We start from the raw sequence: 144,179 nt of genomic DNA on the forward strand, positions 1-144,179 counted from the left end.
AGAAAGCAGGCTTCAACTTGTTTGTTTCAGTAGCTCCATATTGTCAGTCTCCTTGACTGACTTTCCCAAGTCACATCTGGCAGGCTCTGTGGCCAGGACTGGTGTCTGGGAGGCTTCAGGCATGTAACTGGACAAACAGAAACCTTCAGTGAATATCCCCAGTCATCCCTGGGCAGAGGACTAACTGGCCCCTGAGGGCTGGAACCTGGAGTGGGCACGGGGCATCATATACCTTATCTGCCATCATCTGCTGTTAGAAGGAAAACTCTGGCCTAGGAAGGATTTGGAAGGTGGGAGGAAAGACGTAGGGGAGAGAAGGAGAAGAACCAGCTGCCTGCAGTCTGGATGATCCTGCTTCTGTGCTTGCCAGCCTTGCTTGCAGCTTCGATTGGGCACAGAGGGAGCTGGGCTAGCAGGCAGCCACTCTTAAAGATGCCTGGCTGCATCTGTGTGCGCTGCCTCTCAGCCAAGCAGACTCCTCTCAGCTACATGCTGGCAGCAGAAACTCCAGATCTCTGGTAGTGCCAAAGGCTGTTCTACAAAAAAACCTCTGACTGGAGGACCAAGGCCTAACTGAAGGTACGGGAGGCCACTCCTGCAGTCCAGCACAAGGTCTCCTCCCTGCCCCTGCACTTCATTAGATTAGGAAATAAAGTCTAAAGTGCAGATTTCCTTGCTTTCAGACTTTCCTTATCACAGAACCATAGAGACCCAGCAGTGGGAAGCCTCAGGAGTCCTGTACCCCAAACCCCTTAGGGCCCACCCTGCTGCAAGTTCTCAGGAAAGATGACCCAGGACTTCATCCAAGTACAAGGTCACTATTTTCTAAAAAGATTTTACTCATTGTTATTGTTTTTTGAGACAGAGTCTTTCTCTGTTGCCCAGGGAGTACAATGGCACAATCTCAGCTCACTTCAGCCTCTCCTCCTAGGTTCAAGTGATTCTCGTGCCTCAGCCTCCTGAGTAGCTGGGATTACAGGTATGTGCCGCCACGCCTGACGAATTTTTGTATTTTTAGTAGAGACAGGGTTTCTCCATGTTGGCCTGGCTAGTCTCAAGCTCCTGACCTCAGGTGATCCACCCAGCTTGGCCTCCCAAAGCGCTGGGATTATAAGCATGAGCTACCATGCCCAGCCTACGAATTGTTTTTAATAGTTACTTAATATTCTACCGTAGATATGCACCATAATTTAAAACATTACACAAATATGACATGAATTTACTTTTTTTTTTTTAAGGAAGGAAGATGCCAGTTTTATTTAAACACAAAACGTGCACGTAAGCTGTCTACTCATTTTCTTCGCTGCACAGCCTGGCACTGGGGTTGGTGACTCTGATGGCCAGCTGGGCAGCTCTTTCCACGATGGCTTTGTGGTTCTTGGAGGAAACATTGTGAGCGATCTCAGCACAGTAAGGTTTGTTGCACATCAGCAGCACTTCCAGCTCCTTGACGTTGTGGACCAGGAACTTCCAGAAGCCACTGGGCAGCATGTGCTTTGTTTTCTTATTGCTCCCATAACCAATGTTAGGCATTAAGATCTGGCCCTTGAACCTTCTACAAACCCTGTCATCAACATCTCTGGGTTTCCGCCAGTTCCACTTCATTTTGACATATCAGTCTGACTGGTGCCGGATGAACTTCTTGGTTCTCTTTTTGACGATCTTGGGTTTCACAAGGGGTCTAAGGGCGGCCATGATGCCAAGGAAGAGATAGCTGCTACCTCCATAGGCAGCACCGAGGAAGAGTGGATTCACTTTTATAATTAAAATGCAAACAGTATAAGCAGGGAGAAAGTTCCACTTTCACATTCCTCAACCTCATCCTCTCTCAAAACAAAATCACTCTAATCAGTTTGGTGGCATCGTTCCATATTCTCTTGGATGTGGCATTTTAAAACATGAGATGGAGGTGTGGGTTTTGTCGTCGATGCACAATATGCAATCATTGTGCATCTTGTCCTGCAGATTTCATTTTTCAGTTAACGATAGGTATTTTGAGACCTTCCCTCTCAGTCCTTCCAAGCCTATGGCATTCTCTGATGCTGATGGTGTCCCATGGTTTTGGTATCTCATACTTCATCATTCCCGTGTTGATAGGCATTTAGGTTCTTTCCAATTTGTCTCATTATTACCCTCATACTGCTGTCGTTTCCCAGGTTCTTTGTGAATGCAACATCTGCTACTATCTCTCTAGGAGAATTCCAAAGAAATAGAATCCCTGGGTTGAAGGACATGTGTATTTAGAATTCGATAGAATGCTACCAAATAGCCCTCAAAAACAGCCTACTAATTTATCCTCCTACCCTCAGGGCGGTGCAGATGCCCTGAACTGGGCTACCCCACATCCAGTCCCATCTCCTTTTCCTTTGGTACATTCCATAGTAGTAGCAGAAAAGGGTAAGTGATCACTTTCCTAGCCCGCCCCTCCAGCAGCTAAGTGTGGCTATAAGACACATTTTTGGCCACAGTGCTATACATGGAAGCATCTAGGAGTAAAAACATAGTTCTGGGAAAACTTTACCTTTCCCTTTTCTTTTTTATTTTTGAGATAGATTTTGCTCTTGTTGCCCAGGCTGGAGTGCAATGGCACAATCTCAACTCACTGCAACCTCTGCCTCCCGGGTTCAAGTGATTCTCCTGTCTCAGTATCCAAAGTAGTTGAGATTACAGAAGCGTGCCACCATGCCTGGCTAATTTTTTTTGTGTATGTATTTTTAGTAGAAATGGGGTTTCACCCCATGTTGTCCAGGCTGCTCTTGAACTCCTGACTTCAGGTGATTCACACACCTCAGCCTCCCAAAGTGATGGGATTACAGGCGTGAGCCACTGTGCTGGGCTTCAGAGGATGGCAGAGCGCCAGACTTTGGCCAATGCCCAGGGCACCAAGGTTGCTGTGTTTAGGACTTTTTCCTCTCGAAAGTTATGAGGGTATGGGCACCAGGTGAACCTGCTTCTCTTTTCATCCATAACGATAAACCCTCCTGAGCCACGGCTCCTCCTCTTTACTAAACATCTACTGAGCTGGTGGGCTGCACCTGAGCGTGATGGTGAGGTGTTTTGGTACATATTAAGGGTAACACACTTAAAGAAGAGGGACTCACCTCAACCACCAGTGGTCCAGAGCCAGGAGGATGCTGAATGCTGCAGTTCTCAACCTCAACTGGTTGGCTTGGGCAGGAAGAAAGCCAGTGGATTCTCGATGCTGTGATGGGCTGCATGGGGAGTAGGTGGGGTAGGAGGGAGGACCCATGAAGGCGGACCCATGGTGGGACGTTTAGGTACTGAGCTAGCCCACTGGCCACCAGCCAAGGCAGCTCAGACCCTGGATAAGGCCAGTCCTAGATCCTCACACTTGGAGTCATTCCGGAGTCTCACCCAACTGTCCACAGCACCGCAAGCATTGCCCAGTCCCCGTGTTCTATTTTACCAATAAGGGGAGTGAGAAAGTGTGAGGAAAAGTTTGGGGATTACTGCATCGATGGTGTAGCAGAATAATTTGAGGAAAGGTAGTGAGGAACAATATAATATGTGTTTCTCCTTCCACCGCCACTACCTCTCAGCTCCACAATACAAAGAATTCTGCTTCCAAAGCACATCATTATCCTTAGAAATTAGTTCTGGTCCTATCAAACCATGCCCCTACCCTCTGCCATACATCTGGATCTCACAGGCAAAACAAAGAAATGACAGTTTTCTCATGGAGACTAAAAAAATTCTGTGATTTTGCAGTTTCTGTGTTCTAAGCTGGTGACATCTGATTTTCCTGAGAGGTAGGGACAAGACCTCATATTTGTGGGGTCCTCCTAAATGCTGTGGACTGTGACTAGAACCCCCAATCTGCCAGTCTGTACCACTCATTTGGAACCAATGCCAAAATCTAATCCCCAAAGAGGATAACTTTTTTTTTTAAATCAGTAGACGAGGCCTCTGTGAACCCGTATGAATCTTGGCCCTTTCCCCATAAAAATATGATTGAACTATTCCTACTGACCTTTCAGAATTCCATTGTTCTCAAATATAACCAACCCTCTATTACACAGGCTTCATTCAACCAGGATGTTATCCGGATAATAGCAAGAATTGTCATGTAAACTCAGCTTTTTTTTCTGTAGGAGACACAAATTATTTTTTTTTTTTTAGCCCCAACCTCCAGAGCTTTCCCGTAGATCTCTCACATTCTAACCTCCCTGGTTGATCTGACCCAGATTTTCCTTAAATTGGTTGGTTGCCTTCAGGAAATGTGAGGGAATGGTTATGCTCAAAGCTGGATTGCTGACTGGGCGCAGTGGCTCACACCTGTAATCCCAGCACTTTGGGAGGCCAAGGTGGGCCTATCACCTGAGATCAGGAGTTTGAGACTAGCCTGGCCAACATGGCGAAACCCCATCTCTATTAAAAATACAAGAATTAGTTGGGTGTAGTGGCAGGCACAGGTCATCCCAGCCACTTGGGAGGCTGAGTCTGGAGAATCACTTGAACCCAGGAGGCAGAGGTTGCAGTAAGCCGAGATTGTGCCATTGCACTCCAGCCTGGGTGACAAGAGCAAAAGTCTGTCTCAAAATAAAAACTGAAAAAGCCAGATTTCTGGGGATGGGATCCTGGCTGGTGACTATGGGCAAGTTACTTAATCTCTTGGCCTCAGCATCCACATCTGCAAAATGAAGATAAGAATGGCATCTGTTTCATCATGTTGTTGGACTATGAAGCGAGTTAGTACATATAAAGCATTCCATTACGTGCCTTGCACATAGTAAGAACTTCAGATGTTAGCTAGTATCTTGCCCCATACGTGGGCCATACTTGCAGATGATGTGCAAGGGAACTCTGGGCTGTTTTTCATTGCTCTGCGTTAAATAACTCCACAGGAAATATAGATATTTGCCTGATGGCAGAAGGATGATTCTCACATCTGAAAGGGGGCAGTTACCTCTGGTCATCACGGTGAACTTTTACCTTGCTTCCCAGAGATGCATATAAAATATAAAACCCCAATTTATTCACTTCTGTACCCATACATTTAATTCCCCAAGGAATGGACCATCTTGTTGTGTGGGGCGGTCAGAACTTGACCTTTCTTTTCTACTCTGCCATTGACCTTGTGTGTTACAGTATAAGTTGAAAGAAGAGGAGGCGTGTCTCCTGAATGTCGAAGGTGCTCTTGCTCTCTTCCAAGAGAGTCTTACTCATTCCAAAATTGTCACTGAGCACCCACTGTGTGCCAGGGACTGCTGTGGGTCCTGAAAATACGGCAGTAAACAAGGCAGATGAGGTATTCATTCTCTTGGAGCTTGCATTGAGATCCAACAAACTCCAGCATTCTCCAAAAACATGTTATCAATTGCCTCTTCTTCTTCAGTACCACATATTCAAATGTTGACCCTGAATGACTGTGAGAGTCTGAAGAGCCTTGTGAACCACCAAAGAAAGATAACATGACGGCCACTATAGTTTTGATGATATGCATATTTTGTTGTATTATAATACTTCTTTTTGATACTGAATCTTGCTCTGCTGTCTAGGCTGGAGTGCAGTGGTGCAATCTCAACTCACTGCAACCTCCACCTCCCAGGTTCAAGCAATTCTCCTGTCTCAGCCTCCCGAGTAGCTGGGATTATAGGTATGTGCCACCATGCCAGGCTAATTTTGTATTTTTAGTAGAGATGGCAATTCACCATGTTGACCAGGCTAGTCTCGAACTCCTAGCCTCAAATGATCTGCCCACCTCGGCCTCCCAAAGTGCTGGAATTACAGGCATGAGCCACTGCGCCCAACCTTTTTTTCTTTTTAGAAATGGGGTCTTGCTATGTTGCCCAGGCTGGCCTCAAACTCCTGGGCTAAAGTGATTTTCCTGCCTCAGCCTCCCAAGTAGTTAGGACTAAAGCATGTGCCACTGCAATCCACTCTGTAATCCTTTTTTAAAAATCGTCCGTATAACATATCTATCGCCTCCAAGAATGTTTAATTAAACTGAAAGGCCTGTTCCTAGACTATACTGAAAAATAAACACACTTAATCTACACAGTTTATTTGCACGGTGTGATTGGTTTTTGCTTGTTTGTATGCTTTCCTTGTACGTGTCCTTCAGATTCTCTCCAACTGTGCCTTTCTTAACTCTCTGCATTGTGAGTCTCATCCGGGAGGAAGCTCTCTAAGCCTGTGCACACTCTACTGATGTTGCTGGACCCACAGCCAGCCCCAGGATGGGCGAGCCAGGTTAAGTTGAAGGGAGAAAGATCTTGTCTGCTGCCTCATAATATGTCCAAGCCCTCTCCTGAGGCCTTAACGTGGGTGCCTCCTGATAGTCAAAGGAAACTGTCAGGGCAATTGAGATCCTAACACCCTTCTCCTGGCTGTGGCTCCCCCAGCCTCTGGGAAATGACCGGATGGAGTGGAGCTCTCCAGACTTCCTTCAGCACCAGTGATCTCTGCTTCTAGGATTCCCGGGCAGAATCTTTGGGAGAGCCTGGGACCTGAAGGACTCTTTCTGCTAGGAAGCCAAGAAGAGGCCAGGAGTTCACTGCGGATTCACACACAGGCACACAGAAGGGAACATCCCTGCCTGCCCTGCCCCATCCATACACTCAAAGGAGAAATGAAAGTGTGCTTGATTTCTTGTCATGGAGGAGAATCTAGGGGTGGAGCAGACACAGGGAGAAAGAAGGCTGTTTACACCACAGAGGGAGGATAGGGAAGAGGAAGAAAAACTCGCATATGGAAAGGGACACTACTGGTAGGGAAAGAAAATTTATTTTCAAGCTTTTAAGAGAATATTACAAACAACAGAGAGTTTTAAAAAACCCTAAAAACTAGTTTAAAAAAGTACTTGACAGTGTCCTTTTAATACCCACGGATGACGCAGTCATTGTGCAGTGACAACCAGAAACTCTGCAGGTGACCACCCAGTGGCTTTCCCTGGCAGGGTCCCCAGAGAGAGCGAGGTGGGGGTCCAGGGGTAGTGCTCCCTGCCAGGCACCCCGGGGCCTACCTGGTGGCACAGGAAGGACCAGGGAGCACAAAGCACTGAGCATCCGTCCATCTGCCTCTTTGGGGAGGGTTCCAAGCAGCAAGGAATACTTAGATTGGGCTCTACTCCACTCAGGGCACACTTGCCAAGCTCCTCCCAACCACTGCAGCTGCTCTCTCGAAAGCCCCTAGATCGGGGGTGCCCTACCATGAGGGGACTGGGTCAGTGTGTGTGCCAAGGCAGGAAGGGGCTGGCGTTGCACACGTCCTGGCCATGGTGGGGTTGGGTAGTTGGGAAAGTTGCTCCAGGATTGACAGCTTCCAAACTGAAGCCACAGCAGCAGAACTGTGCTTGAAATACCCACTGGAAATCTGTACTTTTCTCTAGGGGTGTGCGTGTGTGTGTGTGTGTGTGTGTGTGTGCATGTGCGTGTGCGTGTGTGTGTGTCCTGTAAACATCTTTGAGCCAAATCACTATAAAATAAATTAACAAGGGCAGAGAAAGACACCCTTTTCCAAACCTAAGCCCTCTTAGAACCCACTGAAATCGGGAGTTCCAGGTTGGAAGTTCCTTCAGAAAGAAGACACACCTCTCCCTCTGGCTGCTCACACCAGCATCTCCCTCCCTGCACCTCCCTCCCTGACCATCCACCCCATCATCCCCACAGCCATTTGTCAGCGAATCTTGCCCGAATCTTGCCGGAACAAATGAACCCAGGAGCCCCAAAGGCAGTGTGTCCCTGCCAGCTCACACCTGTGCCTCCCTCTTTCCCGGCTGCCTGCAGGACACAGCCCCAGGAGAAACAAAACAAATGAGTGAGAGCAGAGCAGACCGCAGATGCTTTTCCTCTTGGCCCCGCTGGCCTCCACCACTGCCACCAGTCACACAGGCTTCGTCTGCCCTCAGCCTCTGCTTCTCCAGGTACCTTGCCTGCGGGTGCACTGGGGCAGGTTTTTTCTGCTGGGCCAGGTTCAGCCTGTATTGCACTTTGTTGCTGAGTTTGTGTTGGTTTTCATTGCTGTTGTGGAGAGTGGCATTGACTGATTGGAAATCACAGAACTGCTCCTGCGCCAGCCTCACTCCCGCTCTAACCCTGCACCAGGACTCCCACCAGGCCCCCCACCCTCTGCCTGCTCCCTCTGCTGGCTCCAGGAGTGCCACTGCGCCTCCCCACCCTGCTCGGGCCCCCAGTGGCGGTCATGGCCTTCCTTCTGGGCCTCAGCTCTCACACTGTCGTGACTCTCATGACCAGCTCTCGGCTGCTGCCCGGTGGACTCCGCTGTTCATGAGGTCTCAAGTGACTCAGGATGTGCAGGATGGTATAAGCACAGTGGTGATGGGACAGAGGGCCTGAGGGGTGGCCGGCAGCCTGGGCAGGGCCCTGCTCAGTGGCAGGGGTGCCTGCAGCCTCCTCCTCCGAGGAGGGGATATTGGCCTGGGTGGATGAGGAGGTCCGGGGGTTGGTCCTGCCTCCTGCCTTTTGATCCTCCAGGTCTTTTGTCTTGTCATAGTTCAGCACTTTCCACTGCTGGTTGACAGCCTGCCACCGTTTAAAGATGCGGTACACCGAGGGTCCCTCGTGGATGATAAGACCTGAGGCAGCAGAGAGAGGAGAAACAGAGACCAAATGAGAGGAAGTGGGTGACTGCCAGGAGACCACAATCTCTGAACCTACGAAAGGTATGGGCATTGGCTCCAGTGCTGAGCCACAGGAGGGCCATCCCGAGATTCCTAGGTTTAGCAAGTCTCTGGGAGGCAGAAGGTGGAGGAGCCAACACGCCGAGTCCGTGAAATAATTGAGCACCTTCAGACAGTTCCTTCGCCCACTTCCACTCCACCCCACCACGTTCCTGCCTTGACAAAATTCATGTTCATCCACTGAGGCATAATATAAATATCTTTTCCTCCCTCTATTATGTATCCATGGCACCCAGTGCTTAGCAGATGTTGAGTGAATTGTGTGCTTTTAAAGCACCACAAAAGAAAGCCCATAGTTGGTCACTCCATACCTGCTAAAGGTTGCTGGAAACCCCACTGGTTAGCTCTTTGCACAGATACCCCAATGCTACCAAGATGCAAACAGCCCTGGGAGACACCCCAATGCTACCAAGATTCAAAGAGCTCTGGGAGAGATCACTTGGATGCAGTTATATCTGCCAGAGTCAGTGACAGAGGTGGAAACAAGCTACACCAGGCAGCAAGGCAAAGAAATAATCATTGTGTGCCTACTGTGTGCCAAGCACTGGGTTTACTGCAGTCAGCAGGATGCCCTCTGAGAGCTCACGTTTTCTCGGGGACACACAATGGACGTGGAAACAAACCAATGTGACAATTTCAGGTGCTGAAAAATGCCTTAAGGAAGATAACTGGGGTAAAATAGCCACTGGCTGCAGGCACTGGGATCCTATATAACAAGAGGTGGGAAAGGCCTTTTTGGAGGAGACCACATCTGAGTTGAGACTTAACTGATGAACAGGAGAGACCCATGCCAAGACCTGGTGAGAGAGCTGTTTGGTGGTAGAAACTCCAAGTGCAAAGGCCAGGAGGTGGGAATAGAATGAATGAGCTCAGAGAGTAGGGCAGTGTGACCAACACAGTGCAGCGGTGAGGAAGTGGAGGGAGGCGGGGCGAGCAGAGGCCAGTGGTTGGTAGGGCCTTGCAGGCCACGGCCAGGGATTTGCATTCTATCCTGATTACAATGGGAAACCACTGACGGTTTCAATAGCGTGGATGATGTGATCTAATTCACCTCCATAAAGCCCCCTTAGCTCCTGTGAAGAGGGCCAAGCAGGAAGCGGTGACGTCATGCGAGTCGGAAATGGCGACAACACTGACGAGGGTCGTGGCGGCGGAGCAGTGAGAAACTGCCGGAGTCAGGCTGGGAGCAGAGCTGAAGACTTGCTGACTGGCAAGGTGGGAGTGAAGAGAAAGATCTGGACAACTTGGAAGCTCTTGGCCTCAGCGTCTGCATGAATGGGGAACCATTTCCTGAGATGTGGCGGGTACCAGGCGCGGGCTATGGATTTGTGTGGTGGCTGCGGTGACCAGATTTGTTGCCTATTGTTGCTGTGGCAAAGTACCACACATCTGGTAGCTTAAAATGGCACGCATGTTTCTCTTACAGTTCTGGAGACCAGAACTAAAGTCTAAAATCAATCCCACTGGGTTGACGTGCGGTGACAGCAAGGCACCTTCCATTTCTTTCTGGAGGCTTTGAGGGGGAAGAATCCATCTCCTTGCCTTTTTTCAGCTTCTAGAAGTTGCAGTTTCTGCCTCTTCCTTGCATCGCTCCAGCCTCTCTCTTCTGTTCTCACCTCTCCTACTACTCTTCTGTCATCAGATCTCCCTCTCCTTCTTGTAAGAACACTTGTGGCTACATTTAGGGCCCACCTGAGTAATCCAGGATACTGTCCCCATTTCAAGATCCTTAAATTAATCACATTGGCAAAGTCCTTTTCCATATAACGCAACATTGACAGGTTCAGGGGTTGGGACCTGGGTGTCTTGGGGGCCATGGTTCAAGCCTATCAGAGTGATTACTAGCTACATTTTGGTCATGGTTAAAGTGTCTAATAGAAATCTAGCTGGCAGGGTCAGGTGGGCAATTGGACAAATGAGTCCAAAGCCTAAGGAGAGGCCTGGCCTGGAAATAGAAGCCATTGGTGTAGAAGTGGGACTTGAACACCTGGGAATAGCTGAGACCTCGTAGGGGAGAGAAGAAGGCCAGCGACAGAGTCCTGGGCTTCAGATGTTTAGAGGCTTGGTGGAGGCTTTGGTGGATAGGACCAGTGAATGAGCCTCAAAAGAAGCAACCAAGGCCGGGCGCAGTGGCTCATGCCTGTAATCCAAGCACTTTGGGAGGCTGAGGGGGGTGGATATCAAGGACAGGAGTTCAAGACCATCCTGGCCAATATGGTGAAACCCCATCTCTACGAAAAAATACAGAAATTATCTAGGTGTGGTGGCGGGCACCTGTAGTCCCAGCTACTCGGGAGGCTGAGGCAGGAGAATCACTTGAACCTGGGAGGTGGAGGTTGCAGTGAGCTGAGATCGCGCCGCTGCACTCCAGCCCGGCAACAGAGCGAGACTCTGTCTCAAAAAAGGAAAAAAAAAAAAAAAAAAAAAGCAACCAATGAGGTAGAAGCAAGACCAGCAAGTGTGGTGACCCGAAAGCCTAGGCAAGGGTTCAGAAAGAGTGCAGTGACTTTTTTCAATGTTATCAAGTGGTCAGCTTGAGTAAAATGGGAAATGACCACTGGCTCCATGGGCACAGATGGAGGAAGAATGAGAGAAATGTCAGCGGGAGAATCAGGTAGTTCTCTTCCAAGTACATATTTCCCCCCTCACGAAATCATCAGCTAAGATAGAAGAGATAAGGGAGGAAGTGTTAAAGATTTGTGGAGAGAGGAGAAGGTGGGAAATAATTATCTCGGAATGTAGGAGTGTGAATTTACAAGGGGGATGTGGTAGAATTAGCTCACTCTGTTAAATGTCCATTTCAGATAAATCTGAAGTGAATCTCATCACTGATTGTGTGATTTTTCTCCACCCCTTCAAACTGCTTGCTCAGGTGCACATGTGGAAGAAGACACCTGGGTTTCACCAGGGTAGACTGTTTCCCCGGGCAAGCAGACATGAGAATTATATGTGCTTGCAAGAGAATGGTTATCATGCTAGACCACGGAGCCCAGGCTGGGGATGGTGGAGAATAAAAAGGTATAAGGAGTCATGAAAGGTGGAAAGTGAGAGGGTCAAGGCCAGGCGGCCTCTACAAAGTTGGAAGATTATTGGAGTCAGTGAATGGGAGGTAATGGTCAGAGAGTGCGATGTTTAAATCCAGATCTTAGAAGTAGTGTGGTTACTGGTGATTATGATTCTAGGATGTGACCATTTGATTGGGGCTGGAGTGTGCTGGAGGAAAAGATCTTTGGAGCAAGAGCAAAGCCAGGGAATTGGAAAGATTATCTGCATCAGCCATCCTCAATGCCATCAGACCAAACATCCCCTTTTTATAACGACTATATTTTAACATCCCCGTTCCTATCCTGAAATGAAATTCATAAGCTACTATAAGAAACTATATCTTTAAATTAATATAATGTCCTAACAGATAATGTAAAATAAAAATAATAAAGGGAAATCTTTTATAACAAAACAATATAAGTTTCAGTGAAAATGCTGCAGTGCAACTACATTGAAAAACAGACAAACAAACCCCAGGCATTTCCAAAATGCCTCTGGGGGACAGCCCTGTCTCTGCCAAGCATTGATCTATGCAGGTGCTGAGGATGGGAGTGGGAGGAGTGTATGAGCAGGTGCACGAGAGCATCTGAGGACTGAGTAGGCGGCCAGCAGCCGACAGCATCCAGAAGGGAAAATGGGTGGTAAAGAAAGATGCACTTCGGCCAGGCATGGTGGCTCATGGCTGTAATCCCAGCACTTTGGGAGGCTGAGGCGGGTCAATCATCTGAGGTCAGGAGTTCAAGACCAGCCAGGCCAACATGGTGAAACCCCGTCTCTAATAAAAATACAAAAATAAGCCAGGTATGGTGACACATGGCTGTAATTCCAACTACTCAGGAGGCTGAGGCAGGAAATTGCTTGAACCTGGGAGGCAGGGGTTGCACTGAGCTGAGATCATGCTCCTACAGTCCAGCCTGGGTGACAAGAGCGAGACTCCCAAGAAAAGAAACGGAGGAAGTGAGGAAGGAAGGAAACGAAAGAGAAAGAAAAAGGAAGGAAGGAAGGAAGGAAGATGGATGCATGCATTGGGGCTTCTGAAGGATGAAGTAAGAGAAGTAGCTGTGAGTGGTAATGGAAATCAAGAAGGACATGGACCTCACCTCCAGACCACACAGGGTGCAGTGTATCGGAGAAAGAAGAGCCACCACCTGAGAACAGTGTTCTCAGGAGACAGCTATGCTTCAGGTAGGAAAGATGGAGAGAATGTGCAGAGAGGAGGTCGATAATGAAGGACCATGAGGTGCAGGGGGCATGGTGAAGGGCTGGGAAGACAGGCTCAGAGGTAGGAATGAACTGAGCAGGAAAGGGATGCTGGTGCAGAGAGTGAGGCTGCCAGGAGCCGGGCCCTGTGCTGGTGGGTGAGATGATGGCATGGCGGGTTTCATCCCACAGCCACTGAGGATCCAAGGGAGGAGCCGGCTCAGAGCAAACAGCAATGAGTCACCCCAGCCACCTGGTGCAAAACCTCAGAGCCGCTTCAGTTTCCAACAGGCTGAAATTCTCGGAGACCAGAGCCACCCGCACAGCCACTTTCTCTTCCAGTGTTCCAGCTGAGTCTGAACTCATGCATCGCCCAACAAGTCTTCACCGTTCATTGAAAGAGAGGTAGCCTCGGGAGTTTCTAGCCCTTTGTTTGGATCACACCCCTTTGAGGATCTAATGAAAGGAAAGATCATCTCTCTGGAGGGGAAAAAAAAAAACCAGACAAATTGTCCTTGTACTAAATCTCCTGAAGATCACTGGTGGACCCTCTGCTCTGGTCTGACAGATGCTGAACAAAGAGACTTCCTTTCTGTCCCACTTTCTCACCCTCCCCCAACTGTACCAACTCCTATCATCTCTGCCAACCTTTTGAATGTGCACCTGTGCAACCTTGGCACCGAAGCCATTTATCTGTGCATTTATCCCACAGACTTTCTTTGAACGTTGCTATGCTCTTTTCTCCAGACTGTAAGCCTCTTGAGGACAGAGCCCGGTCTGGTTAAGTCTCTAGCAGCTAACACAGCACCAGGAGTCTGGGGAGAGAGAAGCGGGGTCTTCTGAAGCCCCAAACTCACCCTTTCCAGTAAGGGTCATTACATTTGATTCTCAATTAGCTTCTTGATTGAATTTTATCCTGATTGAAGAGTGTGACTTAAATTCTGGTGTGAATGCTGCCTTCCAATTATCTAACTGTCTAGTGTTCAGGAAATAATTAAACCATTTTAATGGATAGGTGGCTGAAGGTGAGGAGGATGCACCTGTTTTTCTAGATAATGCCTGTTTGGCAAAAGAGGGAAAAGCACAAACTACCTCATTCAAATCCACTCCTCGCAGCCCTCCCTCTGCTCCCTGCTCTACAAATTCCTTATTGATTCCTTGGGTGGCGACATGCTGACAAAACAGGGGAAGATAACTGGGGCTCGTCTGATAGGAGCAGGTGACGTGGCCAAGGTTGAAGAAGAGGGAAAAAGGGAAGAGGGATGGGAGATGGCAGTGGATAGAGAAAGAAGCTGGATTCCATTAAGAAGAAAGGCTGCTGGTGAACAGAGGCAGAGAAGTTATAGGAAGAGAAAATGGGAAATGAGGGGGCATGGTGACATCAGAAACCCAAAAAGTTTTGATTAAGTCCTTTCTAGCTTTTTAAAATTTAATTTAATGGTTTTCTAGTGATACCCTGCAATGCACCCAACCCTGGGCTGTATTTGTGGGAAATCCAGTTCTAGAAGTATCGTCTCCTTCGTCTTTCTAATGTCTCTCCACCTTCTGGGGCTCCTTGTCCTCATAAAGCTGCAAGCTCCATGGGTCATCAGAATTCCATACTGACTCCGTGTCCTGTTAGTGGACTGGGTTAAGTGACATAAGAATTGCTAACAAGTCTAGAATAATACTTTTCACCCTTTTTTTGGAGACAGGATATCTCTCTGTTGCCCAGGCTGGAGTGTAGTGATGCATTCATGGCTCACTATAGCCTCCACCTCCTGGGCTCGAGCGATCCTCCCACCTCAGCCTCCCAAGTAGCTGGGCCTTCAGATGCACACCACCATGCCTGGCTAACTTCTGTATTTTTTTGTAGAGACAGGATTTTCTCATGTTGCTCAGGCTGGTCTCAACTCCTAAGCTCAAGTGATTCTCTTGCCTCAGCCTCCCAAAATGCTGGGATTACAAGCATAAGCCACCACACCCAGCTGCCTTTCACGCTCTACTGTGCATCAGAATCACCAAAACAGCTTGTTAAGACAGATTCCCAGGCTGTAATCCTAGAGGCCTCCTGGCTCAGTAGCTTGGGGCTGAGGCCTGAGAATCTGCATTCCTAAGAAGCCTCATTGAGGCTGATGCTGCCTATATGTGGACTGCTAGGCTAGGACATGGTTTTTATCCCTCACAGAAGGCTCTACATTTTGATCACCAAAAGAGTTAGAAGCAATTTAAAAAAGTAATCTACCTCCAGATGTGACAGACATGAAAATGGGAAGAAATGGAAGAAGTAAATACTTCCTCTCCTAGACCCAAAGACCTTTGTACCCCACAACTGAGAGTTAACTTACCAGTGAGTATGTATTGATATTAAGCTTTCAGAGTGTTTGTCACTTACTCATCTTGCAGCTTTAGGTAAGGGACTTCCTCTCTCTGAGACTCAGCTTTCTCATCAATAAACCCTTCCTCAAAGGATTGTTATGAGATTAAAGTAATGAGTCCTGCATGCCAATACCTGGTGCTGTGCCTGGGACACATGTAACAGTCAATGCCACGTGATACGGATTATCATGGGGGAGATGACAGAACACAAGAAAAGCCCACTCGTCTCTCTTCCTCCTTCATTGGCAGCCTCGTCCCCAACACAAGCGCCTGCTCTTTCAACTCCCGACTTCTCTCCTTCCCAACCCTCAGTCGAGTCACTGTTTATAGATGAATGACATGCCAGAGCTAAAAAGTACTCTAGAGTCCAACTGATTGTCACACCCGTGCTTCCTCTCCCGCTGCAGAGAGGCACTCTCCTCCCATGCAGAATTCCCTGCTGTCAGACAGCTATTGAGTGAGACCTAGCAGTGTCTTACTCCGAAGCCCTACCATTGCCAACCACCCATCTTCCAGATTCCACTCCTCCACTGCCCAGCCCTATTGAGAACCTGAGCCAAAGCAAATATCAGGCAAGGGTCAAAAGAAATGAATATATCTGGCTGGATGCGGTAGCTCACACTTGTAATCCCAGTACTTTGGGAGGCTGAGGCAGGCGGATCCTGAGGTCAGGAGTTCAAGACCAGTGTGGCCAATATGGTGACACCTCGTCTCTACTAAAAATATAAAAATTAGCCAAGCATGGTGGTGCATGCCTGTAGTCCCAGCTACTTGGGAGGCTGAGGCAGAAGAATCACTTGAACCTGGGAGGCAGAGGTTGTAGTGAGCCAAGATTGCACCACTGCACTCCAACCTGGGTGACAGAGACTCTGTCTCAAAAAGAAGAAAGAAATGAATATAACTAGCTATTTTTGGTGGGTTCAGGGGGTGCTGCTGGGAGAGGCCAGATTGACAACATCACCACCTGCCCAGTATTCTCCAGGGTGCAGCTTTGTGCTGGGCACAGGTATGGCCAGGCTGCATATCATATGAACTATTATAAAATTACAAAGCTTATTATAAAGTTACCATAAAGTTATGAAAGTAGTTTATTTAAGTAAACATGTCAACACCTCTCTGTATCTAATCAGAGTTGTCTTTTAAAATCCCAAGGATTACCCTTGGAATAGGTATTTACTCCTATTGGGCTACCCCAGTTCAGAACATTTCTGGAAATTGCTCAATGGAGTTGGCCTTCTGTGACAGAGATGGCTGACTATCCACCAAAATTCCTTACTCTTTCCTTGGTATAAGTTGCCACTGAGAAGAAATGACATTTTCTAGCTTTTTGCACCAACGTGAGACCAGGTGACTGGTACTGAATGTGATCACGAGCCAGGCCAGCATTTAAGAGATGGGTCTAGGGAGCACTCGTTCCATTTGATTTTCATAGAAAGGGGCTTGCCTAATAAAAATAAAAAATAAAAAGAAAGAAAAAAGAAATGGGTATTGAGGGAAAATGTGTGCAGGGCTGGGGCACACATTAAAGACAGACTTATTCGTGCTGTCTTTAATTTTCTTTTAGCTGAAGGCAAAAGACTGAGCAGCCCAAGGCACCTGTGGAGCCCAGAGGTGGAAGGAACATGGGACTCCAAATTGCTGTGTGGAAGAGAATCTCCTACTGCTCAGGAACTTCTATTGGGTTAACCATGGATACATAGGGGCTTATTTTTTTTATTTATCTGCAGGAAGGTACCCTAACTAACACACCTTCAGCTCTAGGTTAGGGGGCCACACGATAAAAGAAGTTTGTTGCTTGATGGCATGTTTTATGTTTTCCCCAAATGTGTTAGCGGGCTTGAGCATCCACCGTATGTATCACACTGGGGCTATTTCTAGCCACAAACCCACTGCCAACAGACAGGCCACTCCTGAATCTGTTCTGTGCCAAAGGCAGTTCCCAAGAGATATTCCTAATATATGTTGAGCTTTGTCAGCACAACTGGGATAAATGAAGTGCCTCAAGGGGTCTCCTTGGAGGGGGACAGTGCTTATTTGGCGCATCTGCTTCTAAATTGGTCGTCTTCATCTCTAAGCATCCAGCCACTTGGCTGTGGAGATAAGTGGCCATCACAGGAGGCCCTGGGTAGGTGGGAAGGAGTTAACACAGAATCTAGAAAGCCAGATGAGCCACGTGCAAGTAACAAAACATAAATGGGCATCGTCTCACCAATTTCTGTGGCTGCTGCTTCTTATATAAGTTTTGTTGCCCAGCTCAACATTGCCGGGAATGCCCCACAGCCACAAGTGTCAGCCTCTGCAAGCCCTGACATCTCAGTGTGGAAGTGACATCAAATCCTGGGATGTCAGACCTGGAAGGAACCTGGAGGTTGTCGGGTTCACCCCTCTCATTTTATAGATGAGGAACTAGCTATAGAGAGAGGGAGTAACTTGCCCAAGGGCACAGAAGTGATTAGTGGCTGATACGGTTTGGCTCTCTGTCCCCACCCAAGTCTCATCTTAAATTGTAATCCCGATGTGTCAAGAGAGGGACCTGTAATCCCCATATGTCAAGGGAGGGAGGTGAATGAATCATGGGAGTGGTTTCCTCCATGCTGTTCTTGTGACTGAGTGAATTCTCACAAGATCCGTAAGTGTTTGGAAGTTCCTCCTTCATTCTTCTCTCTCCTGCCGCCTTGTGAAGAAGGTGACTCCTTCCCCTTCCACCATGATTGTAAGTTTCCTGAGGCCTCCCAAGCCATGTGGAACTGAGCCAATTAAACCTCTTATCTTTATAAATTACCCAGTCTCAGGAGAGTTCTTTACAGCAGTGTGAAAAATGAACTAATACAGTGGCTATTTTGGTCTTCAGACCTAGCTCTGCTTCCTAGTTTCTTGTACTGCACTAGGCTGCCTCCACCAACTGTTCCAAGTTTCCTAATCAGGGAATTAAAAGGTTTTACAGGTAGACAGGTAGGGTCATTAATAGCTAGGAGGAGAGGAAGGAATGTTTGTAGCATATATATGTTTTGTAGTTAGCATGGATTAAAATTAGGTTTGAAAGAAAAATGTACAGTCCTGCTGCCCCTGCCCTCTGTTTGCTATAAAGTGAGATTTAAATCTCTTCATCTCAGAGGACAGGGACCAGGCATCTTTAAATCACTGAAAAGAACCTCAGGGGACCACACACAGAGGAAACTTTAACAACAACAACAACAAATTATATAATTTTGCTGATTATCATATTCTACTGTTTTAAAGCTACAGAAAGGATCTCAGGAACATTCCTTTCCTTCCTTCCCCTGACCCCATTTCAATCACAAGTTAAAAGTGAACATGATGAAGAAGAGAGGCTCATTTTTGCAGAGTTGACTATTTGATGTCCAATCTCTTAGGTCTGCGAAGTAAAAAAAAAAAAAAAAAAAAAGAAAAAGAAAAAAGAAAAATGTTTTCTTGGTGCCAAAGCCCTTAATTAATTTGCTCTTGTTAAATCCTAATAACTTGACCCACTGGAGCAGAGAATGCCCCATTTGTTTGCTGGGAGGCTCTGTCAGCTTCTCTGCAGCAGAGGACAGTGTCATTATAGATGACGGAACAGGAGGCAGGTGGAACAAGGACATTAGATGTAATCAGATCTTCTCATTGAGGGGACATGGGTGAGGGAAACAAGAACCTTCAAGAAAAAGCACAGCTCCAAATAAGAGCAGACTTTTAATTACGTGAGGACACAGGTTCTGGTGATTTCTATATCTACGCTGTGGCTGCTTTCAGATTACAACAGTTTTGGCAACCCTTTGTTGAGTGTTCCTTCTGAGGGGAATCTACCTACCTGGTCCCTGATCATTACCTGAGGGCACAGTCCTTTACATGTGCCACAGTGTTCAAACCTCTGGACAGCCCTCTGATGATGGTGTTATTACCCTATTTTATAGACAAGGAGAGAGAAGCAGAGAGAGGTGGCGATTCCTCAAGGTCACACAGTTAGTAAAAAGCTGAGCCCTGGGCCATTCTGTAGCACTGCTGCCACTTGGAAAACCTATCACTCTGGCCTCTGTGACTCAGTCCTTGTTCCTGTTTTCTCTTTCTCTATCTTCACCCATCCCTTACTTGGTTAGTGTCCGCTAGTCCTCTGTCCTCAGCCACCTACTCTCTGAGCACTGCATTATCCCATCAAAACCCACAGCTTCAAACACCTTTTATTGTTCACTTCCAAATATGTCTTCAAGCCTCATTATCCAACTGCCTACAGAAATCTGGGCATGCACCAGAGGACTTCTTTTCTTTCTTTCTTTTTTTTCTTTTGAGACAGAGTCTCACTCTGTTGCTCAGGCTGGAGTGCAGTGGCACAATTTCAGCTCACTGTAACCTCCCCCTCCCAGGTTCAAATGATTCTCCTGCTTCAGCCTCCCAAGTAGCTGGGACTACAGGCACGCGCCACCACGACCGGCTAATTTTTTGCATTTTTAGTAGAGGCGGGGTTTTACAGTGTTAGTCAGGATGGTCTCGGTTCCCTGACCTCGTGATTTGTCCACCTTGGCCTTGCAAAGTGCTGGGATTACAAGCGTGAGCCACTGCGTCCCTCCTCTCTTTTTTTGTCAGACAAGTCTCACTTTGTCACCTAGGCTGGAGTGCAGTGGTGCAATCATAGCTCTCTATGATGTCAGACTCCTGGGCTCAAGTGATCCTCCCATCTCAGCCTCCTGAGTAGCTGGGACTGCAGGTGTGCACCACCAGGCCTGACTAATTTTTAAAATTTTTGTAGAGATGAGGTCTCGCTATGTTGCCCAGGCTGGTCTTGAACTTCTTACTTCAAGTGATTATCCTATCTTAGCCTCCCCAAATGCTGGGATTACAGGCATTAGCTACCATGTCTGGCCTACCAGAGATTTTTAACCCTCTTTTATCACTGCCCTCAACCCCATCAGTCACCATCCCTTGTCAGAATGGGACTAATACCCTCAACATCTTCCTCTACATCACAGGAGGGGACCACCTGTGTGCTATAAAAGGCCTCTTCCTCTTTCCACCCTGAAAAAGAGGCCTCTTCTTGGTACTGCCTTCTCCTTGCATTCCATAATGTACTTCATGAGTTTTGTTTCTCTTCTACAAACTCATGGCTTAGAGAGGCTTTCGCCTTTCTGCCTGGATTTTAGGCTTAGATAGTCCTCTTGCTTTGGTACCTTTTTTTTGAGACAGAGTTTAGCTCTTGTTACCCAGGCTGGAGTGCAATGGCGTGATCTCGGCTCACCACAACCTCCGCCTCTTGGGTTCAAGCAATTCTCCTGCCTCAGCCTCCTGAGTAGCTGGGATTACAGGCATGCGCCATCATGCCCAGCTAATTTTTTGTATTTTTAGTAGAGACAAGGTTTCACCATGTTGACCAGGATGGTCTCGATCTCTTGACCTCGTGATCCACCCGCCTCAGCCTAACAAAGTTCTGGGATTACAGGCTTGAGCCACCGTGCCCGGCCGCTTTGGTACCTTTGCCGAGGACATACTCTTTGGTTGTCCTTTCTTCTATCCATTGCCCATCCCATTCTCAGGCTCCACTATGGTGCACATTCCCCTCTCAAGCCACACCCTGGGACTCTCACTCACCTGGAAGGGACCCAAACAATCCTAACAAATCTACATCCTAAGTACCTGTCAAGGTCATCCCTACACTGCTCCCCCACCGCCATGGTGTTGCCTCTCTTTGTTTCTTGCTTAGCCTATTACGAGCATTTTCCAGTGAAGTCCTTCCCTTCCCTATTCGGTCCAGCTCTGACCCCTCTCTATAGTTCCCAGAGTTCTCAGTTTAAAATGCACATCTGATCATATTTTCCCATTTGAAATTTTATCGATGCCTCCCCACCACCAGTGGGGTCAAATCTGAGTGACTTAGCACAGAACTCATGACCCTGTGGGATTTGACCTGGCCAACTTCTCCAAACCCATTGCCTGTCACCCACCTCCCAGGCTATTTGCATTGAGCCATACAGACTCCCCAATGTTTCCTAAGCATACCTGGCTCACTCATGTCTCTGCACCTCCATACAACGCTAGTTTTTCTGCCTGAAATGATCTTCTCCCTTCTTCTGGATGAACCTTGATTTGTCTTTGGAAACCAGCTCAAGGATAGGGTTCCTTCCTTCAAGAAGCCTTCGGGGACTCCCCCAAGACAGTCAGCTGCTCTCTGCTGTGCTCTACCTTCCCCTGGACCGTGCACAGCCTGTCCTGAATTGTGATTTGTTTGTAGACTATGAGCTCCTCGAGGGCAAGGAACTGTGTCTTAGTCATCTTTTTGTGAATGTTCTCTAGTTTTGGGAACCAAACGAGGCAGCCAACAAAAGCTACTGAAGAAATAGATGTGACCCCTCTGACTCAGGTTCCTCTTTCCTGGACTCATACTCATCCCTATGTTCAGACCTAGTCCCAGCTCTTATTACATAGGGTTCAGTGATTACCTTGTCGCCTCCCCAACAAGAAGAAAGATTCTTGAAAGCAGGTGATTTTCTCATTTGAGTGCATATGTCCAGGTTCCTCTGAATATACACATTTTTTGAGACATGGTCTGCTCTGTCGCCCAGGCTGGAGTACAGTGGTGCCATCATAGCTCACTGCAGCCTTGACCTCCTGGGCTCAAGTGATCCTCCTACCTAAACCTCCCAAGTAGCTGGGACTACAGGCACACACCACCAAACCTAGTTTTTTTTTTTTTTTTTTGTAGAGATGGGATCTCCCTGTGTTGATACAGCTCAGGCTGTATCAAGCAATCCTCCCACTTTGGCCTCCCAAAGTGCTGAGATTACAGGCATGAGCCACTGTGTCTGGCCTGAATAAATATTTTTAAATTAATGAATGAATGGATCTCCCAAGTTCATGTTAACTGGATTTAGCTTCTCCCACCTGATGACCCTTTCACCAGAGTGTCTTATAGAAAGATAAACCATCAAATTTCATCTCAATTCCTCAGGCCTCTCTCTCAATTGATGTCAAAATAGCACGATCAAAAAGGAGATGCAACAATGGCTGACCTCCCAAACCCTGAATATAGGACAGGAGCAGCTGGGGCTCACTGAATTTCTGAGTGTTACCAGCCCTTATCCTGTGGGTCAAACTATTACTGTGCTAATTTCCCCCTCCACCTGCCTCCCCAACCAAGCTCTGTGTTTGCAATTTTACAGAACAATCAGAGAAGAAGTAGATAATAGAAAGAGCCCTAATTAGAGCCGGGGGTTCTTGGTTCAATCTTCTGCTCTACCATTTTCTTAGCTGTGTGACTTGGAGCACAGCTGCTTTCAGCCTCTCCTCCCCTGTTAAATATGCATCCTAATACTTATCCTGCTTATCTTTCGGGGTCATACCCTTAATCGGTTTCCCTCTGTTCTCGCAGGGCTGTCGCAGTTGTTTCCAGCCAAAGCAACTTACGTTTGGCTTTCACAGTGGCATGCATTAGTCTAGAAAGTTAGGACCCAAAACCATGCTTTGTCTGTTGAGGCAGCTTGTATCAGTAAATATACAACCCTGTGATATAACCAAGTCTACGGCCATCAACCTCAACTCTGGAGCTGTGCTGCATCAAATAGGGAACTCAGACTTTTCCGGCAGTCATTTCAGGCATAATCCTTTGGTAAGCCCTGGGCCATCCTCCAATACTCACTGCTCTGGAGTCTTCTCACTGACTGCTAATTGTCCTAAGAGCCAGTCGGGTAGATACAGCTGTGGATGGGGTTGAAGTGGCTCCGTGAGCAGCAAGCAGGCAGTGTCCCACACTGCATCCTCCTGGCTTCCTAGCAGGGCGTATCTGCAGAGCTGCTGTTGGCTTTCCACAGTTTCTCCTTGGAGCCCCTCCCACTCTCATGAGCTGTCCCTCAGCACACCACTCCAATAGGAAAGGTAAATACATTGTTAACGATTCATTCAAACCAGCCATTTTATGTTTACTCATATTCTTTACTATCTGTGGCCATTTGACAGTCTTAGGGAATAAACAAATTTTCCTTGGTATCTGAAATATATAGACAGTCTGGAGACTCATAGTAGCAGATGGTTTTGTTCCTCTTCTCTTACTCAGCCTTTTGAGTCAACCAGATCCATTTTCCTTTCTCCTGAGGATAACATTTTTATCTCAGGTGCTGAACTTCTCCACCCATCCAAGGAGCTTGGGCCTATGGATACTGATGCTTTTTGTCAACATTTTTCTCAACCAGCATTTCTTGAGAAGATGCCCCTCTGCTGAAACCCTTCCACCCACTCTCTGCCAGGGAGCCTCCTCTTCTTCTCCCCATTCATATTATCTTCTCCTACTCTCTCAGGACTTCTGGAAGGAGAGCTTCCCCCTTTTTCGTGGAAGCAAACTAACTTAATCAGGTTTTGAAACCATTGAATGTCTCAAATGTTAGATGCCTCAAATGTAAGATAGATGCCTCCCGTGGCCCTTGCCTTTGTTTCCACCTTCATGCAGCAAGAAGACCACACTGCGCCTCCTTCTGGTAGTCCCAGCCAGGTCTCTGTTCCCTGTTCTAGCTTCTCCATCTCTCCTTGGTTCAGTATATCAGGTTTGGGTGGCCACAGGTCCAGGCTCATGGGCGGAGGCAGGAGGTGGTAGGAGAGGGGTGATGGGGACATTTTCTCCTTCTCTCAAAACAAACTGGACCCTGGATAGGCATTCTGGTTCTTCTCCCCTGGAAATTTGACAGAGGGGGAGTGTGGGCTGTAATCACTTGGATTGTAAAGCACCCCTGGTTGATGGGTGCTTTACTGTGAATGCCTGCTGGGAGCCTGTGGCTTTGGGTTTCCCTAGGCACAGTGGCCTGAACTGAGTTTGGCTTCTGCAGGAACCCTGGAAATGATGCCCTAATGGACCCTATACCCATGGTTGTGGGTCTTATCTTCTTGCTCCTGAGCTACTGTTTGGGAGCCAAGACAATAGCTGGGGACTAGGATGTGGAGTGCGGTGAGGACTCCCTCTAGAGGTGAGCCTGACTTGCCCTACGGGAGGCTGTGGTTCCTGTTCTACATTGCCCTGAGTGAATCTAATGCCAACTGTGCTCTCTGGTAGTCCCCATGAGTCAGAATGTCTAGTTGAGCCTAAAAATAAAGATATCTCTGGCAGGCATTGCAGACTGTACCCAATTCTCCCTCCAGAAAGCCCCTAAAAAGCAGTTACTTTTACACCTACTTGTGAGTATGATGCGTTTTCCCTCTACTGGACAGAATACTGCACAGAAGGAGCAGTTGAATTTCACCCTGAAACCACCATCATCACTACTGGTTATCATCATGTTGCCATCATCAAAATCCCCATCATTGCAACCCCAAGAATCCGTCTGTGGATTCTCGCCATTGCCTGGCACCTTCCACTCTCTTCCAAGATCACATATCACTCCTTTTTATTTCTCCTCCCGGCATTTTCCCCTGTGGACAGTCTCTCCTAGAAAAACACTGAACTGAGAGTCCTACTCTGCTGTGGGAGTCAGAATGCTTCTGTTTCAGAATTTCACAATCTGAAAAATGGGAAGACGAATCCTTGCTCCCGAGGTCATGCTTTGAAATTGAATAGATTATTATTACAACCAATACAATGATAAAGCTGTCTGAACCCCTTAAAGGTGAGATGGTCTGAATGTCAATAGATCTCACCACTTTTGGATGACACTGAAAGCAATTAGGGTCCCTCTGCATTCCCCTCCCATCCTCTGGCTCTCTCCAAGCAGTCACTGACTTCTCAGCACAGAATGGATAAATTATGGTGTGCTTCTGTATCTTAGGCTATTATTTTTTTCTAAGAAAGAAAAACAATGAAAACTCTCAATATTTAGCCCACTCGGTATCTCCCATAAATGAAGGACTGAGTGCCACATGTATATAAGAAATAGAATTAGAGAGATAGAAGTGGGCCAGGGAAAAGGCAGGCAGCTAGAAAAAAGCCAAGAAAGAGGAGGAGGAGGAGAGATGGCGCAGAGCCCTACTCAGAGAGAGACACCATGAGCAGGAGAGACCAGAGCACCAGGCAAGCCTGAGCAGGAGCACTGGGAGGCTCAGAGCCACGGGGAATAGACCTATGTATGAGAGCCCCTTTGTGAGAGGGCCCAGGTGCACTCAAAGTCACAGGTGGCACCTGCAGGTTTCCCATAAGTCATACCATGGGACTCCTGCCATTTGGTACAAGAGGGCTAATGGAATGAGAACTGGGTTGTGAGTCAGGAAACCTCGCTTTTAATCCTAGATAAGAACCTTGAGCAGATTATTTCCTCTCTCTGAGCCCCAGTTCTCTCAGCTGCAAAGCAAGTGAGCTAGACTGGTCGATGCCATGGTCTCTTCTATATTCAATGTGGTCCTCAAATCTGTAGAGCCATCCATGGTGGTGGGTATTTATGCTCCTCTCTCTTGTCCATGCTCCTTCCAGGGAAGGAACATATTTCCCTGCCCTGTTATCCTACTGATGTTGGGCTTACTGATGACTTGTGTTAGCCAATAGGCTATGGGCAGAAGGGACAGTGCACCAGTTCTGAGCAGATGTTTTGAGATGCATTGCATGTTTCCACAAAGCCCTCTCGTTCTCCTGCATTCAATGAGGAAAATAGAGCATCCAGTAGTCCCTGCTCCTTCAGCCTGGGTCCCAGCATGAAGAGACATTCAGAGCAGGCCTGAACCCAATGCACAACCAGAAGCTAAACCCAGCCAAGCCTAGCAGAAGCACAGCCATCTCACAAACCCCCAAATGGGAAATAAAAGTTTGTGGTAAGGCACTATGCTTTTCAGAATTCTTTGTTACTGCAGCCAATACTGACTAGCTGGCTAATACATCATGTGACAAGAAAGCATGTCTCATAGAAGGACACATCAGAGACTGATCTAAAGCCTGCCTGAAGGAGAATGAAGGGCAGCTAGAGGGGCCCCTCCACTGTTTCCCCCTTCCATACCAGAGATGCTGTAAACCTCCATATGGAGACACACCTGGCTTTTGGCATCAATAATCCAGGGCTCAGCAGGAGTAGGAGGAGAGTTTGGTGGGAGGGAAAAGAAAATTAGAATGTGTCAATGTCAAATTGTTCCCCATTCGCAGTCCTCCAAACTGGGCTGTCTGCTTCTCTCACTGCCTCGATGCCATAATTAAAAGACTCTTGAACTTTGAGTTGATGTATTGGTTTAGAGAACGTGGAGAGACAGCAAGATGGCTTAGACAAGTCTACAAGTTCCAGCATCCCTGGTCTCTGGCTGCTGCAACCAGTATGTAAGTCTCCAGGTTTTTCTGACCCCTAATGTTAAAGAACTCTAAAGAAACTCACACAAACATCATCCCAGCCAAATTCTAGCTAATAGATATTTTCCTGCCAAACAGAGAATTGTAGCCTATTTAATACAATATACACACTAATAATGCTCAGAGAGGGCAACTGTGGAACTCTAATGCTCCCAGGACTGTGATGTAGGGGATAACCTGTGAGTTCCAGGGCGGGATGTCTGACCAGTGCTTCCCCACCTCCTTAGCTGCTTGGACCAAGTCTTCAGAGTTAACAGCCACAATCATCTGTTGTGGGAGGGAGGAGAAAGGCCCAGCACTCCACCACCCAAACTACATAGTGGAAGAAAGGAAGAATATAAACTTGGGGGTGGGGTCAGGGAAGGAGCAGGATCTAAAGCAGTGGGTTCCCATTTTTTTTTTTTAAGACTCAGTCTCACTCTTGTCTACCAGGCTGGAGTGAAATGGTGCAATCTCGGCTCACTGCAACCTCCATCTGCCGGGTTCCAGCAATTCTCCTACCTCAGCCTCCTGAACAGCTGGGATTACAGGCACCTGCCACCATGCCCAACTAATTTTTGTATTTTTAGTAGAGACAGGATTTCACCATGTTAGCCAGGCTGGTCTCGAACTCCTGACCTCAGGTGATCTGCCTGCTTCTGCCTCCCAAAGTGATGGGATTACGGGCATGAGCCACTGCTCCTGGTCCAATTTTTTTTTCTAACACGCTGAAACCTTTAAACAAAACCTTATCTGGAACAGAAATCCATGTAAATAGAAGAACAGAAGCCATGAAGAAGCAGGAGTGAGAATCTGAAGCCTCTCTGTGAAGCATCCTTTTCCATTCCCTGGTTGGGATGCAGGAGCCTGGACCTGTGCATGGGCCCAGCACTACACACAGCTGTAAAATCACTGGACTAGAGAAACTCAGGGCATTAGAATGGGCTTAGAGAAAGCTAAAAAAGAGGCAGGGAGTCAGGGCAGATTTGACCATGGCTGTCCCTAGGCATTTTGCTGTGAAGAGAATGGAATGAAACGGGCAGGCCTCCTTGTCATACCTGGCAGTGTAGGGTGCACAATGGAGAGGAAGTCATGCACATCCTGCTTGAGGCATATAGACTAACAACCTTTCTCAAATCCTCCTAGAGGAAAGCCTTGTCTTTATCTTCAACTGTGCGAGACGAACTTCCTTGGGAAAGATGTAGGTCTTCCTTCTCTGCCCTGTCTCCTCCCGCTTCCCATCCACCCCTCGAATCCAAGTCTCTGGCGTCTCCTGAGTGCACAGGTCTCAAGCCTGGGACCATATCTGCTTCAGCCTCCCACAGTGGGGGATCCTGAGGGACCTGTCCATCCCACCAGCACATGGGTCCCCACTTCCCATGGAGACAAGCCCCCAGACCCACCTATGCACACCACATCCATGAAGCCGTACATCCCGTAGCAGATCTGGAAGAGGAGGTCTTGGCGCTGCCATCTTGCCGAGGGGCTGAAAGTGGACCAGATGAGCCAAGAGATACTGGCGATGAGGAAGAGGGAGCCCAGGATGGCGGCTGCAACCTGAACTTTCTCAATGACCGTCAGAGAGATGGCCTGCCACTGTGGGGGAAAGAGTGGCCAGTTAGCAGTCGCTCAGATGCCCTCATCCCATTCCCACCCCTCTTCTGTCTACTGCTCCAATAGCTCACCTCTGATATAGGATTTAAGCCAGGGCTTTTCAACCTGTGGTACAATGGGCATTTTGCAGGTTTCTGAACTTCACATTGAAGTTTTGATGCAGAGGAAATCTCTGTCACACCAAATGATCACAGTTCATTGTAAAGAGGGGGCTCTAGATGGGCATGGCTGGAAAGGAAGACCCTTAGACTTGATTATGATATGGACAGAGAAATGGAGGGAATGTTGAAAATACAGAGCTAGTGTGGGTGGCGTTCTAGGCTCCCAGACGATTCTTTTCAGAGCAACAGAGTCTATTTCTCACTAATCGGTGCTGAGAGTGCACAGGCCTTTTGTTTCTGATCTTTTGGATTTTTTTCTTGCTTTCTACATCACCTTGCATGCCACTTAATGTATGTGCTAGAGATGACCAATTCTGTAGACAAGGGAATGAAATGTGGGGAGAGAGTAGAAAAACAGTTTATAACTTACTGAATGTACATCAACACTGATATTTCATTTTTTAACAGAAAAAGCACTGTGTTTATAGCAGTGTTGACAGAGGGGTTAAAGGCTAGGGTGCTGATGAGTTTCGACTCTGAAATTCTGTGATTCTATGGCTGGTCCAGGCAGTACAGGTCTGAAGGAGCCAGGAGTTAGATTTTTAATGTAGGGTTTATTCATGCACTTACTTAAGGAATATATATTGAGTATTTTCCATGTGCTGGCCACTATGCTAGGCATTGGCAATAAAGCCCTAGGTGAAAACAGACAAGGTGCCTGCCCCTATGGAGCTTATAGTCTAGGGAACTTAGACAACAATGTAATTATTTGCACATGCAATTCATCAAGGGTAAGTCAGGGAGGAACGAACGTGACACAGTGAGAACCTGTGATAGGGGGATTCAACTTCTCAGAGGAAGCAATGCTTGAGCTGACTAAAAAGTGACTAGGCGAAGAAAGGAGGGAAGACTGCTTCCAGCAGAGGGAAGAGCATGTGCAAAGGCCTGTGCCAGAAGAAAGCATGGGGAGGATAAAAAGCCTGGGAGAAGGTGAGAGTGGGTGGAGTGAAGACAGTAAAAGAGCTTGTGGGGTGAGACAACTGGAAAAGGAAGAATGAGAGATCACACAGAATCTTGTAGAACAGGCAGAGACTTTGCAGTTTGTCCTAAGTGTAGATGTGATGACATGAATGGTTTTAAGCAAAGGACTGACAGGTCAAATTTGGGAAGGTTGGGAGAAGGACATCTTCTGATTGGAGAGATTTGCCTAACGTTCTGCCAAGAACACCCCCACAAAGCATTTCACTCTGAACTTGGAGGAAAGGCAGACTACTTTCACTCTGCCAACGGGGAGACCTGGATGGAAGCATTGATTCATTCTGGCTGCAGCTGGGATTGGCCTGGCCAGTGGCCCCCAAGGAATTGTAACTGTTGGGAAATGTGTCACTGGCTGGTCCAGACATAGGACATCAGCCTCTACATTTAATTATACAGATAGCCTCTCATTACAGGTAATCGGGCCTTTACATTTTCCACTGTTTCCCTCAGCCTAGGGTTACACATAATAAAAGGATTTTCCAGAAGATGACTTCATCATACAGACTTCTTTCATGCACAACAAATGCTTTTTCCAGGGCCTGCCCACTGCCTGGAAAGAGGGCTTCTGGCTGAGTTTTTGTTTCTACCATTGAGGCATCCATAATCCTCACTTTCTCCTGCTCCTCTAGACTTCAAAAATGCCAAATATAGAGGCACAGAAAGCTTCTATTCATCCCTAAGCCCCTTCTACCAGCTCTGAAGCCAGCTGTGAAGCCTAAATGGGGCTCCTGACTGTAGTGTGAAGCGTGACGAAGGAGCAGGATGGGGTGCTATGGACAAGGCACTCTCATCCTGTCTTTCCCATATGAAGCTCCACAGAGATGAGGGAGTGAGCGAGCTCTGAAAACTCACAGGAGGGCTGGGAGGGGGAGATGGGCACCCAGGGACCCAGGCTGCCACCAGATTTCTACTGTGATCTCAGTATCATGAGGCTTCTCCATCCCCTGAGCTCTTATCCTGCAGCACCAATGAACAGAGAGACAAGGGGAAGAGCACAGAGACCAGATGTTGTGTGTCTTAGAACAGGAAGGGGCACTGAGCAAGGGATCAGATGACCCAATCCTGATTGGGCTTCCTTCTCTGCCCTGTCTCCTCCCGCTTCCCATCCACCCCTCGAATCCAAGTCTCTGGCGTCTCCTGAGCGCACAGGTCTATGCACTGAGTGTAGCCTGGAAGTCAATAAATCATGAGGACCCTCAATTTCCTTTCTGTAAAATGGAAAGAATTGGTCTTTTTAAGTTCCTAGAGTGTTATGTTAAATGAAATCTTAAACCAGTGCTTTGAAGGGTATTCTTCATGATGTTCTAGCAAAAATACAGATCGCCATGTCAAGGCAGGAAGATCCCCAAACATGCTTGTGCCTGGGACTCCCATCCACAGATCTGCCCGCTTGTGGTGGGGCCTGCCGGCTCCATCCTACACTGCAGATGATGCAGCTGGGCTGGGGCATAGTAGCCCAGAAGTTGTCCAGTGTGCTGAGCAGGCAGCTGTCTCACATGATGCTGGGCCCGAGGAGTGCAGGACACACAACTGAAACAATGAGGACCACAACCACACAACATCGCTTCTAATCCAAACTACTTCCTTCTTCCTGTGCTATCCAGAAATGAGATGGCATTTGCTAAGCACACACCATTGCATTTCCAGGAGCAACAGAATCAGAGGTAGCCTCCAGTAGTGAGTGTCAAGAAACCCACAGTGGAAGACAGAGTAGAAACTCAGGAGTAGACTCACAGATCTGTATTGCTAACACTGCCACTTGCTTACCTGACTTGGGAGATTAGAATAACCTTTTCCTTTTTTACCCCCAGGAAAAACTTATCCTTAAATGCATTTTCAATTCATGAGCCAAGGGTACAGCCAAGGAAGGGTGCTTTGGGGTGGGCTCATGGGTTTGGAATCTGACCCTTCCTTGAGGCTTAAGCCAGCTGAAAAGGAAGGGGAGGGTTAATGCATTCAGATCCCTGCTGGAGCCCAGAGGATGTGGTGGAGTCCGCTGTCTCGTGACACTGCTATTTTAAGACGCTTTGAGATTTTGAAATGAATTGAAGATGGAACCAGCAGCAGGGAAAGCCACCTCTTTATGACTCCTTGGTATTCTACTAAGAGGGTTAAGATGCCTGGGGCTTTTAGTGCCACCTTCCAGAGATGCCCCCCACACAGCACACTTGTGTGTGTGCAACACACACACACATACACAGACACATTCCTGGGAGTGCACCATGGAAAACTCCATGGGGTCCAAAATAAAACACCCTGGACACCATACCTGAGGGTGTTTCTAGTTGCTCCTTCATGCAAAGACCCCACCCCCACCCCTCCCACCCCCACTTAGCCCTCCTGGGCTTTCAGGACTGCCCCCCTCACCACACCACCCCAGAGAGGAGGAGTGAGACTGTGCCAGGAGCTGAAGTCCCCATCCTCCCTCTCATGCTCGCTAATTGATTATGTGGCAGCTTAATTGGCTGATCTTGCATATGTGGAGGTATTTTCAGAAGCAAAATGCTCTCTGTATGTGTGTATGCCTCGAAGGAGAGCTGTTTGATTTGGGGCATTTGTGCGGGTGGTACAGGCCCGCCAGCTCCTCTGGGACAATGGATAAGTCAGGGCAGGAATAGAGTGCTGGGGCAGGCAAAGGAATCCTAAGTTCTGCCTCAATCTGTGTGGCAGGCCCTCATTCCACCCTGGCCCTGCCTGCCTTTCCACAGTAGCTTTTTGATATTATTCTCTCCTCTTCTTCTATTTTTTATTGCTCATATTCCCATTTTTCTCTGCCTTCCTCTCCCGTCTCTTCTGTTTTTGCCTCTGTTCCTTGCCATTGGAAGTGTGGTCTCCAAACCAGAAGCATCAACATCACCTGGTTAGAAATGCAGAATCCCAGGCCCTGCCCCAGACCTACTGAATCACAGCCTGCATTTTGACGAGACTGCAGACGAATTACATGCACATTGAAGTATGAGAAGTGCCACAGAAGCTGTTCTTATTTCTTCTTTGCCAGCCTGTACCTTGATCTCAGTCCTTCTTCTCACCCCTCCTACCTCCTGTCTTTTTGTATCCTGTTCTCTTCTGCCCTCTGGTCTTTCTTTTTTTCTTCTTCTTCCCTCCCTCCTTTATTTCTTTTTTTCCTGTCCTTTTCCTCTCCTTTCTGCATTTATTTATTCATCCATTCACTTACTTATTCTCCCTTTTTCCTCTGCTCCTCCACACTGCTTTCCTTCTGTATCTATTTCTCTTTGCCCCATCTCTTCCTCTTCTTCTTGGTGAAACTTAAGAGAAAACACAAATGTCTTTCCTCCCCTCCTGCCCCACGCCACCCACCATGCTTGCCTACCCAGCCCACCCCCTCCTTTTCCTCACACTGCCCTGTATCTAAGGTGAAGAGAGCCTCCTGCTGAAGCAGGTGGTGTGGAAGCTCCAGGCGCAGCCTCCCCACTGGGCAGCCCTGGGTCGTACCTGCAGAGGATTCTTTGTGCTTATGGCGATGACGTGGTACTTGTAGTAGCACAGCTCGCAGCTCCAGCAGCCCCGCTCGCTGATCCACTTGATGAGGCAAGGCTGGTGTGTGCACTTGACCGAGCCATCGCAGCGGCACGGGCTCAGCAGCTCCCCCTGCAGGGAGATAGCACATGGTGATGAGGCCGAGCCTCACAGTGGCTGGTGGGTGGGCCATGGGCCAATGGGTGACAGCTGCAGCCTGGTTTGGGCCACCCAAGCAGGCCACAGGCTTTGTTTGGGGGCACCAGCATCCCCACCGTGAGAGCCAAGCCATGTCGGTCAGCACAACCAATAGCTCTGAGCCCCTGCTCCTACTTGATACACCTCAGTACTATAAATTCCTAGTATTCTACGAAGATGAGTGGACTAGTGTTTGCAGAAGCCTCTGCTCCTCACAGGGGGTGTCAGGCTCCAGGAGCTGTAAAGGCTCGACCAAGGGTTGCAAACTCAAATGCTCTCAAGGCCAGGCAGGCACCACAGGTGACAAAAGCTAGCTGGTAGGGACTGAATTGGAAGGCTCAGACCCAAGTTAAAGGGACAGCCACCATCAGCTCTAGGCAGTGTAGATGTGGAGATCTAGTGAGAATCTTTATGTAAAACCTCCCAGTAGTCAGATAGTAACAATTGGGTGCAGGCTTTTAAAATACATGGTGATGATCGTTTTGGCTGAATGTAGAGCTCTGAGCTCTGGTCTGGAGCCTTTGCAGTCTCCTGCAGGCCAATGCATAGGGACCCAGCTCTCCTCAGCAAAGCCTCCTGCTCTCAGTCCCCAAGTGAGAAAAACATGGATACAGGTCTGAATCCTGGGGATCTAGGAGATTGGGCAGATGCCCTCACTGAAGGCCTGGGTTTCTCCAGCCACCGTTGGGCCTGGCTGGAGGTAGCTGGGAAGCCCAGCCTGGAGGAATTGGAATCAGAGGCAGAGGACTCAATTGAGCAAGATGGTGTCAGATTTGAAACTCCCTGTGAGTGGACTGCAGCATTGAGCAGATGGCTGTGGCTGAAACCTGCGTTTTTTTGTGTGTTTGGTGTTTTTGAGACAGGATCTCACTCTGCTGCCCAGGCTGGAGTGTGGTGGCACGATCGCAGCTAAGTGCAGCCTTGATCTCCTGGGCTCAAGTGATGCTCTGGCCTCAGCCTCCTAAGTAGCTGAAACTGCAGGCATGCATCACCATGCCTGGTCAATTTTTTATTTTTTGGTAAAGATGGGGTCTCATTATGTTGCCCAGGCTGGTCTTGAAGTTCCGGATCTCCATCTGCCTCTGTAATCATGCTCTTGGCTGGGGACTGTAGAATCAGCCATTCCTTCTAAGAGTCCTGGAATCATCTCTCCTTTTCATTTCAACTCCTGTCACTCGAGGACCTCACTGTGACCTGAATGAGGTCTGGAATGTCCTTTTGCACCTGGTCTACCTGCCGACTGTTATTCTCTGTCTTCAAGATGATTTTAATGTCGCCTCCTACAGGGAGTGGCCCTGACTTCTCCAGGTTCAGCACAGTGCTTTGAGCTCTGAGCACCTTATGCAAAGTGACTTGGGTACATACCTGTTAGCATGCTTGGCATGTCATTATGAGGATCTATGCATATCCCTGTCTACCCATCAGAGGAGCCCCAGAAGGCAGGTAAGGTGTTCATCTTTGCGTACCTTTCCTCCTGTGCCAAGCCCTATACCCAAGGGGCCAGGCCCTAAAGAAGTTTTCATGTTTGAATAAGTACGTGTAAAAATAAATCAAGTGTCTTCTCAGGTTGCCTGCACTGCCTTGAGGAACAGGAATGAGAATGCCCACTCCACGAGAATGCGAACCACATCCATATTATTCACTTTGGGGGCCATCTTGATCAGTGCCTGGCACTCTGTGTGTACTTGTGCAATGAATGAACTTGGCAGAATTGCTCAGTTGCTCATCTGTTGAGAAACATTAACTTTACCCTGCCCCCATGGACCCTTTGTGGAGGATAACGTTTAGTTTGTAATCAGTGGTAAGCAGGTAACAGCTGCCTACCTGGTATATTCCTGAGTTATGTGTCTACATAAAACACCTGTGTATTAATAAGAATCACCTGTCAAAGATCAAATAAATACATGGCTGACTTCAGTCTGGAGAGCTCTAAGTCCTGCAGGCTCTCAGGCTGTTGGTCCCCAGGATAGATCCACTCTGTTGGCTATCTGGGTGTCTGCCTCTCAATACCTTCAGCCCTCCTGGGTGGGGGTCTCCCGACTGAGCTGGTCCTTGGTACTCATCCCCATGAAGCCCTCCTTGGTTCCCCACTCTGCTCCTCCAAGGTCAATGGGCCCCCTTGGCTGTGGCTCCAGGCCCTTCCTATACCCTCTGTTATAGCACGCCCCTATTTGCCCCTCATAGGAATGATATCTCATCCATCTTTGCAGCCCTGACATCTAGTAAAGGGCCTGGTAAAGTCTGATACTCAATTCAACTTTGAGAGCTGAATGCATGCATATCTGTTTGATGAACAAGAGGTTTTGCTTCCCTAGGACATGGCCAGCCTTTGGCTCCAGGTAGGCAGCCATCTCCTGGAGAAGAGAAGAGATGGGAGATGCCAACATTGCTGGGTGCTAGGCACACCCATCAAGGCCTACAGGCCCTTGTACTGAGGTGCTGCTCTTTGGCTCTGAAAAGGAAACAGGAGGGGGTGAGTGGAGAGACGTGCTATGGGAGGGGCGAAATTCCTCATTATTCGTGGCAGCATTTCCTAGGCTCATTAATTCTAACAGGATGAGCTGGGTTTGATTAATCGAGTTGTTAAGCAGCCATGTCAAATTGCCCATCAGGTAAGAGACATTACTTCTGGTCCCTGGCAATGGTGCTGAGCGACAGTGAAGTCTCCACGCCTTGCTTCCCAAGCAGCAGCCAAGAGACAAAGCAGGAAGAGCTGCTGCCTAGGGCACAGCTGATAACAAGACCTGGGCTCCGGTTGTGGGACCATAAGGGCTCACGGGAGCCCCCCAAGCCTCAGCATGCTAATCTGGGTAGAGAAAGGAGGAGCATGACCTGGCCTGGTCCCAGTGCCTGGGTAAGGATCAAGAGGCTGCTTCCCTTCCAGCAAACCATTCGTTTTCCTGTAGGGAGAAGAAAACCCCAAAAGGTACCACAGGGACTTGCTTCTGGCATTACAAATATTAGAAAGCAAGGATGAGCCAAGTGTGGTGGCTCATGCCTGTAATCCCAGCACTTTGGGAGGCCAAGGCGGGTGGATCACTTGAGGTCAAGAGTCCAAGACCAGCCTGGCCAACATGGCAAAACCCCATCTCTACAAAAAGTACAACAATTAGCGGGACTTGGTGGCATGCTCCTATAATGCCAGCTACTAGAGAGGCTGAGGCAGGAGAGTTGCTTGAACCTGTAGCAATAAGAGGTTGCAGTGAGCAGGGATGGCACCACTGTACTCCAGCCTGGGTGACAGAGCGCGACTCCATCTCAAAAAAGAAAAGAAAGCAAAGACAACCAACTGTTAGAAAAGTTTGACTTTAATAAAGGAAGTGATCTGGGATTTTCTGGGGGTTGGGGGAAATCCAGAAACAAGTTATTTTAACTTTGGCATTCAGACAAGTTTTGTAGGTTATGATTTAGGGTATTTCTATGTCCATTTGGGGGAAAGCCCATAATCTTTTTAGTGTTTGGGGCTTCTGTAAAGCTTTAACCGGGATTCTTTGCCAACTTCTCCTGGTCAGACCTGTATGTCGCCAAGAACAACAGAAGTGGAAATGAGCCAGATGGATTCAGGCTAGACTTGGGAAGATGCTCCTTGCAGTAAACTGTATTAAAAGCCAAAATGGTGCTACGTGGACACTGAGATGAATTCCTGCCCACTCTGCCCTGGTAAAATTCTCTTAATATGAGAGATATCCCTAATTGAAGAGAAAGGTTAAATGACTCACACAAGGTCACACGGCTATCAGAGTCTCAGCTGCACCACCCACTCTGCTCACCCCGCTTCCATCCTCAGGTTCCTGCTGCCCCACCTGCACCTGTGCCTGTAAGTCTCCCCCTCTCCAAATCCCACCTCAATTCTTGGTCCAGCTCAGACCCTCAGCCAAGCCTCCCATCATCACCCACAGTCTGGCACTTCACCATCTTCAAATCCTCTGCGATTAGAGCTGCTTCTTCATACTTCATAGAACTGAGCACATCGGCGATGTACAATTAAGGTGTGCTTACTAACTGAACAGGCCCCAAGGTGTGGGAAAGGACAAGCCCCTCTGGCCCAGCTCCTGAGACTGCAGCATTTGGGCTGGGAGGATTACCATGATCTTGTCTGCAGAGCTCAGCAAACTCCACAGATCAAAGGGGCTCATTAAATGTGAAGGGCACCAGATGCTTCCTCAATGATCTGCTCAGACTGTTGGGGCCAGAGACTGCCCTGAGAATAACTGAAACAAGAAAAATGGGATCTTCCCTAATCACCGGGCCCCCAAAGGACACGCTGTGTGGTTAAGAGCATGGTTTTGGGAAACAGCCGCTTTGTTTTTGGCGTCTCTTCACCAGCTGTGCAAATTTAGGCAAGTCTCTTAACCTCTCTGAGGCTCCATTTCTTCATCTCTCCTTTATAAGTAACTCTTACCTCCTCAAGATTTTTATTTTCTTTCCTTTGAAACGCGGTCTCACTCTGTTGCCCAGGCTGGAGTGCAGAGTGGCACGATCACAGCTCACTGCAGCCTTGACCTCCCCAGACTCAGGTGATCCTCCCACCTCAGCCTCTTGAGTAGCTGAGACTATAGTCACATGCCACCATGCCCAGCAACATGTGTTGTATATTTTGTAGAGATGAGATTTTACCATGTAGCCCAGGCTGATCTCAAACTCCTGGGCTCAAATGATCCTCCTGCCTCAGCCTCACTGCCTCAGTCTCCCAAAGTGTGGGGATTACAGGTGTAAGCCATTTTGCATGACCTGTAAGGATTAAATGAGATAATGAATGCAAGTCTTTGACATGGTGCCTGGCACAGGTAAGTCCTCCTGGTAAAATATTACAATTCTAGCTCACATGTCTGTAAGAACTTTAATTTCATAGTTTTTTCTACTACAACTCTATTTCCTACTGTCACTTTAAGACAGGTGAAATAGGTAAGGAAGGTAATGAGTGCCTAAAGAAAAGATTCAATCAAGTCACCAAGAGTGGTAGAGATGAAGGAATTTTCCGCGAGAGTCTGCCCTTCTGGGACAGCTAAGGGACCCTGACTTCTAGCCCAAGATTGTTCCTTGTGTCGTGATGGGGACACTGGGAGCATCTGGAGAACTTTCTTTTCAGGGATGCCAGACAGAAGAGTGCAGACCTCTTGTATGGGTTAAGTGGGGTTGTGCTAGAGGCAGGAGGCAGGCAGTGACCCTCCAGCCTTGGTTGTGATGGAGCTGCTGGGAGGGAGAGCAGATAGATGTATTCCGCTCACTGCTATACGAGACCATAATATGCCTCCCCAAAATACGAAGGTGTGTTGAGCTAAGACAATTAAGAAGCAGCAGATTCAAAAGAACTCTCTGCTCTTTCTCTATTTGCATAAAGCAGAACATAGATTTACAAAGACAAATCTATGTCTTTGCCTCCCCCTTTCCACCAGGAGAACAAAGTAAACATTGAACATAGCTTTAGACCCTCATCAGCCTCCAGATGATACCAGAGGAATATACATATACATATATATACATGTATATATATATATATAAATGGAGAGAGAGAGAGAAAATTTTGGAGATGGAGACAGAGCCTCGCTCTGTCACCCAGGCTGGAGTGCAGTGGCGCAATCTCAGTTCACTGCAAGTCTCACTGTGATAGAGGAATTTATATTAACAAGCTTTACTAACCAAAGTTTTTCTCCCCTTTGTTTTATTTCCCCCTGAGTTGCTGTCCATAGAGACTCAAAGTCCTTTTCTTTTGTCTTGTCACTTCTCTAAAAACATACTGTTTTTGTTGAAGATGCTACATTAACCAGAGTTCTAAGCCAGTGAGTTTCCTTTTGTTGAAGTTTCTCCCGCATGATACACACTGCATACACTAATAAACTTGCTCTTTTTTCTCTTGTCAATCTGTCTTTTGTTACAAGGGTCTGTCCCAGTTAGAAACTTGTGATGGTTGAGGAGAAATTCTATTTCCCTCCCAACGCTGCCGATGACGCAGCAAGCTGCAGGCAGCAGGCTCCGGTTGTTTCTCCATTCATTGATTTCTTTCTGTTTATTTTGAGCTTGTTTTTTGCCTCTTTCAGTCTGAAGGTCTCGCTTTTGGAGTCTCTAGGTTACCTGGTTGCCATGGTAGTGACAGGTAAATCAAAGACTTCCCCTTCTACCCACACAGGTGCCAGGCATCCCTGCCACTGAGTAGAAAGAAAGAAATAACAGTCTAGTGTAGCAAAGACAGTCCTGTGCTGTGCTGTAGTTTGGAAATATGAGAGAACAGAACAAGGAGGCAGGAGCACCAGCCTTGGGATGCAGTTTAGGGACATATTCCTTCAAGAAGACTAATATGGTGGTTAAAAGCTTGGGCTCTGGGGGCCGTGGTGGCTCCGGCCAGTTGTCCTGGTGCTTGAGGAGGCGAGGCTATGAGTTCAGGACCAACCTGAGCAACATAACAAGCTCTCATTGATTAACAACAACAACAAAAAAGCTTGGGCTAATCTCAGGCAGGCTTGTGTATATTCAAGCTGTTACAATTTGTGTGACCCTGGGCAAGTTGCTTAACCTCTCTGGGCCTCGCTCAATCATTATTTATTCATTAAATATTGATCTACTATGTTCCAAGTTTTGTTTTAGGTGATAAGGATACTGCAGTGAATGGAACTGACTAAAGTTCTCTAGTCAAGACAGATAATAAGTATGATAAAAAGTAAAGTATATATACCTAAGGGGCTGCATGTGCTATAAATACCTTCACTCAATGGAGGTATTTGAGTGAAGACCTGAGGAAAGTAGGGGGCAAGCCATACAGTATATGTGGGGGCTGAGCATTCTAGACAGCGGGAATATCAAGGGCAAAGTCTCTGAGGCAGAAATATGCCTGGTATGTTCTAGGGGAACCAAAGGAGCTGGTGTCTCCGGGGTAGTTTAGAGGAAGAGGAGCAGAACATGAAGTCAGAGATATAACAGGGATCAAGAGTCAGGGGACAGATCAGACCTGACCTGTGGATCATTCTGAGGACTTGGCATTTGTGAATGAGATGGGCAATCGTGAGTGTTTTGAGCAGAGGAGAGTGACATGATCTGATCACGTTTGACAGGATTGCTGGTTGCTCTATTGTAAACAGACTGGAGGGAAATAAGGGCTGGTGTCGTGTTCATTGGGTGAGTCCTGATGGTGTGTTTTGGACCACTATGGTAGCAGAGGAAGTCCTGAGAAATGGTCAGTTTCAGGATCTGTTTTGAGGACGTAGATGTTAAGATTTGCTGATGGACTGGATGTGGTAAGGAGAGAAGCAGGAAAGTCAAGAATGGTGCTAATTTTGACCTGCACAACAAGGATAGGGAGTTATCTTTAACTGAGATGGGAAAGACCAAAGGAGATGCAGGTTTTAGAGGAAAGATCGGGAGCTCAGTGTTAGAAGTGTCAACTTTAAGGTGCCTGCTAGATATCCAAGAGATGTCAAATAAGTACTGAGAGCTATGTTAGTCTGGAGTTTAGGGAAAGGTCCAGGCTCAGGATATAAATTTGAGAGTTACTGGTGCACAGATGGTGTTGAAAGCTGAGTCTGGATGAGACAACCAAGCAGTAGGTGGGAAAAGGAAGGGGTCCCAGAGCTGATGGCTAGAGGATGCCAATGTTTAGAGGTCACGAGATGTAGAAGAACCAGCAGAAGAGGCTTAGAAGGGAAACTCAATGAGATGGCAAGAGAACATTTTTCTAAAAGCCAAGGAGAAGACGGTGTTTCAAGAAAAGGGGGAGCAATGGACCTTGTCAAATGCTGCTGATGGGAACCAAGCATTAACCATGGACTTGGCAAGTTTTCTTTCTTGTTTCTTCTATTTTCTTAGTGGAGAGTGAAGATTGGGGAGGAGGTCCTGGAGGTCTGAGGACTGGTATAAAATAGTCATCCAGGAGCGTTCTAGAGTGATTCGACTAGAGAAATAAAGTATGCTTGTGGGCAGCACTAAGTGTTCTTTCTATTATAATAAAATAGCTCATCTGTGAAACCGAGGGAGGAGGATAGTAAGAGACTCTGTTTAGCTTCAGGCCTGGCACACAGTAAGCTCTCAGTAAATGCTGGCTAATAGGTAAGAGTTTATAGCAGATGTCCTCGCCTCTAAGCCTACGTTCTCACCCACCTCAAATGTTGATCATTTTCCTGGCTTCCTTTATTTCTCCTCTCTGTAACATTTTCTCATTAATAATTCTGTTGTTATAAATATTTCACAGGTCTACATACAAACACTTTCACAGACATTATACCACCTACTGCCTCAATAGCTAAATGAGGATAATAACAATTTCCTTCATTTTATAGATGAAAATAGAGAGGTTGTTACTCGCTCAAGAAAAGGGAAAAGGAGGGATCTGGAACCAGTCTGTCCATTAAATTTACCCATATCCTCTCTGCGCACTGCAGGACACCTGCCTTCTGTCTCGACTCCCATCCACAGCAGCCTGTCCATCAGACCCTTGCCTTCTCTGTCCCCATGTAAGAGATGGCCTTGCTGGCTCCCCTGTTATGATATTAACACCAAGCCAGAAACTCTATTGTGCTTTCCCCTCAGTCCCTTTCCTCTGAACCAGTTCCTGGCAGGTAATATTTATTGAGAATTAATTGATGTGTGTTTATGTTAGGGGGTGGAACAGCATAGGGATTACTTCCCCTTCGCTCTTTCTTCACAACCCCACCCTTGGTGAGGGGGAGATATCTGTTAAGACAAAGTTAAGGGACAGAGATTTTTGGAAGCATAGCAACCCATTAAAGTTTGCTCTGAGATGGAGTTCACATTAGCAGGGAAATGTCCAGTTGCATTGTAGTTGTTCCACTGTGAAGACTCAGAGAACCTAGAGTTAAAATCAGAATTTTCCCTCCAGGGTAGAGCTGGAACCTACGTGTACTGGTGTGGGGAGGAATGGGCATAGGAGTAGATAATTCACTAGAGTTGCGGAGGAGACTAAGGAGAGATGACAGAGAAAGTGGGAATTTTCCAGTGTCCTTCTTAGATCCTCTCTCTGATGATAGGCTTGATAGAGGAAATACTGTTTTGTTTCTCTCCTTGGGCTCCCATATTTGGGGGACCAGCTAACAATAAGGCTTGCCAATAACACACACATACCCAACTTTATTGGCACAACCAAACTGTGCGTGATATTGACCAGCTATTTGTGTCTGTAACCTGGGTTGGTGGAAAGGGTTAGGGAGGGAGGAGACAAAAGGGGAGCACCAATGGAGCCAGTGCATACAAAGAAACTAGGAGAAACCAGATGATTCCAGTGTCTTCAGGACACCAGGCAGTATTTCTTCATTCTACAGACCTGTGGGTGGTCAACGTATCCTGGTATCAGGATCAAGAAAAACGACCTATCATGAAGATCTTTCCAGCAAAGATTGTGGAGGAGAGATGAATGGAGAAGGGGTTGACGCCTGCCGCCTAGAGAATGATGAGTGAGTTTCCCCCTTATCTGTGGGAGGCAGGCTGGCTGGCAAGATGACCTTCAAAGATCCCCCATGGCCCTAGAATCCTCTGCTGTTCACAGACCAGCCAGTCTGAATTCTCCGCGTGTGGTGTCGGATAGTGTGTGAGCAGCTCTTTGTTTTCTGGCTGGAGTCCTTCCCAGACAATCCTTTAGCTGCACCACCCATCCAGGGCATTTCACACGCTCCCTTCCCAGACAGCTCAAGCCGGGTTCTCACCTCCCTCCTGACGGCACCAAGGCCAAGTCTTGGCTTCAGGAGACTAACAGTGTTGACACTGGCAAGAGGAAATAAACGATTGTTGCAATCTGATTTGATTAGAAAAAGAAAGAACTCTATTACTGGGGAAAAAAAGATTTAAGGCCTTAATGAGCTGTAGTTAGCTACACTAAATTCAATTAACCACATAATTATTTCTAGTTCTACTCTCCTACAACGAGCTTATTTTCACACACACACACACACACACACACACACACACACACACACACACACTCTCTCTCTCTCTCTCTCTCTTAATTTGCTTCCATCTTCATGGAATATTTTCCAGACTGTCTGCTCATGATTTTAATGTAAAAAAAGAACGTAAAAAGAGACAAGGAAAACAAACAGATCCAAGCTAAACCCTCCAAACTGTGTTTTTCATTTTCACAATAATTATTTCGTTCCTGCAGTGCTTTTCTCCCTATAATTTTACTGGTATAAGACAAATGTACCTATTCCCTCTAACTGCCTCTAAATTTACTCAACTGGTACTAGAAAGAAGAACTTAACCTCACAATAATTGAATTTAAATAACATCCAATTCTGTGAAGTCAAACATGATCTGCATAATAAACAAACCCAGCTATATGGGGGCTGGCGGGAAAAAGGTCACATCGAATATGTATATTCATAATCATATCTGTATGTCTAACGACATAAATGTGTAATATACTGTCTGTCTTTCTGCTAACTCATCATTAGCATCACCACTGTTACCAAACAACTACAATTAAAGACTGATTTGCTGTCACTCCTCCCCCTGGCTAAACAGAAAAACATAATTTAGATAAATCTTGCATGACCAGAATTGGGCTATTTGCATATGGTGGGCTGGGCCTGTTTCCAAGGTTCCAGGCCACTACACTGAAATTTCAGGGATGCCAGGTCAGCATGTTCTCTTTCTTTCCCAGAAGTCAAGCCCAGGCAAAGGCACAGGTCCCCTAGCAAGTTAAGGGACAAATACTCTTGCCTCTTACGAGCAGCCCTCTGTGTGTGATCTCTGCACACAAGCAGATGGATTCCAGCCTCAGCTGTGCAAAACCCTCATGGTGTTCTTTGCAGGAGCTGTGGTGAAATTCTTCAAAAAATAATCTGTAGTCACTGTAATTAATATCATTCGGTATGTTCAGGGTAAACAGCAGATATTGCAAGTGCAAATGAGCTGTGATGGCAAGTTACACTTCACTAATGTTCCGGATCACAGCCTTAGGCACTTAGAACCACTTCTGTGCATCACTGACTCTAACAAAGCTGGGGACCGGGGTGGGAAAGCAAGATCTTTCCTAGGAGCCAATCTCAGCTCTGCTACCCTCTCTGGCTGGTGGCCTCGGGCTTAAGCAATCTAAGCCCTGATTTCTTGGTTCTCAGAGTTTAGCCTGCATAAGAATCACCTGGGAGGCTTCTTAAGCATTCAGAAGCTCAGGCTTCACTCCAGAGATTCTGATTCTATGAAGATGCACCCTTCTCTTGAAGCGAGGTTGGCTGAGACTCATTTTGTGAAACGCTGGACCACATACTCCTCAGCAAACCTTCTGTCTCCTACATTACTTTAAGACTCTTATGTATACAAAGATAAAAATAAATACCAGTAGCTGTAACTTACTGAACACTTACCAGGTGCCAAACCCTGTATGCAAGCATTGACTGCTGGGTTCAAATCCCAGTTCTTCCACTTGCTAGGTGAGGGATGTTACCCACTCCAACCCCCATCCACGCCACCTGTAGCTCTACCGCTCTGCTAGCATGTCTGCTATTGTTGCAGCCTCTCTTGGTAGCTCACACCTTTGAACGTGTACTAGAGGCCAGGTATTGTCTTGAGCACCCGACATGCATGGGGTGATACAGCATGGTTAGTGGGGCCTGTAGACCCAGGCTGGCTGGGTTGAATCCTTGCTGACCTGGAGTGAGTTTTCTCAGGGGTAAAGGGGGACCAAAGATACTTCTTGCCTTCCCAGGTGCTCATGAGGATTCAACGGGTAACACAATTGAGGGTTTTGTTTTGTTTCAGTTTGCTTTGGTTTGGTTTGGTTTTGAGACAGGGTCTCTCCCTGTCACCCAGGCTGGAGTGTGATGGCGTGATCTCAGCTCACTTCAGCCATCAACCTTCTGGGTTCAAGCGATCCTCCCACCTCAGCCTTCTGAGTTGCTGGGATCACAGGCATGCACCACCATGCCCTGCTAATTTTGTTTATTTTTTATAGGGATGGGGTCTCACCATGTTGCTGTGCTGGATTACAGGCATGAGCCACTGCGACCGTAAGGCGTTCTTAGGACCCTGTCTGACACCTAGATAGTGTTTATTGTGGGGTCATTGTTGGCCCTCATGTATGTACCCACCTATCCATACTTCATCTGTTTAGATCCTAGCAAAAGGAGGTAGGGAGAGGACGATGCTCTCTTGCCTTATGGACGAGGGGTGTCTTCAGTGTTCGGCCTTACCAGGCACCTCACTTTACTGCCTTGTAAATGAAGTTCATCAGTCTGAAACCTGAGAGTGTGTAGCTGCCTGGGAGCCTAGATCATGCTCCCATGGGTAATAACTGTGCTGAAAGCCAGGAGTCTCCAGCTGTGGCGAACAGCCCTGTTACATCGAGGGGGGGAAGGACAAAACAGATACCTCAGCCCTCCCTTCACCTGCTTGCCTCCGTGTTTCTCCCCAAGGAGAGACATGTGTGTGCTGCACATGTCTGTGTTTCTACACATGCTTCTAGACATGTTCTTCCTGCACATGTGTGCGTTTCTACCTCCGGTGACGAGGGAAACAAACACGTATTAAGTTGTGAATATTTACAGCCGTCTCCTCTCTTTACCTCCTGGCTTTCAGTTAGGGCTGTGAGCTGGTGTGTTTCTAGGGCCAACTGGGGTTTCGTTTTGCCTACAAAAAGTGAAAGCAAGACCCAGAGGGTAAAATGATCTGCATGGTGAAGAGCTTAGCAAGCAAAGGGGAACAGGAGAAAGACAAAGAAATCTTTGCTCTATCATTTTCTTTGCTCACTTTATAAAGACTTTGCTGTAAACATTTAAATTGTTTTTCAATTCTTCCTCTATGTGGGACTTGTATTTCTTCTTCATTATCAGCTTCATCATTATACTCAATTTAAACTGAAAAAACTGCCACCCAGAGAGGGCCCTGGCCTTTCTGAGGGTGGTGCAGTGGGGCAGCACTGAACTAGAGAAAAAAATTCAAGACCAAACCCTGCTCTGGGCTCAGCGCGCCAAAGGGCAGGTCCCGCACCCGGTGAGATTGATGCCTCCCGTTCTCACCAGGTGATAGCCATGCCAGAGTCTGCTGGAAACCTGGCCCAGTTCTTTTCACACCTCTCAAGGAAACGTACTATTCCTGAAATCTTGGCTCCAGATCCCTGTCAGGAATAAGCATGCTAAGTAGAATCTGAATTACTATGGCGTGTGAATAGACTTCGGTCTGTTGACTCCAAGCTTCTGCTAAGCTGCTCCAAGTGGCTGTAGCTTCTGTCATCTTGGCAATTTTATTTTCTGTTTCAAAGAATTCTGTATTCCTTGCTTCTAGAGCTGGGAAGGGCCTGTTGGGAGGTCTTCATAGGTCTTCCTCCCCTCCCCCCACCTCTGGTCAGACTGCTGCCCCCAGCCCTGGCAGATGGAAGGGAGCCCTGGAGTCTTCCTTGCTCACCAGTGCCTTCCGGTTTTCCCATTCCGATCCCTATATGACAACCAACATGGGACAGGGCCAAAGCTCACAGAATAGCTCACACCTCTGCACTCAGGGCTCAGGGGAATATTTATAGACCAGCATTGTTTCCCTCCAAACAAGAGAGGCCGTAGCCCGTGGTCTTCTTTCAGGAGCCATTCAGCGGCATTGGTTGAATGCTCTGACTCGTAGCCCTGGTGTTGAGAACTCAGGAGGGCTCCTGCCCAAGAGACATTCACACACGAGGACACATTCTTTCCAATCCAGACAGATTCTCAGCTTTTGCCATGATTTTTAGGCCTGCATTTCACTTAATTAGTACCTGGTATATAACATATTAACTTTTTGATTTCAGATGACTAGATAGTTAAGCAATCAATCAAGACCTGCTGTTCTCAGTCATTTTCTGGGATTTAGTGACCCGAGTTCACATTCCCCATCCTCTTATGCTTCACAATTATTTAAATCTTCATTCATCTTCTGCTCAGCCATCATCCATCCACCCCAAAAAGTTCTATTTTTAAATTCTATTCTCATGTCATGGATCATTTCAACTACTTTTTTCCCCAGACTTTTACCAGTCTTTTAGGTGGGGGTCTTTTTTCTGTTTGTTGTTTTGTTTTGTTTTTTTTTGAGACGGGGTCTGACTCTGTTGTCCAGACTGGAGTACAGTGGCACAATATGGCTCACTGCAGCCTTGACCTCTCAGGCTCAAGTGATCCTCCCACCTCAGCCTCCTGGGTAGTTGGGACTACAGGTACATGCCATCATGCTCAGCTAATTTTGTATTTTTTTTTTAGAGATAGGGTTTCATCATGTTTCCCAGGCTGGTCTCAAACTCCTGGGCTCAAGTGATTCACCTACCTTGGCCTCCCAGAGTGCTGGGATTACAGGCATGAGTCACCACGTCCAGCCTCTGTTAGGTTTTTAAGGTATATTTTCCTGCTATGTTCAAGCCATGGCTATATATGCCCAGAGGCTGGGAAGGAGAAATGATTCCCATCTCAAAAATATCTTAAAAATATGTACAGATTTATTATAAATCAAAATTTTCCTTATAACTACAGCCCCTTCCCACACATATAATTCCCCCTAAATCAGGAACATAATGTACAGCCTGTTTTTAACTTGTATTTTTCCATCACACTATGTCACAAAAAAATTCTCATGGTGATCTGTGATTTTGCAGGTCCTGTCCATGAGTTTCCTGAGAAGACAGTCCTGGAATGGAATTACTAATTCAAAGGGCATTTTAAAGGCTGTTAATACATGCTGCTAAATTGGCCTCCTGGAGGGTGACACCAATTTCCATCTACATCATCTGAGTGTGTCACTATCTGCTGCTATTGCTGCTCATTCCAGGTCTTGTCCTTTCTCCTCCTTCTCATGGGCAACTGCCAACAGTACCACCACTGTGACCCTGACAAAAAAGGCTCAGAAGATGTAGACAGTCTTGTTTGTTTTTTTTTTTCTTATCTTTCTTTGTACTGTAGGGAAAGAGTGGGATGTGGCTGGCTGCAGGATTGGGGAAGAGCTAAGTCAGAAACAAGCAGCAATGCAACTGTGGCAATCTTGAGTGGGGGGAGGTCTCAGCCATGAAAGAGAACCAGGGGGTGCCTAGCCCCCTGGAGGCTGCAGAAACTTAGCCTGGGTGCTTTGCCTTCTCTGTGGAACTAGTGGGTGAAAGGAGTGACTTCGAGTACTACTGTCAAGAGTCTCAGCATAGTCGATCCCTGAGATGGTAAACTTTAGGGCAAAGACACCTGGGCTGAAAGGTCCCACATTTAAAACCTGTCAGCCAGATAACTGCCCACCACTGCCCTGTAAGATACCTAGATATGGGAATAACACTCTTCCCCAATAAGACCCCTGTGACTAAAAGACTTTGTGGTTAAAAACATATCTTAATCTAACCTGTATTTTTCCCGCTGCAATTTCAGCCTTTTCCATCTTTTCATGGTGAATGAACAACACACAGGCTTTCAGATCAGACAACTTCTGGCTCTGCCATTTACTAGCTGTATCAGTTAACATCAGCTGCTGACTTCACTTCTGCATATGCATTCCAAAATTAGTGTCTTAAAATAACAACTACTTATTACTTTTCACAAGCCTACAAGTTGGCTTAGGGTTTCGGCTGACCTGGCTTGGTTGATCTTGGCTGGACGCACTTATGCGTCTGTGCATTGTCTGGACACTGTTTCATGCAGGTTAGGTTGATCTTCCTCTGCCTCATGTCTCTTATCATTCAGTAGAATTGCCCAGGCCTGCTCGCCTGAAGGCAGAGGAGTTCCCACGAGAAGGAGAGGGCAAGCACTTTTCAATGCACAAGCACTTGTCAAGCCTCTACCTGCATCAAGTTTGCTAATGTCCCACTGACCAAAGCAAATTATGTGGCTTACTTCAGAGTCAGTGTTGGTAGGCGTTACCCAGAGACAGTGGCTATAGGGAAGCATGAAGTTCTAGAGCCATTAGTACAATCAATCTACCACATTAACTTTGAGATCTTGGGCAATCTCCCTAACCTGGCTGAGCTTTAATTCTGTTATCTATAAAAGTGTAGAGTTTTTGTGGGATTCTTTGCTATATGTAAAATGTCTGCCACACAATACGCATGCCATATTTATTTTTCTCCTCCTTTTCCATCATTTGAATTTTTTCTAAATGCATTATTATATATATATTTTTGAGTTGGACTTCCTCTGTCGTCTGGGTGAGAGTGCAGTGGCAGGATCACAGCTCACTGCAGCCTTGACCTCCCAGGCTCAAGTGATCCTCCTACCTAAGACCCCCAGGTAGCTGGGACTACAGATGTGTGCCATCACATCCAGCTAAATTTTTTTTTGTATATTTTATAGAGGAGGGTTTCATTATATTGCTGAGGCTGCTCTTCAACTCCTGGGCTCAAGCAATCTGCCCACCTTGACCTCCCAAAGTCAAGCGTGAGCCACTGTGCCTGGCCCTTAAATACATCATTCTTATGCATTACTTTCTACATGCAAAGCTCCAAAATAATAATAATCAACATTATTCCCATGGCTTCTGTTGAATTCCCAACTCCTAGCCTGTGCCTAATAAAGTTTGCCCTCAATTCATTCCAATGCACTGGAATTTGGTGACTAAAGGAATCAAAGAGTATCTCCTCCCTTTGTTCCTGGGACCATCCAGTTGTGAAATGATCTCTTGGCTTTGTGATCTGGGTCCACTACCACAAATGAAATAGAAAGTAGTTAACACGTTTGCATTAACTGATGACTCTTAATAGAGGCAATAAGCTGGGAAACCCCCATTTCCTAATTTAAATGTGGCTTTGGGGGTAGGATGAGTATTCTGGCCTCTCCTTAGCTAATCAGGCTCCAGAAGGGACATTAATTGCAGCCAGCTCATCCTGCTGGGGAGACCCAAGGCTGCCAGCTCCCTTGCTGAGAATGGAATAGAATTTTAATTGGCTGTGAAAGCATCATGGCAGGAGGTACAGGAAAGAGTTGGTCTACTCCCCCAAAGAAGGTGAGAGAAGCTCCAAGGGAAAGGACACAAGCAGGTGCATGGCAGCAAGAACCCCCCATTCAGGGGTCTTTCTGGCTGCAGCACCACAGTTCCAATTCCAGGGCTAGACTCCAGCCTAGGTGAAGGACCTTCTCACACAGGGCACTTGGGTGATCAGCACAGGAGCACGGAGCCTGTGAATCTTCTCATCTCTGTGCTTTCCCATCTTCCATGAGAGAAGCACCACAGAGTTACTGTCACTTGTATTGCCAATCTTCAACTTCAGAGAGCTCTCCAAATGTAAGCTCAGCTCCCCAGTGGTCCTGTGTGTGTGCCGTTTGTCAATTTGCATGGTTTGAAGCAATGGCAAGCATTCCTATAGTGTTGTTTCAGAGCAACATTAATTTATTTCACTCAAATAAAGTAATGTAATTATGTTTAGGGAAAGCTCGTTCTCATGGCAGTGAGTATGTCCTTTCTGCCATGGCAATTTCTGGAACACAAATATACAAAAGAATGACATATGAAGGTCAATAGATGTGACTATGAAAAACAAGAAAATGTAGCTTTCTAGCATAAATGTACAATGATGCATGTGGTTTTTGGAGAATGTTGGGCAAATTACTTAACCTCCTGCTACCTTAGTTTTCTCATTATTACAATGAGGGCAGTAGTATTACTGATCTAATAAGGCTTTTGGAAAGAATAATGAGATGTAAAGAGCTTAGAATAGTGCAGAGTCTTAATAAATATGTTTTCGTGACTCCTTCTAGTGAAGTGACATACAGAAGGGGGACTAGTCATTGACATACTCATGCTCTGTTGACCTAGCGGTAGAATAAATCTGTTGATAGAAAGCAAAGCAGAACCATAAAAATATGCAGGCAAAATCATTGCCCTCAGAGAACTATTTTGTGAGACAAAAGCTTGATAAAAATTCAGAATTTGCAGTAAACTCTACTTCATTAATACTTTAAAACTCATGGCAATAAATCATCACTTACAACAACTAAGCAGTTTTGTTTTTATTGTGCATTTTGATTTTTATTTTCAAGGTTTTACTGAAAGTTTATTACAAACTCAGTAAGGAAGGTGAGCAATACACTGAAGAGCACCATTGAAAAATGGCATTTTAGGCTGGGCGTGGGGGGCAGATCACTTGAGCTCACGAGTTCAAGACCAGCCTGGCCAACATGATGGAACCCTGTCAGTGCTAAACATACAAAAATTAACCAAGTGTGGTGGCGTGCACCTGTAATCCCAGCTACTTGAGAGGCTGAGGCAATAGAATTGCTTGAACCTGGGAGGAAGAGGTTGCAGTGAGCTAAGATTCCACCACTACACTCCAGCCTGGGTGACAGAGTGAGACTCCATCTCAAAAAAAAGAAAAAAAAAAAAAAGAAAGAAAAGCATTTTATTTTATAACTTATAAAGATATAAAGGATCCTACTTTGTGATCCTTCCAAAAAACATACCTCAATAATTCAATTTCTTCTCTCATGCTCCCTTCTTCATTCATACTTCCTGTCTCTTCATTGAGGAATAAAAATCATCATTTAAGCTCAGAACATAGGAATGAAAACAGAAAAAAAAAAGAAGCAAACAATGAACAGCATTCTCTTTGAAATTACAAGAACTTCATCTCCAGAAAAAAGCAGACAGAAGTCCTTGGCCTTTGGGAAAAAGAGCTTGGGGAAGATGGTATTGGTTCATATGCTTCAAAGGCAGAACAGGCCTCCCACAATGGGAAACAGCTCATTCCCCTCCACACCTGGTCCTCAGATCACGCTTGGGTACCCCGGCTCCTGTGCTTCATCTCTCTTAACTGGACCATCAATGCTTGGGAAATGAGCAGGACAGCCATTTAAAGAGGTAACTGACTGCACAAATCAGCTCACCCCTTCAAGGGATCACATTTCTCACACTTTCTGGTTCTGTAATAGGTCAGGAGGTAGGTGGAGACAGAGCTGGCTCTTTACCTGATGTGCAGGGTCCTGAAATGAAGCATGGCTGGGCCACTTGACGGGGAGTAGAGATACAGAAGTCAGTGCTAATGCTGCAGAGTGTGCCGATGCCCAAAGCAGGTGCATCTCTGATGGGGTAAAGGATGAAGAACAAGCTCCGAGAAAGGTTGGGTAAGTTCCTGGCTTTCAGTCTGGCCCCTTCACCTGCCAAGTGAGCAAGTTTGTTTGTCTTTCTTGGGCTGCTGTTTTTCTTTTTGGCTAAATGGGATGTTGGATAAATTATCTCTACTAGTCTGACGGTTTTTGAATTTTAAAGATTTTATAAATCATACAAAGGTTCTGTAGATGAAAAGCAATGCCAGATTCCAGGAATTGCTTAAAGGTGAGCTAGGGCAAAGGCATAGAAGCAGGAATTCTTTGTAATGAAAGGGAGCAGCACACTTCATGGGCAGGTCAAGAGGTCATCTGGAAATGGCATCACTAGCTACTGGAAACCTCCTACCCAGCCCAGGAGCCTGAAACAGGGAACTTGGAAAGAGAAATTTAGGGTTGTGCATCTGCAGCACAACAGAGGGTGAGACGCGTGGTCATGGGAGTACTCGGGGTGCTGGAAAGATCTGCTGCCTAGAGTAGAAAAAGGTAGATTTCTATTGCTCACCCCAAATCTTTTTTTTTTTTTTTTTCAGCTTGGTGGTTTCTTCTTTATTGATGTGCCTCTTACCTTCCCCCGACAATTTCAGTCCCTTCCAACTACCCCCAAAAAAGAAGGTAGTGAAAGGAAGGGATTGCTGGGGTTTTGAGCCCCTTGGGCAGTCAGAAAGGGAACAGAAACCAAAACAATCACTAGATGTGACAGAGACTGACAATCAAGAGTCTAAAGCAGAATGGGAAAGGCCGGCAGAGAAAGGGGAAAAAAGGAGAAGGGAGAGGTACAAGATGCCAACTCCACCATTACCCCTCCTAAGAGAGGCTGGAGAGAGAGCCTCAAACATTAAGAAGTGCCGGTCCTGAATAAGGGAGGTGGTATTTGAGCTTGAAGGAGGAAGAAGTCAAGAAAGGGGGGCCACCTCTCTCTTTGTAGAATGAGAGCCCCCTCCAGCTCAAGGGCAGCAGCTTCACAGACCGTAGACACTTTCGTCACTATAGGCAATGTACAGAAAGAAGTCTTCTTCATGGTGTTCCTGGTAAAGTTGACCCATTGTGGCACTGGTGGGTGGAATGACATTGTTGACAAAGAAAAACAAGGCATCCTCAGCTCGGAGATGAATTCGCTTCCGGATCAAGAAGTAGAACTGACCAGCTGTGAGATCAGAAGGCACCAGGTATTTCTTTTTGTCCAGGTCTCCTATCCGAGCTTTGGGAGCCTTTTCTACTATCACCGGCACCCGGTCCGGGTATTTCTTTTGGATCTTCTCGCCCTCAGAGCAGCGCTTCTCGAATGGATGCTCTTCTTTGTACACGAACTTCATCCTCCCGAGAACGGGCTGGACCGGGCTGGGCTGAGGGAACCCGGGAGGCGGGGGGGCCGGACGGGGGACGGCGGCAACAGTGGCGACGGGCGGGCGGAATCAGCCCACCCCAAATCTTTTAAGGTGAAGCTTCTGATTCACTTCTTCGTGCTTCTTAGCTTTTATTTGGCTTCTTATATATGCATATGGATTCTAGAATGCGTTTCCTTGACATAGGGACATAAGCACTCTAGGTATTGAAAAGGAACATCTTCAATTGCAGCTATAAATCATCTTTCTGGTCTTTATCTGGATTTCTTGTTAGCTTTCTTGGCTTGAATTATGACTTTACAGGATATGAATACCCAGGGGGAAAGGGCCATTAAATCAAAGTTTCAGGCTTGCAAAACTGACCCCTATATCCGTCAGTACAGGAAAGAAAAGCCATTTGTAATGAGAACAAATACAAGCGTTTCTCTTGGCCCAAAATTTCTCTTAAGGTCGATCACCTCTTCACTTATTCTAATTATCCTTGCACTCTCATCCGAAAAGGAGACTCATCGCTCCTGAAATGTATGTGATATAAGGCCAACATAATGTATTTTTGTTTTTATTCCATCTTTGTTTTTACTCTAAAATCTCCATCGTCAAGTCTGTCTTAGACCCTAGGGTAGTATAGAAAACATTCATAGGGAGGCAGAGGTAGGCAGATCACCTGAGGTCTGGAGTTTGAGGTCAGCCTGGCCAACATGGCAAAACCCCATCTCTACTAAAAATAGAAAAACGAACCAGGAATGGTGGTATGTGCTTGTAGTCCCAGCCACTCAGGAGGCTGAGGCAGGAGAATCGCTTGAACCTGGGAGGCAGAGGTTGCAGTGATCCGAGATCACGTCATTGTACTCCAGCCGGGCAACAAAGCGAGACTCTGTCTCAAAAGAAAAAATAAGAAAACATTCATAGACTGCATGGAAGTCATTCAATTCAGCATGCAAGTATCCCATGCATGCTGTTCCTAACCACTCACTAGCCTGTCAGTGATAGAGAACTTACTACCTCACAAGGGTACACAGTGCATTAAAAAAAATAGTTCAATCAATAAATCCTTGCTGGAGAATTGAATAAATATTAGATTACAAGCTGCAGGAGGGCAGGACTATGCATAAGGCATTATTAAAGAGGCATTGTTATAGATGTGAAGATAATCAGGATATCTGGTGATGTGTCTGCAGTGGTGAGACCGGTATACATGTGGAGCAAGGAAAGGAGATAGGAGGGTATCAGTTCAAGGTTATAGGATATAGTTCAAGGTTCAAGTATACCAGGTCTGTCTGAATGTTCACGCGGTCATAGTCTATGGCCTGAATGCTCTTTCACAGCAATTTCCTCCATCACCTGTCCCACCTCCATCTTCTGGGATAAATCCTTATTCCTATTCACCTTAAGTTTCATGTTTCTTGCTCTGGCTCTAATGCTGAGACAAAAATGCCAGAGGCAAGAAGAATGGAAGAGAGGAAGAGAAAAAGAGAACATGGGACAAAAGAGCCAGCCTGGGGTGCTAAGGAGCTGCCAAAAGACTCACAAGAAAAGTAGCAGAATGGGTGGGCAGGCCCTCATTGCCTGAGTCACTCCAGCACACGTTCACACCCACCTTAGACTCTGTGGCCAAGAGCACTGAATCCATGAGTTTTTGACCTGCCACTCATCAGCCTAGTGTTGTTCTAGGCCCATGTGGAGATGGAGCAACTTGCATCATCCTAGTCAAGTGAAAGAAATCAAGGGCTAATTGTCCTTGCTAACCATCTCCCTGTACTCAGCCCATCAGAGGAATGACATCACATAAATCCGAAACATAAAGAGGCAGAAGGACTGCACACATCTTGCCTTGGCATCCCATGTATGTAATCTAAACAGTCTCTGTTCCCACCAGGAAATCCCAACACATTACCTAACCAAACCCCACCCTCCTGCACCATCATCATTATTACCGTCATTATTGCCATAATCATCATCATTGCAGAGATTGAGTTCACCATTTCACCTCCAAGGACATTTTGATTCTATATTTATACATGCAAAGTTTTAATTGAAATTATGTCTGCATTGATAAACTCTCATTGAGAACCTATTTTCCAAAGAGAATTCTCTTAAACCAACTTAATCTTTGATCAATCTTTTAAAATGTAAAGCAGTTAAACTGTTTCAATTTTTTTCCATTTCTAATTTAACTTTATTGAAACTTTTCCTTGGGATAAATCATTTTATTTATTTATTTATCTATTTATTTTTTTGAGACAGAGTTTCGCTCTTGTTACCCAGGCTGGAGCGCAATGGCATGATCTCGGCTCACCGCAACCTCCGCCTCCTGGGTTCAGGCAATTCTCCTGCCTTAGCCTCCTGAGTAGCTGGGATTACAGGCACGTGCCACCATGCCCAGCTAATATTTTGCATTTTTAGTAGAGACAGGGTTTCACCATGTTGACCAGGATGGTCTCGATCTCTTGACCTCGTGATCCACTCGCCTCAGCCTCCCAAAGTGCTGGGATTACAGGCGTGAGCCACCGTGCCCGGCTGGGATAAATCATTCTATAAGTAAAATAGGCATTAACCACTTGATTAGTTGGGTCTGTAACAAAACTTACTAATTATAATGAAGGCTTTATTGTGTGGCTTTATAATCTTTCCAAGTCTATTTTTTTCTAGACCAAAGTTTGCAGATCTGAATTTTGTCAAGAAGTTGTCATCTTCTGCCAGATTTTAATAAACCATAGATTTAACTGAGGAGAGTGGTTTTGGCCACTATCAGTTTTATCTTATACTGAATATTTCTAAATATCATCAGAGTGAAGATGCCCTGCCTTATAATAGCAAGGGTACATTACTAACAGCATAATACATGTGGGCCTCAAGGAAACATTGTCTCATTTAATCCTATAGCAATGTTGAGGAGTGTGTATTATTATCCCCATTTTACAGATAAGTGAACAAAGCTAGAAATGTCCAATCTCATACAGAGACTATGTGATAGATCTGGGAATTGAAAACCAGGACTTTGGGTGTTAAAATCCTTTTTTTTCTACTGTACTGTTTTTTCTAGTGTCTCTCAATTCATTCATAAGTATACTGTGTTCAATGGCTGTACATACATCTCATAACACATTTTGCCTTGTTTTTGCCTACCTCCTGTTCTGTCTGTCTCTCTCTTTCTCTCTCTCTCTCTCTCTCACACACACACACACACACACACACACTTTGTGCTTCCAATAAAGCACAACCGATTGCCAGTGTGCTCTTGGACTCACCCCGGGAGCAGCACGACTTCTCTCCTCCCTCCCTGGTAGGTGAGTCCCACTGCCACCCCAGGGAACCACCTGGGAGGAGCTCCCATGGCCAGCATGTTAGGTGGGCCCTCACAGGTGTGCCCCTGAGTTCCCACTGGGAAACCTGAAGGAGGCAGCCCCACAGGGACTCACAGGGGCTCAGTCCGCTGGCTGAGGGAGTCCATCAGTGTTATTTTATTTAGAAAGGAAGAACATGGTTTTCAGTGGAGCACATCCAGACAGTTTCCTTTTTTACAACAAATTACAAGAGGGGTGGGAAGGAAAGGAAATGGAGGAATAGAGGGAGGGAGAGGGGTTTCTATTTTTAAACCCTTGCCAGGCATTAGTTCTGTGGAAGTTTCTGTGAGGAAGGAAGAAGGAAGAAAAGATGGGAGTGAGCGAGGGGTAACTGGTGGGAGGGGTAGGTCTCGGGAAGCGATTTTCAAACATCCTTTTTTTTTTTTTTTGAACTGGACTCTTTTCTCCAAAGGTATCCTATGAAGAAACGCCAATATAAAAGACAAATAAAAGGGAGCTGTGTATCGCCATGAACGTAGGCAGCTTCCTGACCCCTGCCCACTTGGCTTCTCCCCTGAGCACGTGGAGGCTCCCGTGATAACGCTACTGAAAACAGGTTGAAACCATTTGTTGAGCAGGGTAAGGGAAAAGGATCACATTTCCATGTATTTATTCATTAGTTCATAAAATACTTATTGATGCCTAGGTGCTAAGGTGGGAGAATTGCTTGATGCCAGGATTTTGAGGCTACCCTGGGCAACATGGCAAGACCCCCATCTCTACAAAAAAAATTTAAAATTTAAAAATCTTAGCCAGGCATGGTGGTATGCATCTATAGTCCCAGCTGTTCAGGATGCTGACATGGGAGGATTCCTTGAGCCTAGGAGATCAAGGCTGCAGTGAGCTATGACTGAGCCACCGCACTCTACCCTGAGTGACAAAATGAGACCCTGTCTCAAGAAAACAAAAACAAAAACCCTAAAAGTTGGGGAAAATATGTGTTTAGACAAGACAAAAAGGCTGGGTGTGGTGGGTCATGCCTGTAATCCCAACCATTTGGGAGGCTGAGGTGGGCAGATAGCTTAAGCTTAGCAGTTTGAGAGTATCCTGGGGTAACGTGGTGAAACCCCATCTCTAACCCTCAAAAATACAAAAATTAGCTGGGTTTGGTGGTGTGTGCCTGTAGTCCCAGCTCCTTGGGAGGCTAAGGTCAGAGGATAGCTTGAGCCAAGGAGGCAGAGGTTCCAATGAGCTATGATGGTGCCACTCTGCTCCAGCTTGGGCAACAGAGCCAGACCCTGTCTCAAAAAAAAAAAGAAAAAAAGTCAGGCACATGGAACTCTGTCCTGGACTCCAGGCCTTACTCCCTAGGATCTGTTTCCTGTATCACCCACCTTGAATGCTGATGATAGGCCTGTGCAATCCACAAAGGCAGATGGTACAGAAGAGTCCTCCAGTGTGCCTGGTACTGCCTAAGGTGTGGCTTGTGGGCCAGGCTTGCACTCTGCTTCCTGCACCCTGAGTGGTGGTCCTCCCACTAACTTAGTTATGCTTCCCAGCATTTGCCCCTGAAAGTCCTCAGAAAGAGATCTTGCAAACTGATATAGGAGCCCAGACTATGACGTTTGCATGCTGCCCAGACAGTTATATATCATTCATAGCTCATTAACCTGAGCTAAAAATAGAAAGCCACTGCCATAGCCAGCTGCGAATCCTCCAGGGACTGATCCTGGTTTGATTCTAATTATACAACCTGCTTAGCAACTCCCAGTCCCCTGTTCCCAATTTTTCCTCTTCTTTTTGAAGAAGGGTGTGGACATTCAAACCTATTCATGGTTTTCATTTTGCTCCTTGCAAGCTGCAAAAGCAAAGTACTTGGAGAGGGAAGAGAATGGTTATCATGGTCAAAATGAAGTCTTGGGACTAGTTACAGATGTCCATCTATTTGTCTTTTGGTCCGTCTTCACCCCAACCACCAATCCCTTACAAGCATAGAAAATGAAGAACTGGGGCCACGCCTATAATCCCAGCACTTTGGGAGGCCGAGGCGGATGGATCACGAGGTCAAGAGATCGAGACCATCCTGGTCAACATGGTAAAACCCCGTCACTACTAAAAATACAAAAATTATCTGGTCATGGTGGTGCGTGCCTGTAATCCCAGCTACTCAGGAGGCTGAGGCAGGAGAATTGCCTGAACCCAGGAGGCGGAGGTTGCGGTGAGCCCAGATTGCGCCATTACACTCCAGCCTGGGTAACAAGAGCAAAACTCCATCTCAAAAAAAAAAAAAAAAAGAAAGAAAGAAAAGAAAGAGAGAAAAAGAAAGAAAGAAAGAAAAGAAAAGAAAATGGAGAACTCATTCTAATGGCAACGTATCTTCACAAGGCATTTGGTTCTGAAGATCCCACGGCATTTTAAAGATGGTTTCTGGAAAACCTAATTAATCCTCACAGTGTGTCTTTGAGGGAAGAGGTTTTGAGCTGCCTCTACCCTGAAGCTGGAACAGAATAAGACAGGTGAAAATTATAGCAGGAGAAATTCAAGCTAGAAGAGAGGTAGAATTACCAGATGGTATGGACATGAAATAGATTACCATGGCAGCTGGTATAACTCTTTTTCTAAAATATTTTTAACACAGGCACGATCTCCCTATAGTGGACACAGGACAATTTCCTTTGCTTATCCTGTTCAATTCACATGGTCCATGTGAGGCTAAATTGTACTGACCATACCCAAGTTCCTACAGTGTACATATAATCCCAGCCTAACTAATCAGAAGACTCCTACCCTGGCTCACAGCGACTGGTTTAGGAGAGGGTTACATGACCCGAACCATCTAAGGAGGGCTTCCCAGGGATTTTACTCAAGTTTCGTTGGAAAAAACTATTTTAGTCTGAGCTGAGTTTACGAGTTATGGGCTACAACATAAACTTGGAGACCATCTTGCTTCCACATGAAGAGACCTGAGCTAGACCCAGCTACACAAACCAAGGGATGAAAATCGAAAGAGGGCTTGGCTGTAACCATGCTGCAGTCATTCACTTCAGCTTCCCTGATTTTGGTAATTCATTTTTTAAAAATTTTGCATGATGTAGTTCCACTTGGCTCTCTGCCTCTTGCAACCAAAAGAGCTCTGATATAGCTCCGTTTGCCTGATTCCAAAGCCCAATCTCATCCTAGCCATGAACACACACACACACATACACCACCTGTCTAGGATGGCTTTGGTGCCTTCCTGCTTGAAACTGAAAAGCTGGCAGGAAGAGGGGAGGATGACAAAGCAACTCCTCTAGGATTATCTTTCCCATTTTATGATAGGCAAAGCAAAGAACCACTGGCCTCGATGAGACCCTGGAGGGCACCTACCCAGTGCAATCACCGAAATGGTGCCAGGCCCCTCTCAACTTTGCTACCAAGTGGTCACCCAGCCTTGACCCCAGTGATGAGTATCCATCCCTGCTGAGGCTGCTCTTTCACTTTGGGGCAGTACTCATTATTAGTTCTTTCTTTTCTTTTTTTGAGGTGGGGTCTCACTCTGTTGCCCAGGCTGGAGTGTAGTGGCATGATCATGGCACAATGCAGCCTCAACCTTCTGGGCTCAAGCAGTCCTCCCAGCTCAGCCACCTGAGTAGCTGGGACTACAGGTGCATGACATCATGCCCCAGCTACTTTTTCTAAATTATTTGTATAGACATTCTCCTTATGTAGCCTGGGCTGGCCTTGAACTCCTGGGATCAAGTGATCCTCCTGCCTCATCCTCTGAAAGTGTTAAGATTACAGGTGTGAGCCACCACACCTAGCCAGTTCTTTCTTAAACTGAATCAAAATCTAGTTGTCTGTTATTTCCAGTCACTGGCCCTCTCTTCTGGGGTGATGCAGGGCAAGCTTGCTCTCTGCTATATGATAACCTTCAAAGTACTGGTGGGCAGCCAGTCTGGCTTCCTGGTCCTGCCATGTATTCCAGCTACTCTTCATGTCACATGGTTTGAAGTCTCTTTATAAAGTCACCATTTTGTTAACCCACTTCTGGGGGTATGTGACATTAAAGAATTCATCCTTCACAAGACAGGTGTTAGACTGATAATAGGAGTATGGGAGGTCTCTTACTCCCCTTTCCTGGATTCCACACTTCAGCGAGGACAGACTAGGACCACATTAACATCACCAAGTGATGGGAAGGAGTAGGGGAAGGATTCTTTTACATTAAATAGTAATATATTGGATTATAAAGAATTTTAAAAATATTAAGAAAACTGAATATTACTTATAATCCTACCATCTAGAGATAAGCACTGCTAATATCTTATTATCTCTCCTCTAATCTTTTCTCTATACAAATATATATATAATTTTAAAATAAAGTTTAGAATCAAATTCTGAATACTTATTAGATTCAGGAGCATATCCCATGCCATTAAGTAATTCTTGGAAATATTATTGGTGATGGCTCCATAATAGTCCATGGTGTGGCTGGATCCTAAATTTTTAAATCACGTTTTTCTTGTTTTTTATTTATTTACTTTTAGACAGAGTCTCGCTCTGTCACCCAGGCTGGAGTATAGTGGCACGATCCTGGCTCACTGCAACCTCTGCCTCCCAGGTTCAAGCAATTCTCCTGCCTCAGCCTCCTGAGTAGTTGGGATTACAGGTATGCACCACCATGCCCAGCTAATTTTTGTATTTTTAGTAGAGATGGGGTTTCACTATGTTTGGCCAGGCTGGTCTTGAACTCCTGGCCTCAAGCGATCCACCTGCCTTAGCCTCTAAAAGTGCTGAGATTACAGGCATGAGCCACTGCAGTCAGCCATAAATCATGTCTTTATCGTCAAACACTTAGGTTTTCTCAAATTTTTGCTTTAATAAACAACCACGGTTTAAACATTTTTAATAAAGATTGATAGAAATAAGACTAGAATGCTTTGGGAGACCAAGGTGGGTAGATCATGAGGTCAAGAGATAGAGACCATTCCGGCCAAAATGGTGAAACACTGTCTCTACTAAAAATACAAAATTAGCTGGGCGTGGTGGTGCACACCTGTAGTCTCAGCTACTTGGGAGACTGAGGCAGGAGAATCGCTTGAACCCAGGAGGCGGAGGTTGCAGTAAGCCGAGATCACGCCCACTGCACTCTGGCTGGTGACAGAGTGAGACTCCATCTCAAAATAAACAAACAAACAAATAAATAAATAAAGGATTAGAAATCAGTAGGGTAAGAACTTTTTTTATTATTTAAAATTACCACATTTTGGGTTTGCACAAGAGTAAGGATTATTGTAAGGTTCTTGCATCTTCTTAGCAAATTCCAGCCCAGAAATGACTTAGTTATTTATTCTCCCTTCCACAGTGTATGAATTCTTGTCTTATTACTTTCTGCTCAGGATTAATTATTACATTTTTTATACTGTAATCAATGTGTTAGGAGCGAATGGTATCTAATTGCTGTTTTAAGTTGTATCCACTGATTATTTATAAGGTTTTTTTTTTTAGGTTTGATGAAATGATTTTTTATTAAATTTTATTTTAACTTAGATTCAGGAATACATGTGCATGTTTGTTACATGGGTATATTGTGTACTGTGAGGATTGAGTTTCTAGCATACCTGTTTCCCAAATAGTGAACATTGTGTCTATCAGATAATTTTTCAAACCTTACCCACCTTCTGGAGTCCCCATTGTCTATTATTTCCATCTTTATGTCCATATGTAACCATTGTTTAGCTCTCACTTATAATTGAGAACATCTGGTTTTCTGTGTCTGAGAAAAACTTAGGATAATGACTTCCAGTTTCGTCCATGTTGCTACTAAGAACATGATTTCATTCTTTTTATGGCTGTGTAGTATTCCAAGGTGTATATACACCCCATTTTCTTTATCTAGTCAGCTGCTGATGGTCACTTGGGTTGGTTCTATGACTCTGACATTGTGAATAGTGCCTTGATGAACACACAAGTACAGACGTATTTTTTAATATAATGATTCCTTTTCCTTTGAGTAGATACCCAGAGGGGATTGCTGGGTCGACTGGCACTACTATTTTTAGTTCTTTGAGAAACCTCCACACTGTTTTCCATTGAGGTTAAACTAACTTACATTCCCACCAACAGTGTATAAGCATTTCCTTTTCTTCATATCCATGCCATCTGCTGTTTTCTGACTTTTTATTAATAGCCATTCTGACTATTTTAATACGATATCTCATTGTGGATGGTTAATGATGTTGAGGATTTTTTCATGTGTTCGTTAGCTGCTTGGGATGCCTTCTTTTGAGAAATGTCTATTCATGTCGTTTGCCCAGTTTTTAACGGAGTTTTTTTTTTTCTTGTTGAGTTGTTTGAGTTCCTTGTAGATTCCGGATGTTAGTCATTTGTCAGAGGCATAGTTTGCAATTATTTCTCCTATTCTATAGGTTGTCTGTTTAATCTGTTGATTATTTTCTTTTGCTGTGCAAAGTTTTTTGGTCTAACTAAGTCCCATTTGTCTATTTTTGGTTTTGTTGCATTTGATTTTGGGATCTTCATTGTAAATTCTTTGCCTAGACCAATGTCCAGGGAGCTTTTTCTTGGCTTTCTTCCAGGATTTTTGTAGTTTCAGGCCTTACATTTAGTCTTTAATCCACTTCGAGTTAATTTTTGTGGCTGGTGAGAGAGGGGGTCCAGTTTCATTCTTCTGCACCTGGTTAGCCAGTTATCCCAGCACAATTTACTGAATAGGGTGTCCTTTCCCCATTGTTCATTTTTTGTCAACTTTGTCAAAGATCAATTTGTTGTAGGTATGTGGCTTTATTTCTAGGTTCTCTATCCTGTTCCATTGATCTATGTTGATAAAACAATTTTTAAATTGAATAAATTTGGTTCCTCTATGTGACTTCCATTGATTTTAGAGGCAAATGGCATCTAATTTCTCTTCTAAGTTGCATTCCTTTGATTATTAGTAAAGTTGAACATTTTTAGTTCATTAAAACAGGTTTTAAATGGAGTAAAATTGATTCTTTTACTATTTTATTCCTAGTGTGTTACTTTCATAAATTAGAAAAAAAATTACTGATATTAAATTCTAAAGACTAAAAGGTATGGCTTCTCTAGGCCTGATTGTAAAGCTCCCACACCTACTTCACGGGTCAGTTTTGAAGGAGCAAATGGCATGTAACATGAGGTGGCACTTGAAACTTTACAATCACATGCAAGCGAGTGTCCCTATCTTCCTCCTTCTGTCTCTGACAGCTCTCCATCTCTTTCATCTTCGTTCACAACTATTGGACATGATCCCTAGATAAGGAAAGGGTGTAGAGAAATCTCCTTTCTCAGGGTTGTGAAGAGGGCATAGATTTTTCAGGGCTTTCAAAGGCTGATGTGAATATTGTATGAAATACATCAAAGATATCTGATTCTCCTGCCATTTAAATGATTTGAGCCAGCCAGTAAATACCATTAATTAAGGATCCACTCTAGGCTAAGCCCAGAAACAAGCATTATGGGAAGCACTTAGGGCTAAGGCAATAATGGAGAAAGGGAAATCACTGCAGAGAGAAGAGACAGTGGGGCTGGAGAACAGCAATAACAAGAGCCATTGATTCTATTTCCCTCCTGCATCCTAGGTCTCATTTCTTGGTGCCAGGTGAAAGGAGATTATAAAACAGCTAGTCTGCATTGTTGTGTGTTAAATCACAAGATACTGTTTAGAAAATCTTAAATTAGGTCTCTAGTTTACACCTATACCAAAATAAATTCTAGGTAAATTTGTCATGCAATGAATTTTAACAAATGTCTTTTGTACATCTACTGTGTACCAGTTGCTAGGTTAGGTTCTTAAAATGCAAAACAGATATGGCTTTTGCCCTCCACGGAGTGTATGATCTAGTTAGGGGTGCAGATATTAAATAAGCAGACAAATTATGTAACTATAATTTTTATTTCTTGAGACAGTCTTGCTCCATCATCCAGGCTGGAGTGCAGTGATGTAATCTCAGCTCACTGCAACCTCTGCCTCCAGAGTTCAAGCAATTCTCCTACCTCAGCCTCCCGAGTAGCTGGGATTATAGGCACACACCACCACACCTGGCTAATTTTTGTATTTTTGGTAGAAATGGGTTTTTGCCATGTTGGCCAGGCTGGTCTCGAACTCCTGGCCTCAAGTAATCCACCTGCCTCAACCTCCCAAAGTGCTGCGGTTACAGGCTGGGGTTACACTGAGCTCTGCCGGTAACTACAATTCTTGATAAACGTTATAAAGGAAAACAATAGGATGCTAAGAGAAACCTTCTTTAGGTTATATAACCAGGAAAGACTTCTCTAAGCAGATGGTATTTACTTTGAGATTTGAGGAATGAGAAGGAGCCACTCAGTTGAAGAGTAAAGGAAGATCATTCCAGGAAGAGGGGGCAAGTGGTAAGAAGACCATGAGAGTTGACAGAGCTAGAAAGGAAACACAGATAAATATTTTTACAACCATGGAACAGAAAAGCCCTTTCTAAATGTGATTCCAAAAAAAGCTGGAACCACAGTAGTCAGATGACATCAGAATTTTTAAATTCTTCATGGCAGAAACCACATAAAACTAAAGACAAATGGTAAACGGTAAAAATCATTATAACTTGAATGTCAATATGTTATCATCCTTACTAGATTGAAAATACTTATAAAACTAAATATCAGAAAATTAATACTCCCAAAGAGGGGAAAGAAGGTCAAGCAAATTCACAAAACAAGAAACACAAATAATCAATAACATTGGAAATCTTCTTAGCTCTACTAAATAGAGACACAAACCTTAAAACAATGATGACATACTATTTTTTACACCTGAGATTGGCAAAGATTTAAAAGAATGGTAATTCATAGAATCAAGGAGAGTCTGGAGAAGCAAGTATTCTATTCTCTGCTAGTCAGTGGATATGTGCATTGGTATAAACTTTCTAGAAAACAGAGAACAAAAGCCTTAAAAATACTCATGTTCTTCAACTCAGCAAGTCTGCTGCTAAGAATTTGTTGTAAGGAAGCACTCTCAGTTCTGCAGAAAAATTTAACTATCAGGTTATTCATTACACTATATTATGGATTATAATCAGACAACCTCAGGAGACTATATTCATACAATGGGATACAGTGAAATTCTTAAGAAGAATTTTGTTAAATGTATATTTTATTGACATGAAAATGCCTTCAAGATGTTGAATAGAAAAGTGCAGCTTACAAAACAGCACTTTCGATAAGTCTGCATTTTGTTTTAAAATACCGTATATATGCATAGAAATGTCCTTAAAATGTTAAGAATTGATTTCTCTAAGCAATGAGATTTCATGTAACTTTTACTTTTTATATCTTTATATTTTATATGAGCTTTTTAGAATGAGTGTGCATTCCTGTTTATACTATGAAAAAGTAAGCTGTTTTCTTATTGAGGTGGGTACAAAGTGAGTCATCCCAGTCGCCTTAGGCCAGAAGGAACTGGAAGAGGATCCCGTCTATTTTGCTTCCTGGGAGCAGGCCTGTTTGATCCACATCACCAGAGCCCTCCAGAGCCGAGCTAATCCCTAAGGGAGGCGATATGCTCCACCAGGGCCTTTCTATCCCTGGTTTAGACACAGTCGCCGTCCACATAAGCCCCCTGCTCAAGGTTGCCTCTTTTCCTGGGAAACAAAGCCCTTTGCTGCTCTGATTCATCGCCCGGTTGGAGGCCAAGTCAGAGCAGCTCAGACGCAGGTGTCTGGGGGTGACACAGCGCGACACCGCGCCTCCGGAATAAGGGCAGTTCTTCCACCTTCGAGGCTGTGAAATGTCAGGCGTGATTAGAAAGGTCACTTGTCTTGACAGCTCTCTGTGCTTCCCGGAGAGCAGCCTTCCTGCTGGGAACATTCTTAATTGTGCTTCCTGCCGTGGGGTCCCTGTCTGCTCATGCCCCTTTCTAAAACGAAGGCCCTGTCTTCCTCCCAGTTCCTCCTGAACCCTGGAGCGGGGCTGGGGGGCGAGGGGGGCGGGGAATGCCGAGGACTGCAACATCTTGCAAAAACAGGGCAGCTCTCTGATTCAAGGAAAGAGATGAAAGGTGAATTTCTAGAAAGGGGTATTGCATAGCGGAAGAAGGAAACTTCATTCTTGGAGAAATGAAATTGGTCCACAGTCCTGGGAAATGGGAGGCAGAAGAGGGTTGCGGCGACAGGGTCAGAAGAACAGAGGCACAAAAGTTGGCCTACCCGCAAGTTCCAAAATCATACCACTAGAGTCAGGAACTAAGAGTAGTGTCACGGTACTTAGTAAAAACTGAGCACTGAGGCAGAAGTTCCCAAGCTGCTGTGTACTTCTCTCCCCGGCCCCAGAACTTCTGATTCTGCAGGTCCGAGGTGTTGTCCAGAAATCTGCATTTTGTTTTCTGTTTGTTTGTTCATTTTTTTTTTTTTAAGACGGAGTTTCGCTCTTGTTACCCAGGCAGGAGTGCAATGGCGCGATCTTGGCTCACCGCAACCTCTGCCTCCTGGGTTCAGGCAATTCTCCTGCCTCAGCCTCCTGAGTAGCTGGGATTACAGGCACGCGCCACCACGCCCAGCTAATTTTTTATATTTTTAGTAGAGATGGGGTTTCACCATGTTGACCAGGATGGTCTGATCTCTTGACCTCGTGATCCACCCGCCTCGGCCTCCCAAAGTGCTGGGATTACAGGCTTGAGCCACCGCGCCCGGCCCACGTTTGTTCATTTTTTGAGATGGAGTCTCACTCTGTTGCCCAGGCTGGAGTGCAGTGGCAGGATCTTGGCTCACTGTAACCAACACCTCCCGGGTTCAAGTGATGCTCCTGCCTCAGCCTCCCAAGTAGCTGGGACTACAGGCGCACACCACTACAGGCGCACCCAGCTAATTTTTGTATCTTTAGTAGAGATGGGGTTTCACCATGTTGTCCAGGATGGTCTCGATCTCTTGACCTTGTGATCTGCTCACCTTGGCATCCCAGAGTGCTGGGATTACAGGTGTGAGAAATCTGCATTTTGAAAAAGGCACCCCAGGTCATTCAGAAGCAGGTGATCTGTGCACCTGACTTTGAGAATCCTGGCTTAAGGAATGAGGAGAGGCTGACTAGTCACAGGACACATCAGAGGAATCCAAGGGGGAATTCCTTAAATTTTGCTCAATGGGAGTGAGTAGGAACATCTGAGGAATCTAAGGGTAACCAGCATGGGGTGAGGCGGGAGAGGGGACCGCCTGCAAGCGAGGGAAGGGATAAGCACTCTCCACCTTCTAGCCTCTTCAGCCAAGTTGGTCTGGAAGGGGCTCCTGAATCTGCCAAGTCCAAGCCTGATAGGAGTAACTCCCACCTCCCAAAGCCATTCTCTTTCATTGGTGTCTTTATAGAGGACCTGCTCTCCACTGATACAATGCTGGACTATTATCTTATGGCAGAGCTATTGGTTGGTAGTGTTACTTTCTTATCTCATAGAAGTTTCTGGGGTAGTGGGGATTATTTTTGTGTATATTTAGTTTTTATCATGTCTCGTCAGGGAAAAGCAGCAGGAAGGTTGGGCTCTAAAACATTAAATCCAACTTTCCTAACCCCTCTCCTCCCATGAGGAGCCAATTTAGGTGCCCATATGCAACTTCAGCTTCCTAATCTTTTTTTTTTTTTTTTTTTTTGAGACAGAGTCTTGCTCTGTCACTCAGGCTGACATGCAATGGCTCAATCTTGGCTCACCGCAACCTCTGCCTCCTGGATTCAAGTGATTCTCATGTCTTAGCCTCCTGAGTAGCTGAGATTACAGGTGCAAGCCAACACACCCTGCTAAGTTTTGTATTTTTTAGTAGAGATGGGTTTTTGCCATGTGGGCCAGGCTGGTCTCAAACTCCTAACTTCAAGTGATCCACCCACCTTGGCCTCCCAAAGTGCTGAGATTACAGGCATGAGCCACCTCGCCTGGCCCCTAATCCTTTTAAAGCAAACTTCTTTTATACCTCTCTATAAGCAGGTAAAGTCGAGAAAGGATATGACCAAGTCGTGTGGTGATGACGTGAAGGATATGAATGGAAGAGTAAACAACAGACATAGAATAGAATTCTGCAATTCCAGGGCAGTTTGTGCTGATGCAGGACAATAGAAAGATTTCAGCCATTGTGCCAGCTGTCTGACACTGAGAAGGTAAAGGGAGTAGGTGTTAAGATTACTAGAAAAACAAGAGCTCTGCCAAGCAAATGCAACCAGCACTTCCCAGGCTGATCTTAGATACAAGCTGTGGAAATGACAGTGTGTTGCTCATTGAGGAATCTTTCCTTCTTAAAGCTGGAAGCTCGGTTCAAGTCACCGGCAAGAAAACAGAGTGTCCTTCATGTCTTTACTCTCAAAGTTCTGCAGGTTAGTGCCTCAATCTAGGTTTTCCTTACCTTGGCACAGGTCATCCTTAAATGAATGTTACAACAAGGGAAGCAGGCACTTCCTCACCACCTCTGTTGAGCAAAATGGAAGGGAAAGGGAGCTGAAGCAGAAAGCATCCTTCAATGGGCAGACTGCTGCCGTAGGGGATGGGGATGCAGCAGTGAACAAATCAGACAAAGCTCTTGCTCTCGGGGGACTCATTCCAGCAGGACAAGATAGACTTCAATAAAGAAGTACTTTCAAAATATATATGGGAGGGGTCATAAGTGCCATGAAGATAATTAAATCTCAATAAAGGGATGGAGAGCAATGGAAAGTACCAGAAGGGTTCAGGGAAAGCCTTAGGAGATGAAATTTGAGCAGAGACTAGAAGGAAGTGAGGGAGTGGGCTGTGTGAATATCAGAGGGAAGATCAGACAGAGGAGTACAAGTTCACAGGCCCTGAGGTAGGAACAGGCTGATGTGAGAAAAGGTGCAGCCATCAATGAGGAGAATGGCAGGAAATGAAATCAGAGAGGTGCCAGGGGCTCCACTGCTCAGGGCCTTGCTGTCATGGTGGGACTTTGGCTGAACTTACAGAAAGCATTTACAGCTAAAGAGATTCCTCCCACCCCCAACCTTTAATGTGACTAAGAAAAATCATCAAAGCTACTTCCGTAGGGCTTTTAAAGACAAAGATTTCAGAAAAGGGACACACAAGAATGAAAACAGTCTATGTTGGGGAGGTGGGATTATGGATTTTCTTTTTTCCAAAAGAAATAAATTTGTGATTGCTGCAATACTTCTGGAATATGAAATATATTTACCTTAAAACAAACCTACCTGCCGGGCACAGTGGCTCACACCTGGAAGAGGCAGGTGTGATCACTTGAGGTCGCACCTGCCTTTGGGAGGTCGAGGCAGGTGGACCACTTGAGGTCAGGAGTTTGAAACCAGCCTGGCCAACACGACGAAACCCCATCTCTACTATAAATACAAAAAGTAGCCAGGCATGGGGGTGGGTGCCTGTAATCCCAGCTACTTGGGAGGCCAAGGTAGGAGAATTGCTTGAACCTAGGAAGCAGAGGTTGAAGTGAGTCAAAATTGCACCACTGCACTCCAGCCTGGGTGACAGAGTGAGACTTTGTCTCAAAACAAAAACAAATCTACCACCACGGGGACAATGAGTAGAGGGTGCTTCTATATCCCCAGTGCTTGGAATTATACCCAATGCACGGCAGACACTCATAAATGCTCGTGGAATCACTGAAATGAACCTCTTGAGATGGGTTACATGTTCTGCCTAGAACAAGAGAATAAGAAACTCTCCAGGCCCTACCTGAGGCAGCCCAGTATAATCCTTGCCTTATCGCATTCTTAGAGTTTTGCAATTTTCAAATTATTCATGCCCTATGGAAAGTTTGATAATTAAAGAAACACTATGATTTTGAGCAAAGAAGCTATAGAATTTTTATTGGCCTCTTGGGAAACATAATAAGCCTCCTCTTTGACTTCAGGCTCTGGACTTTCTGCTGAAACTGGTAATGGGAGAAACAGAATTGAATAAGGAAATCTACGCTAGAAGCTGGGATTTTTTTTTTTTTTTGAGACAGAGTCTCGCTCCGTTGCCAGGTGCCAGGCTGGAGTGCAGTGGCATGATCTTGACTCACCACAACCTCCGCCTTCAGGCAATTCTCCTGCCTCAGCCTCCTGAGTAGCTGGGACTACAGGCACGCGCCACCATGCCCAGCTAATTTTTGTATTTTTAGTAGTGACGAGGTTTCACCATGTTGGCCAGGATGGTCTCGATCTCTTGACCTTGTGATCTGCCTGCCTCGGCCTCCCAAGGTGCTGGGAATACAGGCGTGAGCCACTGCGCCTGGCCTAGAAGCTGGAATTTAAGTCCCCAGCCCATCACTCACACTGCCTCCTTCCTCAAGGACTGAGATGCCAGCCTTCCCAGGCTCACTACTCTCAGGATAACGGAACTAATACTCTCAACTGCATGGCCTCCCCTCACAAACAGCACTCGCCATTGTCATCTAGAAAGACACATTCCTCATCAGAGCCTTCACTTGCTGCCTGGCTGGTCCTTGACATGTTCTTCCAATCTGGAGGCTTCCATGAGTTTAGAAGCTGAATCATTAGTCAGTGCCTTGGTTGAGTTTTTCTTCCTCTCCCCATTGGGATGGGTAGTGTCAAAGGGAGAATAAAAGATCTGCTGCAGAACTACAATGACTGTAAGACACAAGATGTATTTAGGGGACATAAGGGACTCATTATGTTGAGTCCCAAACAAACCCATAAACGATATCAGCTGTTAAGGTATTCCTCCTTCCATATTCTCTGAGAAGCAAATAAGAAAGGAGGATGCCATGTATTAACTCTTTCTAACCCAGTTCCTAGGGGTGCTTTATTCCCTGTCTCTCTTATGAGGATCCAGTTTAGTGAATAATAAACACTTATACTGACTGAGTCCTTACTAAAGCCAAGGTCCTCTATAAGCATTTCACATTACTTAACTCATTCAATCCTTTGGGAAAGACATTATTACCCCCATTTCCAGACTGAAGTAACTGAGCCTTCGAGACATGAAACCATTTGCTTAAAATCACACAGCTGGCAAATGGGCAACCCAGGTTTAAAACAGAGGTCTACCCAGTTCCAAAGCCCATGTTTGAAGCCACCACCCTATTATGCAGCCTCTCAGAGCAGATAAGGATGTACAGTCATAGCCTCTTTTCTTTTCTTTTTTGAGATGGAGTTTTGCTCTTTCTGCCCAGGCTGTAGTGCAGTGGTGCGATCTTGGCTCACCACACCTCTGTCTCCTGGGTTCAAGCGATTCCTAATTCTCCTACATCAACCTCTCAAGTACCTGGGATTACAGGCACGTGCCAGCATGCCCAGCTAACTTTTATGTTTGTGGTAGAGACAAGGTTTCACCTTTCACCATGTTGGCCAAGATGGTCTCGATCTCCTGACCTCGTGAACTGGCTGCCTTGACTTCCCAAAGTGTTGGGATTACACGCGTGAGCCACTGTGCCTGGCAGTCCTTTTCCTTTAAGTAAGATTTTAGAAAATTTCTCTGAAGTTGAGTAAGAGCGAAGAATAATGATGTTGGAATGCAAGAACTATAATATACAGTTCAAAACTAGAATGTTGAAGTGAGACAAGAAGTTCTTTTAGCCCAGGAAACAGGCTTCCTACTGTCTGTAGGAAAGCCTTAACTCTTCAGTCAAGATTCCAAGGCTTCTCACAATCCAGACTAATTACCTCCCATCCATTCATTCAGTCAAACAAATATTAAATTAGACACCGACTATGTGCCAGACAATAGGAATGCAATGGTACATACAAGTAGAAAGGCCCTCACGGTCATGAAGCTCATCATTTTGAGGTGTATGGATATATATACAATTAATATAAGTATATCAATAACATCTAAAATAACACGAAACTCCAATGGTGGTAAGTTCGATGCAAGAGAGAAATCTCCAATGGTGGTGCTGTCGGAGGGGATTGGTCTATCCTTGAAGGAGTGATGCTTGAGCCAAGATATGAATGATGGCTAGGAATTGAGTCAGCAAAGAGGGGAGGGAAAATGCTAATGGAATCATCCACCCATTCTGTCCTTTCTCTCTCTCAGCTTGCCATAGTGGAAATCTGAATCTTCTGAAATGGAGATGGGCAATATAGGCAATGGATCCTTCAGGTAGCCCTGGGAACACTGGAAGTTTTGCTCATGGAAAAGAAAGAAGAGACGAGGTAACTGGTGTTACAGAATCAGAATAAGGAGGCTGGTATTTTATCCTCTGATACGTCAGTCTTCTGGTCTTCTTGGTTATGCTGCTAATCAGGCAGGACAACCATGGTCCCATATACTGCATTTGTATGACTCAGAAAAAGATGCCCATTCCTCCAGGAAGAACAGCTTTGGGCATCTAGCTTGGGGAGGAGAGCATGGGCTCCATTTCTATTGCAGTGACTAGCTCCTCCAACCCCAACCAGCTACTCTTGTCCAGTAAGCAACCTGAACATCCACACATGGTTGACCTGTGAATAGACCTTTGTTTTACAAGTCGCCGTGACAGAAATGGCTGTGAAGTGAGGACTAAACTGACCACGAGCATTGTGCACAATGATGTACACTTAGGGGTGTGTGTATGTGTGTGTGTGTTTGTGTGTCTGTGTGTATGTCCTGGTAAATAAATGTCAACTGCTAAAGATGTCTACAGAAGTTCAAGGTGGGTAACAAGAATGAGAACCAACAAAGGCAGCATCTCTTAAAATGTGTCTACCAGGACGAACTTACCAGGAGAGAATGAAAAAGCAAGAGGCGGACTTCAAGTCATCAGGAGAGAAGAAAACTAAAACCAGACGATTGGCCCACTGGTGATAAGGTGCCTGGAATAATCAGAATTTGAAAGCTGGCTTGGGGATCCCTGGAATGACCCAATCCTGGTTTACAGCAAATGTTATTAACTAGGGAGTCCATCAATGATCTTCAGAGAAATCTCTGAACCTCCTGAAACTATAGTATTATTTTTCATATATGTGTGCATACATACTTTTGCTCTGGGAGGGTCTTAGCAGTCGTCAGATTATCAGATTAAAAACCGGTCTTAGCTGGGCACAGTGGTTTATGCCTGTAATCCCAGCACTTTGGGAAGCAGAGGCGGGTGGCTCACCTGAGGACAGGACTTTGAAACCAGTCTAGTCAACATGGCAAAACCCTGTCTCTACTAAAAATACAAAAATTAGGCCAGGCACAGTGGCTCACGCCTGTAATCCCAGCACTTTTGGAGGCTGAGGTGGGGAGATCATGAGGTCAGGAGATCAAGACCATCCTGGCCAGCATGGTGAAGCCCCATCTCTACCAAAATACACACACACACACACACACACACACACACACAAATTAGCCAGGCATGGTGGCATGTGCCTGTAGTCCCAGCTACTTGGGAGGCTGAGGCAGGGGAATCACTTGAACCAGAGAGGCAAAGGTGGCAGTGAGCTGAGATGGCCCCACTGTATGCCAGCCTGGCAGCAGAGCAAGACTCCATCTCAAAAAAAAATAATAATAATAATTAGCTGGGTGCAGTGGTGGGTGCCTGTAGTCCCAAGTATTCAGGAGGCTGAGGCAAGAGAATCACTTGAACCCAGGAGGCAGAGGTTGCAGCGAGCTGAGATCCAGTCATTGCACTCCTGTTGCCTGGGCAACAGAGCAAGACTCTGTCTCAAAAAAAAAAAAAAAAGAACTGGTCTAAACATATACAGATGACCTGGCTGGGTGGGTCAGAGTGCATTTTGTTGAAGATGGAAACATCATACTGTAAGATGTCCTGTCAGAAAACAAATCTATTTACTATTAAGGCCAAGAAAGTTGTAATTTTTCTTGGGAAGAAGTTACTAATGCTTCAGAAGAACCTTTTTCCTCTTATACGAAGTTTGATCACCTTGCCCATAAAAATCCAATGGTAACTCTCTGAGTGGCTTGGGTTTTCTCAATGAGTGTACCTAGTATTGAATAAGCAGAGTGTGTTCCTCAATAGATGTTCAAACTGATACCGTAGTAAGTTATATTTACATTCTCTCAACCTCCTTAAGTTTATAGTAATTAATTTTCTCCTTTTTTGCAATCATCCAAATGAGTGGGTGAGAATCTGGACCCTGGAGTCTGTCAATCTGAAATGCAAGATATGGCTCTTCCAGATACCAGTTGGAGAGGTTGGCATGTAATTTTATCACCCAGAACTTCAGTTTCAGCATTTGGTAAAATGGAGATAATGATAGCGTCTACTCTATAAGGTACTGTGAGGATCAAATAATCCAATTAATCCATGTAAGGAACAGTGTTTGACATATACTAAGTGCTGATACAGGTTAGAATGAGACTTTACTCCCTGCCTCCCTTTTTAAGTTTTGTTTTTTCTTTGTATTTTTAAAAAATTGAGATATAACTTACAAACAGTGAAATTCAGGTTTTAACTGAATAGTTCAATACGTTTTGACAAATCCATGCCTCTTTTTGATAAAAGCCTCATGCCCTTCCTATAGCCTATATTCTAAAACTTTTTGTTTTCTAAATACTGGATTATATTACAATATACAATCTGTCCATGAAAAAATCTTTACCCTCTCCTTCCTCCAGCAAACAGATTCTATTTTTTTTCTTTCTTTTTTCCCCCTCATCTTAAAGTCTGCTTCTATAGGTTCTAAAATAGCCCCTCCCCCACCCCAGCCAAATTTAAAACTTAGAAGGACCTTGGTACAGTCATTTTGCCTCTTTCCTGCATCCTGGAAAGTCTATGGATAAAAACCACTTGGTTTTATTTTATCTCCAGGGAAAGCTTTTCTACAACCTCTCTCAGTCACCTGTTTCAGTGCTTAGCAAGACTTAACTAGAAAGCTCTGCCCCTGTGTGTCCCTGGCTTTTAAATGGGTAATAACCACTAATGTTGATATAATGCTTTAGCAAGAGCCATGAGGTGAGATCAGAAAGGAGGCATCGTGGAGTAAACCTAATGCCACGTAAATGAGTGCATGTGTGTCCTTGTCGAGAACAGTGGGATTTGAACCACCTGAGATTGTCCCCAGGCAAAGGGTAAGCACTAGGCAGCTCTGCACTCACTGTTCTACAGGCGTGAAATCATGTCTACAGTCACCAGATCTTCAGATTTGCTTTCCAGGCAAAAAGGCAGAAATTATTATTTTTATGTGAAATATTTTTTAACATTGGCTTGCTAAAAAATAAAGAAAGCAAGAAAGCTCTTTGTAGCTGAAGAAAACATGTCTGCTGCTTACACATAGCCCAGAGCTCAGTTTATAATCCCTGTTGTAGTTTATATAGTGCTTTTACATCTGCTACCTCATTTAATCTTGAATATACCTGTAGGACAGGTAAGGTAAGGAGGTGTACAATTCTGATTTTTTTTTTTGAGATGGAGTCTCGCTCTGTCACCAGGTTGGAGTACAGTGGCACAATCTTGGCTCACTGCAACCTCTTCCTCCTGGGTTCAAGCCATTCTCCTGCCTTGGCCTCCAAGTAGCTGGGATTATAAGTGCACACCATCATGCCCAGATAATTTTTGTATTTTTTTTGTAGAGATGGCGCTTCACGATGTTGGCCAGGATGGTGTCAATCTCCTGACCTTGTGATCTGTCCAACAATCCTGATTTTAAGAGAAAAAAACTGAGGCTCAGAAATATGAAATAGTTGTTCAAACTGCAAATCTGGCAGAACCTAGGACCTATGGTTCTGTTTCACTGTGACTCCCGCTACATCCCAGCTTTGCCCTCCAGGGGTCCTTAGAGCCCTTGTTCACTTCTTAGTGAATGGAGACATCACCCAGAGTTTATCAGTTGTTTATGGAAAATGGAGGAAAAAATGAGGGGCAACCCAAAGAGTAAATTTGGGTATAAATATAATAGAATATTGGTTATACAGAGCAATAACAATGACATTTTATGGGGAATTAAATATCTGTAGAATTAAAAACTATGATAGACTGGGTGCAGAGGCTCACACCTGTAATCCCAGCACTTTGGGAGGACGAGGTGGTTGGACCACCTGAGGTCAGGAGTTTGACACTAGCCTGGCCAACATGGCAAAAAAACCCCGTCTATACTAAAAACACAAAAATTAGGTGGGCATGATGGTGGGCGCCTGTAATCTCAGCTACTCTGGAGGCTAAGGCAAAGAGTTGCTTGAACCGGTGAGGCAGAGGTTGCAGTGAGCTGAGATTGTGCCTGAACAACAGGAAAGGAACACTGTCACAAAGCACAAACAAGAAAACCAACCAAACAAACAAAAATAATAAAAGCTGTGATAAAAATAAAAGCACCCAGAGATAGTTGACAGATTTAAACTTTCTAAGGTCTTTGGATTATTTCAGAAATGGGAAAAGTATCAACTTACACTGGACCATAATAAGCAAGGATGGCCACTATAGGAAGAATAAAAGAATGTATAACTGAGAAGCTAATACAGGGAAAGATACTGGATTAATACAAAAGAGGGCAAGAAAGGAGAGAAAACAACATAAAACAGTAGGACAAATAAGAAAATCAGAAAACAAATCGAAAGACTGTATAAATGTAACTCTATCAGTAATTCCATTAAATGTAAAGGAACCACTTCAATGAAAATACAAATACGGCCATGCTAGGTGAAAAATAAAAACACAACTATATGTCCCTTAAATATAAGGACACAAAAGGTGGAAAGAAAAGGACGAGGTCCAGTAGCTCACACCTGTAATCCCAGCACTTTGGGAGGCCAAAGTAGAAGGATCATTTGGAGCCAGGAATTTGAGACCAGCCTGAGAAGCATAGGGACACACCTGTTTCTACAAAAATAAAACATTAGCTGATGTGGTGATGCACACCTGTAGTCCTAGCTACTTGGGAGGCTGAGGCAAGAGGATTCCTTGCCTCAAATTTCTGCAGCCCAGGAGTTTGAGGCTGCAGTGAGCTATGATCACTCTACTCCAGCCTGGGCAACAGAATGAGACTGTGCCTCATTGAAAAAAATGCCTTGTGAACACGAATCAAAAGAAAACTGTCTAGTTATACTAAGTCAGACAAAGTAGATTTATAGCATGAGGCACTACCAGAGAGATTCATGCTGTAATGAATGAATATGGTCATCCACTTTATAATGATAATGTGATAATGTGGTCAATTTTTCATTGATAATGATCTCATAATGACAATATGGTCAATCTATCAGGAAAATATCACAGTTATTGGTTTATATGTAACTTTCATATAACGAAAAGTATATGAAACAAAGTTTAACCAAACTAAAAGGAGAAATAAAGAAAGCCACAATCAGAGGAAAACTTTACCACATCTCTCTTATTAACTAACAGAACGATCAGACAAAAAATTAATGAGGATATGAAAGATCTAAAAAACAAAATTGACACAAACTTGACCTACAGATACATACAAAATACTGTTCGCAATGATGACAAAAAGTATTAATTCATTCTTTCCAAGTTTACATGAAATGTTTCTCAAATTTGAACATATATTGTGCCAAAAACCTACTTCTAAGAGAATCCCAAGACCTGAAATCAGTCAGAATTTTCTCTGAGTATGTTAACTTAAACTAGAAATCAGTAACAAAAAAAATCCTAAACTAGCACCAAATATTAAGAAATAAATTTCTAAATAATCCATGGGTCAAAGAAGAAATCACAGTGGAAATTTTCATCCTCAATAATAAAAATACGACATACCAAAAATGTGTGATGTGATTAAGGCTTTGCTTATATCTTTATACATCTATACTAGGAAAGAACAAGGCTGAAATTCAAGAATCTAAGTATTGAATTTATTTATCAAGTATTTATTGAATAAGTTTTTAAAAGAATAGCAAATTAAACCCAAAGTGAGTAGAAGGAAGGGAATCATAAAAATAAAATCAGAGTTAATGAAATAGAAAACAAAAGAATAAAAAAGGAAATTAATGAAATAGAAAACAAACGCACTTAGAGAAAGTCAACAAAGCCAAAGCTGGGTCTCCGAAAAGACTACTAAAGATGAATTGACCTCTATCGCCAAGACAAAAAGAAGAAAAGCACCAATTACCTATATCAGATATTAAATTCACCACAAACCTTTTGGACACTAAGCAGTTAATAGATTACACATCCTTATGCCAAACATTTTAGAAAATTTAGGTAAATGGAAAAATTTCTAGAAAAGCACAATTTAAAAAACCAATTAGAAAAATTAAAATCTGAATGGCTGTATATCTACTAAATCAATGAAATGTATAATTAAAAATCTTCATACAAAGAAAACTTTAGGCTCAAATGGCTTCACCGATGAATTATCTCAAATATTTAAGAAACAAATAATACCAACATCATGCAAACTCAAAAAATAGGGAATATTACATTCTATGAAGCCAATATAATTTGGATATCCAAATCTGACGTACACATGAAAAGGAAAGAAGACTTTGGTGAATCTCTTCAAAGAACGTAGCACAAAAGTCCTAAACAAAATATCAGCAAATCGAATCCACTGATACATAAAACAGACAACACATCAGGACTAAGGGGGTTTGTTCAAAGATACAAGAATTATCTAACAAATGAAAACCAATCAACGTAGTTCATGCCATAAACAGAATAACTGAGAAAAATCATATGGCCATCTCAATAAATGAAAGAAGGTTTAGTAATTTAACACCCACGCATGAAAAAGTTATTAGTGAACTAAGACTAAAAGAGAATTTCTAGATCTTTTAGAGTATCTACAAAACTTTTAACGTAAAAATAATACATAAGAAATAGTGAAGGGCCGGGCATGGTGGCTCACGCCTGTAATCCCAGCACTTTGGGAGGCCGAGGTGGGTGGATCACGAGGTCAAGAGATTGAGACCATTCTGGTCAACATGGTGAAACCCCATCTCTACTAAAAATACAAAAAATTAGCTGGGCATGGTGGCACATGCCTGTAGTCCCAGCTACTCAGGAGGCGGAGGGAGGAGAATTGCCTGAACCCAGGAGGCGGAAGTTGCTGTGAGCCGAGATCGCACCATTGCACTCCAGCCTGGGTAACAAGAGCGAAACTCCGTCTCAAAAGGAAAAAAGAAAAAAAAAAATAGTGAAAAATTTCCCCTGAAATCAGAAATGAAAAGATCCTCACATCACCAGAAGTCTTAAGCCACTTAAATAAAACAATAAAAATAAATATGTAACTTGTTATAAGAATTGGAAAGAAAAGAATAAAACTTGCATTATTTGTAGTTGGTATATTATATACATAGAAAAAAAAATCTACGAATTGTGATTAAAAACTGATTTTGGGGCCAGGCACAGTGGCTCATACCTATAATCCCAGTACTTTGGGAAGCCAAGGTGGGAGGATCGCTTGAGCCCAGGAGTTCAAGATCAGCCTGGGCAACATGGTGAAACCCCATCTCTATTAAAAATACAAAGAATTAGCTGGGCGTGGTGGCACACACCTGTAATCCCAGCTACTCAGGAGGCTGAGGCACAAAAATCACTTGAACCTGGGAGGGGGAGGTTGCAGTGAGCCAAGACTGAGCCACTGCACTCTAGCCTGGGTGACAGAGCAAACATCTGTCTCAAAAAAAAAAAAAAAAAAAAAAGAAAGAAAAAAGAAAAGGAAAGAAAAGAAAAAGAAAAAAACAAAAAACCTAAAAACCCAAACCCCAAAAAACCTGAATTTGGCAACTTTTATTAAGGCCAATATAAAAATCACTGCTCTGCATAAGTGCCAGTGCAAAAAAAAAAAGAGTCAATGTATATTATCAGTGGCAAACAGAAAGGAAGAACAATTTTAAATAATTTTATTTACAATAGCATCAAAACTTTAAAATACTTAAAAATAGATGTTATAAAAGATGTGCAAGACCTTTACAAACTACAAAACTTTGCTGAGAGAACTTAATAAAATATAAAGATGGACATCTCCCAAATACATCTGTGAATTAACAAAGGTGTCTGAACTACCAGATATTAAAACTAATGATAAAGCCATAGTAGTTAATTCAGTGTGGTCCTGAATTAAATTGAAAGAGACTAGTGGAATAGAGGAGGGTCCAGACATAGGTCCACATACACAGAAACATGATTACTTGATTTACGACAAGTGTGAAATGGTAGGGTGGTAAGAGAAAGTTAGTTTTCTCAATAAATAGTTGCTGTGTGCCAGGTGTGGTGGCTCGTGCCTGTAATCTCAGCACTTTGGGAAGACAAGTCAGGCAGATCGCAATGTCAAGAGATCAAGACCATCGTGACCAACATGGTGAAACCCTGTCTCTACTAAAAATACAAAAATTAGCTGGGCATGGTGGCGTGCGCCTGTAGTCCCAGCTACTCAGGAGGCTGAGGCAGGAGAATCAGCTGAATCTGGGAGGAGGAGGTTGCAGTGAGCCAAGATCACACCACTGCCCTCCAGCTTGGCAACATAGCGAGACTCTGTCTCAAACAAATAAACAAAAAAACAAATAAGAATATTTTCACGATCTTTGGGATAGGCAAAATTTTCTTACACAACACAAATACCATTAATCATACAAGGGGAAAAAATTGGTAAAATTAAGAACATTAGCTCAGCTAAAGATGTAATTTAGAGAGTAAAGGGGCAAGCCCCAGAATAGAAGAATTTGCAAAATGTATATATGACAAAGAACTGAAATTCAAAACATATAAAGAACTCATAGACACCAAAAAGAGACAGATAACCCTACAAAAAAATGAGTCAAAGGCTTGAACAAGTACTTCACGAAAGAAGATGGCCAAAGGGCCAATAAATTTATGAAAAGTGCTCAGCTTCAGTGGTCGTAAAAAATGAATTAAAAATCAAAATGAGATGCCGTATGACCCCACTGGATTGTCTAACATTAAAGGGATGGAAAATACCAGTGTTGCGGAAGCTGTGGAGACTCTTCACTGCTAGTGGGAATGTAAATTACACAACAAATATGGAAACCTATGTGGTACGTGCCATGAAAGTCAAACATGCATGCCCCATGTCCCAGCAACAGTACAGGAATCATAAAATCAGCTCCTCACTTGCTCCAGGTTTACTCATGTCTCTCTGCTCTAAAATAATCTCTTTTGAGCCCATCTTCTCCTTAAATCTTCCAAGTTTCTTCTCACTTTTCCTCCCTCAGGAGCATGATGAGAGTTTTCATTCTATATTTAGCAGCCCCTGGAAAGACAGCTGTCCCTAGGACACATCTAACACCCTTAGGAACTGACCTCTGCCTGGAACAACTGCCACCTGGAATGTGGGGGAAACTTTTGTAACATGGTACCAAAGCAATCATTGGGCCTCCTATGTCATTCTCCGAAATTAGTGAGGGCTGAAACAGCCTGGCTGAAGTTTTTTTTAGACAGAGTCTTGCTCTGTCACCAGGCTAAAGTTCAGTGGCACAATCTTGGCTCACTGCAACCTCCGCCTCCTGGGTTCAAGCGATTCCCCTGCCTCAGCTTTCTGAGTAGCTGGGACTATATGTGTGCCCCACATATAGTCTAATTTTTTGTATTTTAGTAGAAACGGGGTTTCACCATGTTGGCCAGAATGGTATTGATCTCTTGACTTAGTGATCTGCCCACCTCAGCCTCACAAAGTGCTGGGATTATAGGTGTGAGCCACTGTGCCCAGCCAATTTTTTTTTTTTTAACAATAATATCTAAGGTTGGCTTCATAGGCAGAATAGAATATAACCCCCCACCGGAGATACCATATCCTAAACCATGGAACTTGTGAATACGTTATACTGTATGACAAAGGGGACCTAAGGTTGCTAATCAGCTGAGTGTAGGAAGATTGTTCTAGATCATCCAGGTGGATCCAGTCTAATGACATAGGCCCTTAAGAGTGAAAGAGGAAGGCAGGAGAGTGGATCAGAGATGAGACGTGAGGAGTACTGACTGTTGCTGGCTTTGAAGATGGAAGAAGAAGGCCTTGAGCCAAGGAATGTGGTAGCTGCTAGCCAGCAAGAAAACAAAGACTTTGTCCTTCAATCACAAGGAATCGAGTTCTGCCAACAACCCAAATAAGCAAAAAATGAATTTTTCCATAGGGTCTCCAAGAAAAAGAGATGATATGCTAATATCCTTTTCTTTTTTTTTTTTTTTTTGGTCTTGCTCTGTTGCCCAGGGTGGAGTGCAGTGGCATAATCACAGCTCACTGTAGCCTCCAACCCCTGAACTCAAGTGATCCTCCCACCTTAGCCTCCCACCTTAGACTACAGTTGCATGCCACCATGCCCAGCTAGTGTTTTCAATTTTTGTAGAGATGAGGTCTTGCTCCTTTGCCCAGGCTGGTCTCAAACTCCTGGCCTCAAGCAATCCTCCCACCTCAGCCTCCCAAAGCATTGGGATTACAGGCATAAGCCACCACTGTGCCTGGCCTAAAGCTATCTATTTGTAGCGATTTATAATAGCACAGCAGCAATGGAAAACTGAGACAGTTGTCAAGGAGGCAAGAAAATAGGACTTTCATAAGAAAGCAGGCTGTTTTGTCAGAAAACAATTCACTAAAACATGGATTGTCCAAATAGCCCATAAGTGGAATAAGTCAATAAATGCACCAAATATACTGATTTACAGCAACGCTGAAAGTAGCCTGTGGATTTTGGAGTGCTGTGAGGAAGAATGTGGGAACAGAACTTTCAGAACTACTCCCACTGTTCAAATGGCTGTGTGTCATTTCCAGTAATCATGTGTGACTTATATGTCGCAACAAAAATCCAATAATATCAACTTGGTAGCAATTTTCAGAAAATCTCTATAGCTCACAATCAGGACAAAACTGGTCAAAATATAAAAAAGAAGGTATCAGTGACAGACTGGAACCACCAAATCTGGATATAGATTCACTATAAATATGAAATAACTAAGGGAGTCAAACACTAATTAGCTCCAAAGAGTACCTCAGAAGATGGGCTGAGCAAGAAAAGGGCAGAAACCATCAGAAAGATTTAAAAGAAAAGCTGATATGCCATTGAGAAATTGATAAAAGAAAGCTCCAAATGACTAAAGAATAATAAAAAATGGCATGCCTGAGTCCAAAACAATCCTGTGAATTCTTCACAGGAGAAATGATGAAATTTAACTATTTAATTGCTAGAAATGCGTTGAGGTTAACACACAATCTGAGGAATTAGCAAATAAATGCTAAAAATGCATGTAATGGAATAAATTTAGGAGCCATTGACCAGCATACTAAAGAGATCAGAGGAAACAATCCCATCTGATATGAAATTCTGACATTTTCATGTCTAGCAAGTTCTTGGGATCTGAGTACTTAGTAGCAGTTTGCAGAAGAGTTGACAAAAAAGAGTAAACTATTCCAGGCAGCCAAAAAGGAGTACAGGAATCCAGGAAAGATTATTATAATGAGTAGTACAGTGAGTGCCTTGAATACGACAGACATTAGTAATCAAAATACAATAGAAATATATAAAATACAAAAATATTACGGAAGGCCAAACACAGTGGCTCCTGCCTGTAATCCCAGCACTTTGGGAGGCCGAGACAGGTGAATCGCTTGAGGTCAGGAGTTCAAGACTAGCCTGGCCAACATGGTGAAACCCCATCTCCACTAAAAATACAAAAATTAGCTAGGCATGATGGCATGCACCTGTAATTCCAGCTACTTGGGAGACTGAGGCAGAAGAATTGCTTGAATCGGTGAGGCAGAGGTTGTAGTGAGCTGAGATTGCTCCACTGCACTCCAGCCTGGGCAACAGAGTGAGACTCTGTCTCAAAAAAAAAAAAATAATAAGGAAAGATAACAAGTCAACCGGTTACTAATCCAAAAAATGATAGACAATTGCTAAGCTAAGCAGGGAACTAAGAAGCAGCAGTGGCACCCATATCATGTATTAAATTTTGTTCACTAATTGCTAGAAATAAACTGAGAAACTATGGAGAAATTAGCTGAACACTCATGAAAATTTTAAGCGTGGCAACAGAAAATAGCATTAAAAAAGAATTCAAAACAAATCAGTAAAAACTGAAAGATTCCCATTTAGAATGACAACATTCTGGTATCTAATGAGGAAATATATTTTTTGAATATTAAAGATACCCACACACAAAACCCATCATTTCTACAAACTGAGTAGTCTTAATGCCTTCTGTAAAGACAAAATGAAAACCTGTCCACTCAAACTTGATGGTGATCTCCAAAAACCACATGAAAACATTCCTATGCAGTAGAAATTGTTTCACAGCTGTGTTAATCAGTACATTTATTAGATTATTTGTTCTGTTAATTGGTAGTTTGAAGAATTGGCTTTGGCTTGTTCTGTCTGTCTGTCACTCCATCTTCCTAACTGGCTATTTTGTGAATTGGTTATTTGATGAATTGATTTTTGGCAAAATGGCTTTAGATCGATTCAATGTTGGTAAATTCACCCAAAACCACTTCCTCCATGGCAAATGGGAAAAACAAATAGATTCAAAAAAATAAAAAAGCTTTCTGGAAAGCAATTTGGCAACACTTGTTAGAAACTGTAAAAATGTGCATATTCATTGACTAACAATTCCACGTCAAGGAAATTATTAAAACAGTGGCTCACATCTGTAATTCCAGCACTTTCGGAGGCTGAGGAGGGCAGATCATCTGAGGTTAGGAGTTCGAAACCAGCCTAGCCAACATGGTGAAACCCCGTCTCTACTAAAAATACAAAAATTAGCCAGGCATAGGGGTACATGCCTGTAGTCCCAGCTACTCAGGAGGCTGAGGCTGGTGAATCCCTGGAACCCAGGAGGCAGAGGTTGCAGTGAACCGAGATTGTGCCACTACGCTCTAGCTTAGGTGACAGAGCAAGGCTCCATCTCCAAAAGAAAAAGAAAGGTTAAAAAGAAGTAACAATGTGAAAAAAGATCAGGTTACACTGATTTTATGATAGAATTATCAAATACGGTGAAATATTAAAGACAAGCTAAATTTCAATAACAGGTGTTAGATAAATGGATCAACGGTCTGTTATGAAGCTTTAAGATTTGTGCTGTGAAGGCGTGTTTGATGTCTTGAAAGGTTGTTCAAGGATTATTGTTATGTTTTTAAAAATCTGTGAAACAGACTGATACTACTTTAGTAAAAACAAAACAAAACAAAATGCCATATGCATGTGACTGAGTGGACAAACTCCAAAATATTTAGTTATTTTGGGGATGGCATTATGGATAATTTTTTTCTTCTTTGTGTTTACCTGAATTTTCTAAAATTTCTACAATGAAAATGTGTTATTCTTTATAAAAAGAAAAAAGAATGTTTAATTATTCATTAGCTTAGAAGCCAGGAGACCCTTCCAATGTACATGACCTTGAATAAGCCACTGTGCCTCTCTCCCAGCCTTCACAGTTCTCATTTTCCTTGAATGTCACATCTCTTTCCTGGTCTTTTCCTTCCCTTCTTTGAAATTCGGTTAGTGACTCACTACTTCTAGAAATTCATATCCCACGAACTCTAGCATTGCTTAGAGGCTGTTTTGAACAGTTACATGTTGTATGCCAACATACAGGGTTTGCATCCTCTAATTGTCGAGTGGCAGGCACTCAGAAGAAAAGGACACTCTCAGAAGTTCATACTCTAGTGGAAGAGACAGATATTTGATTAGAAATGGTACCACAATGTGGAAAAACGCACACATAAAAGTATGAGCAAAGTGGTCTAAGATCACAGAGGTCAGCAGTGACTTCTTGAAGAGGTAGGACTAGACTTGGATCCTGGAGGAGGGAACACGATGAGCCTGCAGTTATTGGCTTTGACCTGTGACAGAGACTTCTCATGCCTTATGTCATGTAATTCTCCCCGCAATCATACCAAGCATCCTCTTCCCTTCCCAATTTTTTCTTAAGCAGTTTAAATCACTGAAGTGCAGGAGGGTAAATTACTTGCCCAGGTGCTGTGCAATTGCTCCTTGCCTTGCCCTTTTCTGCTCTCTCTCCCAGATCACTGACCCCTGCAATCTATATTTCCTAGACACCGTTGCCAACTGGTTCAGCCAAGTGGGAGGTAGGAGGACGGGAGTTAGGGAGAAACCATGGAAGTTTCTGCTGGCTTCCTCACAGCTTCAGCAGTGGCTGTTTGCCTCCTAGGTTTCAGCTCCCATAAGCTTTGATATCCCTTCCTCAGTGGTCTCAGTTCCCACCAACCCTGGATTCCCAGGTTCTAGTAACCTACCTCCTTCTTTTATTCCTCCAGCTTAGGCACTGCCTTCCTACATTCCATCTCTGCTCCACCTCAGCCTCTCCTGTGTGGACCCACAGCTACACTGCCACCTCTATAACTAGTTCCTGATGTTAAAATCCCCACGTGAACCATCCAGCATGGCCTGCGTTCCTGAACAGATCCTGACCACAGAGTCACACAGGTAATCATTGGCTGAACTAGCACACTTATGGCTCTTGGGCTCCAAAGTCTTCAAAGATGATAGCTCATATTCACTGAATACTTACTAAGTGTCAAGGTCTTCAAATGGATCATCTCTTTAATCCTCACTACCACCCTACCAAGTGAGTGCTCTTATTATCTCCCATTTATAAGAGAAATAGTTGAGGCCAAGAAACTCCCAACAGGCACAGCAAGCAAGCTGGGGAAGGAAGAGTGAGACCCAGGCAGTTGGAATCCAGGACTTGTATTCCTAGCCTCTCAGCTGTCCCCAGGTTTGACAGGAAGGAGCTGGGAGATGGGAGAGATTCCTAAGAGAGGCGAGAATTAGAAAGAAGACACAGGGAGCCTTGGACCAGTCTTTGACCTCAGCACTGCAGTTCCTGAGCTGTAGTTTGACAGGGTAGACCTAGTCACCAATCCCCTCTTTCCTGGTGCCCAACAGCAGTCTTGTCATTCTGGGCATCTGTGGGAGAAGAGAGTAAAGAAAATACGCCAAGAAATCCAAGGATCAGTGTTCAATGGCCCTGCCCTTCTCTGTACCTCCCTCTGCTCCTCATCTCCAGCCTCCTAATTCCCATGGTCCTCTCCTCTCCATTGGGAAAAGCCCATAATCCCCTGGGGAAATCTACCCATCCTTCAGGCTCCTGCTCCCTTGGCTTTTGCACATCACAGGGAGTGCAGGTTGCTCTGACTCTAATTAGCAGGTGCTAAGCAGTTTCCACATTTCTTAGTAAATATGTCAAAACACAAAATCCATTCATTCTTTCCTCTCCCCCACCCTACCCCTCCTCTTGTAAAACATGCTTTTCTCTCTTTGCTGTTCAGTGGAGAAGTATTTTTCTTCAGCAAGAGTGAAAGTGGCATTAACACAGGGAGTCTGGCAGTTTTACAATCCTTTTCAAATCCTCATTTGCCCTCCTGGTCATTCATCCATCTGTTCATTCGTTCATTCATGTGCCTGCTATGGGGCAGGCACTGACTTAGGGCTTTTGGGTTTCATTAGGGCCTCTCAAGTATAAGGCTGGCATCAGCAAGGATCCCATAGAGACCCTCCAGGAGATCCCATTATCACCCAGCACTCAGCCAGGCCAATAAGGTACCATGGAGCCTCAGGGGACTTGTGCGCTTAATTTCCACCATCTCTCTGGGCCTCCTGCTGGGGTGACTGGAAAACAACTCCTTAAATCAAGTAACAGCTGGCTCCCTCCCTGCTGGGCTCTCCACCCCAGCATCCACCCCCTTTCCCTCAAGTCTGCTGAGTTGGAGAAGCTAAATTTCCAGCCGTTATCCACCTCTCTCTTTCCCAAACCTCCCCTGCAGCCTTTCTTCCCAAGCCCTTGCCCCAAACAAAAGAAACAGGAAGTCGAGAGGGTGGGGCTGCTGTTCAGACCCATCCAATCCCTGGAGCTTCTCCACAAAGCCTGCTGCCAGATTCCTTTGACAGCCTGGGCGCTTGGAACCACACTTAGCTCTCCTGGCCAGAATGAGGGACCTCAGAGAGGGCTGGGAGGTGGAATTCCCCATCTGAGTGTTGTTTGTTATTTAATTTAGGGTGACACATGAATATAAACCTCATAATGATTTTGAAAGGCTGGCAGTTCAGTTTCATCCAGGAACTCACATAAGCCTCCCCGGCTCTCACCCCGCAGCCTTCTGAGGCTATCTTTAGAGAAGGGAGAGGAAGAGGCCTGGGGGCTGCCAGGCTTGAGTCAAGGAACCCCATCCAAATCCAGTCAAGCCAGCAATTTTGACTAATTCCACCAACACCTTCATTTGGCCTTTGTAAGTAGTCCCCTACTCCCTCCCTGGGCTGCTGCTTGCAGCAGTCTTAGCCTACCCTCTGTCCAGCCTTCCAGGGCTGGCTGAGCATCTCCCATGCCCCTAGGACCTCATGGACAAAAAAGGAAAGGAAGTGGTCCCCGCCCTGGAGGAAGAGCTCCTGGCTGTAGGAGACAGAGCTGGATGAGCCAAATATTTCAACAGAGAAAAGAGAGTGCTGGGGTAGGGGCAAGGGAAATATAGGATATAAAACAGTATGTGGGGGTCGCAGAATACGGGCTGGCAGGGCCTCGGATGCTGCGCTAGTCCAGTCTACTCAGTGATATGAAAACTGAGGCCCAGAGAAGTGAGGTGCCTTGGCCAAGGTCACACAGCTGGTCAGGGGTGGACATAAGAGTCACACTGAAGCCCCCTGGCTTGGAAAATGAAATGTCCAGGTTGTGAACTACTCCCAGTTGTCAGTCAGTTCCTCTTCCTCCTCCTCCCCTCACTCTCCTCTGGTCCTCCAGCGTTTACCCTCCCTGAGTGGCCCAGCCCGGGAAAGCAGTTGCTGGAACTATTCGGAGGAGGCAGTGAGCAGTGCCAGCAGAATCCTTTCCATTAATTTACACCATTTTGCCGCTCCTCCAATCTGCCTGCTCCCTGCTGGTCCCTCCATGTCCTGACTGAGATGGCTGTTCTGTTTGTTTCCATTGTCTGAGAAATAAAATGGTTTTGATTACACCCACGGTCTCTCGGTCTCTCGTGAATGACTGTACTCTGGCTACCCGCAACGCAAAAGGCATCAGCTGCATCCCTCAACCACGGCTCCTGGAAGAGGCCTGCTTGTGTCTTCCACAGGGGCTTGAGCCTGAGCCAAGGGAGCAGCGCAGACCCCACCCCACCCATACCGACTGCTAATGCGGACTGAGCCTGGAGAGAGGGAGAACTATAGAAAGGGCAGAATCTGGAGGGCAGTCTTTGGTTAGCCTCAAAGGAAGGGGAGGGTAAGGTCAAGGAGAGGAAACTAATGTTTTAAGGGCATACAGCAAAACTCAGCCCGCAATGTCAAAGTCTGGGTAGGCCTATTACCTACTGTGCATGGGACCCTGTTCTCAAAGCTGAGGACCGAAGCAGTGAATGGAGGACAGCAGCTTCGGTGGGAATGTTATTCTAAATCTTTAACCACTGGATGTGCACAGACACCAACCCATCAGCTACCTAGTAGCCAGGTCCCGGGGTCTCTCCCAATGGGCTAAGCATTAATCCTTTAGGTGCTGAATCCTAATGAGGTGGGGAAGGAGGGGGTCCCAGGGAGGGACTGGGGCAGCCAGGATGTTGGAGTTCAAGGCAGCAGCTGCTCACCAACCAGCAAAGGATTGCAATATTACAGCAGCATTAAATATCAGCCATATACCCAGAGGGTCAGATAAGAAGGTTGGGGATGACTATGGCAAAGTCATTATTAGGGGCAACCACTATTCAGCAGTGGCCCATAATTCCCTCATGAGAAGAAGCGGCCCATTGATTCTGGATCTTCCCATTTTTCAAAAGGAGTCCGATCTGGAGTGTGTACGTGTGTGTAGAACTGTTAATTTTAAAACATTTGTTTCCATGCCCAGACTAGGCCAAAGAAAATGTATCTTTTCCCACAGGCCCCTGAGAGCCCCCGTGTGAGCCCTCTGGGCTTAGGGTACCAGGAGCTGTGCTGAACTTCAACTTCAGTTAATTCCTCTCAGCTGCCCACTGGGTTCATGTTACTCCTTCCACTTGAAAGAGGAGAAAACGGAACATCAGTTTTCTGTGGGGTGATGGGAGCCCACAGGGGAGCTCATCTGGAACAAGAGAAGGCAGCTGGTTGAACCCAAATCTGCCTGTCTCCAAGGAGGAGAAAGGACCTTCTCAGGTGCAAACATGTTTCTGTGCTCCAGTCAGCATGTGTCCTGTTGATGGGGCTGAGGACAAGTCTGCAGAGGGACGGGCAAGGTTGCTGGGGGTGGCTGCCATGGGCCTAGGATGCCTGCAGGAATGGTGGGAAGGGGTATGAATCTGCATGTAGAAGTGGCAGTGGGGTAGATGTGTTAGAGGGATTCTGGAGTCATTCTCGCGGGAGGAATGAGCGGACTTGTGTCTTAGTGAGGACTCAGAGACCCCCGAGGGTGGGCTGAGGTTTGTTTCCCACACTCCTGCAGAACCACCCACATGCTACCTTCTCTGCACTGGCCCAGGGAACTGATTGCTAAGTGTGGTTGCGCCGTACACCCTCCCTTCCAAGATGCCTGCTGCTCCTGGGTTCCAGTCCAGTTCCTTCCCAGGTCCCAGGTGGAGCCATCAGCTGGTAGGTGGGCTCTTGTGATCACCTTCGGCAGGACCACACTGTAGTGATCAGCATGGCAGTGAGGTGGGGCTGCAGGAAGGGTAGGGCAGGCAGAAAGGACTGCCTGGGGAAGAAGCATGGGGACATATCATGCGTGTCTGTAGGAGGAATGGCGACTTGTCCCCCTGTCCCAAAGGACAGGGACTAGTGGAAAGTGAAGGCTGAAATGGCAGGCTGTGACTAAGTTGAGGGATTCTTAAGGGACAAGGACCAGAGCTGAGATATTTCATTCAGCAGACATTTCATTCAGAGAGTCATGGAAGGTTTGCTAATGGGGTATCTCTCTTAGTTTAGGCTGCTATAAGAAAATATCATAGACTGAGCGGCTTAAATAACAGACATTTATTTCTCCCAGTTCTGGAGGCTGGGAAAGCCAAATCACGGTGCCAGCACAGTTGGCTTCTGCTGAGACCTCTCTTTCCAGCTTGTAGACAGCTCCCCTCTTGCTGTATTCTTACACAGCTGAGAGAGCTTTAGTCTCTTCCTCTTCTCATATGGACACTAATCCCATCATGGAGAATCTATCCTCATGACCTCATCTAAACTCAATTACCTCCTAAAGGCCCCACCTCTCCTAATACACCACATCAGAGGTTAGGATTTCAGCATATGATCTGGGCGATGGGGGCGGGGCACAAACATTTAGTCTATAATAGCATCGGACACATTGTGAGGCTGGAAGCTAATATCTGAGCTCCTAACTTGTGCTGGCCCCTTTATGTATCCTTTATCCAGCTACATATATATACGTATGTATATATGTCTTCCATATTCCTCTAATTCCAAGAACAGCCCTGTGAGAAAAATATTAAATGTAGGGCTATGGAGTCTCAGAAATGTCCAACAATGTTCCTGAGGTCATATAGCAGCTGGTAAATGATGGATCAGGATTGTAACTGAAGCTGGAAGCATTTTGTGAAACTAGAGGTCAGAAGAGTAGCTAGAAGTACTGTCTGGATATCAATAGCAATATCTGTAACTGCAATTGAGGCAGGAGAATCACGAGAGGGAATGAATGCTGGAGACTCCAGAGTGGGACCTAGTGATTGATCCGGTATGGATGGGGCCAGAGGAAGAAGACACAGAGGATGGAGCAGGGGAGGGAGGATTGATGGGAACCCTGGCGAAACCATTAGCAATGTGGAGAATTTGGGAGAGAGCTCAGCTTTCACAAGATAGTCTTACTATGATTTTGGAAATGTGTTAGTTACAGAGGAATGGGAAGTGTCATTTTTACTTCCCAGTTTGGCAGTACAGAAGGACAAACTAGAACAGGAACTTCCCAACTTTTTAACTCATCCACCACCAAAAATATATATACATGTAACAATACTTGCTCTTCTTCCACGTAATCTACTCTGACTTTTCCTATCCTAGTCTACTCAATTTCACGGTGGGGGCATGGGTGGAGAAGGAGAAGGCTGGTTGCAACTCAACCACAGAATTGATTTCACGACTCACAAATGGGGAAGGGCCAAAAGTTTGGCTAAGACTTCACCAGAAGCAGGGTGGAGTGGAGCAGCCATTCCTCATGGTCACCACAACATGGACATAATGAAAGGCAGAACCAAGAGAGGAACTCATACTGGCAAGAAGGGGAAATTGAGAATATTTAATGTGCCGAGAAATCAGGGAGGACAGGGCTTCTAAAAGGCCCATTATTTTTACAATGAAGGCACCAGTGACCTTCCAAGGAATAATTTCAGTCAGTAGGGGAGGTGGAAACAAGACTGGAAAATAGAAGTGCGCATAAGGAGATGAAAGAGAGAGGTGTTAAAGACTTGCCTGCATGCAGAGGGGAGGGGGCCAGCAAAGACGAAGTGATTGAAGGTGTCCCATGGTGAGCTGTGTGGGTGCGAGTGCAGGTAGTAATGGATGGAGCCAAGTCCACATGGAGATGGAAATTCCTGGAATTAGCTGGGACAAAGAGCACTTTGGGAAAGAGGGAGGGTGCTTCTTTCTCTGAGAAGGAAGGGGACAGTCTAGGTAAGACATTTACAGCAGTGAAGAGGCAGTGATGGCAAGCAGAAGGGGGAAGAGGATGGAATGTTGGAATGTGAATGGCTGACCTCAATTTTCTCAGTAACATAGAAGTCAAGGTCATTTGCTGAGAATGAGGTTGGCAACTCCATGTGAATGAGAAATGTTGGGAACAGCTGTTAGGAAGCACCAACAAGTAAAGAAACACAAGACAGGCTGAATAGTGGGAGGTCCAGTGCAGACACCTTGGTCTGTGAAACCTGTGGTTTGCTGGTTTGGAGGACCTCTGCTCTCTCCCATGCATGCTGCTAAAGCATGGCCCCTTCTTCTCCCCAAGGTTACATATGCAGCAAAGGTTCAGGGAATATTGTTGATTCCCTGCTAAAAGGCCAAAAAACACAAACTATTACACTCTAATTTTTAATTTTTTTAAGAATCTTGCCTCTAGGCTTTCCAAAATAAGCTACTTCTTTTAGATTTCTGATTCTACTTGCAATAAATCTCTTGACAGCACAGCCTAGCCCATCTGGACCAATCAATCAGCCTTCATCATCAAGCTGTATTTTTCTCCACTTCCCTCTTCCTGGGATTTGCAACCCTGTCTGCACACTGGAATCGCCTAGGGAAAGTTAAAAATGCCAATGCCTGGTCCCACCCCTAAGGATTGACTTAATTGGTCTGGTTTTGTGGCTGGGCATTGGGAAAACACTCCCAGATAATTCTAATATGCCAGCTAAGAATGAGAACCACTGACCCCCTTTGCTACTCAAACTGTGATCTGTGAATCAGAAGTACCCGCATGAGCCTAGATTCCCGTTTGAAATGCAGAATTTCGGGCTCTACCCCAGATCTAAGAAATCAGAATCTGCAATTCAACAAGGACTCCAGGCAATTCATATGCACACTGAAGCCTGAGAAGCTCTATGCTAGATATCTAACATCTTAAATCCGCCCACCCTCTGTAAAATCAAATGGGAGGGTCTCCGAGATCACACCTCCTTATCTCTGAGCAGCCTGGCAAAGTGCTGATGTCTGCTTTTCCCTAGAGTGTGAAAACAGGCACCTATCAACCAATCATGAGCAAGTGCTGCCTGACATCTCAGCAAGCAGACACTCAGTATTTGAGTGTGGTCTCTTGGGCTCAACAGTCTACAGTGTAGTTAGTTGGAGCATTCCTGTAAGATGACCAACTGTCCTGGTTTGCCAGGGACTGTCCCAGTTTTAGCACTGGAAAATCTGTCAGTTCTAGGCAAACTAGAATAGTTGGCCACTCTGTGTCAAGTAACACTTTGAACTGATTTTAAGCCCACCACCCCCACCCACCCACACATGCCCATCAACCCATCAAAGGCAAGCTCTGCTTCTTTGGTACCCACCACCCCCTCATGAATACACATAGCTAGGAGCTTTGGCGTTTTGTGCATATATTTTAAAGCATTTGGTTAATGCTTTAAAATGTTGGTTCATTCATTCAACAAAAATTCATTGAGTGTCCTCAGCATACCAGCCTCTGTGCAAGACCAAGGTAAACACAACACCTGCCCTCATGGGGATTATAGTTTAGAGGGGAACACAGAGTGACGCCATGCAGTGGGGTGAGGACTGTGATCACTGGAATGAGTGTAGGGATCTGCAGAAGCTCATAGGAAGAGCACCACACATGTGCCAGAAAGGTCTGAAGGATGGAAGAAATTAACCAGGTGGGGGCAAAGGGCATAAGTAAGGGGGAAAAAGCTTCTAAGCAGAGGGAATAGGGGTCCACAGGTTGGGACAAAAGAGAGCATGGCTCCTGTGAACCTGAAAGAAGGTCTATATTCCTAAGGAAGGTACAATGAGAGGTAGGAAGTAAGGGTAGGCCATGAGTTTAGAGAGGTAGGCAGAGGGCAGTTGATAGGGTTTGAGTCTGTGTCCCCATTCAAATCTCATGCCAAATTGTAATCCCCAGTGTTGGAGATGGGTCCTGGTGGGAGGTGATTGGATTACAGGGGTGGATTTCCCCTTTGATGCTGCTTTCATTATAGTGAATGAGTTATTGCAAGATCTGGTTGTTTAAAAGTGTATAGTACCTCCCCCTTCTCTCTCTTCTTCCTGTTCTGGCCATGTAGGATGTGCCTGCTTCCCCTTCACCTTCTATTATGATTGTAAGTTTCCTGAGGCCTCCCCAGCCATGTTTCCTGTACAGCCTGCAGAACCACAAGCCTACTAAACCTATTTCCCTTGTAAATTACCCAGTCTCAGGTATTTCTTGATAGCAGTGTAAGGACTGACTAATATGGCAGCCTATGAATGACGCCATAAAACAAGTCGAAGAGCTGTGGCATCATTCTAAGACAAGGGGGTCCACAGAAACATTCAAAGCCAATTTTGAGAAGCAGATTTGAATGAAAAATGATCAATCCCTCTGCAATTCTGTACAAAATAGAATAGAGGAAATAAAAATGAAAGCAGGAAGTTAAAACAACGGCTTAGCAATCCAGGAGCAAGAGAGGACGGTAGCTTGAACTGAGATGGTGGCAGTATAAATATCTCTTGAATTCATTCGTTTCACTGTATCCAGAGAGTAGAAGGCATAGAAGAACATGTTGTTTGAAAAATGCCCTTGATGGAGAAAGGGGGAAAGTAAAGAAAGAGAAGAATTGGGGATTACGCACAGGTTTCTTTCTTTAAAAAAAAAAAAAACTTTTTATTTTGAATTACTTCTAGACTTACCAAAAAATTACAAAAATACAGTTTTCATACATCCCTCATTGAGTCTTTCCTAATGCTAATGTCAGAGGCATTGGAACCAGAGCAACTCCATCTTGGGTAAAATGAGGCTAAGATTTACTGGGCTGCATTCTCAGGAGGTTAATGCATTGTTTTGTTTTTGTTTTTTTTTTTGAGAAGGAGTTTTGCTCCTGTTGCTCAGGCTGGAGTGCAATTGCGATATCAACTTACCAAAACCTCTGCCTCCTGGGTTCAAGTGATTCTCCTGCCTCAGCCTCCCAAGTAGCTGGGATTACAGGCGTGTGCCACCAGGCCTTGCTAATTTTTTATTTTTAGTAGAGACAGGGTTTCTTCATGTTGGTCAGGCTGGTCTTGAACTCCTGACCTCAGGTGATCCACCCACTTCGACTCCCCAAAGTGCTGGATTACAGGTGTGAGCCACCACGTCTGGCCAGTTAAGGCATTCTTAGTAACATGATGAGATGGGAGGTCAGCACAAGATACAGGTCATAAAGATCTTGCTGAAAATAAGTTGCAGTACAGAAGCTGGCCCCAACCCACCAAAACCAAGATGGTGACGAGAGTGACCTCTGGTTGCCCTCACTGCTACCCTCCCACCAGTGCCATGATGGTTTACAGATGTCATGCAAAATCAGGAAGTTACCCTATGTGGTCTAAAAAGAGGAGGCATGAATAATCCACCCCTTGTGTAGCATATAATCAAGAAATAACCATCAAACTGGGCAACCAGCAACCCTCAGGGCTGCTCTGTCTATGGAAAAGTCATTCTTTATTTTTTTACTTTCCCAATAAATTTGCTTTCACTTTACTCTATGGACTTGCCCTGAATTCTTTCTTGCTAGAGATCCAAGAACCCTCTTTTCGAGCCTCGATCAGGACCCCTTTCCTGTAACATTAACATTAGACATATTCCCTGTACAATTATCAGAATCAGAAAATTATGTACAAACTAAAGACTCCATTCAAACTTGATTAACTTCCTACTAACTTCCTTTTTTTTGGTTCCAGAATTTCACATTGCATTTAATTGTTTATCCTTGGCCTCCTGCCATCTATCACAGTCCTTCTGTCTTTCTTGTCTTTCAGGATTTTGATACCCAGAAGACATCAGTGATTTTGCTGACTGTCCCTCAATTTGGGCTGGTCTGGTATCTTGGAGATTCTGTATCTGAGAGCAAGAAGGTAAGCTCCTTGAGAGCAAGGCTCTTGTCTCATTGCTCAGTGACTCATTCCAAGTGTGGGGAGCAGTAACAAATTCAGTGTACACACTCAATGTGCTGAAGAAACGACAGAGAAATTAACATCATGTGATGTGCCAACCACATGATGGTTAAAAGCATAAGTTTCGGGGATCACTCCTCTCCTGTCTTAGCAGAAAGGGGAGAACACTGGTTAGGAAAACAAAAACAAGTTTTTCTTGGATCCTGAAGGTATCTAAATGCCTAATTGGCTTCAAATGCAGTAATTACGTTACCTTTCAGAGCCTCTGCGATTGCTAGACACAGGGCTGTGTAAAGGTGAACTAGACACATGGAACAAGCTTCCTTGAGCTCATGGTTCACCTGGGAGACGGAAATGGAGGTTTCGTAGGTACATAGTGACAACAGGGCAGATGGCCTGCAGTGAGTGCTGCAGGAGCACAGCTAGGGACGATGTGAAGTGCAGGAGGGAGGCTTTATGGGGGAGGTGACATGTGCCAGGCTAGGGCTTGAAGGAGGTTGGGCTTGGACTGGTGAAGGAAGAGAGGCCCCAGGGGGAAGAACAAACATCTTTGAATGGAAATGAATGGCAGAGAGCTATGGAGTCTATTTGGAGATGCAGGCAGTAGGGCTGGCCAGAGTATCTGGTGGGAGATTGGGGTGATGAGGCTGGAGGCTCGACCAAGAGCTTAGGGGCAGAACTCAGGAGTGCCTGGTTGTCACTGTGCTGAGGGCATTTACTATTTTTTCACGGCAACGAGAAGCAGCAGAGTGAACTGCCCAAACTCTTTATTATATAGGGTCACTGGGTCAGGTGGTAGCCTGATGCTTTCCTCCCAATTTCACTGCAAGTGATGGTGGGTGGAGGCAAAAAACTGAACAAGCTCAGGGGCCTCTGGGCCTTGCCCTCCTGTCTCTTGACACTCAGCAAGTGGATTTCCTTCACCTGCCATACCACCTTGCTTTGCCACGCCATAACGTGATGCAACACGACCTTGCTATGCCACAACATAACCATGCTGTGCCACACCAGCACCACACTGTGCCATACGACTGTGCTGTGCCACAACAACACACAATCATGCTACGCCTCACTGCCTCATCATGCCACACCCCCTCACACTGCCACACCCCCTCACTCTGCCACACCCCCCTCATTCTGCCACACCCCCTCACACTGCCACACCCCCTCACTCTGCCACACCCCCTCACTCTGCCACACCCCCTCACACTGCCACACCCCCTCACTCTGCCACACCCCCTCACTCTGACACACCTCTCACACTGCCACACCCCCTCACTCTGCCACACCCCCTCACACTGCCACACCCCCTCACTCTGACACACCCCCTCACTTTGACACACCTCTCACACTGCCACACCCCCTCACACTGCCACACCCCCTCACTCTGCCACACCCCCTCACACTGCCACACCCCCTCACTCTGACACACCCCCTCACTTTGACACACCTCTCACACTGCCACACCTCCTCACTCTGCCACACCTCCTCACACTACCCACCCCCTCACTCTGCCACACCCCCTCACACTACCCACCCCCTCACTCTGCCACACCTCCTCACACTGCCATACCCTCCACACTGCCACAACCCCACTCTGACACACCTCCTCACTTTGACACACCTCTCACACTGCCACACCTCCTCACTCTGCCACACTCTCTCACACTACCCACCCCCTCACTCTGCCACACCCCTTCACACTGCCACACCTCTTCACTCTGCCACACCCCTCACACTGTCACTCGCTCTTACTCTGCCACATACCACTGTGCCTTTGCTATGTCACACCTCTCACTATGTCACTTCACTTCACTATGTCACTTCACTGTCACACCCTCTCACTACACCACACCTCCTCACTGTGTCACACCCTCACTGTCACACCCCTTACTGTAACATTGTGTCACACCCTCTCACTCTGTCACACCCCCTCACTGTGCCACACCCCCACTATATCACACCCCTCACTGTGTCACACCCCTTCACTGTGTCACACCCCTTCATTGTGTCACACCCCTTCGCTATGCCACACCCCCTCACTGTGTCATACCCCCACTATGCCACACCCTCTCACTGTGTCACACCCCCTCACTGTGTCATACTCCCTTACTATGCTACACCCCCTCACTGTGTCAGACCCTCTCACTATGCCATATCCCCTCACTCTGTACATCCTAACATGCCACAGCCCCTCACCATGCCCCACCCCCTCATCATGCCACACCCCCTCACCGTGCCACACCCCCTCACCATGTCACACCCCCTCACTGTGCCACACCCCCTCACTGCGCCATACCACCTCACCCACACAATTATGTGATGTCACACAACCTCACATGTGCCATGTGGCCCTTCTCCCACACCTCTCTGGTCTGCTGTTGCATGTGCTCCTCCCACCAGCTAGAGTCTCTGCTGTCTAGGAAGCCACTGGCTTCTGACTCATGCAATCTGAGCATGCCCCTCCCTGTTTTCTGCCCATGATGTTATTGGAACATGGTTTTTCTCCACATGGTCATCATGGTTTTTATGACAATCATTTGCTCACACTCCTCTCTTGTTAAACCGAAAAGTTATTGAGACAGCAAACCATATTTATTTGTTGGATTCCAAGGGCTAGCACCATGCCTGGCACATCACGGGTATTTGAAAAATAGCTACTGAATTTAATTATGCTTAAATAAACAGTAGAAGGAGCATTGAACTTGGAGCCAGGAGCCCAGAATTCAAACCCGAGCCCTTCCACCAACAAACAGGTTCCCCAACCCTCCAAGTCTGCCTCTTATCCATAGTAGGGGAAAGAGGTGATAATCTCAATTTCATAGTATTCATCTGAAGGACGCTATTATGTTTCTGGAGCATAACAGCTGTACTTCTGCCCATTGTACTTACCTCACCTTTAATTGTTTATTCAGAGTGAATAGTTTCTAGAGTGGAAGCATGCAAAGAAGCATGGTGATGCCTGGCATCGCCACGCGCAAGGAAAAGGATCTCCTGGATGTCTGAAGTGGAAATGTAGTGGAGAGAGGACATGAACGTTGATGAAGAAATTGTCAACATTTTCCAAGAGGCTGGAGGCTTATCCTCAGGGAGAATGCAAGAGCTACAAGCAGAACTACGCCAAGAAGCTTGGCTGATCTGAGTGCAGTGGTATTTACAAGTAATTCACCACAACCAGTTACAAATTTCTTTGTTCCTTCTCCAATCCCACTGCTTCACTTGACTAGCCTTTAAAAAAAAAAGGTAAATAAAATAAAATAAATTTTAAAATAAAAAAAGAAGAAGCCGGTCCAGTTCAGTCCAGGGGTCAAGGCCACCAGGACCACTATCATGAGCTGAGGACCCACAGTTCTGCTGGACATCACTTCTAGGCTATAAATTCCTTGAGGCCTTGTCTGTTTCGTTTGTAATGTGGTGCCCTGGCTAGCACAGCATCTGTGCATGACAGTAACACAGACACCTCACTTAATGTCTCTGGACCTTGACTGACTCATCTCAAAGATGAAGGAAGGTCCTTTTCCCAAAGTGCATTATTCTATAAATAACAAAACCTGTTAACCCTTTCCAGCATGAGGGTAGGTAGTAATAATGCTGATGGCACCTGGGAAATGATAATTTTAAAAAGACTAAAAAAAGGCAAATACAGATTTACTTTGATTGTTCATCTACCAGATCCCTACAGGTATGAGCAAATGCAGAATGATGGGAAGGACTAGAAAATTCCAAGTTCTGAGAAAACTATGGGGTATGTGCTGCATTTCTGACTTTTTTTTTTTTTTTTGGCTCTCTGTATAGAAAATGGCTTCTAGGTAAAGGATCTGAAGTAAAAGTATTCATGGGTCTTGAAAGAGATGAGGTTTACCAACCACGTTGGAGGAACCTTGACACATTCAGGGGTTTGGGGTTTCTCCCCTTCGTCAACCTGTTGCCATCTTCAGCAACCTGACGTGGTTGTTACCATAGTGATCACGCCAAATGGAGAAACTCCTGTGTCCTCCTTCCTCAAGTGGGCTAAGTAAGGCAGTCTCCTGTAGAAGCCAGGCTGGGCTATGTTAGGGCCTGTTCAGATGGACCTCCCAAGTCAAGAGACACTCAGTAGCTCCAGCAGTTGCTCCAGGGAGGTCGACGCAACTCTACTGCCCAGCGTGCGTGTGTGGAGAAAGGAGGATGAGCCGGTGTTAGTGTATGGAAGCGAAGTGGGCCTTTCCCTTCCTCCTGGGGCTGACATTTCTTTCCTCCCTCTGAGCTTTTGCGTTTTTCTTGTTGTTTTTAAATAGAGGCAGGGTCCCACTATGTTGCCCAGGCTGGTCTTGAACTCCTGGGCTGAAGCCAGCCTCCCACCTGGGCCTCCAAAGTGCTAGGATTACAGACATGAGCCTCCATGGCCAGACCCTCTGTGCTTTTGGAAGAGCTTCTTCTTCTACCTGGAGTGCGTTCTACTCTCTTATCTTGCCTAAATTCAGGTTTACCATAGGTATCTCGTCTTATGAGAATCCATCCCTGACCCTCCTCAAGCCTCCCCTCCCATAGCAACTTGAGCAGTCCTCAGTCCTTACCATACAATATCTTAATTCCTGCCCTGCTGTCTCAAGACTGGCAAAGCACCAGGAAGACAGGAGCTGTGTTCCAATTCACCATGGTACCCAGAATCTTCACGCAGTTCTGGCACAAAGCAGCTGCTCAATAAATATTTGCAGAATGGGATGAACTAGGGATTTTATTCCCCTTGCGTGGGAGAAAGATAAAACAAGTTGATATCACAGTTTAAATAAAAGCCACCCACCACCTTCTACAAGATATCCTGTAGTCTGTGAAGCTAGAACTTCATTTCCTGTGCGTTTTCTAACCACAGAGCCTAACTTTAAACAGCAATCCTTTGGTATAAAAAAAATTGAGGTGATGTTCAAATGCCAAATAGCCTGACATTTTATAATGACTTTCAACAAAAAATAAAAGTTATGGGGTTAGCCCCAAATTCACTAGAAAATCAAATTAACCATAAACTTTTGCTCATTCTCTTTGATCTCTTCCATTCTCTAGACATTCTGGTAAATTAATCCTTTACTACCATATATTAATATGTGGGAAGTGAATAGATGAATAGTTCTGAGGCTGGAAAAGGTGTGAAAGAAGGAAGAATTCATTTCTCCTGAAAGGTGCAGATATATTCACTGATATTTTCTAGCCTGAGAATAAGAAATCCCAGCTTAGGGATTTGCCTTCTACCTTGAACATGCCCCCTCACCTCTCTGGATCCTAGTTACTTCTTTTCCTTTCTTTCTTTTTTTTTTTCCCTGAGATGGAGTCTTACTGTCGTCCAGTGCAGTGGTGCAGTCTCAGTTCGCTGCAACCTCTACCTCCCAGGTTCAGACGATTCTCTTGCCTCAGTCTCCCAAGTAGCTGGGATTACAGGCGAGTGCCACTGTGCCCAGTTAATTTTTGTATTTTAGTAGAGACAGGGTTTCGCCATGTTGGCAAAGCTGGTCTCGAACTCCTGACCTCAAGTGACATGCCTACCTCAGCCTCCCAAAGTGCTGGGATTACAGGCATGAAAGACTGCACCCAGCCTCCAGTTTCTCACTTCTAAAGATCAGGAAAACAATGCCTGCTTTTCCCTCCCACCACAGACACATGAGCTAGTGGCTCTGCATGTGTTAAATGATAAGGAAGCGCCTGAATTCACAAGGTTTCTTCCAGACCCTCTGGTGGCTTCCAGATAAAAACTCCATTCAATCAATCAAGATGGCTGGTGTGGAGTTACTGCTCCCAGGCTGGTGGCTCCAAGCACATCCAGACCTCTAGGCTCCTGTTACAGAAAGGCCATTAGGGTCAACCCCAGAAAGGCAGGGCTTAAGAGGACTAGTTGCTATAGAGGAGTAAGCACATCTCTCCCATCTCTGCACCCTACCCTGCATTCTGGGTCTTAAAGCACAGAGAGCAATTGAAATGCAATGAGAGAGAGACAGGACTAGACTGAGGAGGAAGGAATATATTTCTGATAAGGAGAATCAGGGTTCATCTCCTATTGCCATATTTTGGCATACCCTTTGACCTGGAGACTTTCCTTAACTGCCTTGACTCCGCCTACTCATCCTTCCCCCACCAGTTAAAGTCGGTCCCTGGGGTCCTTCCCTAGCTCTCCCAGGCATCACTAGTCACCCCTCCTGTGCGGTCCTTTAGCACAACATATGCAACCCTGGTCCCTGGCACTCACTGTGTCTTGTGGCTGCTCTCAGCACACCAGTCTCTTGCTCTAGACTCTGAGCTCCCCACCTGATCTCTGCATTCCTGAGACCTGGCACCCAGAGGTGTTCACTCAACCTCTACAGAGTGAATGGTTGCTGATCCTTTTACTGCCACCAGACCAGGTGAACCAGAAAGGAAATGGACGATAGGACGTTTTCATCTCTAAATCATGACCGTGGGGGATGGAAGATCCCTTAAGAGGTCATCAAATTGATTCCCCTCATTGAGCAAGACTGGTGAATACCTGGTGGGACCCACTCAGGTCCCCTCTGACTCTGGTCCTCAGCATAATTGTGCCCAAAACTATCTTGTCTACTCTCAGCTAATTCCACCTGCCTGTTTGTGAAACTTATTTAATAATTGTAACTTTTATTTTATTTTTTGAGACTGAGTCTAACTTTATTGCCCAGGCTGAAGTGCAGTGGCAAGATGCCAGTTCACTACAATCTCTGCCTCCCAGGTTCAAGAGATTCTCCTGCCTCAGACTCCCAAGTAGTTGGGATTACAGGTGTGGGCTGCCAAACTTGGCTCATTTTTGTGTTTTTAGTAGAGATGGGGTTTCATCATGTTGGTCAGACTGGTCTCAAACTCCTGACCTCAACTGATGTACCTGTCTTGGCCTCCCAAAGTGCCAGGATTACAGGCATAAGCCACTGCTCCTGGTCCTAATAATTGTATTTTTATAATCTTTTTATTACCCAAACAATATGGAAATTTTCAAGCACATATAAAAGTAGAGAGAAAATTAGAATCAACCCCCCATGTACCCAGCACCCAGCTTCAGCAATGACACGCACAACCAATCGTGTTTTATTTATAGTCACTGGATCATTTTGAAGCAAATTCCAGCCTCCTGTCCAAGGCACACTCTTGTACTTGAATTACATTTGTAGGACGAAAAACAATTAATTTAAATGAGGAGGAACCTCTCTCCAGGGTCACTTCCCAATAAGTGGGCCTCTTCTTTGTTTGGTTTTTGGTTAGGGGTAGAAAATCCTTGAAATCACATCATGTACTCCTTCTAATACTCAAACTGATTTTTTACTTTTTTTGTAGGCTAATGTGTAATGGATGTCAAAAAGCCAGAAATTAGGCAGCAAGTACTGCACAGAATGTCTGCATTGACTGCAAAGACCAGACCCTCTGGGTTCTTACTGTTAAGATACTGTGTGTCTTAACAAAGATACACAAAAGGCTGGAGCAGCCAAATGGGCCAACCCCTGGAGTGCCTTTTTCTTTTGTGTTAAAAAGTTGCATTCCTTGCAGACCCAGCCTACTCCCCCAGCCCCTCAAGTTTCTCCCTCCCTCCCACCCACAAGCACACATCCAACAGAAGGGACACCTCTGCACACCCACTGGCTGCCTACACTCATTCACCTGCCACTGCCCGGATTTGGCAGTTGTTTTCCAAACCAGCTGAAGAACTGAGAACCCAAGGACCAGAAAGCTCTTTTTGCTCCACAGAGGCTTAAATCTGTGTCTCCTAGAGGGATCACCATGGAATAAATCAAAATATACAACCCACATTCCTTCAATGCACAAAAGCACTTCTTTGGGGGTGTCAGGTTAAGAAGTGTTCAAGAACACTGCAGAACGGCCAATGCTGTTTGCGCTGATGATTATTAACTCTGTTTATGTGCTGAAGGGCCCATACTGGGGAAACTTTTCTGCCCACTCAACACTGCACTGTTCAGGTGTCACTCCCGTCAGTCTCAAAGCATGCAGTATACTTATACCTGGGGAACTGTGTGAAGCATGTCTATCATCCGCTTTGGACAGAGGAAGGAGAGACTAGAAAGGGCTCTACAAGCCCTGTGTTCTTATCAACCTTGCTAATTTTCTCCAAAAACACCTCTGACTCCTTGCTTTTATTTTCCTTATGCCAGGAACAGTCTTCATTTTCTATTTCCCCAATTCTTTTCCCTTTTCAGCCTTTAATGTCCAGTTTTGAGGCCATTTTTCTAGGGAGACATTTGCTACTCGTAGAAGGAGGCATTGGATTTATATCAGCCCCAGGTGTGACTAGGGCACCATAAAGCATAAATGAAAACAGCGGAACTAGAAGCAGCTTGGACACTCCAGAGCACAACCTCCTCTTTTTATAAAAGAGCAAATAAGAACAATAACTGGTAATACTTACTGCATGCTTAATATGGGCCAAGAGGTGTTTTAAAAGCTTGCCATGCGTTTTCTTATTCATGCACACACTCTACAATTATTGAGGTAGAGACTTCTAAAACTTACCCATCTCTGGAAAAAAAAAGCTTTCCTCTTTTTGCAAACACCCAGAAGGATTATACTCCCCACCCCTGTTGCTGTTAGGCAGAGCCATATTCCTAGATCCAGCCAGGGACTTGAAGGCAAAAGTGATACGTCATTCCTGAGCTGAAAAACTTCATTGTTGGGACTTAATGAACTGTGAGGGATTGAGCTGTGTACCATCTGTTGCATTGCTCTGGGACTTAGGAGAAGGAAACCAAATGGGGAGAAATGGGAAGCAAGCCCCAGATTTGTCTTCAGTCAAGGATACCCACAGAACGTAATACAGGAGTGAGAATTGATGGTTGGATTAGTTGGGGAAACATCAGCTGGGTAACAGACAAACCCCCAAGCTTCAGTGTCTTAACACAGTAATAGCATTTTCCTCATGTCAGAGCCCATGTTGGTCAGACTTTTCCATCTCACAGCTCTCCCATCCAGGACTTATAGCTCTCAAATCCCTGAGGCAGGAGAGAAGAGAGATCCAAGAGGCATCCCTTCCTACCTCTACCATGGGTGACATGCCACTAGTTCCTAGTCACATGGTCCTGTTGCAACCAAGTACCCTATTTTTCTAAGAAAAAGATAATGAATTCTTATTTTTTCCTCTTCTTTTCTCTTTTCTTGGTTTCCCCCGTTCCCCACTTCCTACTTAGTGCTTTAGAAAGGCAATTGTAGCCTTTGACCTCCCCTTCATCAGACACTCCCTACAGGGCAAGTTCACCTAACGATGTGCTTAGAAGCTCAAGTGGAACTCCTACCCACCAGGTGTTGCCTGGAGAGGCAACAGTCAATCTACAACCCCAAGTACGCACACTACAAAATTCTCTCCCATCTGGAGAGCTTCGAGCACATTTACAGTCTAGTTCTACCCATGAAGGTCCCAGCAATCACCAGCTTGACCACCCAGTAGATTGGCACTAAAATGAATTATGCAGACCTCCACCTGCTTGCTTCCTCCACTGTGTGCCTTTCACGCCAAGACCCTGTTTAAAAGAATCTGCTTTCTGCTCTAAAAATGAAGTGGTATCCTTAAGGCAAGAAGCCTGCACTTCTTCCCTTAAGCCAGCTTTGTAATAAAAAGTCATTTTCTTCATAGCAGATCTTGCTCTTATTAATTGAATTCTGCAAGTGGAGAATGACTGAACTTGCATTTTCTATTACATCATACCCTCCCAATTAACCCTTCTCTCCTCCTCTAGAGCCCACACCTCTGTTTTTTGTTCTGGAACATCAGGTCTGGTGAATACATTTATTCTCCCCATTTGGTTTCCTACTAATATACAGTATTCCTGAAGTAATCACCTACTTTGGAATTCTCTAAGCCAGAGATTGAGAATGTAGATTCCAGGGCACCACCCTGGGATCACAGCCTGGGACTCCATGTATCATACCCTTCCTAAAGCACTTCTTGATGTCCACAGATGTTTCAAAACTACTTTAAAGTACGTAGCCAGGTCAGAATAACTTCAGTCACTTATACTTTTTGATGTATTCATGTACCATCTATACTATTATTTTCTTCAAACTTAACATTTGCCTTTAAATGTCTCACATTTCTATTTCAATAAATTTATTTCTAAAGGAGACTTTTTGTCACTGCCATAAATGAAAAACTGGTACCATTTGCCATAAAAAGAATAGACAAACTCTGGGATATCCATGCGATGGAATATTATTCAGCGCTAAGAAGAAATGTGCTATCAACCACAAAAAGACACCGAGACATGGAGGAAGTTTAAATGCATATTACTAAGTGAAAAAGCTAATCTGAAAAGGCTACACACTGTATGATTCCAACTATATGACATCCTGGAAAAGGCCAAATATTTTGCTGGGAGATTGGGAGTGGAAGTAGGGAGATGAATAGGTGGTACAGCAGAGGGGATTTTTAGGGCAGTAAAACCATTCTATATGATGCCATCATGGGGGATACATGTGACTATACCTTTGTCAAAACCCTTAGAATGTACAATACCAACAGTGAACCTTCATGTAATCTGTGGACTTTGGGTGATAATGATGTGTTAATGTAGGGTCAATTGTAACAAATGTTCCACTCTGGTGGGAGGTTTTTTTTTTTTTTTAAAGAGATGGAATCTTGCTATGTTTCCCAGACTGGTCTCAAACTCCAGGGCTCGAGTGATCCTCCCACTTCAACCTCCCAAAGTGCTAGAATTACAGGTATGAGCCACTGTGCTTGGCCAAAGTAGGGAGGTTGATGGTGGGGTAGGTCGGAGTACATGAGAACTCTCTGTACTTTCTGTTCAATTTTCCTGTGAACCTGAAATTGCTCTAAAAAAAATGAAGCCCATTAAAAAGAAAAAAAAAAAGAATAGACACATATACAAACAAAACAAGGTGACAAATTCTAGCTAAATATAAGTGTGTGTCCAAGACTCTGAGTCTAATACCTTCCCTCTTTGTTTATAAAGCAGACTGACAGCATTAGAAAGGTGTTAAAAACATATTATCACTATGGTGAGATTTTGTCCTAGACAAATCATGAAGCATGAGAGCAAACTGAAAAGGGAACAACATTCTTATTTGGGATCAATGTTATTTAACATCATGTCTATCTGGGGCTGTCTATCCCATCCCAGGCTTTCAGAAAAACTAGTCCAGGGAGGACCCTCAATGCAAATTGCTTGCTGTTGCATATTGGGCAAAGCATTTTCTCCGCCACTTCTTCTGCATGCTCGTCTGTATGCATGGTCTGCCCCTGACCTCTAGGGACTCAAAGTCCAGGAAAGTGTCTTTCTATGTAGTTGCTGCCAAGGAGAGAGTGCTGCTTAATAAAGATCTGTCAGGGACACGGTGATGATGGAGATGGATAAAGACAACTATGTTGGGAGTGAGGGACCCAAGGAAGAGAGGATAGAGTTCAGCTGAGTCAGAAAACACAGAGGCAGAAAGTCTGCTAAACAGAGACTGGGTCAAAACACATCCCTGATTGTCAAGCACAAAAACTGCTTGGGGTTTTCTGTGATGGAAGCATAGCCTAGACATCTCATTTTTTAAAGACTCCAGTGAGAGAGGGTAGTCAGAAAAGCAATGGTGTGATCTGCGGGCTCCATTCCAGGTCTCTGAGACACACTGGTGGGATGGAGTAAATATCACTCCCATTCAATTAGTAGCTGCTGTGTGCCTAGATCTTTAATGCATCTTGTCAATTCCTGACAAGTGTTCAAACTCACTATTTTATCTCTGTATTATAAACAATAAAATTGAGGTCCATGGAAGTTATGTAAGTTGCTCAAGACCACTCAGCTGGGCAGGGCCCTAAATGGGAATGAAATCCATGCCTTTTGGACTTCAAAGCCCATGCTCTTCCCACCATTCTGCAATAGAATAAGGAAATACAAGAAATAAGGCCAAACAGTCTCAAGTCAAGATAATGATCACTATGATCACTGGAACAAGAATCATCACTATTTGTCATTACAGAAACAGAAAATGAGGTTGGATGAGATTGCAAGGGGTCATCCATACCCTGTTGCTTGGCCTTTTAGTGTATACACATACGTGTGCACATGTGCATGCACATACACAAATACGTCTTCTACCACACACATTCTAGGGACCAAAGATGGCACTATTAATCTGGAATGAACATGTGTGAGTAGGGAGGGGAAGGGATTAGCATGATGCTAGCCACTGGGTTGGCTTCAAGAGCGTTCTTTCAGAGACATTGATGTTGATTCTATTCAACTACATCCAAAACCACCTTTCCACAAAGGAGAAAAATAATTTAATCTGTTCTTCTCAACACCTCTATGGACAGGTCCTGCAGAAATCCTCATGGGTACAGTTTGCTGGGTCCAAGACTGGGGTCCTTGTATCCCCCTTTTGGGGCATGAGGTCATTCTTGGATCACAGAGTTGGATAGAACCTATATTTGCAAACTCCCCCCTTTCTTTCCCTGACAATTTGCATCTACCTGGATTTCAAATTGTAACTTACTCAGTTTTGCTCTTTTGTCATGAGACAGTCAGCCCCGGATATACCCTACCTTTGCTTTTATCATACACAGAAGGAGGTATCAAATGTGTTCTATATGCACATGTAAACTCTGGCTTACATATAATATATCTCGAGAGGGGGATGGTATGTAGCTTGGGCCATACAGTATTTACTTGCCAGCTTCTTTACATCCAGGCTCACTTCCAACTTGGCTTCCTTCCCAGCAAACAAGCAGCAGCCTGCTCATTCCCACACTCCTTTGAGTGTCTCCTCTCCCTCCCCCATCTCATAGGCCACAGCTGGGCTTTTCCAACATACCAGCTGGAAAAAAGGGCAGAAAGAGAGAAGAAAGAGTCCCAGTCTCTCTCACTTTTCTCTCCCAGCCTCTTCTAAAATCCATATTTCACAACTTCCTGCCCTGCTGGTCTTAAGTAACTTTCTTGGTGAGGGTGCTCAGCTAGAAGCCACACCCAATAAATTGGTCAACTCACCCCAGGCTGACACTGGTAAGTGAAGGATTACTCCAAAGTGAACCGTGTGTAGAGAATCTACAAACAATTGATTTGAGAACTGCTCCACAACTGTCAAGACACAGGCATCTCCCCTCCTCTCATTCCCAGTTCTGCCTGTGAAAGTGAGACAGATGCATTCAACATTGTATTCGTGTTCATGCGTAACCAAGTGCGTGCATGTAAGATAACTGTATCTGTGAAATAGCCCGTCACCCTGTGATGGGGTTTTAACATCCTTCCCTCATCTCCCAATAAAGAATAGAGCTTTGTTAAGAGCTGAAGTGAGTGAAGAAAAGGTTCTCAGAGCTTCCAGTTTAAGTGGGACCAGGACTGGCAGAAGTAGGAACTGAAAGCTCACAACTCTTGGAGGTAACCAGGCTCCCCTTTTCCCAGGATGGTCTTGTATCCTTGGGCCCATGATGGTATCTGTTGCCTATTGACTGTGAAAGACTTGCTCTTCTATCATGGTTTGTGGGTGGTGAAGATTTGCAATTGCAGCAACAATGTCGCTGGCAACAACTTAGGATTTCTGTGAACACTGGACAGAGACTGTTCTTTCCATCTTTGCTGAAGATACATTTGTAATCTTCATGTAATGTGTATACTGGGGCTAGATGTCCTGAGATGAGATGACCCCTTGAATTGGAGAGGGTGAGGGGATCATCTTTTTTTGCTTAGATTAAAAGTCTCCCTGGACCTCAAAATGATCCTATTTATGAATTCCAGGTCCCAAGCACAGAAGGGATCTTGAGGATTATCTAGTCCCAGGTCCCCATAAGACCCCCCTTTTAAGGCAGTCTGTAAGATCTTGGGACAGCCTTGATAGAAAGTTTCTTCTAATAGCGAAACCCAAGTTTATTTCCCTGGAAATTCTATCACTGTCCAAGGTTCTGCCCTGTGGATTCTTTCTGCAGAGCACAACTTTAACATTTGACACCACTTTTTTCCTAAATGTTCTCTTTTCCCCAGTTCTCCTACCTATGAAGCTGCCCACTGGATGAGCTCCAGAGGCTGGTTCATTCAGTAAATACTCACAAAGCATGAAGCAGGTGCCAGGTAGTGGGTTGAGAGCCGATGATCCAGTAATGAGTGAACATACACAGTTCACTTCCTCCAGGGATCTTATAGTCCCTTTGCAGTGCTCCCCTTAGACCAAGGCAAGAGCACCCCTAGCTTTACAGGACCCCACTCTGCTGCCCCTTCAGCTGCACCTCTCCCCACAGCATGAGGAGTCTGAAGGGTCAAGGAACTTTGCCTCTCTTCTGTAATATGCTCCAATTACTCAGAACCCTGGAATTCCTGTCTAGACAGCCATGAACTTGCTCCCAGAACCTGCAGGACTCTCTTCTTTGGATCCATAAACTGTTCCCTCTCTAGCCCAAGGGCAGAGATTGAGGCAAGGTGCCACTGTTTGGGGGATGGTATGGACAGAGCTTGGACAAGCCAGCTGGACTGTCCATACACATGGGTCCAAGGCTCCTTGGTACAGGAGTCAGCATTGGAAACAGAATCAGAATGTCCTGTAGACCAAAGGACAGTTATCCCCATTTGGCTAGCACAGAATCCAGAGACATCTCAAAGTTCTAAACAACCGGTCTTTCAGGTTGTTTTGAAGGAGTATTTTTCAGGAAAGGAGGAGAGAATATATTTCGTTTAGCAGTTTGTTAGCTGGACTTATTACTTTAAATTTTGGCCCATGGTATGTGAACGTCCATTTATACTCCTGCCCTGGGGCCTGTAAATATTAGGGACGGGTTTCTTTCTTGTGGAGACAGATACTAAAAAACCACACAAAGAAATGTAAAATCAAACCACAGCACAATGATGACTAAGTACACAATTTAAATCTCTTCTAAAATGCTCTACTTGAGCTCCATTCCCAAATTCTCATTGCATCTTAGGGTCTCCAGATTACCCCAGCCCTGTAAGCCATATCTTACTCCCTAACTAACCAAAACACTGACTAGACTAGAACATTCCATACTATTGTTGCCCCTTCTGAATATAAAACTCCAGGGAAGCCAACCTCAGAAAGAATAAAAAGACAGATGAAGCTTGCTACACTTTTCCAGACACATGTCCTACTTTCCATTAGGGTCAAAACAGGTGGCCTCCCACCCTAGCTTCTGACCACCATGGTGGATTTCATCTTTGTACTTACCTCTAGGCACTCCATAGCTGCCCAGCCAGGAGGTGGATTCACCTCTTTTCAAGGTAGCCATGTGTGGAGTGCCTGGAGGTTGCTCCACAAAGATAAAATCCACCATGGCAGTCAGGTGTGGGGGTCGGGGACAAATCTCTTCTGATTCCATCTGTCTAACCTCAGCCTTGCAGCCTAAATCTATTCTCATTTGGTCTTCAGCAGCAATAGAGAAGCCTTCTCTAACTAACTGCAGATAAAGTGGCAAATTCTCCCACTTGTCTTTTTGAACAGGCACCCCGCCCACAAGCTGCTTTTAAACATGCATCTCTTTCTTGTACCTGATAATACTGTAATTCACTCAGCCTCACTGTCTGAGTGTTCTTGATCTCTATCAGCCCCTGTGATGTCTGGGTTAGATTGTGACACTCCCAGAGGGCAGGACCACATCTACCCTACATCTCTGGACCTTGTCTAGTAGAACAGCAGGGAAGAATTAGGTGCTTAATAAAGACTTTGATGATGGAAACAGACAAGCTGTACTCTGTGCCTAGAGCATGATAAGTCTGCAAGAAACAGTCCACATCCGTGCCACAATCATAGTGGCTTCCTGACAGCCTGTGGGCTGGGGCACACTTTTCCTTTTACAGAAGGCAGGAAGAGCACTCTATTGCATCTAAGCTAGTAATAACAATAACAAAACACTATGACGGCACTGCTCTTACAGTATTGACTGATTTGATGCTCAGAATAATCTTATGACATGGGGACTATTATTTATTATTTATCCCAGTTTTACAAATCAGGAATCCAAGACACAGACAGGCTGTATAACTTGTTCAGGCCTCCAACCAGGGCCATCTGGCTTCAGGGAGACCGGCTTAACCATCATGGTACATTGTCCCACAAAGTGGGCTAGTGCAGCTTCAACTGAAAAGGGAGAGTGAGGGGGCTGTGAGCTGGACTCTGGTTCTACAGTCTCATGAGTCCTGACCCCTCTTCAACATAAATGGATGGCAGCGAGGAGAGTGGCTCCTCAGTAGCTTTCAGCATGGAGCCAAGTAGGTTCTCAAAGCAAGTGTTCACGCCTATCCCTCTCTTTTCTCCTGTCTTCTCTTCTGTTTTTCCAGGGTGCTAAGCTGGTTTACATTCATGCTTTTGAACTTGCTAGTTCCTCCACCTGAAATGCTCTTCCCCTAGACCTATGCTGGGCCCTTCTCATCATTTAAATGTCAGCTCAGATGATGTATTCTTAGGAAGGTTTTTCCTGATTACCTGATCTAATGTGGTGGTACCTTTCCCACCGCCTTCCTTTCATTTCTTTCTAACTCATTTTCCTTTCAAAATTTCATCACAGCACTTAAATAACCTTATTTACCTACAAGTTTACTTGTCTATTTCTGTGTCTCTACCAGAATGTCAGCTTCAGGAGAGCAGAAATCTCATCTGTTTTGTTCACTCCCGAATATTCATGTCTGGCACACTGTAGGTGCCCCCAAAAATTTGTTAAATCAATGCATACATCAATGAATGGATGCAAAGTCCTTTGTAGACAGGTGCAAAGGTGAAACTAGCTGTATTCTCTTTTTGCTCCTCACCACAAATATTGCAAGCCCTTGGCAGGAAAAGATCAAATATTCATTTTTTGGAGCCCCTATAGCAGTAGCAGATGATTAGGGTGATGGGGATGGGGGTGGTGGGGGTCTGCTTAATTTCTTTGTTTGGGCAGAGATAAGACCAAGTCATTCAGCTACTAAGATTGCAGACCACATTTCCTCCAGGGCCATGTGTAGATAATTGCTGGACAGCTCTCTCCCTGAACAGAAACTAAAATACAGAAATTTTAGCTTCTCCTTTCTCCTCCTCCTCCTCCTCCTCCTCCTCCTCCTCCTCCTCCTCCTCCTCCTTCCTGTTCTTCTCTTTCTCTCCCTCTCCTCCTCTGCTATTTCCTCCGTCTCTATCTCTCTCTTCCTTCTCTAGAGTTTCCCTTATCTCCTCTCCTTTGTCTCCTTCATAGAAATGCTATGAAAAAAAAGAAATGGGAAACTGTGTTCTTCACATCTAATGTAGTACTCACATTGCTCTTATTACTACTATAACACAACCCCATTAAAGCCTCTTGGCTCCTGCACAGATAAAGTAAACCCCCAAAACATAATAATCATATGGAGGAAGTGCTTAGTTTGATCCAGTCTTAATGCAGACATTGCCCCCAATCCCCCCACATAATAGAGCCCATTCCTTTACTGGTGTTAGCTCTTTTATTTAAAGCTTTATTATGACACATCATCAAAATAATGAACAAGAAAGGAAAGCTTCTAACCTCTGACCAGATCTTGTATCACATGAGGGTATTTCACAATATTGCCAATGATCCTTTTCTTTTTCCTTTTTCAATAAAATACAGCTTTCTGTTATTAAAAACACCTGCACATTATATATAAATCTATTCTAAAATATTTTTATACTTGCTCTCTCCTGGACCCTCCCAACACACCTCTGAAGAAAGGAGGGGCATGAAAAGGTATCTCCAAATCACGTAAGTTGGAAAAGAAGCCAGAGGCATAAAGCTATTTGGAGAAGTTCACACAGCAGGGGAAATATTATCCCAGGGTACCTCCAAGTCCTGCTGTTTTCTAGAGACAAGAGTACTCTTGCCATAAGCCACATTCCCAGCAGCCCCTGTGACATGCAGACCTGAGCTCATATGGGAGATGAAAGAAATGCTTCAGGAATTTAGGAAATATACAAATAATTCTTTTGGAAAGTATGAAGTACTTGATGGGGCAAGATCCTGATATCAAAGTGAGGCACCCTCTTGTCTGCCAAGCCACTCTACCCTATAGCTCTGCCTCAGGCTGGTGCTGGAAGTGGAGAGAAGGACTGAAGGGAAGGGAATCTGGAGCTTTTTGCCTAACAGGAGTTTTCAACTCTGGACAACACTTTATTAGATACTTAGGTAATCTTAGTCACAAGAAGAAAGAATCCAGCCCCCCAGTATCTCAGAGACATTTATTCACACTGAGATCTATACCATTTTCCCTCATAACGCCAGGCTATAGCTCCAGGCATCGCTGGTCCCCAGAGTTATTTGCCTATTGAGAGCAAAGAGAAAAAATAAATGAAAATCCAAGCTAAGCCTGCATCTTACAGAGCACACCCTCAGCAAGAACCAGAGCCAGCTGAAACCTAGCACGGCGTCCTGCTGCACTACCATTCACTCAAGGGTATCCAGAAGTCTTCCTGCTCTTCAGGAAACTACTGAAGAAATGACTTATGGGAACACATAATCTTGCCAACCTTGAAATTGAGTATTCCTTCTCCAGCATCACTAACTGGGTGAGCCTTTCTATCTGGGATTCTTCAGAGTGTTGCCACATTCTATGGTTCTTGAAGAATGTACATATGCCATCCAGCATTGCTGACACCAGATTGTAGGTGAACTTGGGAGAGGTGTCTGAAAATGTGAATGAATATGGTAGGAAAAACCTGCCAGACTTGGAAAAGCTCTGGTCCATGAGAGAGCTGGCATCCCTGATTCTGGATGGGGAACATTTAAGGGACTTTCTAAGTCAATACACTTTATGTCTGAAAAGAGAAATATTGCAAGCCCTTGGATATTGCAAGTCCTTTCCATTTACCTGCCTGTTTTCAACATAGAAAGATTTGAGTCTGCCAAGAAGTGTCTTAACACACCATGTAGTCTTGGACCTAGAATCCCTCTCCATTTCCTCCTCAGTCACTAGAACATAATGCTGAGCATGTCAGTGTGATATGAAAGGAGGTTGCCCAAAGTGAAAGGACAAGCTTACTGGATTTCAACCAGTGAGAACAGGGAAAGAGGACAAGATCTCAGCATACTCTCAGGAAGAAGTTGGATATAGGACTGAAGGTGGGCTGGAGGAAATGTTACTAACGACAAATTAAATAAAAGGATATCTTGGCAACCAGTGTGAATGTACCACCAAGTTTCTTCACTCCATTACTTCTAGATCTTCTATTCTGAGGATGTTTGTGAAATTTGGGGATGGAATCTAAGACACTAGCGTTGGAAGGAAAATGCAAAATCTAGAACACAAACAAACCACCAAACAGCCTCCACCAGGAACCAGACACTCACTGGGCAAACAACCACAAGAAACAGCAATGAGGGGCTCTTAAACACAGAGCCCTCATACCAGAGACAACATAACGGTTCCCCAGAGCAAGAAGGCGAGTAGCAATCTGCAAGACCTGAAAATACCACAGGAAGCAGGAGAAGGGAAAAGGGGACTCACCTGTTCTGGCCCCTGGAAGCAGATGCGGCAGAGTGGGGTCCTCATACCACTGTCCACGCTGCTGCCCAGTGAGTAGCGATCCTCGGTCTTCTCCTTACAGAAGTCATCTGAGGAGGCACTGCTGAGCAGCAAGGCAGGTGGCTCTGTGGCTAGGCCACCCCAGTCATCTTCCACAGAAGAAGGTGGCAAGGGGGGTGGAGGTGGCACAGGAGGGGGCTCCCTGCCCACCACTTCTCGGGGGCCCCTCCAGCCTGCCCACCCCCCGGCGCCCAGAGCCGGAAGGGTGTTGTTGTTGGCCGCCAAACCGGGGGGCTGGGGGTCGCCGTGCATGGGCAGGGGCGCTTGAGGAGGGCGCCGCAGTAAGAAAACCTTCAGGTCATTGAAGAGCATGCGGCAGCGGCACTTGAGGAGACCCTGGTGGCGCAACATCTGGGGGGCTGGAGCACACAATCCACAGCAGTACCAGCCACAGCAGCAGCACCACCACCACCAGAGCAGCCCACACAGGGGCATCAGCATGTGCCCCGTGGAAGCAGAGAGCCCAAGAGGGGCGGTCAGAGTCTTTAAAGAGGGGGGCAGGACAGGTTTGGGGGTCCACAGTGGATCTGTGTTGTGGGGGGAGTCTGCTTTCTCACTGGCTTTTCTTACAACCCCTCCAAGTAGCAAATAAATTGCTCCCAGGACTGAGAACTGTGAGTCACTGATTCTGAACTCCACCTGGAAAGCCCAATAACAAAAAAGTTTTTCTTGCCCTCACACGCCCACCCCAACCTCCAACTTTGTTCAGGGTGTCTCCTTTCTGCCTTTAACCTGAGGACACTGGTAGGAGCAGGGGGATAGACAGAAGTGTGGCAGAGGGGCCACTGGAGCCTTAAGATCAATGTCGAATTGTTTAAAAGTTCCCCAGGAAAGGATTATTGGGTTCTTCTCAAATTCCTAGGCAGTGAGAAATCTTTCTTTTGTATAAAAGGGTGGGGACAATTGTAAATCAAATTTGGAGTGGATTGAGCTGGGCTTAGAGAAAACTAGCTCAATGAAGAATTGAGGACTGCATGTATGAGAGAGAAAAGATAGTTTTTCTCAGGTGATAGCGGTTAGGGGGAGTCAAGGTAGGGGAGGAGAGAAGATTGGGAGAAGTTTTAATTCTCCTGGGCAGAAAACTGGGGCAATTAACCCCCAGAAGCACCAGAGTTGTTTTAAGAGAGCAGTTGGGTGGGGGAGGGGGTTGCAGGTGAAACCGGGTTAGGGGCTTGTGTTTTGCCTTTGCAGCCAAAGGGCTACCCAGAAGAGGCGAAAGCCAATTAGGAGAAGGGAGGTTCAAATACAGGGTTGGGGAGGGAAAAGGATGGGAGAACAAGAAAAGATCGTTTAACCCTTGCAGAGGCGCCTCCTTCCTGAGCTTGAAGATCCTGGCTAGAGGAAGGGTGTGTGTACCGGGGTGAGAGGGCGGTGGAGCAGAGAATAGGGGTAGAGGAGAGGGGCGTGTGGGAGAGAACAGGAGAAAGGAGTGATTACATTATCTCAGCCCCCAGCCCACCCCTGCTGCAGTCGGCAAATCCGTGGCCCCCTCCCCTCGGTTCCATCAAAGGTCCCTTCGGGCGAGTGGCAAGAGCCGCGAGAAGGGCAGGTCCGGGCGGGCGAGTGGCCTCGCCTTCTCCTCTTCCTCCTCTGGGTCGCGGTCGCCCTCCTCCTCCGGCTCCGGGTCGGCCCGCGCCCGCAGCAGCTGCTGCGGCGGCGGCGGAGGCGACTGCTGCTCGGTGTCCGGGTGTCTCCGGGGCGGGGGCTGCTCCGGCTCGTCCTCTAGCTGCTGCCCGCCGTCCGGCGCGGTCGCGACTCGGGCCTTCATGATCCTCCTCCTCCTCCCCCTTCCCTGGGGGCCAGCCCTGAGCCCCCGCGCCCGGGCAGCGCTGCCATGCAACCAGAGGCGAGGCAAGCGTGGGGGTGGGGGCGGCTGGGGAGTGAGGAGGGCGGGTAATAAAAAACGAAATAATACTAGTGGAATAATTCGGTTCTCAATCAGGCAAGAGTGCTTCTGGAGGGTGGGGGCGGAGGAGGGCGGCTGCCGGGTCCTCTCGGCAGCTCTGCCCCCGCTACCCCCACCAAGGGCAGCCTCGGCCCGCTCTCTGCTCCCCCACCCCGCCCCTTCCTCCTCTCCGCCGCCCCTGGCTTGCTGGGCTCGCTGTTGCTACCTCTCCTCGCAGATGCAAAGAGGTAAGGCTTGTTTGCGGTGCCAGCTGAAGGTGGGGAGGGGGGAGCGAAGCAGTGTGGCCAAGGTGGGAGGCAGCCGGCACTTGGTCCCAGCTTGGTCCTCGCGACTCCCCAAAACCGTATATAGATATATCTCTTATAAAAGCCGAGAGGAAGCAAATCAGGTTCCAGGCTGCTGCCAGGTGTTGTCTCGTCTTCCGCCGTTGCTCAGCACCCGCCGCTGCCCCCCCTGGCTCAGTTCCCAAAGGGGTGGTGCTGGAAGGGAGGTGGCGGGGCGGCGAGCTGACCGTCCGAGAACTGGAAACAGGGTTCTTGCAGCGAGGGAGGCTCTCGGCTATCTTCGCCGCCGCCGCCGCCGCCGCCGCCGCTGCTGCAATCAGCACCCCGGGCGAGTGGACAGCTCCCACCCAGACCCCGCGCGTCACGCTAGTGGGGGCCTGACGCAGACGCCGCGGAGGGATGGCGGAGGGAAAGGGGATGAGAGGAAAAGAAGCTGGAGGGAGAGGGAACAAGAGGAGGAGAGAAGAACTGTGCGAGGGAAGGGGATGGGGAGGGACCAAGGGAAAGGGAGGTAACAAGGAGAGGGAGGGATTTAGGAAGGGAGGGAGGGAGCAAAGTGAAGAGTAAAAGAAGGAAAAAGGCCACGGGGAGGGAGGAGAGCAATTCAGGCACTAACTCTTGCCTTTTCCCTCAGCAGGAACGTGTCGGTGTGGAAGGTCTGGTTGCAGACTCTGCCTGCTGTCCACTATCACAGCTTCTCTCATTGCACATACAAGACACAGACACCTCTCAGTCAGAGTCCATTCTCTGTTCACATAAACATTTAAAGTAGATCTCAGTCTGCAGGCTTTCGAGGAGATGAAGTTTTGTGACTTCCACAATGAAGCTGGGACTTGATGAAGATTAAACCCCTCATGACTAAGACCTCATGAGAAGGAAATGCTTCAAATTTTCAAACAGGGAGGAGAATGCTAGTACCATTTGTCAGCTTCTTCATCTAGAATTTAAGCTCCAATTGACAGGGATAATTTCTTCTTTTTGGTCCATTTGATCCCATGTGCCTAAGTCAGTGATGGCATGTAGTAAGTATTCAATGTGTATTTGTTGAATATACATTTGGTGGCTTGTGGCCACCATCGCCACAGTCATCATGACTATAAGTCACAGTTCTCTTTCAATTGTGAATCATAAGAATCCAGAGGAAGGGTGTGTGTACCTGGGTGAAGCAATATTTCTGCTTTGTCTTCACCAGTATCCCTAGGCTCCTCCCTATTCAAGCCTTTCACTGAGCCGCTGACAAGAGGTAATTTGAAATGGATTTTAATTTCCTCTCCTATTTCTTCTTCTGACTCATGTCACCCTACCCCATTTTTCTCGAGGAGTTTCTAGTGAGCAGCAAAGTGCCCCTAAATGTGAAGAGCAGGAAAAAGAAGGAAACTTAAAGTGGTCTGTATAAAATCAGTATTTGCAGCTGTAGACATTGGGCACTGAAAACTTAGAATTCTTTCTCTCTCTCCCTCTCTCTCTCTCTCTCTCTCTCTCTCTCTCTCTCTCTCTCTCACACACACACACACACACACACACCCACCCACCCCTCTAGGGCCATAGAGAAGATATGCCAGTGATTCATCCAAACGGCCGTGGTATGCCTTTAGAAATATTGGAGCCATAAACAGAGTAGCATGCAAAATTTCTGCAGCAAAATATCATTTTGGAATGAAGTTCAGTCCAATGAGTCATAAGAAAACTACCCCTTTGCTGCCATCTCTATGAATGATTCATTCCTCTAAGCTCTATGGAGAAAGGACCTACATCTCAGGCTTGGTTAACCCAGCATGGCTACTCGTCTGAATCATGCCTCAGGACCCACCATGGATACTGAGACCCAGCCCAAGGTGACTGGTTTAAAGATGATACTAATATTCATAATAACTACAAAATAATAGTTATTGATTGATATCAGCACAAAGACTGTGCAGCAACAGAGAACCTCTTTATTTTAAAAATTCTATCTGCTCTTCAAGAAAATATTTTGTGTTCCACGTCACCCTGTATCTGTCTCTGGCATTGCAGAAATCATACTCTATAATAATTATGTATGACTCAGAGCTCCTTTAAGGCTGGGATCAGAATTTATATTTGTTTCACCAGCCTATGGTACAGCGCATGAAGTTTAGTAGGTGTTCAAGAAAATTGACTCTGAATGAATAAATGGCTTTTTTGTTTCAGTGAAGCTACCATATTTCTCCCCTTCGGCCTAGACACATACATGTGAGTGTTCCCACATGTGACTGAATAAAGATATTCTTTATCTTTATAAATATTAAGATATTCTTTATCTAAATAAATCTCTTTATTCAGTCACATGTGGGAACACTCACATGTATTCAGAATATGCTTTACCTAAAATTGAGTGTTAGAGTTTTCTGCTCATTAAATTCTAGTTCCAAGTGTGTTGTGCAAGTAAATTGGGGCAGGAGATAGAACAGCCATACAAGACCTATATTCAGAGTCACAGAAATAGATGATGTCCATAACAAGACTGTCTTTTGCAACCTTCCCATTGAAAGTGAAAAGATTTCTAGAAACAGAAAACTATTAAGGACAAAAAGTGATGACAGAATTGCCTTCAGAAAGATTGACAAGCAGCTGGGTGTGGTGGCTCACACCTGTAATCCCTGCACTTTGGGAGGCTGAGGTGCATGGATTTGCCTGAGGTCAGGAGTTTGAGACAAGTCTGGCCAACATGGTGAAAGCCCATCTCTACTAAAAATACAAAAAAAAAAAAAAAAAGTAGCCAGGTATGGTAGTGGGTGCCTGTAATCCCAGCTACTTGGGAGGCAGAGGCAGGGGAATTGCTTAAACTAAGGAGGTGGAGGTTGGAGGTTGCAGTGTGCCAAGATCGTGCCACTGTGCTCCAGCCTCAGACTCCGTCTCAAAAAAAAAAAAAAAAAAAAAAGATTGAGAAGTGTGAGATGCCTGTTTTGAATATAATGTAAATCTTGTAAAACACCTCACTGAGTTAGAGTCTTTTTACATTATTATCTAATCAGGAGCCCCAAATTAAAAATTCCGTTATTGTCTAATGAGCCCCAGAGTAAAAACAACCATAAAGACCATGTTAAATCAATGGGTTCCTATTTAGACATTCAAAAAATGTTTACTGAACACCCATCATAGGTAAGGCATTGTGTTGGAAGATGTGGGGAGGACAAACTCGTTGGAATTGCATCCTTGAGGGTCTAGAAATAAATATATACATAATCATAATATAAAACATAAAATAGTGTTAAAAAGTATGAAAAGTCTGGGGAGTGTCCAGAACAGGGAGAGAATGCTTGGCGGCAATTAGGAGGTGGGAAGAGTTGGGGGGAGATGGAGATAGATGCCAGAGCTCTGGGGAAGGCTTTTTCAAGAAGTGACACTTGAATTGAGTTGAAATATGTGGAATTTAGAGGAGGGAGGCATATTTCTGGCAGTGGGAGCACTGAATACTTTAGGTTTCCCATTTGGCTATGGTTGAAAGTACTCAAAGGTAAGTAGCTAGAGGAAATGTCAGAAAGGTAGGCTAGAGCCAGATTATAGAAGACCCTGAACGCCACTCTGGGAGAAGATTTAGTCATTGACCAGGTACTTGTTTTAATGGTTTTAAAGATTTGGAGCTGAAAGTGAAGGGGAAAAATAAACTTTATCTCTGAGCAAGTTAATTAACTGGATGGGATTTCATTGCTAACAGGTGGGAAGCAATCAATATTTTTCATTTCACGCCAGAAAGTTCTCAGCTCCTTAATAGATTTATTCTTTAAAACGAGGTTGTTTTCAGATGTATTTCATTACATACAGAGACGCTGAGGTCATAAGAATTAGAAGAGGAATAGAGAATGAAAAGTTCCAAAAAATAGTCTTCAGGAAGAAATATTAGGAGACCCAAAGATTCAGAAGAGGCTCATTATGGAGGCCATTGTACTTGTTTCTCCAACAAAGAGAGCTCGAAAGGGAACCCATGCTAGTTATTATCTCTTCTTTACCTAGACGGAAAGTAACCCAGGCTAGAGGGAATTTTTACAGACCCTTTAAAAAGAGAGGGTTAGCAAAATTGGACAGCTCTTTGACTAAGATCTCAGAGCAAAGTAAGTGTCAGGGGCCAGAACTCATATACAATTTGCCTTCTAGTATATCACATTTGACTTTCTTCAAACACATAGCTCCTCAAGAATAGGTGCAGAATTGTGGTCAATAGGCAAATTAACAGCTACCATGTACTTTCCATATGTACTTAGAAGCACCTGGGCACTTACTAAAAATATAAATTCTTGGGAGCCAATCCAAATTTACTGAATAAGAATTTCTTGGGAAACAACCTAGAAATCCACTTTTTGACAAATGCCTTACCCAAGTGACTTTTGTGAACCTCAAAACACCTTGGATAAGAAATGCAATTCTTCACATTTTTGGGGTAAGAAAACTGAGTCTTAGGGGAACAAAATCCAAGGTCATGCAGTTGATAAATACCAAAGCTGAGGTTCTAACAAAGGCCTCTCTGCACCTGGTCTATGCTCTTCTTACTATCAAACACTGCCTTTTTAATTAGATCTCCGGGTGCCACATGGAATCCCCACATAGTTATCTGTCTGCCATACATGTCCCACGTGAAAAGATAGTTAAATTCAAGGTAGGGTGTGGTAGGGAGCTTCTTAAGTGACTCCCAATGATCCCTGCCTTCTGGCATCCATGCCTTTGCATAATTACCTCCTCTTAAGTATGGCTGGACCTAGTGACTTGATTCTAGTAAACAGAATACAGTGAAAGTGATGGGATGTCACTTCAGAGATCAGGATACAAAAGACTGTGACTTGGCTGGGTGCAGTGGCTCATGCTTGTAATCCCAGCACTTTGGGAGGCCAAGGCAGGCAGATCGTTTGTGGTCAGGAGTTCAAGACCAGCATGGCCAACATGGTGAAATCCCATCTCTACTAAAAATACAAAAATTAGCCAAGCATTGTGGTGTGCACCTGTAGTCTCAGCTAGTTGGGAGGCTGAGGCTTGAGAATCACTTGGATCCAGGAGGCGGAGGTTGCAGTGAGCTGAGATTGTGCCACAGCACTCCAATCTGGGTAACGAGCGAAACTCCGTCTCAAAAAAAAAAAGAACAAGAAGAAAAAAAAAGGCTGTGACTTGCATCCTGCTTGTGCTTGCTCTCTCTAGCGCTTCCCACTTGTTCACTCTGATGGAGACCAGCTGCCATGGTGTGAGCTGTCCTATAGAGAGGCCCATGTGGTGAGGAACTAAGAACAGACTCCAGCCGACAGCCGGCAAGGAACCAATGCTCTTAGTTCAATAGCCCTGTGAGTGAGCTTGTGAGGGGATCCTTCCCCAGTTGAGCCTTGAGATGACTGCAGCATTGGCTGAAATCTTGATTGCAGCCTTATGAAAGCTCCTGAGCCAGGGGTGCCACAAAGCTGTGTCTGAATTTCTAACTGACAGAAACTATTAGATAAATATCATTATGTTAAGCCCTCTAGATGTGATCATAGCTGCTGCCTCCAAAACACATACACAGAGATAACTACCTCTCAACCAAAGTCCACTTCCCTGTTTAAAAACATTTTGAACAAATATCAGTCTGCAAGCCTTGGAAGAGATAAAGTTTTCAGAACCCCTCACTGAACTTCAGAACATGGTGTAGATATCAAATGACCATGGCATGTGGTGAGATGGAAACTAGAGACTTACTTACTTGGTGTAGACCAAGTCCCTAATGACTAAGAACTCAATAATGAAATGTTCCAAACATGGAAGGGGAATCCCCAGAACTATCTTCTGTTTCCTCTTCTAAAATTTAAACTCCATGGGGCGAATGTTCTTGAGGGGATCCATTTTGATCCTATGTGCCTAGATCAGTGATGGGACATAGCAGGTGCTCAGTAAAAATGTGTTGAATGGGTTGTCTCCACCATCACCACAGTCAGCACAATTCCAAGCCTAGTTGTCTTTGACTTACAGATTCCAGAGCAATACTGTAGCCTCATCTTCACCAATATCCCCAGCCTCTTATCCAAGCCTTTCACTAAACCATTGACAAGAAGGTAATTTGAAATGGATTCTAATTTATTCTCCTATTTCTGCTCCTGACCCATGTCAACCTACCCCATAGTTCTCAAGGAGTTTCTGGTGACCATAAGATTGTCCCTAAATGAGAGGAGCACACTAAGTTTTGGTGTAACTTGCTACACAGCAATTGATAACCCATACATATGGGCACTTAGAACACCAATCACTGTGCTCATACTTTCTGTACCTCAAGGTATGCTACCCTAACTTCAGAGTTTGATCATTCATAAGGCATTGAAAGTATAAATGTGAGAGCTCATGGAGGTGAGGAGCAAGGAGTATTTTGATATGCTTAATTGGTGAGCTTGAATTCGTGCCCTAAGATTATCTTAAGGATCACCTGAGGTACTCGTTAGAGGGTCAGATTCCTGGGTAGACTCTCACCTCCAGAGATTCCAATTTAGTACAGTGTAGGATTTTAAACATGCACTTTCAACTAGTTCCTTGGGCAATTCTGAGACAGGCAATCCCTGAACTCCCTTGAGAAAAACACTGACTTAAAAGGTAAAGCCCAGAGCCAGGACCCCACCCTTCAGTTATCAGCCACCATGAGAGCAGAGCCAGCCACTGCCTACCATGAGTTAATATTACTCTCTAGACACGAGTAAAGAGCAATTTCTGGATCAATGTCAGAAAGAAGCAGCATAGAGAAACAGAAAAGATGCTGAACCGAGATTTGTTCATTTAGCACTGGGAGCCCTAGACCCTCCCAGTGATAGGTGTACAGTAGGGAGCAAGACAGGTGATGTCCATGCCCTTACAAAGTTCATAGCTTAGTGGGAAAGATAAGTAAGCAAGTAAAATAAGTTTATTTCCTATGTTCGTAAGTGCCTTAAGGAGACTAAACACAGCAATGTGATAGAGAAGCACCCACTAGAATGTGTGTTGACGAGAGGAAAATAGATGGCAAGGGCTACTACGGCTTCCCTGAATCTAGACCTCAAAGAGAAGGAGCTAATGATGTGAGGATCTGAGGCTGTTTTCAATCAGAGAAGTCAGCAAGCATGGAGCCTGAAGTGAGAGTGATGTGACACATTATGGGAACAGAAAAAAGGCCAGTCGGAGGCAAGGGAACAAGGGGCGGGGTAATGGAAGATGAAATGAGAGAGAAGGGCAGGAATCATGTTATGTAGGCTCCTGTAACAATGAGAAAAGAGACTGAATTTAATTCTAACTGAGCTGGGAAGCCACTGAAAGATTTTAAGTAATGGATTTCTATTTTGTAAGACATCCCTTTGGTTGCTGAGTAGGGAGTGGACTGAAAGTAGGCAAGAGTGGAAACAGCTTGGCCGCTAATTAGCTGTATGGCTCCAGAGATCGAGTACACTTGGAGCCTCAGTTTCCCAATCAGTAAAATGTTTGCTCGGCACCAAAGGAGCGGTATGGTTCCGTCTAGCTTCACTATTCTGTGAATACATCATGGTAGCCTGAATTCGAGCCAAGCTCTTATATGTGAGTGGAAAATAAGTCTCTGGTTTCCATCTCACTGCATGCCATGGTCATTTGATATCAGCTCAGTACTTCCTCTTCCTTTCCAAGGCTCCTGACTGTTGCCTGAAACCACACAGATGGCCTCCTTGCCTGTCACATACCAGCTCAGAGCCATCTGCCGGGGTTTGCAGTTTGGGGATGCTCCTGGGGGGAAGTGACTGGCCAGCCTGCTCTGTATCACCACCAGCCCTGCTACCCACCTCCAGCACCACCGTGCTGCCTACCGCCAGCCTGTGCAGGCTTCTTTGAGCTCTTTTCTGAGAAGGCAAATGGCATTATTAAATATTCAATACGCCTGCAAAAAGGCAGTGGACATGATAGACAGAACCTGCTTTTCAATTGTGCTGAGAGGGCAGCTGCCTACTCAGAGTGAGGCTGGGACAAAGGAGGTGTGGTCTCAGCCCATGCTTTCCAGGGCTCCTCTGATGTGTCCGCCCTATATGTGGTCCCAGACATGAGGGCTTTTATCTTTCATGGGGACAAGTCCCTCTACAGACCATTCCTCATTGGTGACATATCATCTTGTTCAAGTGACATGTGACAATGTATGGAATTATAGATATCTGAGATGTATGTGTACACATACATAGTTCTAAACAGAAATGTAATCTGTATTTTCCTCAAATTCCCCCAGTTCATATGTGTACAACAATACCCACATTTCGCAAACATTAGCCATGTGCATGTAACTCATTTTAACACAGGTATTGCCTCTTGAAATGCCCACATTCTGCAAATGTTAGCCATGTGCACATAACTTATTTTAACACAAGGCCCACTTAATGCAATGCGGCTTTAAAAAGAGCCTGTTTTAAATGGCTACCCAATGGGCACATGTAGCTTGATAGCCAGACAAATAGAAATATTGATTTTTAGATACAGACACTGCAATAATAAAACCTTTCATTTATATACTCTCCTTCTCCTAGGAGTTTGCAGGATGTGTCACATCTCCCGTATGCAGAGAGCCCGAAAGTTTATCTATGCATGAGATGTGAAGCAGAATCAATATAAACACAGAGAATGTCCTGTAACATTCTAGTTGATGCTACCTATGCACCACATGCATCCTAAACGTCTGAATTCACACACTATCCAAAATATAAATTACAACAAGAATTTGCATGTAATATCATACACATGCATGCTATGTGACTATGTCTTAAGTGACATTACCTGGAGATTTAAAAAAATGCTTTGTAAGTGCATTTTCATTTCTACCTTTTGGATTAGGTTTAGTTATTGAAATAGAACACTATTCCATGGTTAGATAATTGGATAAAAATCCTTTAAGCGATTCACTTAAGATTCGCACAATTTGCTATATACAGGTAAATACCTCAACATTAAAAATTAAGAAATAAACCAAGTTGCCTCTTGAAATCCTGAATGCTGTCTCACAACCTGGGCCCAGGCTAATAAAGAGTACAGGCATACCTCGTTTTATTACATGTCACCGTATTGCACTTCACAGATCTTGCATTTCTCACAAATTGAAGGTTTGTGGCAGCCCTCTGTGGAACAAGTCTATCAGTGACATTTCCACAGTAGCCTATGTTCATTTTGTCTCTGTATGTACCATTTTGGTAATTCCCATAATACTTCAGATGTTTTCATTATTATTATATCTGTTATGGGGATCTGTAATTTGTGGCCTTAGATGTTATGATAGTAATTGTTTTGAGGTGTCATGAACCATGCCCAAGTGAGACAATAAATTTAGTTGATACATGTTGTGTATGTCTCCATTGCTCCACTGACTGGCCATTCCCTCATCTCTCTCCTGCTTCTCAGCCCTCCCTATTCTCTGAGTCCAAAACATATTGTAATTAGGTCAATTAATAACTCTACAGTGACCTCTAAGTGTGCAAGTGAAAAGAAGAGTTGCATGTCTCCCACGTTAAATCAAAAACTAGGAGTGACTATGCTTAGTGAGGAAGTCATTTTCAAAGTAGACATAAGCCAAAAGCTCGACCTCTTGAGCCAAACAGCCAAGTTAGGAATGCAGAGAAAAAGTTCTTGAAGGAATTTAAAAGTACTATAGTGAACACACGAACAGGAAAGCAAAACTGCCTCATTGCTGACATGGAGACAATTTTAATGGTCTGAAGAGAAGGTCAAACCAGACACAACAGTCTTTTAAGCCAAAGACTAACCCAGAGCAAGGACCCAGCTCTCTTCAATTCTGTGAAGGCTGAGAGAGGTGAGGAAGCTGCACAAGGAAAGTTGGAAGCCAGCAAAGGTTGGCTTATGACCCTGTCTTCATAACATAAAAATACAAGGCGAAGTAGCAAGTGCTGGTGGAGAAGCTGCAGCAAGTTAGCCAGAAGATTAGCTAAGACAATTAATGAAGGTAGCCACACTAAAATCCATACATTTTCAGTGTAGACAGAACGGATGCCATCTAGGACTTTCACAGCTGGAGAAGTAAGAGAGGTAATTGCCCAGCTTTGAAGCTTTAAAGGACAGGCTGACTGTCTTGTTAGGAGCTAATGCAGCTGATGACTTCAGGTTGAAACCAATCCTCGTTGGCCATTCCAAAAATCCTGGGGCCCTTAAGAATTATGTTAAATCTACTCTGCCTGCGCACTATAAATGGAACAACAAAGCCTGGACTACAAGGCATTGTTTAGAGCAAGGTTTACTAATTTTTTTTTTTTTTTTCGAGAAAGAGTCGTGTTCTGTCATCCAGGCTGGAGCGCAGTGGTGTGACCTTGGCTCACTGCAATCTCTGCCTCCTAGGTTCAAGCAATTCTCCTGCCTCACCCTCCCTAGTCACTGGGACCACAGGCACTTGCCACCACGCCTGGCTAATTTTTTTGTTTTATTTTGTATTTTTAGTAGAGATGGGGTTTCGCCATGTTGGCCAGCCTAGTCCTGAACTCCTGACCTCTGGTAAACTGCCTGCCTTAGCCTCCCAATGTGCTGGGATTACAGGTATAAGTCACCATGCCCGGCTGGTTTACTGAATATTTTAAGCCCACTGTTGAGAAATACTGCTAAGTTCATTCCAAAAATATCACTGCTCATTAACAACGCACCTAGTCACCCAAGAGCACCGATGGAGAGATACACCAGGAGATTAATGTTGTTTTCATGCCCTGTTAACCTAATATCCATTCCATAGCCCATAGATCAAGGAATCATTTTAACTTTCCTGTCTTGTTGTTTAAGAAATACATTTTGTGAGGCTATAGCAACCATATATAGTGATTCTTCTAATGGATCTAGGTACATTGAAAACCTTCTGGAAAAGATTGATCATTCTAGATGTCATGAAGCACATTTGTGTTTCATGGCAGGAGGTCAAAATATCAACATTAAACATGAGTTTGGAAGAAGCTGATTTCACCCTCATGGAGGACCTTGAGGGGATGACTTCAGGGGAGGAAGTCACAGCAGATGCGATAATCATAATTAGAAATTACAGCCTTAAGATACTACTGAATTGCTGTAATCTTATGATACAACCTTAATGAGTGAGGAGTTACTTCTTATGGATGAGCAAAGAAAGTAATTTCCTGAAATGGAATCTACTCCTAGTGAAGAAGCTGTGAACATTATTGAAATGACAACAAAGGACTTAGAACATTCCATACACTTAGTTGAGAAAGCAGCTGCAGGGCTTAAGAGGAGTGACTCCAATTTTGAAAGAAGTTATACTGTGGGTAACATGCTATCAAACAGCATCACATGCTATGGAGAAATCTTTCTTAAATGAGTCAGTTGGGCCAGGCAAGGTGGCTCATGCCTGTATTCCCAGCATTTTGGGAGACCAAGGCAGGTGGATCACTTGAGGTTAGGAGTTTGAGGCCACCCTGGCCAACACAGTGAAACCCCTTCTCTACTAAAAATACAAAAATTACCTGGGTAGGGTGGCGGGCATCTGCAATCCCAGCTATCTGGAGCAGCTATCTCCTGCTGAGGCAGGAGAATCAACCTGGGAGGCAGAGGCACAGTGTGCCGAGATTATGCTACCACACTTCAGCCTGGTGACAGAGCAAAACTCTCTCAAAAAACAAACAAAAATGAGTCAATCAATAAAGCAAACTTCTTTGTTGTCTTATTTTAAGAAACAACCACATGCCAAGTGCAGTGACTCATGCCTGTAATCCTAGCACTTTGGGAGGCTGAGGATTGCTTGAGCCCAGGAGTTGAAGACAAGCCTGGGCAACATAGTAAGATCCTGTCCCTGCAAATAATTTTTAAAAACTAGCCAGGTGTGGTGGCACGTGCCTGGGGTCCCAGCTACTTGAGAGGCTGCAGTGATCTGTGATCGTGCCACTGCACTCCAGCCTAGGTGACAGAGTAAGACCCTATCTCAAGGAAAAAAAAATCCCACCGCCACTCCAACCTTCAGGAACCACCAGCCTGACCGGCCACCTGCTATCAACACAGAGACAAGACCCCCTACCAGAAATAAGATTATGACTCACTGAAGGCTCAGATGATTACTTGCATTTTTAGCAACAGTATTTTTTAATTAAGATGTGTACATTGTTTTTTAGACATAATGTTATCACACACTTAATAGACTACAAGATAATGTAAACATAACTTCTACTGCACTGGGAAACCAAAAATGTGTGTGACTTGCTTTGTCACAATATTCATTTTGCTACAGTGGCCTAAAAGTGAATCTGCAACATCTCGGAGGGATGCTGGGATGCTGAACTTACTACATGGGCCACTTCTCACAACTCTGTTAGTTCAGATGAGGTGGAGCATTGAGTCTGGATCCTGATCATTCCTGGTCATGTCACCTTGGCTACATTATTCCCTGTGCTTGCTTCCTCAACCACAAGCAAAATAGATCAAACCTCACAGAGCTGCAGAAAAATCAAATAACACATTAACGTAAAACACTTTGCATGATGTCTGGCACATAGTAACTCTCAGGAACAGTGAGCTCTTTCCCAGATCATCTGACAGAGCCAGAAGCCACTCAGTTCAAAGCACTATTTATGGGACACAACCTCTGCCCCCCAGAATCGGTGGAAGCAAAAAAGGATTATACGTAAGCAGAGACTTAATGATCCTTAATGTCCTGTTTGTCCAACTCCATTCACAACAGTGGGTCTCCCAACTCCTCAGCGAGTCATCATATTTTCTAATGTCCTCAGCAAACGGCACAACCTTGTTCCGTCACCAGCTTCCCCATCTTGATATGCTGCCACACCTCTGATTGCCTTTCCTAATCTAGAGATTCTACCTCCCTATCCTGTCCTTCCCAGCAATTCCCCTTCTTATACACCCCTGCAGTTACATACGCCAGAAAAACTAGCCCAATCCATGTTCTCTTGCAATTCATTTATGTGGGAAATGAGAGACTGAGTAGGCAGAGTGTGTATGCACATGCGTGTGTGTGTGTGTGTGTGTGTAATAGATACCAGGTATTACCTCTTGGAGCCTTAGTTTCCTCATCTAGAAAATGAGACCATTCACTTCCACACTGAATGGTTGTTGTGAGGATGGAATGAAAACACACATACCAAGTAAGTTAACACAATGCCTGGCATTGACACTACTGAAGAGAAACACATTTGTGGTAAATAACAAGGAGCTTGCTGCAACTTTCTTAGTTAGGAGAAGATCTGCAGTTCTATTGGGCAGGATAACTCCTTATTAGTTAAAATTAAATCTACATACCTCCTTGAGAATTTCCTCTCTGAGTGTTTTCATTGAGAAGTGGTCCTGGCTAGGGCTGGCAGGATTTGTGCGATTTACACATACTTGTGAAATTCAAGCACATTATCTCTTGATGACAGACCATAATGACTGTAATAAACATGGAAACCTCTGTTCTAATAAACAAGTAATTACAGTTGACAATAAATGTGTAAAAATGATTCTAATTAGCAAATCCTCTCATAGCTGTTTCCAGTTTGGGGACACGTGTACACACGCCCAGGAATATGGCTAAGATGGGGCACTCTATGTTCTCATCCACAGGTATATAACGATGTGGGCAATAGGTACCACCTTCTTTGTCAAATCTTTTTTTTCTTCCAATAAAAAGTATTCTCTTTTTCACTCCAGAAAAAAGAGGTCATTTTAGCATCTTGGTTCCCTATGTAATCCCTTTAAACTCAGCTTTTCTAGTAACCTTGGGGGACTGATTTATTACACAAAGTGCCTTTAGATCCGTGAACACTGGCCTCATTACCTGGGTTCTTTCCAAACTTAGATACAAAGACTCAGCCTATAGATCCTTGGGACTTGAGAACAGTAGGTGATGGAGGGCTGAAAGGAGGAGGTGGTTAAGATTAATAAACAGTGTTAAACCAGCAAAAATTGTCTTTATTGAACCAAAAAAAAAAGAGATAAACCACACAGGGAGAAAATGACCCGAATGGAGGCTCTGTCCTGCTTTCCGGCAAAAGGGCTGTTGCTTGAAGCTTCTCTTCTAAAGCAGAAAGAATTTCCACTTCCACTTCCCTAGAGATGGGCTGCAAGTTATTTTCAGTGAGAAGCAGCCACAATTAACTCCCTGGCCAAGAGCAAAAATCCCGGATGCCCTATGTGTAAACATTTTTTTAAAGATTCTTCTCTTTTTATTTTATTTTTTTTAAACTGATAAGGGGAGCAAAGGAAAGATAAGCATGATTTTTTGCTAATCCCTTTTCTAACATTTTTCTTCCTTCAATAATAGTCCTTATGAGTATGACTTTCTTTTCTTTTTCCCCTTTCACTCATCCTTCCAAGGCCACAATTTCCAAGAAATTTCCATGGATTAAGAGACAGGGAGAAGCAGTATTGTCTAGTGGTTAAAGACACTGACTTTTGATTTAGAAAAACTTGGTTTTGATCCCAGCTCCTTCACTGTTTCAGTCAGGATAGGTTAGGTTATGCTGCAGTAATGAACAGCACCAAATTTTCAGTTTCTGAACACAATAAAAGCTTATTTTGCCTTTATACCAACTCAGCACAGGTCCAAGTGACTCCATAGGGCAACTGCCTCCATGCAGTGGGTCAGCAATCCACATATCTTTAATCTTTTGGCAACTCCATTTCAACACATGCTTCCATGACTGTTGGAGCAGAGGAATAAAGTGTTAAAGCCCCACCTGGCAGCTCTTGACATGTGTCAGCCTAGAAGTACCTTATCACTCAAAGTCACAACACAATGGCAAAACTCGTCATAAGACCCTACCCAACTGCCGAGAAAGATGGGAAATAAAGTTTTCCATGTATCTAGGAAGAGAAAGAGAATTGAACATATTGGTGACCACTGGTATTAGCTACCACAGCCACTTACCAGCTGTTTGATCCTGGGGAAGTTTCTTCTCTGAGCCTCAGTTTTCTGATCTATAAAATGTGAGAAACAAGAGTATCTAACATATAAGTTGTTGTGAAGATTGAATGAAGTAAAGTATCTTAAGTGCTTACCACAGTGTCTAGCACACAATGTGTTCAAGAAATGGGAGGTACCTTCCTCAAATGAAGTGTGGTTAGCATACTTCTTACTTGCTTAGAAAATGAGGAAAAGAGGTTGGCAGAGATTGAAAAGAGAGAGAGAGAGAGAGAGAATAACCCTCAAATCCATCATTTTAGCTACTAGGCTTCCCGAGAAGGTGGGGTCCTAAAAACAGGGATGAGTAGACGTTCTTCAGGCTCACAGAGCATTGGGTGTGATCAAAGCACGTGGTACCTGGGCACAGCAGTCTGGCATGAGAGGTTCTTGTGCCTCCCACCTGCCTGCTGGTCAGGATCCTTATAAGAACCAGACAACACACTCAGACACTTTCTTTCTTTCTTTTTTTTTAAAACAGTCTCACTGTGTTGCCTAGACTAGAGTGCAGTGGAGGTCTTGGCTCACTGCAACTTCCGCTTCCCAGATTCAAGCGATTCCCCTGCCTCAGCCTACCGAGTAGCTGGGATTATGGGCACGAGCCACCACCTGCTGGCAATTTTTGCATTTTTAGTAGAGATGGGGTTTCACCATGTTGGCCAGGCTGGTCACGAACTCCTGACCTCAAGTTATCTGCTCTCCTCGGCCTCCCAAAGTGCTGAGATTACAGGCATGAGCCACCGTGCCAGGCCACACACTCAGGGAATTTCTAACGAAGGTACTATTTACAGATGTATAGGTAGAATAAAGAAAACCAATACTGACTCACCCAGGAAGGTTCCATCAGGAATGTAATGTCACCTTTAGACCTAAAGGAGCAAAGGGAGAAAGTGCTGTTATGGGGAACCACCCAACAGAAGCGCTAGTCAACGTGGGATGTAGTGACTGCCAGAACTGTGACAAGTAGGGGAGGAAACAGGAGGAACACACAGCCCAATCTCTTGTTCCTCCTCCCTTTCATTACCTGATAACGCCACCCATTGGCCAGACCCAACTGAAAGCCCCAGGACAAGGAAGCCTGGGTTTCTGGGCCATGGAGATGGCCTCCAGGCCAGAGGAGTCATCTGGGGTTGGAGACAAACAGTATACCTGTGCTCCAGCTCCCCCCTTCTCTGCTCTCTTCTTAGCTGCTGCCTCCTCCTCTCCTTCTTCCTTCTCTGCTCCTCCCACTTTCACTTTGTAGGTTGACTGAGCATCTCCTCAGGTGAAAACTGCCTCCTGGATGGTGATAATTAAAGTCAGTACTTCTCTCTACCTTGTGGAATGAGCAATTCATGGAGCCAGCCCAGAGAGTTTCCTGGACAGTCCCATTAGCCGGCGGCTGCTGCTGTCGCTACTGCTATCCAAATCCAAGTGCATGCACAATTCTTGCCCAGTTTCTCGGTAAGAGCAGTGGGGTAGTGGACATCTGGAGTTTTGTTTTTTGGTGCTCAGCATATATTCGCCTTTTCTTGATGACATTCTTGCTTCTTTCTAGGGTATCATTGGGAAGACTTTCCTTCCCAAGTCTCAGCTCATGTGTTTCAGGTGGAGTTTACTTGAGCCTGGCTCAGAGGTGGAACATGTGACCTAGGCTTAATCCAATCATTGCATCCCATTTTTGGGTACAAGGAAATTGTTCCAGGAGTAGATATGTGATGCAGTCAGAACCAATAAAATGTGGTGAAATTTTGCTAGAAATGCTGTAACAAAGACTTTTCCTCAAACAGACATTGCAGGTCATCATGGCGGGTTGACTTTCCACCAGCCATTCCACTCTAGGTGGTCGTCTAAGCCAGGGTTCTCAACGTCACACTATTGACACTTTGGACAAGCGAGTTTTTTTGCTGTAGAAGGGTTGTCTTGTGAAATCTGGGATGTTTAGCAGCATATCATCTACCCACTAGATTGTGGGAGCACCCCACCCCCCATAGTGACAACCCAAAATGGCTCCAGATTTTGTCAAATGGCCCCAGTGGGGCAACATCTCCCCTGATTGAGAACCACTAGTCTAAGCTATCCATGAACCTTTTATCCTACTTATCAGTGGCTGGATGAGGAATCGGCATGGAATCCAATTCTGTCCCATAAGATGTAAGAAGCCTTCTAGGAGATTCTGGGAAACATTTCCTTTTTCTGACAAAAGAGCAGAAGGAAGAGTTAATTTCACTTCTTTTTCTGCACATTGAAGTGTCTGAATATGACACTTAAAAATTTAACAGCCATTGTGTTACCACGAAGGAAGCCATCCTGAGGGAAGAATTGACACTGAAAATGAAGGGGTGGGAAAAACTTGGCATCTCAGCAACATTGTTAAGGCACATAATCAACCATTCTGGATGTCACCATATCTTTGTATTTCTTGTGTGTAGAGAAAAATTTCTTCATTGTCTAAGCTAATTTGGGTCAGATTTTCTGTTGTTTGCAGCTCAAATTATCCTAACTGACATAGACTTCAATAAGAACATGTGTAGCCCTGGGAGTTACTGGAAGTTCTCTTCTAAACCCAAAGAAAGGCCCTATCTAAGACCTTAGGATGCAGAGCTGAGGAGAGGAGAGGGAAGAAGTGAAACTTAATGACAAATGGTTTAGATTTATGAGACAAAACATTTTCTTTGCTTGGCTTTGGTTCATTAGGGTTGGGGTTTCTGTTGCTTGCAACAAAGTGATTTAACTTATACAGATGAAATAGGAATAGAGCTCCCAGTATCTGAAAGTTACCCCAGTGCAGACAACAGATATAAGTATTTTCAAATTAATCTGAACCCAGCAAATAAATCTAATCTCTACCAGCAAATAAAGTAGAATGAAGCACTACCAAGTCTCTTTCCACCCTGTACCTTTGCCAAATATAACAAAATACTTCTGCTTAAAATATTAATAAAATTAAAGAAAGTATGAGCCTCAAGTTTGGACACTTGTCACAATTTCAAATGCCATTGAATCATTGGAAGTATTGCATGGATGCTTCCTACAGATATTTGGTCATAAGAATCATATTAAATCCATAAAAAGGAAGAGTTAAAAGGAAACCAATACATCCTACCCAGCCTTGTCATTTTACAGATGAGGAAATGGAGGTCCAGAGAAGGAAGTAGTCACCAAGGTCATGCAGTTACAGAGTGGCAGAGCCAGGACCAGAAGCCACATTGCCTCACTATTCCACCCCGGCCCATTTTCCCTCATCTCCTCCCTGATATTGGGTCTCATTTTCTGAAACAGCCCATGCAGAGATTGAGGATTTGGCCTGAAGTGCACTATTTCTGCACCCCAATTTCAGTCCATGACACCTATGAGAGCACATGCTTTCAAATCTTCCTTGTCTAGGTGCAGTGGCTCACACCTGTAATCCCCTTACTTTGGAAGGCAGAGGCGGGCAGATCATTTGAGGCCCAGAGTTTGAGACCAGCCTCAGCAACATGGTGAAACCCCATTCTACTAAAAATACAAAAATTACACTTGGCCTGGTGGAGCACACCTGTGGTCCTAGCAATGCAGGAGGCTGGGACATGAGAACTGCTTGAGCCCGGGAGGTGGAGGCTGCAGTGATCCGGGAGCTGAAATTGTGCCACTGCACTCCAGCCTTGGCTACAGAGTGAGACTCTAACTCAAAATAAATAAATTAATTAAAATAAAATAAAATATTCTTGGAGCAACTGTGTCAGCAGCACTGGGAGGCCCTGGGATGGGTGGGACTGCCACCATCCTCTGGGACAGATGGCCAGTCTAGCAAGGTTAGTCCAGCAGTCTGCTGTCCTTCAAGCTGGGTGGAGCCAGCTGGATGCTGGGGTCAGCGGGGAGGAGAAGGATGGAACATCCAGGGATGGCAGGGTGGGAGAATTGGCCCAACCAGTGTCAGGAGGCTCTTTTGTGCCACCAAAAATTCCATCCAAATTTAAAGCTGACAACACAGGTGGAGTAGGCGGGCCTCTGTGATTTGATGGTTCTCAGAGGCTCTGCCTGCCTAAAAATATCTCCTCTACCCACCTGCCTGGGACACCCTCCCTTCTTACCAAGCCTGAAATTCCTACCATTAAAGTTGCTAAGGTTTTAGATGACAAAGGACGGGGCATGTTTCCCAGCAGGTCACCATTAAAGCGGGCTTCCTGGGAGTGGAAGGGAGGCCCTTGGGTCTGCTCCTTTTAGCACAAAGAGCTAATACGGCCGGAAGCTCAGAGAAGGCAGGAGTGGCCTACTTTACAATTTTGCCTCCTATTGAGATGCCAGTCACTTAATTCATTCATGCTCATATGACCAGGGCCCTGAAGAAATTAGGCAGCAGGCTGTAAAGCAAATAAGGCAATAGGCTCACAAGTAACGCATCATATTCTGCGTCTCCTTTGCAGTTCCATATAAGTTTTGCAATTTCTCCTCATGGGAATCTGGGTTCAAGATGGAGAACTTTTTTATGTGCTTGGGGCAGCCAAGCATTAGGGTGCACCCCAAACCCTGCAGGATCCCCCAGTGATGGTTGTATCTCCCTAAGTTCTTCCCGGATTCTCATCACCACTTCCCCCTGGCCAATCCCAGGAAAAAAATTAAAAATCCAAGTGTGGGCTGGGTGCAGTGGCTCACTCCTTTAAACTCAGCACTTGAAAGGCCAGATGGGCGGATCGCTTGAGCCCAGGAGTTCCAGACAGGCCTGGACAACATGGTGAAGCCCTGTCTCTACAAAAAAATACAAAAATTAGCTGGGCATGGTGGAGCATGCTTTTAGTCCCAGCTACTCAGGAGGCTGTGGTGGGAGGATGTCTTGAGCCCAGGAGGTGGAGGCTGCAGTGAGCTGAGATCATACTGTTGCACTCCAGCCTGGGCAACAGAGTAAGACCCCTTCTCAAAAAAAAAAAAAAAAAACAATCTAAGTGTGTCAGATCATGGTGTGCTATTGAGAAGTAGAGGGATGAAAGGGTGGGAGGCAGGGTGGGCAGCAGGGGAGAGTCACAGCCCTGTTGATTAGTTTTGCCCATTCCATTCTGACAGGCGTGAGCCTCAGCTCTGCTGTCACAGACTGGGGCAAGGGAGAGGGACTGACAGGACAGGTCAGAGGGGACCACGGCTGACAGAAAGGGCCTGGTGGGGGCAGAATGATTAATGATCTTGGGCTTGGGAAGCTGATGATGGCCAGAGGAGAGAAGGATAGTGTTGATTCGTGCTGGGGGTCGTGCTGTGAATTTATAAGCTCTGGTGTGGAGAGGAAGCTGTCTGACTATTTAAGAAGATGCTTGATGTAGGCCTTATTGGTTGGAATTAGGGTGGGTACCTTGATTTAGGTCAAATCATGCATCAATAAGGTGCATATGAATAAGACTAGCCAAGTGAAGAAATTGATTAATGTCAGGCCATTCTGTGGTTGTCTTATCTGGGCCAGACACACCCTGGTGGAGAAATGGGGAGGGCTTGCCCTTGAAGCTAATGGATACTTTCATTGTCCGTCATCCTGGCAAGAATTTGATTTGATGCTGGCTATAAGGACATAAAGAGAAGAGACTTAGAAGAAAAGTATTCATTTTCCCAGAGCAGGGTATCTCTTTATCTGGCATTCCAAGAGAGGAGTGGGATATTCCCAGTGAGTACATTTTGGGGCAAGGTTGCCCTTTGCCAAATGTAGGCAGGCTAGGAGCCAAGCAAGGAAGCAGATCCTTGGGAAGAACTTGATACGAGGCAAGAGTTTTGGTAATTTTCAGTTTTTATATTTCCTTCTACTCATCTCAGACTTAGAGAAAAATCTCTTTAAGATTTACAGCCTGGTCTCAGTGATGCTGTAGGAGCTGAGGGAAGAGTCTGGTACCCACTTGGGGCCAAACAGCAGAGCAGTGGGCAGTTCCCCTCCCTTGAGAGCTGAGAAGTAGAATGAGTGGTAGCAGCAGGGCAGTCATATCCAGTCGAAACACGATGAAGGTCCCTCCTTCATTGGAAGGAGGCGGAGGCTCAGGGATAAAACAACAGGAATCACCTCCTAGACTTGTTTCTGGACAGGTACAAGGCAGCACTCTGGGAAACTCTCAGAAATGGTGTGGGGGTCTCAGAGGACTGGGGCCTCAGCTTAGCCAGTGTGATTTGAGGGACTTCAGCTTAGAAATCAAACATGTCCCGCAAGACCCAGCATTGTGTTGAACTCTAGGGGTACAGGGATGAGTTCAACATGACCTTCCTACTTACATGACTTTACCCTGTCCCTCCAGGTGCCTGGAACCAGAGGACCCTCTACAGGAAAAGGCACTCTGAGTCCCGGCTCAAAAGAACCACCCATTTTCCTGTGCATTGTCCATATTGCCAGGCCAATGGCTCTGGTTTTTAAGATCTCAAAGAGAGGTTTGAGAGTATCCAGCTCGAGTCTCTGTTTGGCAAATGTTGAGACATTTATAGAATACGATCTGTTGGGGAAAGGGGAATCCAGACCTGTCCTTTTTGCAAATTGGTATCACCCTCACTCAGAGGCAGAGGAAAGGAGGGGAGTCCTGCAGCTAACATAAGTCAGGAAGCATTTGTGTTTCAGTGTGACCATCACGGGGTCTAGGCTGAAGACCTGACCCCCAATTCTAGCGAATGTGACTCCATTTGGGAACAAGGTCTTTGTGGATGATTAAGTTAAGGAGAAGTCATTAGGGTACATCCTAATCCAATATGACTCGTGTCCTTATAAAAAGGGGAAATTTCAAAACAAAGAGGTGGACACTAGGGAATGTCATGTAAAGATGAAGGCAGAGCTCACATGATGCAGTGGGAGCCAAGGAATGCCAACGATTTCCAGCAAACCACCAGAAGCCTGACAAGAGGCTTGGAGCAGATGCTCCCTCACAGCCCCTACAAGGAACCAACCCACCAACCCCTCGATCTCAGATTTCTGGGCTCCAGAACCGTGAGTCAGCAGATTTCCATTGCTTGAGCTGCCCGGTTTGTAGTACTTCATTATGGCAGTTCTAGTAAACAAATACAAATTTATAACCTCGTCCACCTGACGAGGATGCCTGGGCCCAAGCTGGCATACTCAGGGTCTTCTTGGAACTTGGAATTGGGACAAGGAGAGACTAAGCCAGGGAAACTAAAAAGCATGGCAGTCTCAGGACAGCCATGAAAACCACACGTGAATTCAGGAGTGAGCAGACTGGAGCAGGTGAAGGGAGGAAGCAGAGACGCCATGGGAGGGAGGTCCTAAGGCCCCACAAGCCAGAGAGAGCAGCATGTTGGCTGGAGTTTTGGTTCCCTTAACCCCCAGAGGTGCTTGCGCCTTGTCCGTTTCTCTAGAGTCCTCTACAGGCTTTAATTTGTCTGGATTAGCCAGAGTGGATTTCCATTTCTTGCAAATCTAAGGGCCTGAATGGGAGCAGTCAAGAAGAACATCTAGAAAAAGGTTAGTATTGGATATTTCCAGATGGTGGTTCTTATTTCGTTCCTAAGGGTTATCATAGTTTCTAATTTTCCTACAAGGAACCCCTATAATGTGCTTAATATTTTGAGCTAACTAGATTCATTCATTTAGTAATTGTTGGAGCTTCCTGCACGCAAAGCATTGTTTTGGACCCTAAGGACGCCATGTACAAAATGCACAAAAAGCCTTGCCCTCCTGGAGCTGACGATAAAGAAGACGGAAAGCAAAATAGATGGGTTGTGAAATGGTGATAAGAGTAATGGAGAAAATAAAACAGGAGAGGAGGGTGGAATTGCCAGGAAAGGAGAAGGATTTTCATTTTAAACATGGTGACCAGGGTAGGCGTTAATGAGAAGGTGAGATTTAAACCAAGTGTTGAAGGAGGCGGGGGAACAAGTCACTTAAGTATCTGGGAGAAGGTGGTTTGGGTAGAGACGCCCACAGATACAAAGTGTCTGAGGCAGATGTGTGCCAGGCAAGTTCCAAGAAGAGCAGGTGACTAGGGCATCTGAAGCAGAATGAGACTGATTGAGAGGACTAGAAGACAGGGTCAAAGATGTAGTTGGTGTGTGTGGGGGGGAGTGGGGGGATGGACAAAAGAAATTGAAAAGAAAAGAAAAAAATAAAGATGTAGCTGGGAAAGGCTGGGTGTGGTGGCTCATTCCTGTAATCCCAGCACTTTGGGAAGCCAAGGTGGGTGGATTATCTGAGGTCAGGAGTTCAAGACCAGCCCAGCCAACATGGCAAAACCCCATCTCTACTACAAAAATTAGCTAGGCATGGTGGCATGTACCTGTAGTCCCAGCTACTTGGGTGGCTGAGACAGGAGAATTGCTTGAAGCCGGGAGGCAGAGGTTTCAGTGAACTGAGATCATGTCACTGCACTCCAGCCTGGGCGACAGAATGAGATTTAGCCTAAAAAAAAATGCAGCTGGGGAAAGAAAGTGGGAAAGCCACCTAGGGTCTTGTGAGGAGTTTGATTGGATTTTTGGACTAAGTGTCTGCTGGAATATAACAAATCTTAAAACACAGTGGCTTAAAACAACAGCAAACATTGATTACCTCACAGTTTCAGTGGCTCAGGGACATTCATGAGATTGTAATCAAGATGGTAGCCACATGCTGCATTCATCTGCAGGCTCTTGACCAGGGACAGAGGACCCTCTTCCAAGGTGGCTCACATGATCACAAGGCTGGCAAGTGGGTGGTACTGGCTGCTGGCAGGAGGCTCTGCTCTTTACCACATGGCTGTCTCCATGGGGTCCTCATGACATGGGGAATAGATTCCCTCCCTAGTGAGTGATCCAAGAGACAAAGTGGAAGCCTCTATATATTTTATGACCCATACATAGTATTTCACAGTATTTTATTGCTCACACAGGTCCACTTTATTCCATGTGGGAAGGGGCTAAACGAGAACGTGACTACCAAGCAGCAGACTCACTGGGGCCCTTGTGGAAACTGGCTATCACACTATTCTACTTAAATGAGAATTTCCAATATCTGCAAAGACATGTGACTTGCCAAGTTCAACTGCCTCCTCCTTTGTACTGTTTATCTAAAAAACAAATTCAGAAACATAATAATTCTCCAATTTTTACTTGCAAAGGACCTAGACTTAAATAATCCACCTTTAATCTGTAAGTCATCTCCTGAAATATTATTTGCCTCCAGAATGAAAGAATCTTGCTAAAATTCTTTCTAATAAACAACAAGCACGAACTTTAGTTGTCTTGGACACAAATAAAGGGAATTTGAGGGAAGGATTCCGTGGTGTCTCACAGAAACCTTGGAAGGACTGGATTTGTAAACCTCAACAAGAGGCCAGGCGTGGTGGATCACGCCTGTAATCCCACACTTTGGGAGGCCAAGGCGGGTGGATCAGCTGAGGTCAGGAGTTCAAGACCAGCTTGACCAACATGGTGAAACCCCATCTCTACTAAAAATATAAAATTAGCTGGGCGTGGTGGCACATACCTGACTTCCCAGCTACTTGGGAGGCTGAAGCAGGAGAATCACTTGAACCCGGGAGGCGGATGTTGCGGTGAGCTGATATGGCGCCACTGCACTCCAGCCTGGGCAACAAGAGTGAAACTCTGTCTCAAAAACAAAAACAAAACAAAACAAAAAAACAAGGACAGGAAATGGTGGCTTTGGAGACCTCAGTTCCTGCAGGACAAGGCTCTTATCCTGGAGTTGCCACCAAGGGACTCAGCTCCCACACCCCAGGCCCCCATCTCTCTTTTCAGAATGGTCAGATTCCTGCGCAAGAGCATCCGATGGGCTTCAGTTAGGTCAGGCATGCTCCAGCCTCACAAAGACCCATCACCTACAGACAGGAGAGTAAGTGACACAAACTCCATTATGAGGTTCCCTTGATTATTGTATTAAGGAAGTTCTCAGAGATGAGTGAGTCTTTGGAAGCTGAGTAACCACCCCAAGAAATACTTTCTGTAAGATGCATAGATATATTGTACTCAGATGGTAGCTATTGAAATTTTATGGTGAGACTGATTTTTTGGTATGAGGATATGCATATTTGAATGTGTTTTTATGTAAAACTATTTCATCATTGCTATGGTTTAAATGTGTCCTCCAAAGTTGGTGTGTTGGAAACTTACTTCCCAAGGCAAAAATGTTGGGAGGCAGAGCCTAATAAGAGGTGATTAGGCCGTGAGGCTCTGCCCTCAAGAATGGACTAAAACCATTATTGAGACCAGTGCTGTGGCTCACACCTGTAATCCCAGCACTTTGGGAGGCCAAGGTGGGTTGATCGCCTGAGGTCAGGAGTTTGAGAACAGCCTGGCCAACATGGTGAAACCTCATCTCTACTAAAAATACAAAATTAGCTGAGTGTGGTGGCGCATGCCTGTGATTCCAGCTACTTGGGCGGCTGAGGCAGGAGAATCACTTGAATCTGGGAGGTGGGGGTTACAGTGCGCTGATATCGTGCTGTTGCACTCCAGCCTGGGCAACAAGAACAAAACTCCATCTCAAAAAAAAAATCATTATTGCAGGAGTGGTTAGTGGTCTTCAGAGTGGGACAGTTATAAAAGCAAGTCTAGCCCCCTCTTGCTCTCTTGTGATGCCCTCTGCCAGATTACAACACAGCAAGAAGGCCCTTGCCAGATGTATCTCCTCCATCTTGGACTTCCAAGCCTCCAGATCCCTGAGCCAGATAAATTTCCATGGTTTACAAATTACCCAGTCTGTGGTAGTCTGTTAGAGCAATACGAATGGACTAAGACAATCAATTATCATATCTAACAAGACAAAAGTTCTCTCATATCATCAGGTATCCATTCAAATTCAAAATTTCTTGATTTTGTCAAAGTAAGGTTTTCTTTTTTTAACATTTAATTTAGTTTGATTCACATTTTAATTTTTAGTTTAGCACAGGATCACCCCCTAGGGAGCATTTTGAAAAAATATGGAGTGCTTTTTGATTGCCCCAGTGAGGGGTAAGGGGCTCACTCCTGGCAAGTAGA

At 45.2% G+C, this 144,179-nt stretch overlaps 1 protein-coding gene and 2 pseudogenes across 2 annotated transcripts; all 3 read right to left on the reverse strand.

The window, feature by feature from the left end:
- Positions 1 to 622: 622 nt before the first annotated feature.
- Positions 623 to 1,698, reverse strand: LOC100410464 (large ribosomal subunit protein eL32 pseudogene; annotated as a pseudogene).
- A 5,030-nt stretch (positions 1,699 to 6,728) lies between these two features.
- MARCHF4 (membrane associated ring-CH-type finger 4) lies at positions 6,729 to 118,900 on the reverse strand. The gene is made up of 4 exons (XM_008999456.5): positions 116,183 to 118,900; positions 32,678 to 32,833; positions 27,875 to 28,067; positions 6,729 to 8,557 (listed from the first exon to the last, which is right to left on the reverse strand). Exons 1-4 carry the CDS (start codon positions 116,699 to 116,701, stop codon positions 8,190 to 8,192), a joined length of 1,236 nt encoding a protein of 411 aa, XP_008997704.1. The 5' UTR covers positions 116,702 to 118,900; the 3' UTR covers positions 6,729 to 8,189.
- LOC100411187 (gamma-aminobutyric acid receptor-associated protein pseudogene) lies at positions 51,434 to 53,282 on the reverse strand (annotated as a pseudogene). Its single transcript, XR_013519090.1, has one exon. The product of XR_013519090.1 is annotated as a gamma-aminobutyric acid receptor-associated protein pseudogene (transcript).
- Positions 118,901 to 144,179: the final 25,279 nt, after the last annotated feature.

This window comes from Callithrix jacchus, chromosome 6, assembly GCF_049354715.1.
Source record: "Callithrix jacchus isolate 240 chromosome 6, calJac240_pri, whole genome shotgun sequence".
Taxonomy (NCBI): Eukaryota; Metazoa; Chordata; class Mammalia; order Primates; family Cebidae; genus Callithrix; species Callithrix jacchus.

Excerpts from the sequence above, each read along its gene's own strand:
- MARCHF4 (XM_008999456.5), bottom strand. The coding sequence starts at position 116,701 with ATGCTGATGCCCCTGTGTGGGCTGCTCTGGTGGTGGTGGTGCTGCTGC. Across the intron at positions 28,068-32,677 it reads GCACAAAGAATCCTCTGCAG|TGGCAGGCCATCTCTCTGAC; the intron begins GTACGACCCAGG and ends TTTCCCCCACAG. Across the intron at positions 8,558-27,874 it reads CATGGATGTGGTGTGCATAG|GTCTTATCATCCACGAGGGA; the intron begins GTGGGTCTGGGG and ends CTGCTGCCTCAG.